This window comes from Petromyzon marinus, chromosome 43 (genome assembly GCF_048934315.1).
Source record: "Petromyzon marinus isolate PM22_M1 ecotype Great Lakes invasive population chromosome 43, UKy_Petmar_22M1.pri1.0, whole genome shotgun sequence".
Taxonomy (NCBI): Eukaryota; Metazoa; Chordata; class Hyperoartia; order Petromyzontiformes; family Petromyzontidae; genus Petromyzon; species Petromyzon marinus.
In genome coordinates, this window is record NC_133709.1 from 13,106,707 (window position 1) to 13,250,885 (window position 144,179).

Sequence of the window (144,179 nt, forward strand, 5' to 3'; positions counted from 1 at the left end):
TTTGGTTCTTTCGGTAAAGTCACGTAGAAAGAAAATAAATTAAATAATAGAGTACGACGTTTCGATTGCAACACAAGCAGGGGCTGGTGGTGGAGCCGGCGACGAGTACATTTTGGGGAGCGGGCGACGCCATGGTGAGCCGCTGCCTGGTGTCTTCGTAAAATGTCTCTCAAAATTATTTTGAATTTGAGAGGAAGCAAGAGGTTAGACACGCGATCATGGATTTTAAGCACCGACTTCTATTGGTGGGGCGAGTGCCAGTTGTTACATCGGTGGTGGCTGCTGTGCGACCAGAGTGGCGGTGGCTGTGGTGGGACTGGTGGTGGTGGCTGTGGTGGGACTGGTGGCGGTGGCTGCTGCTGGACTGGCTGCTGTTGGACTGGCTGCTGTTGGACTGGCTGCTGTGGGACACGCGGTGGCAGCAGCTGCTGTGTCGCTGACAGCGGCTTCTTCGAGAGCGGCGGTGGTGGTGGTGGCTGCTGCAGGACCGGTGGTGGTTGCTGGTGGAATGGCAGCGGCTGCTGTGAGATCGGAGTGGTGGTGGCTGCTCTGGGACTAGCGGCAGCGGCTGTTGTGTGTCTGGTGTTGCCGGTAGCTGCTTCTGCTGCTGCTGTTCCTGCCGTGGCCCTTGCAGTTGCTCCGGCAGTTGTTCCTGTTGGGGCGGTTCGACGTCTTGGGTTTCTGCAGGTAAAGAAGATGATGGCGCTAAAGTCCAAACCGCTCGACATTGGGTGAATGAAACAAAACCGGTCTGAAGTATAAACAAGAAGATCGCTGTACTTCACCATTCCCTTAATATAAAAAGATGCGCTGTCAGGGTGTACATTCTCCCTGGGCATTTCCACGCACACGGGGCGACGTTTCAAATCCATCCTTTACCTTGCGCGCCGGTGAGGAGAGCTGCCGTACACAGACAGGGTCCGGGGTCTCCCTTCGCCGAGGGTGGCCGCTTGAGGCACAAGCGGGACGTCGCCTTGACGTGCTCCAGCGGGCAGTAGCTGTCCGCTGGCGGCGCGTTCAATTCTGGGGACCTGCATGCACGCACCAACGCGTCGCAAACCGTTAACACCTGCCTTCAAAGGAGACACTGCTGCTCGCACAAGACAATATCTTTCCAGTGAGCTGGTCTGGGGGACGGTTGTAAGTGCAGGTTAAAGTGAAGGGGAGAGAAGGCGACTTACCGAATATAGAAGAGCATGTAGGCCTGCTCGTTCATAACAGCCTTGATGTCGACGTGCCGCACGATGGAGTCGTTCATACAGCACCATTGTCCATCGCTGATCTGCGCACAGTCACAGCACGGCTACACTTGGTTACAATGTTTACACAACTGCACCCAACCTCCTCCGTTCATTAATAACAAGACACGATACACTCTATACAACAAGTTCGTAAAGAGCATCACCCCATCGTCAGAGCTGCAGAAGGTGCTACGCTTGCTATGATGGTGCTGAAGTTACAGAACGGTCTGCCTGACCATGTCACTGCATCGATGGCCTTGGACCAATTTCATCAGAATCATTATTTGTGCTGAAAGAATTCGATGATCTACAAAGCTCTTTTCAACAGATGTCCAGTAGGGGCGGGTCAAAAAGTTACAACAACAACAAACAATACAACACCGATTGGAGTGCAAAGTGTAGGAATGCTAAGGAAGTCACTAAATACAAATAAATAAAGTATATATACTGTAAGTAGAAGTTGCATAAGTACATCAAGACGCAAGAACAGACGCAATACTTCTATTTATTCTTCCCTATTGGACATTTGTAACATTATGGGCGCATTGCAGATGTGCGTTGTTATTGTTTGATGGTAACAAATGGAATTACCTTATTGTAGCAATAATAATGGCCGCTGTTGGAGTCGGCTCCCTTGTGCACCAGCACCGAGTACAGGGAGTAGATTGCGGGCTCGCCCTGAGACGTTGAGGTGAAGGGTTGCATGTCCAGGTGCTCCGGGTAGGTGATGTTCTACAGGCAGCGCACAGAGACAAACGTTAGAAGAGGAAACGGCAGGGGTGGTGGGGTGGGCAGCAGAGATGGGCACCATCTAAGTTACACGTCAACGTGATGACGTGATGTCTCGCTCATTTGAGCGTTGAAGACGGTGCTCATCTCCTGTTGCTAGCCCTGAGCAAGTGGTGGAAATTCTACAGTCATATGACGGGGGGTGAGTCTTTCCGTAGCACTTATTCCAACATGGAGAGGCATTTTCTCCAGCGTTGAACTGACAAGGGCTGTAATAAAATAAATTAATTAGAGCGATGTGGAGGGGCAGAATCGTTACCCGGTTGATCTTGACGCCGTAGAGGTTGTACCGCTTGATGGAGACGGTGAGGACGTTGGGCAGGCGGTGGAGAGCCATCGTCTTCGTCGCTTCCCCCTTGCAACAGCACCTGCACGACAACAACGCCAGACATCGCACGTGTTCCCCAACTTTTAAACAATAAATCTACTCACTTTTTGTTGTTTGTTATTTTTTATTCATTTCTTAACATAAAAATTGTTACTTGTTTACGTTATATATTGAACGTTATTTTTTATGTATTATTTATATTATATTTTTATTACTATCTTTTATTAGAATTTGATTCAATCACCAGACTTTTGAAGCTACAAATGATTCCAGGGTGTCAACACACGATGCCCACTCACATTCTGCAGGTGTATTCGTCCAGTGTCTCCTTGTTAAAAAACTCCTCAAACGCCTCCACAAGATCTGATGAGTTCTGTTGGCCGACAGAGTGAAAGGCAAATGAGGACTCTAAGAAGCATCCCATGAACATCTGCAGAATTATATTTTGATGGCAATTCGGAAACCCGCATTTCGTATGAAATCGTACAACCGTAAAAAAAGAGATCATGCACGCTACTGGCAGTGTGTTTGGATGTTAAGTGGCTGATTTATGTATGTGTGTGTGTTATGTATGTTGGCACAGCAGGGGGCACAGGTGGTGCATCGGCCAGTCATCTCAGTCAACCCATGGTCTGTCCCGTGACCTGCCAGCGGGCGTTCGACACTACACGTGGCCTTAAAATTCACTCAGACTGGCACAAGCACCGTGGTGACATCACCGCCACTTAGTCGCGAATGGCGGTTGTTGTTCATGTACGTGATGTATGTACATTTAACTTATTCCGCACCGTACGTAGATGTATAACTGTTAATCGATGGCTTTCTCATTGCTTACATTAATATGGAGTGCAATGTCCAGGCACGTGTCATAGGTGTCGGAGTGGTTGCAGCACTGCATGCACTCCACTGCAAAACACAAGCACACATTAGGAAGGGACGTCACATGTTACTTAGTCAAACTAAATGCACGCTTCCCACTGACATAGGTAATTGGTACTTTTCACCAACTGGTAAAAGGTTATTCCGTGTGGCACGTGCGTGAGAGTGTGTAAACGCTGCAACGCGAGCGCGTCTACATTGTGATGATGCGCTTGCTGCTAGCGGTTAACAAGTTTGTAGAGGAGTGCGCACAACTCACCACGTGATCGAAGGTAACCCCCGAAGATCTGGTAAATGAGGGTGGTAGCCTCCGTGTATCTGTCCAGCCTGCCACGTCACAGAGAACGACACCACACGGTGGTTACAGCGGCAGCAGCAGTAGCACCTTTACCGGATGCACACGCGTGTGTGACAGTTACACCATTGCCCGAGCTGTCGATTCACTCTTTCCCTTCAGCACTGCAACGCGTGCTCTGTAGCAACCAAACGTGGTAGCGTCTGCACAGGGCAGCCACATTCACGGCACAGCCACAGAGCTGGGGGCAAGCTGGCAGCCGACACGCGGTGCTGTGGCCCGGCAGTTTTGTAATGCCCAGCGTGCCACGTGCCGTCCGTCAACACGAGCAATGATGTCACGGGGCCACCGACGTCGAGACATCGATTTCCCGATATTTATCGGCAATGTGAAATGCGCAAACAAAAGACGGCCCACGTCAGGGCCAAGGTAAAAGAACCGTGGTGCCAGCAGGGCCGGTCCTCTGCATCTCCCAGGTGTTCACACAAAAGTGTGAGTAGCTTCTCACAGACGTCGAAGGACAATCGTGCAGAAAACCAAGAGGGAGCCGTGAGGTACCGAACTGCAGAACGACTGCCGCAAGTTGACTGGCGCGCGGTACTCACTCGCTGTGGCCATGGAGGCATGAGGCTTGCATGGCATCTACCACGTATCGCAGAAACTCGTGGGCATCTTCCTGTCTCCCAATGCTCAGGTGTTTGGCGATGCCTGCAGAGAAATGGACATGGGGACAAAGTGACAGGTACAGGATTTGATGACATCCTTCAAGAGCTCCCCAACATGTCAAAAGGAGCAGTGCAAAGGACTTGGAACACAGATGGCGAAAGATCGCGGGGATAACTTCTCCTCCGAGTGCAGTGTGAATGTAGTTGTGGGACTCACGCGTGATGTTTTTAGTGATGACCTTGGGTGTCAGCACTCTCTTTGAGTTGTTGAACGTGCTGACGACGTGACGCTCCATGACACACATCAGGCAAAAGTCGCTCTGTTGGCCTGCGAACGAGGGCACAATACAAAAAAAGATAAGAGTACAAAGTATTGGTAAGGTAAACAAATCACTTTAAAAAAATCTACATTTAAAACTAAACTTTTTTTTATTTTACCAGATAAAGCCCACTGAGCTATTAGCTTCTTCAGAAGTGACCTGGACCACAAATGCTAGCTCAACGAAGTGGCTTATCACGTGGGAAATTCATACAAGCCAAATTAACTGACAATAACCTAGCCCATGGGTAAACGAGAGTGCCAGGGGGGTACTTACAGGTGCTGCAGTGCTCTTGCAGCAGCAGGTAGTTCACGAGCGGCGGCGTGTAGGCGAGGCACTGCAGCGTGGCGTTGAGGAAGCAGGTGTTCCCCAGGTTGCGCAGGCCGGCACCCTTGCCCACGTCGTTCTCCCACCTGAGGCTCAGCCGCTCCGGCGCAAACAGCGAGAGCCGTGCCGCCGGAATGCCGTCGTCCTCCTCTGCACAAAGGGAACGGTGGTGGCGGAAGCCGGCGTCATCGCAGAGCGCTGCACTGCCGATGGGGCTGGCGTGGATATTCAGTGGCCCCAGGCAGCACCCGTGCTGCTTCTCTTAACCACAAAGATTTTGCTCCACATTTCATTGTTAGGCTCAATTCGCGAAAAACATGATTCGCCTTTCACGTTGGCGACTGGGTGTTTTGAGCTCTCCGTGTTACTCGTGAACGGCAACAGCAGTGGCTCCAAAGCGGCCCTTGCGTTGGTGGCTGTCACCCTAACGAGAGGTCACAACGTCGCGTGATCGCACACTCACCTTGGGGTGCAGGTACAGATACGTCGATGTTCTTTGTGGCTGGCACCGGGGAGGGTTCCGGCCGGCCATGGGAAAGGCAGCTGGGTTGGGTGCAGAGCCACTCGTCGGCCGCCACCAGCACCTCGTCGGACGAGGTGGGGGCCAAGACCGTGAGGTCTTTACCGGACGAATTGCCCTCTCCTCCGCACGCCACAGTCGTGGTTGGTTCCTGCCACAGCAACGCAGTCAACACATCCACAATTACTCCTCCAATCTGGACTGGGATCTCAACACACGTGGGACTGTTTTATCACCAAAAGAAATACAATTTTAGTCCATGAACCGATGGGCAATCAAATGTCTCAGAAGTCAATATATACAGTATTTTTAAAGGAACCCCAATCTCACTTTAACACGTAAAATACTCAATGATGAACGGCCATTGACAAAAGATGAACGAGTTCAATTTGTTATGCATGCTGGAGAGAAGGCAGCTGTAGTTGCAAAGAAATCCTAAATGCATTTCAGAAGAGAAATCGTGCATTCATGTTAATCGAATTCATTTTTAACATTTGTTAAAATTAAACGAAATAACCCTCCGTTATTTGTTCAAATAAACACAATAACCCGATGTGTCCTGATTTTTCGGCCACCCTCTTACAAACGACGTCATGATGTGATGTGCCCTGAAGAAAGCCCCTTGCCTGAAACGTCGATTTTATATATTTAATCATACAGTATATATTTAATACACATAATTATACAGGTTGGCCCAAAAGTTAAGACAGGGTTATTCATTTATATTAACCCTCACATAACGTTTTCATTATTTATTTTTAAAGTCAACTTTATATTTATAGTTTTGATGATCTGTGCCGAACGCCTGACACGCTGCGGGTAACGCTGGCTTGGCTACGTGGATTCCCATGCAATTCTTTTAGATTTTCACGAAAGGCTTAGATTAAAAATGTAACTAATTATTACTTTGTTGTTACCACAACGATACATTTTCTCCAAAAATATACCAGCGCCTCTTATGATAAGAGCCACGTCTGCCCTCTGTTTTGTATTTTATCTTTGCGTTTTGTGCACCATTATTAGTGAGTAATAATAAATAACCCATTCAGTTAATTTGTGCGTGATAATATTTATTTTTTGAACGTCGAATAGAAATAAAGAAGCAGAATCCGCTTTTAATTTGAACTCAGTGCAGTTTCACTTTGATGACTTTTGCTCGCACTTACGGTGAACATTTGTGACAATTGGTGAACACCGACATCTCCCCTTGCGATCAATAATGAACGGTCACTATTTTTAAATTCACATCAAATCAGAATCCAGTAAGTTATTGTAACTAAACAGGGGCGGACACCCGTCCATGTAGGCGAACGAGGCGGTCGCCTGGGGCGCCAACAATTCGAGGAAAAAATATACAAATAAAATAACGACGATGTCATTTTGATTCCCATGCAACGTACAGAGGGTCTATGAATTATAATTCATTTCTCAACATTCCTGAGAATGTATTGGTTGGACAGACGGACGGACAGACAAACCGAATAATGTTGCCTCTGTTTAAAAAAATACGCTTAATTAAACATTAAATGTAAAATCGTGGCAAAATGTTTCCCAGTTTACCAGAAACCTCAGCCTGGATCTGCCCTTGGGGTTTGGGGGTGGCGGCGCCCATTGCGAGGTTGGCCGAGGGCGCTGCCAGTTGCTGGCAGCAGCTGGTCTAGGGCCACCCCTCTCACCGAGTTCAAATTCATTTTGGCAAAAGCGACTTTCTGCTCACGTTTTGAGCGAAAATTGGTGAATACACCGACGCGTCCTTCCGGTTTATAATAGTTATTTTTTTAGTATTCACATCAATAGGGAATCCAGTAAGTCGATACTTAGCACGAAATCATTCCTACAACATTTAGTTTACTTTCTTCCCGACAGAAAGGCAACTCAAACAGCTGCTAGAACGATGAAGGTGATTTACAATTGTCATTCGTTATTTACAGGTTTGTTATATATTACTCTCAGAAGAGAAAATTACATTCGGTACGTCACATTCCGTAACTTTAGTTCATTCAGATGAAGCCAGAAGAGTCGCAGACAAAAGAAGACGTCGATCAAACGGAGGAAGACGGCAGAGATGGCGTCATCGACAAAGTCACGACACACTGGATCGTTTACGACGTGAAAATACCCGTCACGTGACGGGCAATTATGCAACTTTTATACGTTATTATTCATTTCTATTTTGCTTTTTCAGGTGACATTTTTCAAAAATGGAAAGGTAATTGACCAAAGACGAACGAGTTCGATTGTCATTTGTATGTGTGGTGGGTAATTGTTGGGCGTAATACGCCGCCACCACTTTGGTTGAGCAGGTACTTCCAGTCAGGGGGCAATAGCGAGTCCGGCCTGTGCTAAGCAGGACTCGTGGGTCAGGCATCCCGGGGGGGGGGGGGGGGGACGGTTGGGAACCGGAGGGGGACACCCCAGGTCCCCGGGTGGGGGGCTGGGGAGGATTGCGCAACAATCCAGGTCCCTCGAGAAGATTCCAGATGGTGGGCGTGACCAGGGGCGGGGTGACCCTGGGAGCCCCATAAAAGCCGGACCCCAGTGCGGCTGAGGCAGTTCGCCTCAAGCCGAAGACCCAGAAGCCCCTGGACCCCAAGCCCCGCTGTCCTTTTAAGGGCCGGGGCTCAGTGAGGCCAGTGATCAATAGGCTAGGACCCTGAGGATCCCCCGACCCGACGCCCTTCTTAGGGCCGGGTCTGTGTGGGCCAGCGGTCGAGACCCGAGGACCTTGGCTGGGTCGGGTCAGCCTCCCCTAGGTCCCGCTAGCCTTAGGGCTAAGGAGTGGTTAGCCCCAGTAGTTAGGGCACGTTAGCCCGGAGGCCGTACCTCCTTAGGTGGTGGGTAGAAGGGGCCATTACCCCTCCGTATTAGGGACCTAAGTGTTACTGTTATTGTTGTCATAAATAAATCCGTGTTGCCTCCTACGAAGACTCAGTCTCCATACAAACCCACTACATATGCAAAAGAAGGCAGCTGTGATTGATTTTTTTAAAGGCCTAAATTAATTTGAAGAAATAATAAATTCGTCCATCGTGCATTAATGTTAATAGATGTAAGTTTTAACGTTTATTAAACAAATCAAATAAAGCTCTGTTATCTGTTGAAATAAACATGATAGCTCTATGTGGCATGACTTGTGGGCCACGCTTTATAGGCGACGTTATGAAGAGCCAACTGTGATGTGCTCTGAGGAAGGGGCATTGACTGAAACGTCGTTTTTCTATATTTAATAATACTTTATATATGTATTGCACGTTATTATCAGAGTCAGAATATTTATACTGGAGGAATCCGATGAGCTATAAAGCTATTTTTCACATGTCCAATTGGCACGGGTCAGAACGTTACAACAACGAACAACACAAACACATAATAGGAGTGCAATTTAACTTAATACTGAAATTACACCGTTCTCATTATTCTTAAAGTTAACAATTTAACTATTATCATTATTAATATCGATAACAAATCCTCTGTGACTTGTTCAAATAAATACGATACCTGTGTCCTGACATTTGGGCAACCTTCTATAGGCGACGTTATGAAAATGGAAAAAAAACTGATGTACTCTGCAGAAGGGACATTGCCTGAAACGTCGCCTATCATTTTCCTGTAACAATTCCCCCACCCCCGTGCACTCCTCGAGTTGTGATTGGCTGAGCGGCGCCAGCAGGCCCCGCCCACCACCCGGGGCTCCTCCCCCTCACCTGAGGCTCCGCCCTCAGACGCGGCCCCGCCGCCGCCTGCGCGGCTCCCGTCAGCTCCGGCACGGCGACCCGCGCCGTGCCTCGGGCTTCATCCGGGGAGGGGGTCCCGGGCACAGCCCCGCGGGATCCCTCGGGGGGGTCGCCAACTGCAACAAGAAGGAGGAACACAGCGATCACATTTTACACTACGGATAAACACACGGCTCTACATTTCCCACTGAAGATAAACATGGCACTGGATTCAGTGGCCCCATCCAGCACCCGTGCTGCTACTCTTAACCAGACATTTTGCCCCACATTGAAGTGTAAGACTCAAGTTCGCGACAAATATGATGTGCCTGTCACGTGGGCCGCTGGGTGTTTTGAGCTCCCCGTGTTACTCGTGAAGGGCAACAGCAGTGGCTCCAACGCGGCCCTTGCGTTGGTGGCTGCCACCCTAACGAGAGGTCACGAGGTCACGTGGTCGCACGCTCACCTTGGGGTGCAGGCAGCACAGACACGCCGATGTTCTCGCGTGCTGTGGCTGTCACCAGGGAGGGTTCAGGCCGGCCATGGGGAAGGCAGCTGGGTTGGGTGCAATGCCTCTCGTCGGCCGCCACCGGCACCTCGTTGGACGAGGTGGGGGCCAAGACCGTGAGGTCGTTACCGGACGAGGTGCCCTCCGCTCCAGCTGCCACAGTCGTGGTTGGGTCCTGCCACAGCAACGCAGTCAACACATCCACAATTACTCCTCCCATCCGGACTGGGATCCCAACACACGTGGGACTGTTTTATCACGAAAAGAAATACAATTTTAGTCCATGAACCGATAATCGATCTGCATAAAATGTCTCAGAAATATATATAGACTATTGATTTTTAGAGGAACCCACAACTCACAAAATATTCTAAGAAGGGGCCATTGACTAAAGACGAACGAGTTCAGTTCGTCGTTATGCATGCAGAAAAAGGTAGCTGTAATTTTAAAAAAGGTGCTAAATGCATTTCAAAAGAGTCATGGATATCAGTTTTAACATTTGTTAAAATTAAACTAAATAACCCTTTGTGATTACTTAAGAAACATACAATAACTTTGCGTGTCCTGACTTTTGGGCCACCCTCTGTAGTCCACGTTATGAAAGGGTCTAACAACTGTTGACGTGCTCTGCACAAGGACCATTGCCCGAAACGTCGCCGATCATGATCCAATAACAATTTCCCCACACCCGTGGATTCCCAGCGTTGTGATTAGCGCCAGCGGGCCCCGCCCACCACCCGGGGCTCCTCCCCCTCACCTGAAGCTCCGCCCTCAGACGCGGCCCCGCTATCGCCTCCTGCGCGGCTCCCGTCAGCTCCGGCACGGCGACCCGCGCCGTGCCTCGGGCTTCATCCGGGGAGGGGGTCCCGGGCACAGCCCCGCGGGATCCCTCGGGGGGGTCGCCCACTGCGAGAAGAAAGAGGAGCACGTCGATCACATTTTACACTACGGATAAACACATGGCTCTACATTTCCCACTGTAGACAGACATGGGCCTGCCTATCGCTTCTGAAGAACTCAATAGCTCAGTGGGCTTCACCTGGTTGAATAAAAAAAAGTGTAATTAATTTCGTTTACGGGATTTTCTTACCTTTCTTATACCTTTCTCGTGTCGGTATTGGTGTAACTTTCTGAACCCGTCTCTACTGGACATTTGCTTAAAAGAGATTCATAGCTCATCGGATTTATCCACGATGAATAAAGTTCATGATCTTGAATTGATGAGTGACGGTTGGTAACTCACGGGGGGTCCATTGCCCCCCCCCCGTGAGTGACGGTTGGTCACTCACGGGGGGTCCACTACCCCGTGAGTGATGGTGCTCAACGCGACCGCTTAACCCCAACACGAATCACGACCTAAAATGACCACTTGGCCGAACCCAACCACACACACGCAGAGCGATCTTTAGAAGTTGCTGTTAGTTGCTGGCCGCTCGGCGTTTCGGGCCTTTTGAGTGTTTATTTATGGCGATTTTGTTTATTTAAAGCGACCAATCACGCAATTAAACCATACGGGTGGTGCTACTGCGTCGGCAGTGGTGAACAGGTTGGACCAGAACACAACCACTCGGCACTCTCCGTGTCGATAGCGACACTGCGGCCTCCATAGGTGCAGATGGACGTGGGTCATGGCCCGACTTCAACAGCCCCATCTATTGTATTTGTTTCCCTTCGCAGCGGTGCTGTTGACGTGGTGTAGATTTATTATCACGGCGTCTTCTGACCAAATATGGACGAATAAACACATTCACGATCGTGTTCCCTCATCTCTCTATATATAAGAGGGAAATTCGTGAATGTGTCTGTTCGAAATGTTTAATATACTTCCCAACATGCAACAAACTAAAAATTTGGCATGTGGGTAGTTTCCAGATTGTACACAATACAATACTTTACCGCCTGTCTCATATGTGTTGTGATTGTGTGCGTGTGCAGGGAAAAAATCCACATTTTTGAGGTAAAAATCTGGATAATTTCCCTTTAAAAGTCCGACGCTCACCTTGGAGAAGCTCTCCTGGCATAATCGGTCGATGGGATTCTCAGCTTGTTGAAAGTGTCGCCGCTGTTCACGTTAAAGAGAGCAGGGACGACGCAGAATCACACAAACACGTCTGGTCTTCTCGCCGTGCTGGAGTTCTGTGACCGTTACGGGCCTCACGTGACCATTGCGTCACCTTGACAACGACCACGATCATCATCTTGGCGACATTCAAACTCGGCACGTGGTCCCTCGTCATCGTTACGACGTTGGAGACGCGAGAGGCACGTGGGGGGCACGAGGGGGGAGGGGCTCGTGGGGGCACGAGGGGGGAGGGGCTAGTGCCACCCCCCCCGTGAGTGACGGTTGGTCACTCACGGGGGTCCACTACCCCGTGAGTGATGGTGGTCAACGCGACCGCTTAACCCCGACACGAATCACGACCTAAAATGACCACTTGGCCGAACCCAACCACACACACGCAGAGGGATCTTGTGCAGGGCTCTGAGTTGTTGGCCGCTCGGCGTTTTGGGCCTCTCCGCTCAGCAGCTGCGACCCAAATCGACGTGGATCGGGGGCTCAGGGGACGCGTGGCGAGGTTGGAACGAGAGGCCTCGAGAGTGAAGAAGAAGAAGAAGCGAGGGGAGAGCGAGGCGAGCTTGGGGTGAGACTCTGAGCGGCAGAAGGTGAAGCAGACGTGGAGTGGGGAACACGTGCAGGGTGAGGACATCAGCATCAGTCACTTAATCATCATCATTCACATGATCATCATCCACATCATCATCATCTACATCATCATCATCATCCACATCTTCATATTCTTGGTTCTTTCGGTAAAGTCACGAAGATTAAAAAAATAAGAATAAAATGACAATAAATTAAAATTAAATTTTAAAAATTTTAAAAATAAAAATTCTCATTTGAAAATAATAAAAGCAAAAAACCCACGACGTTTCCATGACAACACAAGTGGTCTTCATCGCTTCATTGCCTGATGAAGACGGCTTGTGTTGCGATCGAAACGTCGTGGGTTTTGTGCTTTTATTATTTTTTATTTATTTGTACTTTTTATTTTAGGGGTAGGCCTTCATCCAGCAGTTGATTCATCCACGCGTGGCCGGCGTAACGAGGTATGGTCACACAGCCACACCCACACGGTGCGTGAGAGGCGTTCATCCAGCAGTGGATTGAACAAGCCGCGAAGATGGCAATGTATGGGGTGCGTCATGAGGTGTCCGTGTGTGCATCTGTGTGTGTGTGCGTTGGTGTTTGATTGACGTTTCTCTCAAAGCTGATGTTGCAACAATCTTCCTGCTGAATATTTGACCATCTGGTCATACGGGATTCGGATTATCCCAATCGTACGGTGTTGTCTGTACGATACCCGTTGAATCAAAGTAGAGTACAAAGTATGTGGCCGCTGTGAATGTCCACACGATGATAAGCCACGTGGGTGAGCTCTCATTTGTGATGGCCAAAGTCGCTTCCGACAAAAGAGCTACGCAGCTCAGAGCGCCTTACCTGGCGGAATAAAAAATAGTTTAATAAGTTGAGTGTGATGACGCAGCAGCAGCTGCTGCAGGCGCAGCCCTGCAATTGCTTGCTCGCTCCACTGTGGACGCACCGGCCTCCACCTACAGCGAGCTCGCTAGAGTCTCACCTCTCGAGGGATGTCTTTGTCCGGCTCTCCCACCACGGACACACCGACTTCGAAGAGGCGGCGGTACCCACACTTTACCCCACCGAGCCTTGGCGCACTGCTGGGTGGACAGAGGCGGCCGGGGGGAGGAGGGAGAGTTAATAGACGTGGCCCCATCGTCTCAACTGTCAGCGAGTACCTCTGATTATTATTCTTATTATTACTATTCCCACGGTGGTCAATAGTAGCTCTGTATCCTGTAATGCTGCTCTCTGTGTGTGTGTGTCAAGTGCAAGGTTGGCAGAAGTGTGTAACTCTGTGCAGTGTGCTCCAATGTGCATTCACGTGTGCATTGGAGAAGCTTCGCCCCTTGTGAATGCGTGTCGGTGTTTCTGTCTCCTGGAAGATTAGATGTTATCTGAGAATCAAGCAGCACTCGAGTATTTGTTTGTGACATTTTATAGACGGTACCTTTTATTTCAAACCACGTTTTACTTCAACGGCTTCAATATAATTTAATAATGATGATGATTAAAATATAAAAGTCTTCATACACTTTCCGGCAGTAACACAGGAGGTGTTAAGATGCGCAAACACCAAATAGGCACCCCGACTGCAAGGCATCGAGTCTGCATTGACCACACGTCGTGCTCGTGGTCAAGCATCCAAACCGACGTGCTCTGATGATGCACGCCTTGTCCCTGAAACGACATTGGCCTCCAGCAGAGACGTCCTCCGTCATGGCCTTGACCCACCCACAAGTTGTCAGGCCAGAGAACAACGACACGAGGAGGCGAACGGCAGCACAGAGGCGATGCAAACACCAATCCGTGAATGTGCGGCTAATGCAGACTCGATGCCTTGCAATCGGTGAGTACATTTTGGGCGTCTTAACACCTCCTGCGTTATTGTCGGAAAAGGTAAAACGCCTCTCTTCTGTCTACATCGCCATGTCGATACCGACAACACAACTGGTGCCGTGGATGTGTAGCTCGTGATGTATATACAGTAGTGTGTGTGCGGAGAGACAGATATGAAAGAGACAGTGCCACTTGATCTGTTTCTATTCGATAACCTCCTACCACTGTGAGACAGGCGAGGGGTTCACTTCCGTGGGGTGCCACGGGGTGGCGAGATGTTAACTTCCTCGCCTGGTATACAGGAGGTCGTGGGTTCGGTTCCGATGCTGACGCCTGCTGCTGTATATTTGGAGTTTGCGGTGTCTCTCTCCCCGTGGTCGCGTGGATTTGTCTCCAGGTCCTCCGCGTTTTCCCTCCACATTTAAACAACACGCGTCTAGAGTATTTGTGTCTGCCATACATGTCTCTGTGACGAGTCACTTCGTTGAGCTATCATTTGTGATAGCCAGGTCGCTGCTGAGAAAAATCTACATCACTCAGTGGGGCCTTACCTGGTAATATAAAATATAAATATTTTTGTTTGGAATGTCAAGCAGCACTGCTTCGCATTGAGCTGCATGCGATTGCACTGGCAATGATATCTCTACAGACACAGGACTCACGAGGTGGCTTTGCAGTCACGTCAGCTCATTTTCCCTCGAGCAAGAGACGACAGTGGTGGACTGTACGGTCCATAGCTTGAGTCGCGCTGTGGCTGGTCTTGAATGTGCCTCTATCTCTGCGAGTCTCTTATGGGTCTCTACGAGTCTCCATGTATCACAACGTGTGTGTGGGTTTACTCTACGGTCCTTAGCTTGAGTTGCATGGCCACAGTCGCACTGCTGCTGCTGCATGTTGCAGCTCGTCTCTAATTTTCCATTCGTTAAAACGTGCGCATCGTTCCGTTGATGTTCTGGTGCGGTTCATGGTGACAGCGGTGTATTTGCAGAGAATTGTCCATGCCAGGAGGTGTGCGGTGGTTGATGTTTGGGTCTCGAACGAGGCGTTCATTACGGACGTCCGTGCTGTTCCACCGTTCGCCGGCGATCTTCCAGATCTGTGCGAGAGCCACAGCCCCGATGGATCCGAGGTTCATCCACGTACTCGATAGCGATTTCTCAACCCCTTTCGTTCCAACGGGACACTTTCGAGCCCGCTCGATCTTCACGGCGCACCGAACCAAAGAGTCGGTCCTGCTAATGAGCACAACTTTGCGGTGGCACACCGCTCGAGATGCCACGAGGAGGTTGGGGCAGCTCAGAGGTCCTAGTGCCGAGCCGGCGCCACTGACACCCTGGGTTGGAGTGAGGGCTGCAACCACTGCGTTTGATTGAACCGGGTTCATCTTCTTTGGTTCTTTCGGTAAAGTCACGTAGAATGAGAATAAAATAATAAATTCATAATCTAAAATAACACAATAAAATTCTCACGACGTTTTGGCTACAACACAAGCGGCCTTCTTCAGGTGAAAGGAACAGACCCGTCGGGACGACAGAGCTTTAATGAACGTTGTTAAGATTCGTAGCGTCTTTTTAAGCTGGTTTAGAGAAGTGAGGCACCTTGACAAAGAGGTTTACATATAAAACAGGAGAATTTAGCATTGAAATAACTGAGTGATTAGCTTGTGACTGGTCATAGAAATAGCTATGTTAAAGTCAAAGCCTACACATCCACAGAGGCAACTAGTACAAATCAAACAGGAGAATTTAGCATTGAAATAACTGAGTGATTAGCTTGTGACTGGTCACAGAAATGGCTATGTTAAAGTCAAAGCATACACATTCACAGAGGCACCTAGTATAAATCAAACAAGAGAATTTAGCATTGAAATAACTGAGGGATTAGCTTGTGACTGGTCATAGAAATAGCTATCTTAAAGTCAAAGCCTACACATCTGCAGAGGCACCTAGTACATGGACGCCAAAGGGGCTGCAACAACTCGACTATCATATAGTAAAACGATGTGAAAAACCTAAGTCTAAATCACATCAATATAATAAATGTACTCAATATATTCTTCAATAAGCTGAGCTATTAACAGTAACTGGGTATACACTACACTATATAATGAATACCATATAGTAAACCAATAAAAACTAAAATATAAACTACCTCAATGTTATCAATAAACTCTATACATTCTCCAATCAGCTAAGCTACCAACAATAAGTCGTTATATATGACAATGCTATATGGCGAAAAAATGGGTGGATTCTTACCCTCAACTTCAGCACCACGGATAGCTACGAGCCCCGTTCAGACGGACGAGTTCATCCATGGTCGGAACGGAGGAGGGGGAGAGAGACAGCTGCGAGGCGCTGTTATACTCCATGTTGTAAACCATACCATTAACCGTGGTGTGAGAGGTATTAAGAGTCAATGCCAGCAAAAGAGCTGCGGTCTGAAGGTCATCGTAAAATACAATTAATTAAGAACCGAAATGGTTTAAAACATCTTTCCAATGGTTACTAAGCCAGAATCCATCTTCTCGGTTGAAATTGTCTCTGTGCTTGTATATGTGAATGGCCTCATGAACGAATCTCTCATGGTAGCCGGTTGGTTTGCAAAGAACCTCCGTCTTGAAGAAGTCAATGTCATGTGTAACCATTGTGTTATTTTATTTTATTAATTTATTATTTTATTCTCATTCTACGTGACTTTACCGAAAGAACCAAAGAAGATGAATTATTGCAGTCACGAAAGCTTTAAATCGAAATTGAACCGGGTTCTCGAGTTTAACGAGTGGATGGCTTTGGCCCAGCTAACAATGACTTTACCCATGAAATGTGTGTATACATATTAGAATCAGAATTTCACTTCATTCGGATAAATTCCACTGAAACATGCGATAAACGCCAATGTCATTACGAGGGCCCTTAGACAGGATAGAGGTGTGGATGAAGGAGAGAGTTGTGGATGAAGAGGAGAGAGTTGTGTGTGAAGGAGGGAGCTGTGTGTGACAGGGAAGGTGGAAACAATTGACTGGAACCCTTCCATGTCTCCGCGTGTTGGCGAGGGGAGCGTTGGCTACACCGTGCAGAAGTCTCCGATGTTGCCCCCCCTGTAATGGGGGATCAGCCGTCAACATTCGTGTGTCCCCCTCTTGAAAGTCTTTTTGGGAATGTGTATTGCTCGTTTTCTTCCATGCAAGGGAGTTGCGAGGTCATATTCGTCTACGTCAGGGGTCGGGCAAACCTGCGGCTCTTTAAGCGACCGCTTCGTGACGTTATTTATTAAGGACCCACCGTCTCGTATTCACGTGGCATGGTGGCTCTTGAAATTTAGAGAGATATTTTTCAATATAATATACCAAATTAGAAAAAAACAACGGCCCGTCTTGTTATTTTGGCTGCCGACGCCTGGTTCCGTGTAGAATGCGGCATCCTCTCCTCGCGTGTTAAAAATAAATTGCCCGTGAATTCAGAATTGGTTCCACGACTCGTGACGGCCAAACAGCAGCGTGCTGCCACGCCTGGGAATGACCATCAAGGAGGAGTGAGCAACAGGAGCCTTGCGATGCGACAGTGTCAGCCACCACCACGACGACAGACTCTGCGGGACGCGTGTGTACTTTTTATTCGAAAAATATTACGTACAAAACACAGATGAGAGAACACGCCGGTTTTGGAAGGGCATCTCCATAATCATCTCGATGGTCATCTCCATAATCATCTCCATGATCATCTCCACGATCATCTCGATGGTCATCTCGATGGTCATCTCCATGATCATCTCGATGGTCATCTCCATGTTCATCTCCATAATCATCTCGATGGTCATCGCCATGGTCATCTCAATAGTCATCTCCATGATCATATCGAAGATAATCTCGATGGTCATCTCCATAATCATCTCCACGTTCATCTCGATGGTCATCTCAATGGTAATCTCCATGATCATTTCCACGATCATCTCGATGGTCATCTCCATGATCATCTCGATGGTCATCTCCATGGTCATCTCCATGATCATATCGATGATCATCTCCATGGTCATCTCCATGATCATTTCCATCGTCATTTCCATGATTATCTCGATGGTGATCTCCATCATCATCATCATCATCATCATCTCGATGATGATCTCCATGATCTCAGAATGGAATTGTAGTCCCGTGCATCTTCAAAATTAGCGGCCGGTGTACATCCCTTATGTTTTTCTTCCAATAACTGAAAAATAAAGAGATCGTTTAAATCATCATCACCGTTACTTGTGATCTATATCTCGTGAACGCCTTTTCCAATATACAGGAGCATCCGAGCGTAATTGTGTTAGAGAGTACAATATTTTAAATACACGATGCGTAGCCGAGTTGACCCCGACACTGAAGGAAAGTTGTGAACATCGATCGGAGGCCGCGCGGCCCCTTTTAAGAACATGCACGAGTTTTGTGAACTTTAAACACAACCACCCCCACCCCACCCCTTACCCCTCCCCTGTACCGTCAAACGAACACAAAAAAACCGCGTCAAAAACACCCACGAACGAACGAACAAACGGCGAGTGTACAAGTGAGTGTACAAGTGAGTGAGTGTACAAGTGAGTGAGTGTACAAGTGAGTGAGTGTACAAGTGAGTGAGTGTGGAGGCGAGTGTTCAGGCGGGAGTGCAGGTGAGTGTACAGGTGAGCGTGCAGGTGAGTGTACATGTGAGTGAGTGTCACAGGTGAGTGTACAGGTGAGTGTACAGGTGAGCGTGCAGGTGACTGTACATGTGAGTGAGTGTCACAGGTGAGTTACACAGGTGAGTGTACAGGTGGGTGTACAGGTGAGTGAGTGTACAGGTGAGTGTCACAGGTGAGTGTACAGGTGAGTGTACAGGTGAGTGTCACAGGTGAGTGTACATGTGAGTGAGTGTCACAGGTGAGTATACAGGTGAGTGTACAGGTGAGTGAGTGTACAGGTGAGTGTACAGGTGAGTGTACAGGTGAGCGTGCGGGCGAGCACCTGGAACGCATCATTGGCGCACTTGCGGCACGGGTTGTGCTGGCAGGGCAGGATGACCACGGGCTTGGAGGACATCTCCAGGCAGAGGGGGCATTCGCCACTAAGTGGCGGTGACGTCCCCACGGCGTTTGTGCCAGGCTAGGTGCACTCTTAGCCCACGCGAAGTGTCGAATGCTCGCTGACAGGAGGTCACGGGACAGAACCCTGCAGGTGCCATGGGTTGACGGACTCGAAATGGCTGGCAGACGCCACCAGCTGTGCCAACTCGCCGCATTTTAGCCGCCCGCCTCTCCGCTCGTTGTTGTGAGCGTCGCTCCTTTGCCCCTCCGTCGTCGTCGTCGTTGTTGCTGGAGGGCGACTGCCTCCAACTGCCCGGGAGCGTCCCTCACGAGCCTCCTCCACAGACGCCGATCTTGACACTGCTGGTACCGCTCATCGGCAAGTCCACTCGGCTCCACATCCTCCAACCATTTACCTTTGTAGACCCGCAATGATGCCGTGCCGTGTTGGCAGTCCACTGCTGGATGAAGGCTTCGGGTCCCCACGGTGGCTAGGAGATGTTAACTACCTCGCCCGGTGTGCAGGAGGTCGTGGGTTCGATCCCGACCCCGACGCCTGCTGCTGCTGTATATTTGGAGTCTGCGGTGTCTCTCTCCCCGGGGTCGCGTGGATTTTTGCTCCGGGTGCTGCGGTGTTTCCATTCCACATTGAGAATCGACGTGTTTCGAATATTTGGCTGCTCTAAATGTCCACACGATAAGCCACTTTGTTGAGCTAGCATCTGTGGCCAGGTCGCTTCTTATGAAAGCGCTATGTAGCTCAGTGGGACTTAGGTGGTGAAAATAAATAAAATAGTAAAAATAACAACACCACCACTCCACGCACACAGAACATCTGTCGTGATCCTGACTGCAGTGCTCATCTCGATATGGTCGATGAATGTGAATTACGTGACGGCCGCTACGTTCAAAGGTTTCGTCACCTTTGGGTGGCATCAGTTGCTGCTCTGGCCCATCGGGAAATACAATAATGCCTTGATGGAGGCTCCATTGAAGATGCGTGCGACCCTCTCAACTGGCCGTCTGACCCGAATGTTCGGTCCAGCCCGAGCTGAATATCGAGAGGAACTATGTGACCCTGGGGCTATTAGCTACAAAGCAACACTTTATTTTTTACTGCCCACGGTCAATCCACTGCTGGATGAAGGCCTTCACACCATTGTGGTTCTTTGACCATATCCTACCACGGGTGCTCGATGCTGGTCGGTGAAGGTAGCGGGCAACCAGCCCTGACATCGCTCGCCAGTCGTGTCGTTGTTAGCCCTGGACAGGAATTGAACTCGCGTGGAGCCAGTTCGTAGCGTGGCGCGCTACCCATCTGTGCCACTTCTCGTCACCCTCTTTGGCTGTTTACTCAACGACCCCAACATCCGTCAATGATGACCGATTCCATTCATAAGGTGCGCTCTTGCCGCCGTGTGCGCTGAGTAGTACTCAGTATTAAACACGCGTTGACTACTCTATACTGCAGGGGTGTCCAAACTTTTTTTCCCGATGGCCACATACAGAAAAATATACGAAGGATTGGGCCTCTCACTAGATGTGAGGTATACTGCCTCACTTCTCATGCACTAATATTGTCAAAATCAATCAGATGCAGGTAAATTACGTTTGATTATTGAACATGTTTGAAGAAAAAAAGCCTCCATCATAGCTCTTCATTAGTAGATTTTAATTTTATTTTTTACAAAAAGGTTGGCAGGTCATTCTCTCAGTGACAGCCTCAGATTGGTTTTTAGGGTGCTGATCCCCCTTCATTGTCCATATGACGGGAGAGACAAGAAGAGAAATAGGGGATGTGGATATTTCAAGCTTATTACACATATAAATTATTGGGCTTGTTAACACATCAACTAACGTTTGTTAAAAAAATTGTCATCAACTTTAATTGACTGAATTTATTAAGTAATTGGGCTTATTAACAAATGAAAACGGTGTGTATATTTTTAACTCACCTGTAATGGGAAGAATGTTACGCTCAGTTTGAGCAGTGATGCTGCGCTTTGGTGTGAAGGATAGCTGGCAGGTCAGGAGTAAGTTTGGTGGTTGAGATGCGAAGGACGTCACGGAGATGGCTGTCGGTCGTTCTGGTTCTCAGCCTGCTTTTGTTCAGCGTTAACAGACAGAATGTCTGCTCACATATGTATGTTGAGCCGAACAGACACATCATTCGTTTTGCATGGCGTCTCATCAGAGGAAACTTGGCCTTTTCCAAACTCCGCTAGAAGTCAGGTAAGGAGAGAAGCTGATGCTGATTCTTCAGAGAATCATCACACTGAATTTCGATCAGTTCTAATTGCAGACTCTCCTCCACTTCTTTCGCATCCATTGAAAACGGAGCCGCAAACAGTGTGATTTCCTTCTCAATGACAGAAAAATCTTGGAAGCGCTGACTGAATTCTGTCATGAGAGATGTGATCACAGACACATATTCTCCCATTTTTGCAGAGAGCGTGGCATTTGGAAATGCGCATTGATTTCGGTCAGCGTGGGGAAGTGCGCTACATTGAAGTTGCACAGTTGTGACTCGAAGAGACGGAGCTTCGCACGGAATGCTTTCATGTGCACATACAGCTGTGGTACCAGCTGCTCTTTGCCTTGTAGTCTCTTGTTCGGGGTGTTGAGATGATCAGTGAGATCAACTAAAAAAGCCAGGCCTGCCAACCACAAAGGGTCACTGATCTCATGGAGAGGTCTGCCCTTTTCTTTCAACAACCTGTCGATATTTGATCTCAGGGAATAAAACCGCTGCAGCACGGAGCCGCGACTGAGCCAGCGCACTTGAGAATGGTAGAGTAGGTCCCCGTATTCAGCATCGACATCAGAGAGGAACGCTTGCAATTCTCTGTGGTAAAGCCCTCGGGCCATAAATTTTGTTGACATTTTTCACAACTGTGTTCATCACATCGCCAAGCTGGATTATCTTGGCACAGAGGGCTTCTTGATAGATGATACAGTGCATTTTAACAGCCTCACCTCCGCTCTCCTGCACCTTGGCACTCACCATAGAAGCCATTCCTTTGCGCTCGCCTGTCATTGCTGGAGCCCCATCCGTTGTAATTCCACACAGCTTGTCCCATTTAAGTCCAGCCTGGTTAATTGAATCTGACACAGCTTCAAAACATGTCCTTCCCAGTTGTTGTCCCCTTTAGACTCCGAAGATCAAGCAGTTCCTCCGTAATGCAAAAATTCTCATCAACTCCCCGCAAAAAAATTAACAGCCGTGCAGTGTCCGTGGCATCTGTGCTCTCATCATCACATGCAATCGAGTAAAAATCGAAAGCACAAGCTTTATCTGACACTTGCTGTTTTAAGTTAGCCGACAAGTCTTCAATTCGCCGCACAACCTTATTTCTGGACGTACTAACATCGTTGAAATCCTGCATTTTCTTCAGGCACATTCCCACGACTTTAGTGAGGCACTGTTTGATGAAGTCACCGTCTGAGAAAGGTTTCCCGTGTAGGGCAATGAGTTGAGCTACTTCATTGCTGGCTATTGTTGCATTTTCTTGAGCTTTGTTAGCACGGAAAAAAAACCCTGCTGCTACGTTAGCAGGCTAGCTTGCCATTTGCTTTACCTTCTCTCTCCGCTCGGCGCCAGTGTAGGACGTGAAGGTCTGATGTTTCGTTTCATAATGCCGTCGTACATTGTACTCTTTCATCACGGCAACACTCTCATTACAAATCAAACAAACACACTTCCCCTTGGTTTCTATGAAAAAAAATTCATTTTTCCACCAAGTCTGAAATTTTCTGCACTCGCTTGCAATCTTGCGTCTCTTCAGTTCCGGCATTTCTGGTGACCCTGAGCAAATGTTTTCTTGGATGGCGGGCCGCAGTTGGCCCGCGGGCCGTAGTTTGGACACCCCTGCTATACAGGGTGGGATAGTGATCTCTACTTAACCCTGCAGGGTGACCCCTCTCATAGTGAAGGCGTTCACACTCGAGCCGCGGTTGCCCTGTGCCAGTAGTTGCATCATTAACTGTGCGATATCATTATCAAACCATTACTTAAAAAATGCAGAATTTGCGATTGTTACTTTTCTTGGATTTAGCAGAATTCCAAAATAGCTATCTCAATAGCTGTAGCGATTACATATTTGCGTTGTTAAAATGCATGACTCATAAAACGATAATTAAATGACCACTTAGTGTAGGACGATCATTGAATGTTCAACTATAAAACTCTGCAATGTTAATTTAATGCTGAGGGTGTTGACAAGAAAAATAACGGATGTGTGGGGTTGAAATTGTCAACTCGTGTCCGCACTGCATCGTGCGGCGGGTTTCTGACAGCAGCAGCATCGCCACGACGCTCTCATTGCCGCTTGGTGAATATCCGTGGCGGGTTCCTTTTCGTTTTTTATTCATTGAATGAGGATGTCACCCTCCCTGCACCTGGCCACCCACTTGTGTTGTTTGTGTGCCTTCAGGTGTCACTGCAGAGCTATTGCAGAGGGATGCTGCGATTATACTGGCGTGGGGCTCAGCATAGACGGCGGCCCTCTGTCAATTAACAGCGGAGGTAAGAGCCCCCCACTGTGTCAGTAAATGGGGGGTGGGTGTTTGATCATACTTCACCACGCTGGTCAGTATGAGTTGGTGTGAAGGTGAGGCAGCCCAGAGATTTGTTCAGATGTCACTCAGCACCGACGTTAGCCGTGGCCGGGAATCGAACTTAGCTGGCAGTGGTCAGTGTGCGCTAGCGGCCGGGCCACCGCTTCACTTGTGAACGGGTTGATTAGGTGAGACGATGGCGTTGCGTTTCATATCAGGGCTACTCCTCCACGTGGCTGGGTGATTGAGTAACCACACCCACAGCAGTGTCCCAGTGTACCGGCACCCCTCCAGTGCTGGAGTCAACATTCTCTGGGCCCCGTTTTTCTTCACACGCCGCCCTGCATTTGAGCCCAGCAAGAAGCGTGTCTCCACCGAACGCGTTACGGTCAAATGTTGTAAGCGGCAGGTAAATCTAACTTTATATTTGACGACCTTCTCTTCCAAGCCGTCCTGACCAATGTGGAGAAGTAGACCAATGACCCTCACTGGCGCTCTCTGGAGCTCCCGCTCGTGGAGGCCCCATTTGCCGGCAGTGGCGTGAACAACCGCAGGGGCTGTACCATTACCTTTTATCCACTTTTTATATTCAACATTTAATTAGGTCAGCAACGTGGTCTTGACCTCTTTCCCACAAACATTTCAGAGAAATACAACAAGTGCACGTGTATACAAGTGTACTTCTGTGGCAACGCTGTCGTGGTCGGTGCTGTGAGGGAGAGGGCCAATTCCAATTGGCCCTTTCCCCTTATGGCGTCTGTGACCATCACAGCGGCTAAATGAGGGCTCTGGACGGGTGCGAGGCGCTGGTAACCCCTCCACCTTCAATTAACTACCACTAAACTACGACCGAAAAATGTAATTAGACATACACACACACGCATTCACACACACAAACACGTACACACCCATCAACACACAGACATACAAAGACAAAGATCCCCCGTATAGCCAAAACAAGCTGTTTGGGCAAGTGCTGTTAGCGAGCACACGCACCTGCATACACACATACATACACACATAAACACACGTAAACAAACACACATACACACACACTGCGATGGCAAAGTAAGAAATGGAAGCGAGACCAGTTTTGTCACGACAAGTATATATTGATGTCAAGTGCAAATACAAAACGAGGTAGACAAAATCTCTGGAAAACATTAATCTCGCTTTCCCTTCCCACACTTTGAGCTGCTTTTGTACAAACGATAAAAACTCCGAGGAGACCAAAGTGTCACCGATCTACATTCACGAGTTCAGAAACCGCTGTTTCTGGAGGCATCATGGAAGATGGAAATAAAGTGCTTGGCGAAGTTCATCATGTATCGTACGTTTCACGTGGTAACGGCTTGGCGCTACGGTTAGCGTGTCCATTGAAATGTGCACGCCCCGTACGTAAAAAAAGTAACAGATATGTAGTTTTAAAAATGCCGACGTATTCACAGTTCGATAAATAAATACATACTTTGCAACAGCGGTGGCTTTTTAAATCCCCGACACAACGCGAGATAAAAGGCCCGCATTTTAAATTAACGGAGACAAGAACCGTACGGGAATACCTTGCACGACCTCACTGAGACCGCACTCCGGCCTCGCGTTGCGGAGGACACAACCTCTGTCTTCATTTGTAATGAGACAGTTAATTTTATTGTCACCATCACAATAACGTTCCTGGTGCCATCTCTCTTTACGATTGGCCAGGGAATAAATGGCAACCCCAAGCCATAATGGGTTGGTGCCGCCTGCATGGATCTTGGCTCCTGTTTCCCAGAATGGCTGGCGTGATTTTAAGCGCTTTCGTGCTGGGTTTTTCAAGTCTTCGTGGATTAAAACTTGATTTGAAGCTTTCATGACTGCAGGAATTGCTCTTTGGTTCTTTTGGTAAAGTCACGTACAAAGAAAATAAATTAAATAATAGAGTACGACGTTTCGATTGCAACACAAGCAGGGGCTGGTGGTGAAGCCGGCGATGAGTACATTTTGGGGAGCGGGCGACGCCATGGTGACCCGCTGCCTGGTGCCTTCGTAAAATGTCTCTCAAAATTATTTTGAATTTGAGCGGAAACAAAAGGTTAGACACGCGATCATGGATTTTAAGCACCGACTTCTATTGGTGGGGCGAGTGCCAGTTGTTGCACCGGTGGTGGCTGCTGTGCGACCAGAGTGGCGGTGGCTGTGGTGGGACTGGTGGCGGTGGCTGCTGTTGGACTGGCTGCTGTTGGACTGGCTGCTGTTGGACTGGCTGCTGTTGGACTGGCTGCTGTGGGACACGCGGTGGCAGCAGCTGCTGTGGTGCTGACGGCGGCTTCTTCGAGAGTGGCGGCGGTGGTGGTGGTGGCTGCTGCAGGACCGGCGGTGGTTGCTGGTGGAATGGCAGCGGCTGCTGTGAGATCGGGGTGGTGGTGGCTGCTCTGGGACTAGCGGCAGCGGCTGTTGCATGCCTGGCGTTGCCGGTAGCTGCTGCTGCTGCTGTTCCTGCCGTGGCCCTTGCAGTTGCTCCGGCAGTTGTTCCCGTTGGGGCGGTTCGACGTCTTGGGTTTCTGCAGGTAAAGAAGATGATGGCGCTAAAGTCCAAACCGCTCGACTTTGGGTGAATGAAACAAAATCGGTCTGAAGTATAAACAAGAAGATCGCTGTACTTCACCATTCCCTTAATATAAAACGATGCGCTGTCAGGGTGTACATTCTCCCTGGGCATTTCCACGCACACGGGGCGACGTTTCAAATCCATCCTTTACCTTGCGCGCCGGTGAGGAGAGCTGCCGTGCCGAGACAGGGTCCGGGGTCTCCCTTCGCCGAGTGGGGCCGCTTGAGGCACAAGCGGGACGTCGCCTTGACGTGCTCCAGCGGGCAGTAGCTCTCCGCTGGCGGCGCGTTCAATTCTGGGGACCTGCATGCACGCACCAACGCGTCGCAAACCGTTAACACCTGCCTTCAAAGGAGACACTGCTAATCGCACAAGACAATATCTTTCCAGTGAGCTGGTCTGGGGGACGGTTGTAAGTGCAGGTTAAAGTGAAGGGGAGAGAAGGCGACTTACCGAATATAGAAGAGCACGTAGGCCTGCTCGTTCATAACAGCCTTGGTGTCGACGTGCCGCACGATGGAGTCGTTCATACAGCACCATTGTCCATCGCTGATCTGCGCACAGTCACAGCACGGCTACACTTAGTTACAATGTTTACACAACTGCACCCAACCTCCTCCGTTCATTAATAACAAGACACGATACACTCTAGACAACAAGTTCGTAAAGAGCATCACCCCATCGTCAGAGCTGCAGAAGGTGCTACGGTTGCTATGATGGTGCTGAAGTTACAGAACGGTCTGCCTGACCATGTCACTGCATCGATGGCCTTGGAGCAATTTCATCTGAATTAGAAACATTATTTGTGCTGAAAGAATTCGATGATCTACGAAGCTCTTTTCAACAGATGTCCAGTAGGGGCGGGTCATAAAGTGACAACAACAACAAACAATACAACACCGATTGGAGTGCAAAGTATAGGAATGCTAAAGAAGTCACTAAATACAAATAAATAAAGTATATATACTGTAAGTAGAAATTGCATAAGTACATCAAGACGCAAGAACAGACGCAAGACTTATATTTATTCTTCCCTATTGGACATTTGTAACATTATGGGCGCATTGCAGATGTGTGTTGTTATTGTTTGATGGTAACAAATGGAATTACCTTATTGTAGCAATAATAATGACCCCTGTTGGAGTCGGCTCCCTTGTGCACCAGCACCGAGTACAGGGAGTAGATTGCGGGCTCGCCCTGAGACGTTGAGGTGAAGGGTTGCATGTCCAGGTGCTCCGGGTAGGTGATGTTCTACAGGCAGCGCACAGAGACAAACGTTAGAAGAGGAAACGGCAGGGGTGGTGGGGTGGGCAGCAGAGATGGGCACCATCTAAGTTACACGTCAACGTGATGACGTGATGTCTCGCTCATTTGAGCGTTGAAGACGGTGCTCATCTCCTGTTGATAGCCCTGAGCAAGTGGTGGAAATTCTACAGTCATATGACGGGGGCGAGTCTCTCCGTAGCACTTATTCCAACATGGAGAGGCATTTTCTCCAGCGTTGAACTGACAAGGGCTGTAATAAATTAAATTAATTAGAGCGATGTGGAGGGGCAGAATCGTTACCCGGTTGATCTTGACGCCGTAGAGGTTGTACCGCTTGATGGAGACGGTGAGGACGTTGGGCAGGCGGTGGAGAGCCATCGTCTTCGTCGCTTCCCCCTTGCAACAGCACCTGCACGACAACAACGCCAGCCATCGCACGTGTTCCCCAACTTTTAAACAACAAGTCTACTCACTTTTTGTTCGTTATTTTTTATTCTTTTCTTAACATAAAAATTGTTACTTATTTACGTTATATATTGGACGTTATTTTTTATGTTTAATTTATATTATATTTTTAATGCTATCTTTTATTAGAATTTGATTCAATCAGCAGACTTTTGAAGCTACAAATGATTCCAGGGTGTCAACACACGATGCCCACTCACATTCTGCAGGTGTATTCGTCCAGCGTCTCCTTGTTAAAAAACTCCTCCAACGCCTCCACAAGATCTGATGAGTTCTGTTGGCCGACAGAGTGAAAGGCAAATGAGGACTCTAAAAAGCATCCCATGAACATCTGCAGAATTATATTGTGATGGCAATTCGGAAATCCGCATTTCGTATGAAATCGTACAACCGCAAAAAAATAGATCACGCACGCTACTGGCAGTGTGTTTGGATGTTAAGTGGCTGATTTATGTATGTGTGTGTGTTATGTATGTTGATCACAGCAGGGGGCACAGGTGCTGCATCGGCCAGTCATCTCAGTCAACCCATGGTCTGTCCCGTGACCTGCCAGCGGGCGTTCGACACTTCACGTGGCCTTAAAAGTCACTCAGGCTGGCACAAGCACCGTGGTGACATCACCACCACTTAGTGGCGAATGGCGGTTGTTTTTCACGTACGTGATGTATGTACATTTAACTTATTCCGCACCGTACGTAGATGTATAACTGTTAAGCGATGGCTTTCTCATTGCTTACATTAATATGGAGTGCAATGTCCAGGCACGTGTCATAGGTGTCGGAGTGGTTGCAGCACTGCATGCACTCCACTGCAAAACACAAGCACACATTAGGAAGGGACGTCACATGTTACTTAGTTAAACTAAATGCACGCTTCCCACTGACAGGTAATTGGTACTTTTCACCAACTGGTAAAAGGTTATTCTGTGTGGCACGTGCGTGAGAGTGTGTAAACGCTGCAACGCGAGCGCGTCTACACTGTGATGATGCGCTTGCTGCTCGCGGTTAACAAGTGTGTAGAGGAGTGCGCACAACTCACCACGTGATCGAAGGTAACCCCCGAAGATCTGGTAAATGAGGGTGGTAGCCTCCGTGTATCTGTCCAGCCTGCCACGTTACAGAGAACGACACCACACGGTGGTTACAGCGGCAGTAGCAGTAGCACCTTTACCGGATGCACACGCGTGTGTGAGAGTTACACCATTGCCCGAGCTGTCGATTCACTCTTTCCCTTCAGCACTGCAACGCGTGCTCTGTAGCAACCAAACGTGGTAGCGTCTGCACAGGGCAGCCACATTCACGGCACAGCCACAGAGCTGGGGGCAAGCTGGCAGCCGACACGTGGTGCTGTTGCCCGGCAGTTTTGTTATGCTCAGCGTGCCACGTGCCACCCGTCAACATGAGCAGTAATGTCGCGGGGCCACCGACGTCGAGATATCGACCCCCCGGTATTTATCGGCAATGTGAAATGCGCAAACAAAAGACGGCCCACGTAAGGGCCAATGTGAAAGAACCGTGTTGCCAGCAGGGCCGGTCCTCTGCATCTCCCAGGTGTTCACACAAAAGTGTGAGTAGCTTCTCACAGACGTCGAAGGACAATCTTGCAGAAAACCAAGAGGGAGCCGTGAGGTACCGAACTGCAGAACGACTGCCGCAAGTTGACTGGCGCGCGGTACTCACTCGCTGTGGCCATGGAGGCATGAGGCTTGCATGGCATCTACCACGTATCGCAGAAACTCGTGGGCATCTTCCTGTCTCCCAATGCGCAGGTGTTTGGCGATGCCTGCAGAGAAATGGACATGGGGACAAAGTGACAGGTACAGGATCTGATGACATCCTTCAAGAGCTCCCCAACATGTCAAAAGGAGCAGTGCAAAGGACTTGGAACACAGATGGCGAAAGATCGCAGGGATAACTTCTCCTCCGAGTGCAAGTGTGAACGTAGTTGTGGGACTCACGCGTGATGTTTTTAGTGATGACCTTGGGTGTCAGCACTCTCTTTGAGTTGTTGAACGTGCTGACGACGTGACGCTCCATGACACACATCAGGCAAAAGTCGCTCTGTTGGCCTGCGAACGAGGGCACAATACAAAAAACGATGAGAGTACAAAGTATTGGTAAGGTAAACAAATCACTTTAAAAAAAATCTACAATTAAAACTAAACTTTTTTTTATTTTACCAGATAAAGCCCACTGAGCTATTAGCTTCTTCAGAAGCGACCTGGACCACAAATGATAGCTCAACGAAGTGGCTTATCAAGTGTGAAATTCATAGCAGCCAAATTAACCGTGACAATAACCTAGCCCATGGGTAAACGAGAGTGCCAGGGGGGTACTTACAGGTGCTGCAGTGCTCTTGCAGCAGCAGGTAGTTCACGAGCGGCGGCGTGTAGGCGAGGCACTGCAGCGTGGCGTTGAGGAAGCAGGTGTTCCCCAGGTTGCGCAGGCCGGCACCCTTGCCCACGTCGTTCTCCCACCTGAGGCTCAGCCGCTCCGGTGCAAACAGCGAGAGCCGTGCCGCCGGAATGCCGTCGTCCTCCTCTGCACAAAGGGAACGGTGGTGGCGGAAGCCGGCGTCATCGCAGAGCACTGCACTGCCGATGGGGCTGGCGTGGATATTCAGTGGCCCCAGCCAGCACCCGTGCTGCTACTCTTAACCACAAAGATTTTGCTCCACATTTCAGTGTTAGGCTCAAGTTCGCGAAAAATATGACTCGCCTGCCACGTGGGCTGCTGGGTGTTTTGAGCTCTCCGTGTTACTCGTGAAGGGCAACAGCAGTGGTTCCAAAGCGGCCCTTGCATTGGTGGCTGTCACCCTAACGAGAGGTCACGAGGTCGCGTGATCGCACACTCACCTTGGGGTGCAGGCAGCACAGACACGCCGATGTTCTTTGTGGCTGGCACCGGGGAGGGTTCCGGCCGACCATGAGGAAGGCAGCTGGGTTGCGTGCAGAGCCACTCGTCGGCCGCCACCAGCACCTCGTCGGAAGAGGTGGGGGCCAAGACCGTGAGGTCTTTACCGGACGAGGTGCCCTCTCCTCCGCACGCCACAGTCGTGGTTGGTTCCTGCCACAGCAACGCAGTCAACACATCCACGATTACTCCTCCCATCTGGACTGGGATCTCAACACACGTGGGACTGTTTTATCACCAAAAGAAATACAATTTTAGTCCATGAACCGATGGGCAATCAAATGTCTCAGAAGTCAATATATACAGTATTTTTAAGGGAACCCCAATCTCACTTTAACTCGTAAAATACTCTATGATGAACGGCCATTGACAAAAGATGAACGAGTTCAATTTGTTGTCATGCATGCTACAGAGAAGGCATCTGTAGTTTCAAAAAAATCCTAAATGCATTTCAGAAGAGAAATCGTGCATTCATGTTAATCGAATTCATTTTTAACATTTGTTAAAATTAAACGAAATAACCCTCCGTTATTTGTTCAAATAAACAAAATAACCCGATGTGTCCTGATTTTTCGGCCACCCTCTTACAAACGACGTCATGATGTGATGTGCCCTGAAGAAAGCCCCTTGCCTGAAACGTCGATTTTATATCTTTCATCATACAGTATATATTTAATAAACATAAGTATACAGGTTGGCCCAAAAGTTAAGACAGGGTTATTTCATTTATATTAACCCTCACATAACGTTTTCATTATTTATTTTTAAGGTCAACTTTATATTTATAGTTTTGATGATCTGTGCCGAACGCCTGACACACGCTGCGGGTAACAGTGGCTTGGCTACGTGGATTCCCATGACATTCTTTTGATTTTCACGAAAGGCTTAGATTAAAATTTTTACTAATTATTAGTTTGTTGTTACCAGAACGATACATTTTCTCCCAAAATATACCAGCGCCTCTTATGATAAGAGCCACGTCTACCCTCTGTTTTTGTATTTTATCTTTGCGTTTTGTGCACCATTATTAGTGAGTAATAATAAATAACCCATTCAGTTAATTTGTGCGTGATAATATTTATTTTTTGAACGTCGAATAGAAATAAAGAAGCAGAATCCGCTTTTAATTTGAACTCAGTGCAGTTTCACTTTGATGGCTTTTGCTCGCACTTACGGTGAACATTTGTGACAATTGGTGAACACCGACATCTCCCCTTGCGATCAATAATGAACGGTCACTATTTTTTAATTCACATAAAATCAGAATCCAGTAAGTTATTGTAACTAAACAGGGGCGGACACCCGTCCATATAGGTGAACGAGGCGGTCGCCTGGGGCGCCAACAATTCGAGGAAAAAATATACAAATAAAATAACGACGATGTCATTTTGATTCCCGTGCAACGTACAGAGGGTCTATGAATTATAATTCATTTCTCAACATTCCTGAGAATGTATTGGTTGGACGGACGGACGGACAGACAAACCGAATAATTTTGCCTCTGTTTAAAAAAATACGCTTAATTAAACATTAAATGGAAAATCGTGGCAAAATGTTTCCCAGTTTACCAGAAACCTCAGCCTGGATCTGCCCTTGGGATTTGGGGGTGGCGGCGCCCATTGCGAGGTTGGCCGAGGGCGCTGCCAGTTGCTGGCAGCAGCTGGTCTAGGGCCACCCCTCTCACCGAGTTCAAATTCATTTTGGTAAAAGCGACTTTCTGCTCACGTTTTGAGCGAAAATTGGTGAATACACCGACGCGTCCTTCCGGTTTATAAATAGTTAATTTTTTAGTATTCACATCAATAGGGAATCCAGTAAGTCGATACTTAGAACGAAATCATTCCTACAACATTTAGTTTACTTTCTTCCCGACAGAAAGGCAACTCAAACAGCTGCTAGAACGATGAAGGTGATTTACAATTGTCATTCTTTATTTACAGGTTTGTTATATATTACTCTCAGAAGAGAAAATTACATTCGGTACGTCACATTCCGTAACTTTAGTTCATTCAGATGAAGCCAGAAGAGTCGCAGAAGAAAGAAGACGTCGATTAAACGGAGGAAGGCGGCAGAGATGGCGTCATCGACAAAGTCACGACACACTGGATCGTTTACGACGTGAAAATACCCGTCACGTGACGGGCAATTACACAACTTTTATACGTTATTATTCATTTCTATTTTGCTTTTTCAGGTGACATTTTTCAAAAATGTAAAGGTAATTGACCAAAGACGAACGAGTTCGATTGTCATTTGTATGTGTGGTGGGTAATTGTTGGGCGTAATACGCCGCCAACACTTTGGTTGAGCAGGTACTTCCAGTCAGGGGGCAATAGCGAGTACGGCCTGTGCTAAGCAGGACTCGTGGGTCAGGCATCCCGGGGGGGGGACGGTTGGGAACTGGAGGGGGACACCCCAGGTCCCCGGGTGGGGGGCTGGGGAGGATTGCGCAACAATCCAGGTCCCTCGAGAAGGTTCCAGATGGTGGGCGTGACCAGGGGCGGGGTGACCCTGGGAGCCCCATAAAAGCCGGACCGCAGTGCGGCTGAGGCAGTTCGCCTCAAGCCGAAGACCCAGAAGCCAACCTGAAGATAGGACCCTGGACCCCAAGCCCCGCCGTCCTTATAAGGGCCGGGGCTCAGTGAGGCCAGTGATCAATAGGCTAGGACCCTGAGGATCCCCCGACCCGACGCCCTTCTCAGGGCCGGGTCTGTGTGGGCCAGCGGTCGAGACCCGAGGACCTTGGCTGGGTCGGGTCAGCCTCCCCTAGGTCCCGCTAGCCGGAGGGCTAAGGAGTGGTTAGCCCCAGTAGTTAGGGCACGTTAGCCCGGAGGCCGTACCTCCTTAGGTGGTGGGTAGAAGGGGCCATTACCCCTCCGTGTTAGGGACCTAAGTGTTACTGTTATTGTTGTCATAAATAAATACGTGTTGCCTCCTACGAAGACTCAGTCTCCATACAAACGCACTACATATGCAAAAGAAGGCAGCTGTGATTGATTTTTTTAAAGGCCTAAATTAATTTGAAGAAATGAATTCGTGCATCGTGCATTAATGTTAATAGATGTAAGTTTTAACAAATCAAATGAAGCTCTGTTATCTGTTGAATTAAACATGATAGCTCTATGTGGCATGACTTGTGGGCCATGCTTTATAGGCGACGTTATGAAGAGCCAGCTGTGATGTGCTCTGAGGAAGGGGCATTGACTGAAACGTCGCTTTTCTATATTTAATAATACTTTATATATGTATTGTACGTTATTATCAGAGTCCGAATATTTATACTGGAGGAATCCGATGAGCTATAAAGCTCTATTTTACATGTACAGTTGGCACAGGTAAGAACGTTATAACAACGAACAACACAAACACATAATAGGAGTGCAATTTATCTTAACACTGAAATTACACCATTCTCATTATTCTTAAAGTTAACAATTTAACTATTATCATTATTAATATCGATAACAAATCCTCTGTGACTTGTTCAAATAAATACGGTACCTGTGTCCTGACTTTTGGGCAACCTTCTATAGGCGACGTTATGAAAATGGAAAAAACTGATGTACTCTGCAGAAGGGCCATTGCCTGAAACGTCGCCTATCGTTTTCCTGTAACAATTCCCCCACCCCCGTGCATTCCTAGCATTGTGATTGGCTGAGCAGTGCCAGCAGGCCCCGCCCACCACCCGGGGCTCCTCCCCCTCACCTGAGACTCTGCCCTGAGACGCGGCCCCGCCGCCGCCTGCGCGGCTCCCGTCAGCTCCGGCACGGCGACCCGCGCCGTGCCTCGGGCTTCATCCGGGGAGGGGGTCCCGGGCACAGCCCCGCGGGATCCCTCGGGGGGGTCGCCCACTGCAAGAAGAAAGAGGAGCACTTCGATCACATTTTACACTACGGATAAACACACGGCTCTACATTTCCCACTGTAGATAAACATGGCACTGGATTCAGTGGCCCCATCCAGTACCCGTGCTGCTACTCTTAACCAGACATTTTGCCCCACATTGAAGTGTAAGACTCAAGTTAGTGACAAATGTGATGTGCCTGTCACGCTGGCCGCTGGGTGTTTTGAGCTCCTCGTGTTACTCGTGAAGGGCAACAGCAGTGGCTCCAACGCGGCCCTTGCGGTGGTGGCTGCCACCCTAACGAGAGGTCACGAGGTCACGTGGTCGCACGCGCACCTTGGGGTGCAGGCAGCACAGACACGCCGATGTTCTCGCGTGCTGTGGCTGTCACCGGGGAGGGTTCAGGCCGGCCGTGGGGAAGGCAGCTGGGTTGGGTGCAATGCCTCTCGTCGGCCGCCACCGGCACCTCGTTGGACGAGGTGGGGGCCAAGACCGTGAGGTCGTTACCGGACGAGGTGCCCTCCGCTCCAGCTGCCACAGTCGTGGTTGGGTCCTGCCACAGCAACGCAGTCAACACATCCACAATTACTCCTCCCATCCGGACTGGGATCCCAACACACGTGGGACTGTTTTATCTCCAAAATTAATCAAATTTAGTCCATGAACCGATAATCGATCTGCATAAAATGTCTCAGAAATATATATAGACTATTGATTTTTAGAGGAACCCACAACTCACAAAATATTCTAAGAAGGGGCCATTGACTAAAGACGAACGAGTCATGGATATCAGTTTTAACATTTGTTAAAATTAAACTAAATAACCCTTTGTGATTACTTAAGATAAATACAATAACTTTGCGTGTCCTGACTTTTGGGCCACCCTCTGTAGTCCACGTTATGAAAGGGTCTAACAACTGTTGACATGCTCTGCACAAGGAACATTGCCCGAAACGTCGCCGATCATGATCCAATAACAATTTCCCCACACCCGTGCATTCCCAGCGTTGTGATTAGCGCCAGCGGGCCCCGCCCCGCCCGCCACCCGGGGCTCCTCCCCCTCACCTGAGGCTCCGCCCTCAGACGCGGCCCCGCTATCGCCTCCTGCGCGGCTCCCGTCAGCTCCGGCACGGCGACCCGCGCCGTGCCTCGGGCTTCATCCGGGGAGGGGGTCCGGGCACAGCCCCGCGGGATCCCTTGGGGGGGGTCGCCAACTGCAAAAGAAGGAGGAACACAGCGATCACATTTTACACTGCGGACAAACACACGGCTCTACATTTCCCACTGTAGACAGACATGGGCCTGTCTATCGCTTCTGAAGAACTCAATAGCTCAGTGGGCTTCATCTGGTTTAATAAAAAAAGTGTAATTAATTTCGTTTTCGGGATTTGCTTACCTCTCTTATACCTTTCACGTGTATCGTTTTTTTTGTATTGGTGCAACTTTCTGAACCCGTCTCTACTGGACATTTGTGCAAAAAGAGCTTCATAGCTCATCGGATTTTTCCACGAATAATAAAGTTTATGGTTTAGAATTGGTGACTGAAGATTGGTAACTCACGGGGGGTCCATTGCCCCCCCCCCCCCGTGAGTGACGGTTGGTCACTCACGGGGGGTCCACTACCCCGTGAGTGATGGTGGTCAACGCGACCGCTTAACCCCGACACGAATCACGACCTAAAATGACCACTTGGCCGAACCCAACCACACACACGCAGAGGGATCTTCAGCAGGGCTCTGAGTTGTTGGCCGCTCGGCGTTTTGGGCCTCTCCGCTCAGCAGCTGCGACCCAAATCGACGTGGATCGGGGGCTCAGGGGACGCGTGGCGAGGTTGGAACGAGAGGCCTCGAGAGTGAAGAAGAAGAAGCGAGGGGAGAGCGAGGCGAGCTTGGGGTGAGACTCTGAGCGGCAGAAGGTGAAGAAGACGTGGAGTGGGGAACACGTGCAGGGTGAGGACATCAGCATCAGTCACTTAATCATCATCATTCACATGATCATCATCATCCACATCATCATCATCTACATCATCATCATCATCCACATCTTCATATTCTTGGTTCTTTCGGTAAAGTCACGAAGATTAAAAAATAAGAATAAAATGACAATAAATTAAAATTAAATTTTAAAAATTTTAAACGTAAAAATTCTCAATTGAAAATAATAAAAGCAAAAAACCCACGACGTTTCCATGACAACACAAGTGGTCTTCATCGCTTCATCGCCTGATGAAGACGGCTTGTGTTGCGATCGAAACGTCGTGGGTTTTTTGCTTTTATTATTTTCTATTTATTTTTACTTTTTATTTTAGGGGTAGGCCCTCATCCAGCAGTTGATTCATCCACGCGTGGCCGGCGTGACGAGGTATGGTCACACAGCCACACCCACACGGTGCGTGAGAGGCGTTCATCCAGCAGTGGATTGAACAAGCCGCGTAGATGGAAATGTATGGGGTGCGTCATGCAGGTGTCCGTGTGTGCATCTGTGTGTGTGTGTGCGTTGGTGTTTGATTGACGTTTCTCTCAAAGCTGATGTTGCAACAATCTTCCTGCTGAATATTTGACCATCTGGTCATACGGGATTCGGATTATCCCAATCGTACGGTGTTGTCTGTACGATACCCGTTGAATCAAAGTAGAGTACAAAGTATGTGGCCGCTGTGAATGTCCACACGATGATAAGCCACGTGGGTGAGCTCTCATTTGTGATGGCCAAAGTCGCTTCCGACAAAAGAGCTACGCAGCTCAGAGCGCCTTACCTGGCGGAATAAAAAATAGTTTAATAAGTTGAGTGTGATGACGCAGCAGCAGCTGCTGCAGGCGCAGCCCTGCAATTGCTTGCTCGCTCCACTGTGGACGCACCGGCCTCCACCTACAGCGAGCTCTCTAGAGTCTCACCTCTCGAGGGATGTCTTTGTCCGGCTCTCCCACCACGGACACACCGACTTCGAAGAGGCGGCTGTACCCACACTTTACCCCACCGCGCCTTGGCGCACTGCTGGGTGGACAGAGGCGGCCGGGGGGAGGAGGGAGAGTTAATAGACGTGGCCCCATCGTCTCAACTGTCAGCGAGTACCTCTGATTATTATTCTTATTATTACTATTCCCACGGTGGTCAATAGTAGCTCTGTATCCTATAATGCTGCTCTCTGTGTGTGTGTGTGTCAAGTGAAAGGTTGGCAGAAGTGTGTAACTCTGTGCAGTGTGCTCCAATGTGCATTCACGTGTGCATTGGAGAAGCTTCGCCCCTTGTGAATGCGTGTCGGTGTTTCTGTCTCCTGGAAGATTAGATGTTATCTGAGAATCAAGCAGCACTCGAGTATTTGTTTGTGACATTTTATAGACGGTACCTTTTATTTCAAACCACGTTTTACTTCAACGGCTTCAATATAATTTAATAATGATGATGATTAAAATATAAAAGTCTTCATACACTTTCCGGCAGTAACGCAGGAGGTGTTAAGATGCGCAAACACCAAATAGGCACCCCGACTGCAAGGCATCGAGTCTGCATTGACCACACGTCGTGCTCGTGGTCAAGCATCCAAACCGACGTGCTCTGATGATGCACGCCTTGTCCCTGAAACGACATTGGCCTCCAGCAGAGGCGTCCTCCGTCATGGCCTTGACCCACCCACAAGTTGTCAGGCCAGAGAACAACGACACGAGGAGGCGAACGGCAGCACAGAGGCGATGCAAACACCAATCCGTGAATGTGCGGCTAATGCAGACTCGATGCCTTGCAATCGGTGAGTCCATTTTGGGCGTCTTAACACCTCCTGCGTTATTGTCGGAAAAGGTAAAACGCCTCTCTTCTGTCTACATCGCCATGTCGATACCGACAACACAACTGGTGCCGTGGATGTGTAGCTCGTGATGTATATACAGTAGTGTGTGTGCGGAGAGACAGATATGAAAGAGACAGTGCCACTTGATCTGTTTCTATTCGATAACCTCCTACCACTGTGAGACAGGCGAGGCGTTCACTTCCGTGGGGTGCCACGGGGTGGCGAGATGTTAACTTCCTCGCCTGGTATACAGGAGGTCGTGGGTTCGGTTCCGATGCTGACGCCTGCTGCTGTATATTTGGAGTTTGCGGTGTCTCTCTCCCCGTGGTCGCGTGGATTTGTCTCCAGGTCCTCCGCGTTTTCCCTCCACATTTAAACAACACGCGTCTAGAGTATTTGTGTCTGCCATACATGTCTCCGTGACGAGTCACTTCGTTGAGCTATCATTTGTGATAGTCAGGTCGCTGCTCAAAAAAATCTACATCACTCAGTGGGGCCTTACCTGGTAATATAAAATATAAATATTTTAGTTTGGAATGTCAACCAGCACTGCTTCGCATTGAGCTGCATGCGATTGCACTGGCAATGATCTCTCTACAGACACAGGACTCACGAGGTGGCTTTGCAGTCACGTCAGCTCATTTTCCCTCGAGCAAGAGACGACAGTGGTGGACTGCACGGTCCATAGCTTGAGTCGCACTGTGGCTGGTCTTGAATGTGCCTCTATCTCTGCGAGTCTCTCTCTTATGGGTCTCTACGAGTATCCATGTATCTCAACGTGTGTGTGGGTTTACTCTACGGTCCATAGCTTGAGTTGCATGGCCACAGTCGCACTACTGCTGCTGCTGCATGTTGCAGCTCGTTTCTAATTTAGCATTCGTGAAAACGTGCACATCGTTCCGTTGATGTTCTGGTGCGGTTCATGGTGACAGCGGTGTATTTGCAGAGAATTGTCAATGCCAGGAGGTGTGCGGTGGTTGATGCTTGGGTCTCGAACGAGGCATTCATTACGGACGTTCGCGCTGTTCCACCGTTCGCCGGCGATCTTCCTGATCTGTGCGAGAGCAACAGCCCCAATGGATCCGAAGTTCATCCACGTACTCGATATCAGCGATTTATCAACCCCTTTCGTTCCAACGGGACACTTTCGAGCCCGCTCGATCTTCACGGCGCACCGAACCAAAGAGTCGGTCCTGCTAATGAGCACAACTTTGCGGCGGCACACCGCTCGAGATGCCACGAGGAGGTTGGGGCAGCTCAGAGGTCCTAGCGCCGAGCCGGCGCCACTGACACCCTGGGTTGGAGTGAGGGCTGCAACCACTGCGTGTGATTGAACCGGGTTCTCGAGTTTAACGAGTGGATGGATTTGGCCCAGCTAACAATGACTGCACCCATGAAATGTGTATACATATTAGAATCAGAATTTCACTTCATTCAGATAAATTCCACCGAAACATGCGATAAACGCCAATGTCATTACGAGGACCCTTAGGCAGGATAGAGCTGTGGATGAAGGAGAGAGCTGTGGATGAAGAGGAGAGAGTTGTGTGTGAAGGAGGGAGCTGTGTGTGACAGTGAAGGTGGAAACAATTGACTGGAACCCTTCCCTGTCTCCGCGTGTTGGCGAGGGGAGTGTTGGCTACACCGTGCAGAAGTCTCCGATGTTGCCCCCCTGTAATGGGGGATCAGCCGTCAAAATTCGTGTGTCCCCCTCTTGAAAGCCTTTATGGGAACGTGTATTGCTCGTTTTCTTCCATGCAAGGGAGTTGCGAGGTCATATTCGTCTACGTCAGGGGTCAGGCAAACCTGCGGCTCTTTAAGCGACCGCTTCGTGACGTTATTTATTAAGGACCCACCGTCTCGTATTCACGTGGCATGGTGGCTCTTGAAATGTAGATAGATATTTTTCAATATAATATACCAAATTAGAAAAAAACAACGGCCCGTCTTGTTATTTCGACTGCCGACGCCTGGTCCGTGTAGAAAGCGGCGTCCTCTCCTCGCGTGTTAAAAATAAATTGCCCGTGAATTCAGAATTGGTTCCACGACTCGTGACAGCCAAACAGCAGCGTGCTGCCACGCCTGGGAATGACCATCAAGGAGGAGTGAGCAACAGGAGCCTTGCGATGCGACCGTGTCAGCCACCACCACGACGACAGACTCTGCGGGACGCGTGTGTACTTTCTATTCGAAAAAGATTATGTACAAAACACAGATGAGAGAACACGCCGGTTTTGGAAGGGCATCTCCATAATCATCTCGATGGTCATCTCCATAATAATCTCCACGATCATCTCTATGGTCATCTCCATGATCATATCGATGGTAATCTCCATGGTCATCTCCATGGTCATTTCTATGATTATCTTGATGTCATCTCGATGGTCATCTCATTGGTCATCTGCATGGTCATCTCGATGGTCAACTCGATGGTCATCTCCAATATCATCTCCATGATCATCTCGATGGTTATCTCCATATTCATCTCCATGGTCATCTCCATGATCATATCGAAGATAATCTCAATGGTCATCTCCATAATCATCTCGATGGTCATCTCCATGATCATTTCCACGATCATCTCGATGGTCATCTCCATGATCATCTCGATGGTCATCTCCATTTTCATCTCCATGATCATCTCGATGGTCATCTCCATGGTCATCTCCATGATAATATCGATGGTCATCTCGATGTTCATCTCCATGGTCATCTCCATCGTCATTTCCATGATTATCTCGATGTCATCTCGATGGTCATCTCCATGATCATGTCCATGATCATCTCGATGATCATCTCGATGGTCATCTCCATGATCATCTCCATGATCATTTCGATAGTCATCTCCATGGTCATCTCCATAATCATCTCGATGGTCATCTCCATGATCATCTCCATGATCATCTTGATGGACATCTGCATGATAATCTCGACGATCATCTCCATGATTATCTCAATAGTTATCGCCATGATCACTTCCATGATGACCATCTCCATGATCATCTCGATGGTCATCTCCATGATCATCTCGACGGTCATCTCGATGGTGATCTCCATGATCATCTCGATGATGATATCCATGATCTCAGAATGGAATCATAGTCACGTGCATCTTCAAAATTAGCGGCCGGTGTACATCCCTTATGTTTTTCTTCCAATAACTGAAAAATAAAGAGATCGTTTAAATCATCATCATCAAAGTTACTTGTGATCTATATCTCGTGAACGCCTTTTCCAATATACAGGAGCATCCGAGCGTAATTGTGTTAGAGAGTACAATATTTTAAATACACGATGCGTAACCGAGTTGACCCCGACACTGAAGGAAAGTTGTGAAAATCGATCGGAGGCCGCGCGGCCCCTTTTAAGAACATGCACGAGTTTTGTGAACTTTAAACACAACCACCCCCACCCCACCCCTTACCCCTCCCCTGTACCGTCAAACGAACACAAAAAAACCGCGTCAAAAACACCCACGAACGAACGAACAAACGGCGAGTGTACAAATGAGTGAGTGTACAAGTGAGTGAGTGTACAAGTGAGTGAGTGTACAAGTGAGTGAGTGTCACAGGTGAGTGTACTGGTGCGTGTACAGGCGAGTGTACAGGTGAGTGTACAGGTGAGTGAGTGTCACAGGTGAGTGTCACAGGTGAGTGTACAGGTCAGTGTACAGGTGAGCGTGCAGGTGAGTGTACATGTGAGTGAGTGTCACAGGTGAGTGTACAGGTGAGCGTGCAGGTGAGTGTACATTATCTCTCATCTGTGGCCAGGTCGCTTCTTATAAAAGCGCTATGTAGCTCAGTGTGACTTAGGTGCTTAAAATAAATGAAAATAGTAAAAATAACAACACCACCACTCCACGCACACAGAACATCTGTCGTGATCCTGACTGCAGTGCTCATCTCGATATGGTCGATGAAAGTGAATTACGTGACGGCCGCTACGTTCAAAGGTTTCGTCACCTTTGGGTGGCATCAGTTGCTGCTCTGGCCCATCGGGAAATACAATAATGCCTTGATGGAGGCTCCATTGAAGATGCGTGCGACCCTCTCAACTGGCCGTCTGACCCGAATGTTCGGTCCAACCCGAGCTGAATATCGAGTGGAATTGTGTGACCCTTGGGCTATTAGCTACAAAGCAACACTTTATATTTTAATGCCCACGGTCATTCCACTGCTGGATGAAGGCCTTCCCACCATTGTGGTTCTTTGACCATATCCCACCACGGGTGCTCGATGCTGGTCGGTGAAGGTAGCGGGCAACCAGCCCTGACATCGCTCGCCAGTCGTGTCGTTGTTAGCCCTGGACAGGAATTGAACTCGGGTGGAGCCGGTTCGTAGCGTGGCGCGCTACCCATCTGTGCCACTTCTCGTCACCCTCTTTGGCTGTTTACTCAACGACCCCAACATCCGTCAATGATGACCGATTCCATTCATGAAGTGCGCTCTTGCCGCCGTGTGCGCTGAGTAGTACTCAGTATTAAACACGCGTTGACTACTCTATACAGCAGGGGTGTCCAAACTTTTTTTCCCGAGGGCCACATACAGAAATATATACGAAGGATTGGGCCACTCACTAGACGTGAGGTATACTGCCTCACTTCTCATGCACTAATATTGTCAAAATCAATCAAATGCAGGTAAATTACGTTTGATTATTGAACATGTTTGAAGAAAAAAAGCCTCCATCATAGCTCTTCATTAGTAGATTTTAATTTTATTTTTTAGAAAAAGGTTGGCAGGTTATTCTCTCAGTGACATCCTCAGATTGGTTCTTAGGGTGCTGATCCCCCTTCATTGTGCATATGAAGGGAGAGACAAGAAGACAAATAGGGGATGTGGATATTTCAAGCTTATTACACAAATAAATAATTGGGCTTGTTAACACATCAACTAACGTTCGTTAAAAAAAATTGTCATCAACTTTAATTGACTGAATTTATTAAGTAATTGGGCTTATTAATAAATGAAAACGGCGTGTATATTTTTAACTCACCTGTAATGGGAAGAATGTTACGCTCAGTGGGAGCAGTGATGCTGCGCTTTGGTGTGAAGGATAGCTGGCAGGTCAGGAGTAAGTTTGGTGGTTGCGATGCGAAGGATGTCACGGAGATGGCTGTCGGTCGTTCTGGTTCTCAGCCTGCTTTTGTTCAGCGTTAACAGAGAGAATGTCTGCTCACATATGTATGTTGAGCCGAACAGACTCATCATTCGTTTTGCATGGCGTCTCATCAGAGGAAACTTGGCCTTTTCCAATCTCCGGCAGAAGTCAGGTAGGGAGAGAAGCTGATGCTGATTCTTCAGAGAATCATCACACTGAATTTCGATCAGTTCTAATTGCAGACTCTCCTCCACTTCTTTCGCATCCATTGAAAACGGAGCCGCAAACAGTGTGATTTCCTTCTCAATGACAGAAAAATCTTCGAAGCGCTGACTGAATTCTGTCATGAGAGATGTGATCACAGACACATATTCTCCCATTTTTGCAGAGAGCTTGGCATTTGGAAATGCGCATTGATTTCGGTCAGCGTGGGGAAGTGCGCTACATTGAAGTTGCGCAGTTGTGACTCGAAGAGACGGAGCTTCGCACGGAATGCTTTCATGTGCACATACAGCTGTGGTACCAGCTGCTCTTTGCCTTGTAGTCTCTTGTTCGGGGTGTTGAGATGATCAGTGAGATCAACTAAAAAATCCAGGCCTGCCAACCATAAAGGGTCACTGATCTCATGGAGAGGTCTGCCCTTTTCTTTCAACAACTTGTCGATACTTGATCTCAGGGAATAAAACCGCTGCAGCACGGAGCCGCGACTGAGCCAGCGCACTTGAGAATGGTAGAGTAGGTCCCCGTATTCAGCATCGACATCAGAGAGGAACGCTTGCAATTCTCTGTGGTAAAGCCCTCGGGCCATAATTTTTTTTGACATTTTTCACAACTGTGTTCATCACATCGCCAAGCTGGATTATCTTGGCACAGAGGGCTTCTTGCTAGATGATACAGTGCATTTTAACAGCCTCACCTCCGCTCTCCTGCACCTTGGCACTCACCATAGAAGCCATTCCTTTGCGCTCGCCTGTCATTGCTGGAGCCCCAACCGTTGTAATTCCACACAGCTTGTCCCATTTAAGTCCAGCCTGGTTAATTGAATCTGACACAGCTTCAAAACATGTCCTTCCCAGTTGTTGTCCCCTTTAGACTCCGAAGATCAAGCAGTTCCTCCGTAATGCAAAAATTCTCATCAACTCCCCGCAAAAAAATTAACAGCCGTGCAGTGTCCGTGGCATCTGTGCTCTCATCACATGCAATGGAGTAAAAATCGAAAGCACAAGCTTTATCTGACACTTGCTGTTTTAAGTTAGCCGACAAGTCTTCAATTCGCCGCACAACCTTATTTCTGGACGTACTAACATCGTTGAAATCCTGCATTTTCTCCAGGCACATTCCCACGACTTTAGTGAGGCACTGTTTGATGAAGTCACCGTCTGAGAAAGGTTTCCCGTGTAGGGCAATGAGTTGAGCTACTTCATTGCTGGCTATTGTTGCATTTTCTTGAGCTTTGTTAGCACGGAAAAAAAAACCCTGCTGCTGCGTTAGCAGGCTAGCTTGCCATTTGCTTTACCTTCTCTCTCCGCTCGGCGCCAGTGTAGGATGTGAAGGTCTTATGTTTCGTTTCATAATGCCGTCGTACATTGTACTCTTTCATCACGGCAACACTCTCATTACAAATCAAACAAACACACTTCCCCTTGGTTTCTATGAAAAAAATATTTTTTCCACCGAGTCTGAAATTTTCTGCACTCGCTTGCAATCTTGCGTCTCTTCAGTTCCGGCATTTCTGGTGACCCTGAGCAAATGTTTTCTTCGATTCCTTGCTTTGTGGAGACGCTGCCTTGTTCAAGACAATACCGCCATCTAGTGTTTAAATTAAGAAATGCAATACAGTGGGCCATAGTCCATTATATTTTTAAACTTTGATACGGGCCAATTAAAAATGGATGGCGCAGTTGGCCCGCGGGCCGTAGTTTGGACACCCCTGCTATACAGGGTGGGAGAGATCTCTACTCAACCCTGCAGGGTGACCCCTCTCATAGTGAAGGCGTTCACACTCGAGCCGCGGTTGCGCTGTGCCAGTAGTTGCATCATTAACTGTGCGAAATCATTATCAAACCATTACTTTAAAAATGCAGAATTTGCCATTAAGTTACTTTTCTTGGATTTCGCAGAATTCCACAATAGCTCTCTCAATAGCTGTAGCGATTACATATTTGCGTTGTTAAAATGAATGACTCATAAAACGATAATTAAATGACCCCTTAGTGTATGACGATCATTGAATGTTGAACTATAAAACTCTGCAATGTTAATTTTATGCTGAGGGTGTTGACAAGAAAAGTAACGGATGTGTGGGGTTGAAATTGTCAACTCGTGTCCGCACTGCATCGTGCGGCGGGTTTCTGACAGCAGCAGCATCGCCACGACGCTCTCATTGCCGCTTGGTGAATATCCGTGGCGGGTTCCTTTTCGTTTTTTATTCATTGAATGAGGACGTCACCCTCCCTGCACCTGGCCACCCACTTGTGTTGTTTGTGTGCCTTCAGGTGTCACTGCAGAGCTATTGCAGAGGGATGCTGCGATTATACTGGCGTGGGGCTCAGCATAGACGGCGGCCCTCTGTCAATCCACAGCGGAGGTAAGAGCCCCCCACTCTGTCTCAGTAAATGGGGGGGGGGGTGTTTGATCATACTTCACCACGCTGGTCAGTATGAGTTGGTGTGAAGGTGAGGCAGCCCAGAGATCTGTTCAGATGTCACTCAGCACCGACGTTAGCCGTGGCCGGGAATCGAACTTAGCTGGCAGTGGTCAGTGTGCGCTAACGGCCGGGCCACCGCTTCACGGGTGAACGGGTTGATTAGGTGAGACGATGGCGTTGCGTTTCATATCAGTGGCTACTCCTCCACGTGGCTGGGCGATTGAGTAACCACACCCACAGCAGTGTCCCATTGTACCGGCACCCCCCCAGTGCTGGAGTCAACATTCTCTGGGCCCCGTTTTTCTTCACACGCCGCCCTGCATTTGAGCCCAGCAAGAAGCGTGTCCCCACCGAACGCGTTATGGTCAAATGTTGTAAGCGGCAGGTAAATCTAACTTTATATTTGACGACCTTCTCTTCCAAGCCGTTCTGGCCAGTGTGGAGGAGTAGGCCAATGACCCTCACTGGCGCTCTCGGGAGCTCCCGCTCGTGGAGGCCCCATTTGCCGGCAGTGGCGTGAACAACCGCAGAGGCTGTACCATTACCTTTTATCCACTTTTTATATTCAACATTTAATTAGGTCAGCAACGTGGTCTTGACCTCTTTCCCACAAACATTTCAGAGAAATACAACAAGTGCACGTGTATACAAGTGTACTTCTGCGGCAACGCTGTCGTGGTCGGTGCTGTGGGGGAGAGGGCCAATTCCAATTGGCCCTTTCCCCTTATGGCGTCTGTGACCAACACAGTGGCTAAATGAGGGCTCTGGACGGGTGCGAGGGGCTCTTAACCCCTCCACCTTCAATTAACTACCACTAAACTACGACTGAAAAATGTAATTAGACATACACACACACGCATTCATATACACAAACACGTACACACCCATCAACACACAGACATACAAAGACAAAGATCCCCCGTATAGCCAAAACAAGCTGTTTGGGCAAGTGCTGTTAGCGAGCACACGCACATACATACACACATACATACATAAACACACGTAAACAAACACAAACACACATACACCCACACACAAAGACACATACACACACACACTGCGATGGCAAAGTAAGAAATGGAAGCGAGACCAGTTTTGTCACGACAAGTCATATTGATGTCAAGTGCAAATACAAAACGAGGTAGACAAAATCTCTGGAAAACATTAATCTCGCTTTCCCTTTCCACACTTTGAGCTGCTTTTGTACAAACGATAAAAACCCCAAGGAGACCGAAGTGTCACCGATCTACATTCACGAGTTCAGAAACCGCTGTTTCTGGAGGCATCATGGAAGATGAAAATAAAGTGCTTGGCGAAGTTCTTCATTTATCGTACATTTCACGTGGTAACGGCTTGGCGCTACGGTTAGCGTGTCCATTGAAATGTGCACGCCCCGTACGTAAAAAAGTAACAGATATGTAGTTTACAAAATGCCGACGTATTCACAGTTCGATAAATAAATACTTTGCAACAGCGGTGACTTTTTAAATCCCCAACACAACGCGAGATAAAAGGCCCGCATTTTAAATTAACGGAGACAAGAACCATACGGGAATACCTTGCACGACCTCACTGAGACCGCACTCCGGCCTCGCGTTGCGGAGGACACAACCTCTGTCTTCATTTGTAATGAGACAGTTAATTTTACGGTCACCATCACAATAACGTTACTGGTGCCATCTCTCTTGACGATTGGCCAGGGAATAAACGGCAACCCCAAGCCATAATGGGTTGGTGCCGCCTGCATGGATCTTGGCTCCTGTTTCCCAGAATGGCTGGCATGATTTTAAGCGCTTTCGTGCTGGGTTTTTCAAGTCTACGTGGATTAAAACTTGATTTGAAGCTTTCATGACTGCAGGAATTACTCTTTGGTTCTTTCGGTAAAGTCACGTAGAAAGAAAATAAACTAAATTATAGAGTACGACGTTTCGATTGCAAGACAAGCAGGGGCTGGTGGTGGAGCCAGCGATGAGTACATTTTGGGGAGCGGGCGACGCCATGGTGAGCCGCTGCCTGGTGCCTTCGTAAAATGTCTCTCAAAATTAGTTTGAATTTGAGTGGAAGCAAAAGGTTAGACACGCGATCATGGATTTTAACCACCGACTTCTATTGGTGGGGCGAGTGCCAGTTGTTACATCGGTGGTGGGTGCTGTGCGACCAGAGTGGCGGTGGCTGTGGTGGGACTGGTGGCGGTGGCTGCTGTTGGACTGGCTGCTGTTGGACTGGCTGCTGTTGGACTGGCTGCTGTGGGACACGTGGTGGCAGCAGCTGCTGTGGTTCTGACGGTGTCTTCTTCGAGACCGGCGGTGGTGGTGGTGGTGGCTGCTGCAGGACCGGCGGTGGTTGCTGGTGGAATGGCAGCGGCTGCTGTCAGATCGGGGTGGTGGTGGTGGCTGCTCTGGGACTAGCGGCAGCGGCTGTTGCGTGTCTGGCGTTGCCGGTAGCTTCTGCTGCTGCTGTTCCTGCCGTGGCCCTTGCAGTTGCTCCGGCAGTTGTTCCCGTTGGGGCGGTTCGACGTCTTGGGTTTCTGGAGGTAAAGAAGATGATGGCGCTAAAGTCCAAACCGCTCGACATTGGGTGAATGAAACAAAACCGGTCTGAAGTATAAACAAGAAGATCGCTGTACTTCACCATTCCCTTAATATAAAACGATGCGCTGTCAGGGTGTACATTCTCCCTGGGCATTTCCACGCACACGGGGCGACGTTTCAAATCCATCCTTTACCTTGCGCGCCGGTGAGGAGAGCTGCCGTACACAGACAGGGTCCGGGGTCTCCCTTCGCCGAGGGTGGCCGCTTGAGGCACAAGCGGGACGTCGCCTTGACGTGCTCCAGCGGGCAGTAGCTGTCCGCTGGCGGCGCGTTCAATTCTGGGGACCTGCATGCACGCACCAACGCGTCGCAAACCGTTAACACCTGCCTTCAAAGGAGACACTGCTGCTCGCACAAGACAATATCTTTCCAGTGAGCTGGTCTGGGGGACGGTTGTAAGTGCAGGTTAAAGTGAAGGGGAGAGAAGGCGACTTACCGAATATAGAAGAGCATGTAGGCCTGCTCGTTCATAATAGCCTTGGTGTCCACGTGCCGCACGATGGAGTCGTTCATACAGCACCATTGTCCATCGCTGATCTGCGCACAGTCACAGCACGGCTACACTTGGTTACAATGCTTACACAACTGCACCCAACCTCCTCCGTTCATTAATAACAACACACGATACACTCTAGACAACAAGTTCGTAAAGAGCATCACCCCATCGTCAGAGCTGCAGAAGGTGCTACGGTTGCTATGATGGTGCTGAAGTTACAGAACGGTCTGCTTGACCATGTCACTGCATCGATGGCCTTGGAGCAATTTCATCTGAATTAGAAACATTATTTGTGCTGAAAGAATTCGATGATCTACGAAGCTCTTTTCAACAGATGTCCAGTAGGGGCGGGTCATAAAGTTACAACAACAACAAACAATACAACACCGATTGGAGTGCAAAGTGTAGGAATGCTAAAGAAGTCACTAAATACAAATAAATAAAGTATATATACTGTAAGTAGAAATTGCATAAGTACATCAAGATGCAAGAACAGAAACAAGTCTTCTATTTATTCTTCCCTATTGGACATTTGTAACATTATGGCCGCATTGCAGATGTGCGTTGTTATTGTTTGATGGTAACAAATGTAATTACCTTATTGTAGCAATAATAATGGCCGCTGTTGGAGTCGGCTCCCTTGTGCACCAGCACCGAGTACAGGGAGTAGATTGCGGGCTCGCCCTGAGACGTTGAGGTGAAGGGTTGCATGTCCAGGTGCTCCGGGTAGGTGATGTTCTACAGGCAGCGCACAGAGACAAACGTTAGAAGAGGAAACGGCAGGGGTGGTGGGGTGGGCAGCAGAGATGGGTACCATCTAAGTTACACGTCAACGTGATGACGTGATGTCTCGCTCATTTGAGCGTTGAAGACGGTGCTCATCTCCTGTTTATAGCCCTGAGCAAGTGGTGGAAATTCTACATTCATATGACGGGGGGCGAGTCTTTCCGTAGCATTTATTCCAACATGGAGAGGCATTTTCTCCAGCGTTGAACTGACAAGGGCTATAATAAAATAAATTCATTAGAGCGATGTGGAGGGGCAGAATCGTTACCCGGTTGATCTTGACGCCGTAGAGGTTGTACCGCTTGATGGAGACGGTGAGGACGTTGGGCAGGCGGTGGAGAGCCATCGTCTTCGTCGCTTCCCCCTTGCAACAGCACCTGCACGACAACAACGCCAGCCATCGCACGTGTTCCCCAACTTTTAAACAATAAGTCTACTCACTTTTTGTTGTTTGTTATTTTTTATTCATTTCTTAACATAAAAATTGTTACTTATTTACGTTATATATTGGACGTTATTTTTTTATGTATTATTTATATTATATTTTTATTACTATCTTTTATTAGAATTTGATTCAATCAGCAGACTTTTGAAGCTACAAATGATTCCAGGGTGTCAACACACGATGCCCACTCACATTCTGCAGGTGTATTCGTCCAGCGTCTCCTTGTTAAAAAACTCCTCAAACGCCTCCACAAGATCTGATGAGTTCTGTTGGCCGACAGAGTGAAAGGCAAATGAGGACTCTAAGAAGCATCCCATGAACATCTGCAGAATTATATTGTGATGGCAATTCGGAAACCCGCATTTCGTATGAAATCGTACAACCGCAAAAAAATAGATCACGCACGCTACTGGCAGTGTGTTTGGATGTTAAGTGGCTGATTTATGTATGTGTGTGTGTTATGCATGTTGGCACAGCAGGGGGCACAGGTGCTGCATCGGCCAGTCATCTCAGTCAACCCATGGTCTGTCCCGTGACCTGCCAGCGGGCATTCGACACTTCACGTGGCCTTAAAAGTCACTCAGGCTGGCACAAGCACCGTGGTGACATCACCACCACTTAGTGGCGAATGGCGGTTGTTTTTCATGTATGTGATTTATGTACATTTAACTTATTTCGCACCGTACGTAGATGTATAACTGTTAAGCGATGGCTTTCTCATTGCTTACGTTAATATGGAGTGCAATGTCCAGGCACGTGTCATAGGTGTCGGAGTGGTTGCAGCACTGCATGCACTCCACTGCAAAACACAAGCACACATTAGGAAGGGACGTCACATGTTACTTAGTAAACTAAATGCACGCTTCCCACTGACATAGGAAATTGGTACTTTTCACCAACTGTTAAAAGGTTTTTCTGTGTGGCACGTGCGTGAGAGTGTGTAAACGCTGCAACGTGAGCGCGTCTACACTGTGATGATGCGCTTGCTGCTCACGGTTAACAAGTTTGTAGAGGAGTGCGCACAACTCACCACGTGATCGAAGGTAACCCCCGAAGATCTGGTAAATGAGGGTGGTAGCCTCCGTGTATCTGTCCAGCCTGCCACGTCACAGAGAACGACACCACACGGTGGTTACAGCGGCAGTAGCAGTAGCACCTTTACCGGATGCACACGCGTGTGTGACAGTTACACCATTGCTCGAGCTGTCGATTCACTCTTTCCCTTCAGCACTGCAACGCGTGCTCTGTAGCAACCAAACGTGGTAGCGTCTGCACAGGGCAGCCACATTCACGGCACAGCCACAGAGCTGGGGGCAAGCTGGCAGCCGACACGCGGTGCTGTGGCCCGGCAGTTTTGTAATGCCCAGCGTGCCACGTGCCGCCCGTCAACACGAGCAATGATGTCACGGGGCCACCGACGTCGAGACATCGACCCCCCGGTATTTATCGGCAACGTGAAATGCTCAAACAAAAGACGGCCCACGTCAGGGCCAAGGTGAAAGAACCGTGGTGCCAGCAGGGCCGGTCCTCTGCATCTCCCAGGTGTTCACACAAACGTGTGAGGAGCTTCTCATAGACGTCGAAGGACAATCGTGCAGAAAAGCAAGAGGGAGCCGTGAGGTACCGAACTGCAGAACGACCGCCGCAAGTTGACTGGCGCGCGGTACTCACTCGCTGTGGCCATGGAGGCATGAGGCTTGCATGGCATCTACCACGTATCGCAGAAACTCGTGGGCATCTTCCTGCCTCCCAATGCGCAGGTGTTTGGCGATGCCTGCAGAGAAATGGACATGGGAACAAAGTGACAGGTACAGGATATGATGACATCCTTCAAGAGCTCTCCAACATGTCAAAAGGAGCAGTGCAAAGGACTTGGAACACAGATGGCGAAAGATCGCGGGGATAACTTCTCCTCCGAGTGCAAGTTTGAACGTAGTTGTGGGACTCACGCGTGATGTTTTTAGTGATGACCTTGGGTGTCAGCACTCTCTTTGAGTTGCTGAACGTGCTGACAATGTGACGCTCCATGACACACATCAGGCAAAAGTCGCTCTGTTGGCCTGCGAACGACGGCACAATACAAAAAACGATGAGAGTACAAAGTATTGGTAAGGTAAACAAATCACTTGTAAAAAATCTACAATTAAAACTAAACTTTTTTTTATCTTACCAGATAAAGCCCACTGAGATATTAGCTTCTTCAGAAGCGACCTGAACCACAAAGATAGCTCAACGAAGTGGCTTATCAAGTGTGAAATTCATAGCAGCCAAATTAACCGTGACAATAACCTAGCCCATGGGTAAACGAGAGTGCCAGGGGGGTACTTACAGGTGCTGCAGTGCTCTTGCAGCAGCAGGTAGTTGGCGAGCGGCGGCGTGTAGGCGAGGCACTGCAGCGTGGCGTTGAGGAAGCAGGTGTTCCCCAGGTTGCGCAGGCTGGCACCCTTGCCCACGTCGTTCTCCCACCTGAGGCTCAGCCGCTCCGGCGCAAACAGCGAGAGCCGTGCCGCCGGAATGCCGTCGTCCTCCTCTGCACAAAGGGAACGGTGGTGGCGGAAGCCGGCGTCATCGCAGAGCGCTGCACTGCCGATCGGGCTGGCGTGGATATTCAGTGGCCCCAGCCAGCACCCGTGCTGCTACTCTTAACCACAAAGATTTTAAATTTTGATTTAAAGCTTTCGTGACTGCAGTAATTCATATTCTTAGTTCTTTCGGTAAAGTCACGTCGAAGGGAAACAACAAAATAATAAAAACATATATAAAACAATAAAAATTCTCACGATTTTTCGACCATAACACAAACGGTCGTCTTCAGAATTTTTATTGTTTTATATATATTTTATTATTTTGTTGTTTCCCTTCAACGTGACTTTACCGAAAGAACTAAGAACACAAAGATTTTGTTCCACATTTCAGTGTTAGGCTCAAGTTCGCAAAAAATATGATTCGCCTGCCACGTGGGCTGCTGGGTGTTTTGAGCTCCCCGTGTTACTCGTGAAGGGCAACAGCAGTGGCTCCAAAGCGGCCCTTGCGTTGGTGGCTGTCACCCTAACGAGAGGTCACGAGGTCGCGTGATTGCACACTCACCTTGGGGTGCAGGCAGCACAGACACGCCGATGTTCTTTGTGGCTGGCACCGGGGAGGGTTCCGGCCGGCCATGGGGAAGGCAGCTGGGTTGCGTGCAGAGCCACTCGTCGGCCGCCACCAGCACCTCGTCGGACGAGGTGGGGGCCAAGACCGTGAGGTCTTTACCGGACGAAGTGCCCTCTCCTCCGCACAACACAGTCGTGGTTGGTTCCTGCCACAGCAACGCAATAAACACATCCACAATTACTCCTCCCATCTGGACTGGGATCTCAACACACGTGGGACTGTTTTATCACCAAAAGAAATACAATTTTAGTCCATGAACCGATGGGCAATCAAATGTCTCAGAAGTCAATATATACAGTATTTTTAAAGGAACCCCAATCTCACTTTAACTCGTAAAATACTCTATGATGAACGGCCATTGACATAAGATGAATGAGTTCAATTTGTTGTTATGCATGCTGGAGAGAAGGCAGCTGTAGTTTCAAAGAAGTCCTAAATGCATTTCAGAAGAGAAATCGTGCATTCATGTTAATCGAATTAATTTTTAACATTTGTTAAAATTAAACGAAATAACCCTCCGTTATTTGTTCAAATAAACACAATAACCCGATGTGTCCTGATTTTTCGGCCACCCTCTTACAAACGACGTCATGATGTGCCCTGAAGAAAGCCCATTGCCTGAAACGTCGATTTTATATCTTTCATCATACAGTATATATCTAATAAACATAATTATACAGGTTGGCCCAAAAGTTAAGACAGGGTTATTTCATTTATATTAACCCTCACATAACGTTTTCATTATTTATTTTTAAAGTCAACTTTATACGTATAGTTTTGATGATCTGTGCCGAACGCCTGACACGCTGTGGGTAACGCTGGCTTGGCTACGTGGATTCCCATGCAATTCTTTTGATTTTCACGAAAGGCTTAGATTAAAAATGTAACTAATTATTAGTTTGTTGTTACCACAACGATACATTTTCTCCAAAAATATACCAGCGCCTCTTATGATAAGAGCCACGTCTGCCCTCTGTTTTTGTATTTTATCTTTGCGTTTTGTGCACCATTATTAGTGAGTAATAATAAATAACCCATTCAGTTAATTTGTGCGTGATAATATTTATTTTTTGAACGTCGAATAGAAATAAAGAAGCAGAATCCGCTTTTAATTTGAACTCAGTGCAGTTTCACTTTGATGGCTTTTGCTCGCACTTACGGTGAACATTTGTGACAATTGGTGAACACCGACATCTCCCCTTGCGATCAATAATGAACGGTCACTATTTTTTAATTCACATCAAATCAGAATCCAGTAAGTTATTGTAACTAAACAGGGGCGGACACCCGTCCATGTAGGCGAACGAGGCGGTCGCCTGGGGCGCCAACAATTCGAGGAAAAAATATACAAATAAAATAACGACGATGTCATTTTGATTCCCGTGCAACGTACAGAGTGTCTATGAATTATAATTAATTTCTCAACATTCCTGAGAATGTATTGGTTGGACAGACGGACGGACAGACAACCCGAATAATTTTGCCTCTGTTTAAAAAATACGCTTAATTAAACATTAAATGTAAAATCGGGGCAAAATGTTTCCCAGTTTACCAGAAACCTCAGCCTGGATCTGCCCTTGGGGTTTGGGGGTGGCGGCGCCCATTGCGAGGTTGGCCGAGGGCACTGCCAGTTGCTGGCAGCAGCTGGTCTAGGGCCACCCCTCTCACCGAGTTCAAATTCATTTTGGTAAAAGCGACTTTCTGCTCACGTTTTGAGCGAAAATTGGTGAACACACCGACGCGTTCTTCCGGTTTAGAAATAGTTATTTTTTAGTACTCACATCAATAGGGAATCCAGTAAGTCGATACTTAGAACGAAATCATTCCTACAACATTTAGTTTACTTCCCGACAGAAAGGAAACTCAAACAGCTGCGAGAACGATGAAGGTGATTTACAATTGTCATTCTTCATTTACAGGTGTGTTATACATTACCCTCAGAAGAGAAAATTACATTTGGTACGTCACATTCCGTAACTTTAGTTCATTCAGATGAAGCCAGAAGAGTCGCAGACGAAAGAAGACGTCGATTAAACGGAGGAAGACGGCAGAGATGGCGTCATCGACAAAGTCACGACACACTGGATCGTTTACGACGTGAAAATACCCGTCACGTGACGGGCAATTACGCAACTTTTATACGTTATTATTAATTTCTATTTTGCTTGTTCAGGTGACATTTTTCAAAAATGGAAAGGTAATTGACCAAAGACGAACGAGTTCGATTGTCATTTGTATGTGTGGTGGGTAATTGTTGGGCGTAATACGCCGCCACCACTTTGGTTGAGCAGGTACTTCCAGTCAGGGGGCAATAGCGAGTACGGCCTGTGCTAAGCAGGACTCGTGGGTCAGGCATCCCGGGGGGGGGGGGGACGGTTGGGAACCGGAGGGGGACACCCCAGGTCCCCGGGTGGGGGGCTGGGGAGGATTGCGCAACAATCCAGGTCCCTCGAGAAGGTTCCAGATGGTGGGCGTGACCAGGGGCGGGGTGACCCTGGGAGCCCCATAAAAGCCGGACCCCAGTGCGGCTGAGGCAGTTCGCCTCAAGCCGAAGACCCAGAAGCCCACCTGAAGATAGGACCCTGGACCCCAAGCCCCGCTGTCCTTATAAGGGCCGGGGCTCAGTGAGGCCAGTGATCAATAGGCTAGGACCCTGAGGATCCCCCGACCCGACGCCCTTCTCAGGGCCGGGTCTGTGTGGGCCAGTGGTCGAGACCCGAGGACCTTGGCTGGGTCGGGTCAGCCTCCCCTAGGTCCCGCTAGCCGGAGGGCTAAGGAGTGGTTAGCCCCAGTAGTTAGGGCACGTTAGCCCGGAGGCCGTACCTCCTTAGGTGGTGGGTAGAAGGGGCCATTACCCCTCCGTGTTAGGGACCTAAGTGTTACTGTTATTGTTGTCATAAATAAATACGTGTTGCCTCCTACGAAGACTCAGTCTCCATACAAACCCACTACATATGCAAAAGAAGGCAGCTGTGATTGAATTTTTTTAAAGGCCTAAATTAATTTGAAGAAATAATAAATTCGTGCATCGTGCATTAATGTTAACAGATGTAAGTTTTAACATTTATTAAACAAATCAAATAAAGCTCTGTTATCTGTGAAAACAGGTCCCTGCAGGGTGGGCTGGTAGGAACATTGGAATTTTGCGCAATTTTATTTTTACACCCCAACAGCACGAGATTTCACTTCGTTAAAGTATTGAAAGGGGACGGCCGGACACATGAATCTATTGCAGGTTGGTACACTCAGTTTACAACTTCGTTTCTACCAGTATAATCATGATAGCTCTATGTGGCATGACTTTTGGGCCACCCTCTGTAGGCCACGTTATGAAAGGGTCTAACAACTGTTGACGTGCTCTGCACAAGGACCATTGCCCGAAACGTCGCCGATCATGATCCAATAACAATTTCCCACACCCGTGGATTCCCAGCGTTGTGATTAGCGCCAGCGGGCCCCGCCCACCACCCGGGGCTCCTCCCCCTCACCTGAGGCTCCGCCCTGAGACGCGGCCCCGCCGCCGCCTGCGCGGCTCCCGTCAGCTCCGGCACGGCGACCCGCGCCGTGCCTCGGGCTTCATCCGGGGAGGGGGTCCCGGGCACAGCCCCGCGGGACCCCTCGAGGGGGTCGCCAACTGCAACAAGAAGAAGGAGGAGCACAGCGATCACATTTTACACTACGGATAAACACACGGCTCTACATTTCACACTGTAGACAGACATGGGCCTTCTGAAGAACTAAATAGCTCAGTGGGCTTCACCTGGTTAAATAAAAAAGAAGAGTAGTTAATTTTGTTTACGGGATTTTCTTACATTTCTTATACCTTTCTCGTGTCGGTATTGGTGTAACTTTCTGAACTCGTCTCTACTGGACATTTGTTTAAAAGAGCTTCATAGCTCATCGGATTTATCTGGCTCCACCACCAGCCCCTGCTTGTGTTGCAATCGAAACGTCGTACTCTATTGTTTAATTTATTTTCTTTCTACGTGACTTTACTGAAAGAACCAAAGAGCAATTCCTGCAGTCATGAAAGCTTCAAATCAAGTTTTAATCCACGAACACTTGAAAAACCCAGAACGAAAGCGCTTAAAATCACGCCAGCCATTCTGGGAAACAGGAGCCAAGATCCATGCAGGCGGCACCAACCCATTATGGCTTGGGGTTGCCGTTTATTCCCTGGCCAATCGTCAAGAGAGTTGGCACCAGGAACGTTATTGTGATGGTGACCGTAAAATTAACTGTCTCATTACAAATGAAGACAGAGGTTGTGTCCTCCGCAACGCGAGGCCGGAGTGCGCTCTCAGTGAGGTCGTGCAAGGTATTCCCGTACGGTTCTTGTCTCCGTTAATTTATAATGCGGGGCTTTTATTTTGCGTTGTGTCGGGGATTTAAAAAGCCACCGCTGTTGCAAAATATTTATTTATCGAACTGTGAATACGTTGGCATTTTTTAAACTACATATCTGTTACTTTTTTACGTACGGGGCGTGCACATTTCAATGGACACGCTAACCGTAGCGCGAAGCTGTTACCACGTGAAATGTACGATAAATGATGAACTTCGCCAAGCACTTTATTTCCATCTTCCATGATGCCTCCAGAAACAGCGGTTTCTGAACTCGTGAATGTAGATCGGTGACACTTCGGTTTCCTCGGGGTTTTTATCGTTTGTACAAAAGCAGCTCAAAGTGTGGGAAGGGAAAGCGAGATTAATGTTTTCCAGAGATTTTGTCTACCTCGTTTTGTATTTGCACTTGACATCAATATATACTTGTCGTGACAAAACTGGTCTCGCTTCCATTTCTTACTTTGCCATCGCAGTGTGTGTGTGTGTCTTTGTGTGTGGGTGTATGTGTGTGTTTGTGTTTGATTACGTGTGTTTATGTGTGTATGTATGTGTGTATGCAGGTGCGTGTGCTCGCTAACAGCACTTGCCCCAACTGCCTGTTTTGGCTATACGGGGGATCTTTGTCTTTGTATGTCTGTGTGTTGATGGGTGTGTACGTGTTTGCGTATGTGAATGCGTGTGTTGCCACAGAACTACACTTGTATACACTTGTATACACGTGCACTTGTTGTATTTCTCTGAAATGTTTGTGGGAAAGAGGTCAAGACCACGTTGCTGACCTAATTAAATGTTGAAAATAAAAAGTGGATAAAAGGTGATGGTACAGCCCCTGCGGTTGTCCGCCTGTACGTGACAGCTGTAGCAGCGACGAGGCTGTCCGCCTGTGCGTGACAGCTGTAGCAGCGACGAGGCTGTCCGCCTGTGCGTGACAGCTGTGTCGACGAGGCTGTCCGCCTGTGCGTGACAGCTGTGTCGACGAGGCTGTCCGCCTGTGCGTGACAGCTGTAGCAGCGACGAGGCTGTCCGCCTGTGTGTCGCTGCTGCTGCGCGAGTCCCAGGCGCGCTACGAGGAGCTGGAGCGCGCCAGCTGCTGTGCCCCCTCTGCCTGGAGATGTCCTCCAAGCCCGTGGTCATCCTGCCCTGCCAGCACAACCCGTGCCGCAAGTGCGCCAACGACGCGTTCCAGGTGCTCGCCCGCACGCTCACCTGTACACTCACATGTACACTCACCTGTACACTCACCTGTGACACTCACTCACATGTACACTCACCTGCACGCTCACCTGTACACTGACCTGTACACTCACCTGTGACACTCACTCACATGTACACTCACCTGCACGCTCACCTGTACACTCGCCTGTACACTCACCTGTACACTCACCTGTGACACTCACTCACATGTACACTCACCTGCACGCTCACCTGTACACCTGTGACACTCACTCACATGTACACTCACCTGCACGCTCACCTGTACACTCACCTGTACACTCACCTGTGACACTCACCTGTGACACTCACTCACCTGTACACTCACCTGTACACTCACCTGCATACTCACCTGTGACACTCACTCACCTGTACACTCACCTGTACACTCACCTGCACTCCCGCCTGAACACTCGCCTCCACGCTCACTCACTTGTTCACTCACTCACTTGTACACTCATTCACTTGTACACTCACTCACTTGTACACTCACTCACTTGTACACTCACTTGTACACTCGCCTTTTGTTCGTTCGTTCATGAATGTTTTTTGACGCGGTTTTTTTCTGTGTTCGTTTGACGGTACAGGGGAGGGGTAAGGGGTGGGGTGGGGGTGGTTGTGTTTAAAGTTCACAAAACTCGTGCATGTTCTTACAAGGGGACGCGCGGCCTCCGATCGATGTTCACAACTTTCCTTCAGTGTCGGGGTCAACTCGGCTACGCATCGTGTATTTAAAATATTGTACTCTCTAACACAATAACGCTCGGATGCTCCTGTATATTGTAAAAGGCGTTCACGAGATAGAGATCACAAGTAACTTTGATGATGATGATGATTTAAACGATCACTTTATTTTTCAGTTATTAGAAGAAAAACATAAGGGATGTACACCGACCGCTAATTTTGAAGATGCACGTGACTACAATTCCATTCTGAGATCATGGAGATCATCATCGAGATGATCAAGGAGATCACCATCGAGATAATCATGGAAATGACGATGGAAATGATGATGGAGATGACCATGGAGATGACCGTGGAAATGATCATGGAGATGATAATGGAGATGACCACCGAGATGATCATGGAGATGACCATCGAGATGATCGTGGAAATGATCATGGAGATGATTATGGAGATGACCATCGAGATGATTATGGAGATAATCATGGAGATGACCATTGAGATGACCATCGAGATGATCGTGGAGATGATTATGGAGATGACCATCGAGATTATCTTCGATATGATCATGGAGATGACTATGGAGATGGCCATGGCGATGACCATCGAGATGATTATGGAGATGAACATGGAGATAACCATCGAGATGATCATGGAGATGATCATGGAGATGATATTGGAGATGACGATCGAGTTGACCATCGAGATGACCATGCAGATGACCAATGAGATGACCACCGAGATGACATCAAGATAATCATAGAAATGACCATGGAGATGACCATGGAGATGACCATCGATATGATCATGGAGATGACCATGGAGATGCCCATCGATATGATCATGGAGATGACCATGGAGATGACCATCGAGATGATCATGGAGATGACCATCGAGATCACCATCGAGATGATCGTGGAGATGATCATGGAGATGATCATGGAGATGACCATCGAGATGATTATGGAGATGACCATGGAGATGCCCATCGAGATGATCATCAATATGATCATTGAGATGATTATGGAGATGACCATCGAGATGATTATGGAGATGACCATGGAGATGCCCATCGAGATGATCATCGATATGATCATTGAGATGATTATGGAGATGACCATCGAGATGATTATGGAGATGCCCTTCCAAAACCGGCGTGTTCTCTCATCTGTGTTTTGTACGTAATCTTTTTCGAATAGAAAGTACACACGCGTCCCGCAGAATCTGTCGTCGTGGTGGTGGCTGACACGATCGCATCGCAAGGCTCCTGTTGCTCACTCCTCCTTGATGGTCATTCCCAGGCATGGCAGCACGCTGCTGTTTGGCCGTCACGAGTCGTGGAACCAATTCTGAATTCACGGGCAATTTATTTTTGACATGCTAGGAGAGGACGCCGCTTTCTACACGGACCAGGCGTCGGCAGCCAAAATAACAAGACGGGCGTTGTTTTTTTCTAATTTGGTATATTTTATTGAAAAATATCTATCTAAATTTCAAGAGCCACCATTCCACGTGAATACGAGACGGTGGGTCCTTAATAAATAACAAAGCGGTCGCTTAAAGAGCCGCAGCTTTCCCCGACCCCTGACGTAGACGAATATGACCTCGCAACTCCCTTGCATGGAAGAAAACGAGCACTACACGTTCCCAGAAAGGCTTTCAAGAGGGGGACGCACGAATGTTGATGGCTAATCCCCCATTACAGGGGGGCAACATCGGAGACTTCTGCACGGTGTAGCCAACGCTCCCCTCGCCAACACGCGGAGACAGGGAAGGGTTCCAGTCAATTTTTTCCACCTTCACTGTCACACACAGCTCCCTCCTTCACACACAACGCTCTCTCCTCTTCATCCACAGCAATCTCCTTCATCCACAGCTCTATCCTGCCTAAGGGCCCTCGTAATGCCATTGGCGTTAATCGCATGTTTCGGTGGAATTAATCCGAATGAAGTGAAATCCTGACTCTAAAATGTGTGTACACATTTGATGGGTGAAGTCATTGTTAGCTGGGCCAAAGCCATCCACTCGTTAAACTCGAGAACCCGGTTCAATCACACGCAGTGGTTGCAGCCCTCACTCCAACCCAGGGTGTCACCACTCATGCAAGGTGGAAAACTGTTGTCACATCTGGGGTGGAGTACCTATTTTCTACCTCACTGCACTTGATAGAATTCAACATAAAGCAGGGTGATTGATGATCCAGCACTCACTGACTTTCTGTTGGAACTTGCTCACCTGCCCCAAATGGACATCTGTGAAAACGAGCTTCATGGCTCATCGGATTCCTCCAGTCTAAATAAAGATTCTGATTCACTCTGGCTTCTTGCTCACCGGTGGTCAGTCACCTCCATATCACTCTTCTGTCACTCCTATCATGGTTACTATTCCCCTGAATTTCACTTGTTAATTCCTCCAATTCCTCCTCCCATGCTGAGAGGTCTTGGTCTACCAGCCCAACTCTTTCATGTCATTCATATCGTGTTCAACCACAATACTGTATGTCACAACAACAACCTCCATTCCCAACGAAGTGGCGGTGACATCACCACTGGACTTGTGCCAGGCTATATGCACTTTGAGGCCACGCGAAATGTTGAAGGCTCGCTGGCAGGAGGTCATAGGACAGACCCAGGTGCCATGGGTTGACTGAGTGAGATGACTGGCAGATGCACCACCTGTGAGCGTCGCTCCTCTGCCCTCCACTATTGTTTGAGGATGACTACTACCTCCAATTGCCCAGTAGCTTCCTTCACATGCCTCCTTCACAGAGGCCGATCTTGCCATCCCTCGACCGCACCTGGGCATCAATCAGCCTCCCATTGTATTTGTACCAGATGGACATTCCTCTAGTACAGCCATGGAAAGCTTCTCAAACTACGTGGTCGAAAAATGTGTTAAATAATGTAGGAGATAGAGGATATTCCTGTCGCACTCCAAGGTGAACAGGAAATGGCTCTGACTCCCAGCCATGTAGCATTACTCGGGCCTGCCCACCATCATGAAGGCCCATAATGATTGTGAGCAGAGTCGGGGAATCCGAAAACACGAACAACAACACAGAGCCCGCCTATTGATGTTATCATAGGCCTTGATCAGGTGAATAAAGCAGAGATATAGGTTCTGTTGGTATTCCCTACACCTCTACCGTAGCAGGCGGACAGAGAATATGGCATCCGTGCAGGACCTCCCTGGCCTGAAACCACATTTGGGCTCTGCAAACCTCTCCTCAGTGTGCCTGGCAAGACGATGTTGAATAATCCTTGCCAGGGCCTTTCCCTGTCATTGTTACAATCTGTGCAGTCCCTTTTCTTAAAGAGGGGGGCCACCAGGGTGTCCTTCCAATCCTGTGGAACCTGTTGTTGTATACGGCCCTTTTTCCACAATTAATATCCATAAGAATATTTACGGATGCATACACATAGATTTATTTTTCCTTCCTTTTGTGACAAACAATTTTTATTTTAATAATGAATAAAACCCGTAAGCCAGAAACACGAAAAACCAGATGTCGATCATGAACAGGCCATATATATAAAGAAATAATACAACTCTCAAGGTGAGGATGTTAACAGCTATCCGCGAAAATCTCCAGATGAACAAGAGTTTGATGGGCCCCTTAGGAAAGGTCCCCCCGAGGTCAGAACACCAAGAGAGTAGACACGGAGGCGCCAACAGGGTAAATCGTATACAATTTTTTTGCTTCTTATTTGCCAGTAAAACAACGAAAAAAATAATTAAAAGGCAACAACAAGAATAAGATAAAATTAGCGGTCCTAACGCTCACTCCAATTAAGAACAGGCCACTAAACACATCAGTGAATCCTTATCCAATTATTAATTCGACATCAAACGATTATCACCTTTTAATACTCTTACTGTTAAATCACCAACTTGGGAGCGGGAATACCGAGTCACATCAAAAGTTATCGAGAAGGAATGAGGCGAACGAGCAAACTTACGAAAGAGTTAAACAATATCCCAAGCAACCCCGACCACCTTTGTCTCTCTCACAGCGCGGAGAAGCAGGAACCACACCTTATCACAAGGGGCCATCTGGAGCTAGCCACACGGCTTAATGAGAAAACACACAACAGCCAGCGAAAACTTTTTGAGTTAAAGAAGTGGCTACACATCAGTCACACATAAAATTAAGAATAACGTGTTCACCTTACACGACATTCCATTATAGAACCTTACAGAACCAAGGGATATGGATTCCAACAATCAAGAAACGGACCTCTTAAACTCAGGATGAAAATTAGTTTTCTCTTTAATAATGCCATCATAACAATGCGAACCTCGGTAAACCGAGCGGGGTGCCGGGAGGACGTAGTTACAAACACGAGTCTTGGCGAACATGGGACCAAATGGTATTTGAGAAAAATAAAGTCGAAAGTATAAAGAGATAGGTACTCCCGACCACCTTTGTCTCTCCCGCAGAGCGCGAGAGAGGAATTTCACGCCAGGGCAAACAGATCGTTATCGCAGGAACCATCTGCCACACACGGGACTTAATAGTGGCCCCACCCCACCCTGCACACGGGCAGCAAAAGAGCGAGCAAGCTTTAAGTAAAATAAACCGCCATACATTTATACGTGATAAGACACACAGAACGACGAAAATTAATAAACTGAGTAGGAGCCAAGGTAACGGGGTGGATCAGGCTGGTTGAATGTGGAGTCGAAGTGATATTTGAGCGACGTTAACACAAAGTATAGAGAGATGGGAAGATCCCGGCCACCTTTGTCTCTCCCCGCAGCACGTGATAAAATGCATACGCTCGGAAGAGCATCTTCACTTGGAAACAAAATCGAATACCCCGAACCACAAGCAGAATCATATATGGGTACGGTACAATACGCTGTCAGATGAGAATGTTAAACTTTAAAAACTAACCATCTCTTTGTGCGTCGGAAACGGTACAAAAAGGGGGAAAGCCCCCTCTGGATGGATGGAGTAGACAACCAGGCGCCTTCAAGATGAATCGCAGCGTCTGTTGTCTTGATGTTTATGGCTTGAGGAAAGACCCGAACAGAACCGTGTCATAAATGACACACACACAAACATACACACTGACACACGAACCCCCCCACAACTGACACACGAACCCCACCACCACCGACACACAAACCCCCCCACCAATGACACACGGTCAGATCAAAGATAGCTCCGCCTCGGGAGGAGGAGCCAAGAAGGAGAGAGATTTTTGGCATAAAAAGGAGCCGTTTCAGCATTGAATTCAACTCATCAGCCCTCGGGGCCAGCTCAACAGAAGAAGACTCATCTCAACTCATCTCAGCAGAAGACCCGCTCAACTCGTCTCAGCAGAAGACCAGCCATCACCGACGCCGGAGACGCCTCTACAAACTCGCCGAATTGGCGACCCGCTGCCGCTGTTAGCGGGCAGCGCCACCACGAGCGAATCGTGAGCCTGCAATCTACAACCGCCGACGACGGAGCACCAGCGTGCCAGCTGCTCGCAAACGCACTGCGCGCATTACCTACGTCCGCGTACAAGCGCGCCGCTGCGGGCGTGCTTCTACCGCCATCTACCGGACGGTCATCGCAACTACAACAACGTATCAACTCGTTCACCAACGTCCGCCGAGTCCGAACCAACTATTGAAAGAAGAATCAACTGATACGTATGATACACGGCCCTCCACTACACGACAAACCAGACGTCTGCTTGACGCAAAGAATAGATTCCGAACATTGGCCTACTCTTTCACCACTCAAACCATTCAACACACACACGGGTCATTAACAAAAGCCTAAAACCTCAAGCCATTGAACCATTCGTGATTGTGGAAACATCGCAACGACCGAGTGAATAATCCGTCGTTTTTAAGAGTGTTCGTAATTTTCCTCTTTAATATTGTGTTGGGGCTATACTTCTAACCGCGTAAATTACTAACTGACCCATTAATAAGGATTAATTCTTGGCACCTCACCACGGAGCGCCGCTCGCGGGGGTGAAGAGCGTGTTCAACCGGTTCCCTGTCAGGGGTCTGGCCACAATTAATTAATAGATTGGCCCGAGATAATGATCTCAAAGGGAAACATCGCCACCCATTGAGTTGCGTTGAGAAAGTCGATTAGAAATACTTGAGTCGTTCGTTAATATTTTTCTTTCTGCATAATCTTGCTGGTATCCATGAATGAAATAACGAATTCAAACGCATATTTGTGCCTTCAAGAATAATACTGGTTGGAGTGCCCTTTCAACGAGTAGCGTTGCATAATAATCAGTCATCCTATTGTTAACAACGTGACAATAATTGCATTAAGGGCCGCGCATGATCAATGACCGAATGCTGTGTTGTGTGACAATTCAAGAGACGAAAACATTGCGGCCATTGAGTGGTGTTGATAAGGCAATTAGAAGTATTTCAGTCGAACGCTTTAATTGCATAATCGTTATGAATCAATGAACGAACATCGACGTGGTACTGTGCTGACGATTTCAAGCATAATAACTTCGCATATCAGAATGTGTTAAGGATTGGATACGAATCAAAGACCGAGTGCCGTGTTGTGTAACAATTCAAGTATACGAGTTTGCATATTATAAGGTTAAGGTTTTGATAGAATAGTTCGCATGTTTTTAATCTCTCTCTCAACAACCGATCGATTGCGTTACGCGTCGGGAATTAACCATAGGTGCCGTTATCAAAGTGAAACAACGCAATCGTGATGGTATCATGTTAACGCTGTGTTGAAATTCCAAAATCTCGAGATTGAGTTTTCATATTATCCAAAAATTAAAGTTAGCTAGAAAATGAAACTGATTAAAGCAGGTTTGTGTGTGATTCTTCCTGAAATTCTGCGTAATATTGTTCTGCGTATGAGATCTGAACCTTGAGGGGACCTATCACCACACATAATCCATAACACACATAATTCATAATGTTCAATCGAGAGTAATCGTATCCTTATCAATAATACGGAATTAAAGTGCAGAGTCGAATCGACTCTCTCATTTACGCTCACAACGCCTGCGTCACTGCCTACGATTAATTGGGTTGTTCCAATTAATAACCAAACCTCGTCACCGAGGCTCGACCACATAATCCATAACGACCTGGATTATCATAACCACGCCCACTTGCATAAATTAATATGATTATCTCTCGAATCAGCATAATGTATGCGCATAATTACAGCAATTAACATAATGTGGGATAAATTATGCAAATTTCATTTAATTTTCATTATTTTCATCAATTTTCATAACACCTCTATATGCAACAAAGGAACTGCCACAAATGAACCATAATGCGTTGCTGATCTCGTCAAGGAGCATAAACAATCACGCGAACTCCGACCATCCTCGCAGCAGCGGCTTTTGGCTGAGCCATCGAACAAAGACGGTCACCGCATCGCGCGGTTTCAGATGCGCTTCTGTGGCCGTCTGGAACGCTCTAGGAAGCCACTGGGAGCTATGTACTTTTAAATCTAGATGACAAAACTAATTTCTTTAGAACCGCTTTTTGTGTTTACTTTGTTTGCTACGTACGCCGCGAAATAAGTTCAACATACATTCGAATTCGTTGACAGTTGTGTTCAGTTACACAACGTGACCACGGGGTGGCGCTATATGCTAGAGCCCCGTACCTCTAATGCACACGTGTGCACACTCACGATAAAGAGGTACACACGCACCAACACCGACCAACTCTAACATCGATAACGACCGTCGTTCGCCAATAAGTGACAGTAACATTACCACAGAGCTTGTACAAGACTCGGTGCACTTTGAGGCCTTGTGAATTGTCGAAAGCTTGCTAACAGGAGGTCAGGGGTCAGGCCCAGGTGTCATAGGTTGACTGACTGGGGAGACTGGAAGATGCAACACCTGCGCTCCCCACTTGTCAACTTGCTGCATTTTAGTCGCCCGGCACTTGGCTCGTTGTTGTGAGGGTCACTGCTCTGTGCTCCGTTCTTTTTGGAGGGTGGGCCACGTGACCTCGTGGTGTGAATGCCCTCTCTCTCTCTCTGTCTCCACGTGACATGGGGAAGAGGAGGATAGGGAGCCCGGGAACGTGACAGCTGTAGCAGCGACGAGGCTGTCCGCCTGTGCGTGACAGCTGTGCCGACGAGGCTGTCCGCCTGTGCGTGACAGCTGTAGCAGCGACGAGGCTGTCCGCCTGTGCGTGACAGCTGTAGCAGCGACGAGGCTGTCCGCCTGTCCGTGACAGCTGTAGCAGCGACGAGGCTGTCCGCCTGTACGTGACAGCTGTGCCGACGAGGCTGTCCGCCTGTACGTGACAGCTGTGCCGACGAGGCTGTCCGCCTGTAAGTGACAGCTGTGTTGACGAGGCTGTCCGCCTGTACGTGACAGCTGTAGCAGCGACGAGGCTGTCCGCCTGTGGGTCGCTGCTGCTGCGCGAGTCCCAGGCTCGCTACGAGGAGCTGGAGCGCGCCAGCTGCTGTGCCCCCTCTGCCTGGAGATGTCCTCCAAGCCCGTGGTCATCCTGCCCTGCCAGCACAACCCGTGCCGCAAATGCGCCAACGACGCGTTCCAGGAGCTCGCCCGCACGCTCACCTGTACACTCACCTGTACACTCACCTGTACACTCACATGTACACTCACTCACCTGTACACTCACCTGTACACTCACTCACCTGTACACTCACCTGTGACACTCACTCACCTGTACTCTCACCTGTACACTCACCTGTATATTCACCTGTACACTCATCTGTACACTCACTCACATGTACACTCACCTGTGACACTCACTCACCTGTACACTCACCTGTATACTCACTTGTGACACTCACTCACATGTACACTCACCTGTACACTCACCTGTACACTCAACTGTAACACTCACTCACATGTACACTCACCTGCACGCTCACCTGCACGCTCACCTGTACGCTGACCTGTACACTCACCTGTACACTCACCTGTGACACTCACTCACATGTACACTCACCTGCACGCTCACCTGTACACTGACCTGTACACTCACCTGTACACTCACCTGTGACACTCACTCACATGTACACTCACCTGTACACTCACCTGTGACACTCACTCACCTGTACACTCACCTGTACACTCACCTGTACACTCACCTGTACACTCACCTGTGACACTCACCTGTACACTCATTCACATGTACACTCACCTGCACGCTCACCTGTACACTCACCTGCACTCCCGCCTGAACACTCGCCTCCACGCTCACTCACTTGTACACTCACTCACTTGTACACTCACTCACTTGTACACTCACTCACTTGTACACTCACTCACTTGTACACTCACTCACTTGTACACTCGCCGTTTGTTCGTTCGTTCGTGGGTGATTTTGACGCGGTTTTTTTGTGTTCGTTTGACGGTACAGGGGAGGGGTAAGGGGTGGGGTGGGGGTGGTTGTGTTTAAAGTTCACAAAACTCGTGCATGTTCTTAAAAGGGGCCGCGCGGCCTCCGATCGATGTTCACAACTTTCCTTCAGTGTCGGGGTCAACTCGGCTACGCATCGTGTATTTAAAATACTGTACTCTCTAACACAATTACGCTCGGATGCTCCTGTATATTGAAAAAGGCGTTCACGAGATATAGATCACAAGTAACTTTGATGATGATGATTTTAACGATCTCTTTATTTTTCAGTTATTGGAAGACAAACATAAGGGATGTACACCGGCCGCTAATTTTGAAGATGCACGGGACTACGATTCCATTCTGAGATCATGGAGATCATCATCGAGATGATCATGGAGATCACCATCGAGATAATCATGGAAATGACGATGGAAATGATCATGGAGATGACCATGGAGATGAACATCGATATGACCATCAATATGATCATGGAGATGACCATGGAGATGACCATCGAGATGATCATGGAGATGACCATCGAAATGATCGTGGAAATGATCATGGAGATGATTATGGAGATGACCATCGAGATGATTATGGAGATAATCATGGAGATGACCATTAAGATGATTGTGTAGATAATTATGGAGATGACCATCGAGATTATCTTCGATATGATCATGGATATGACCATGGAGATGATCATGGCAATGACTATCGTGATTATCATGGAGAATTTCATGGAGATGATATTGGAGATGACACTCGAGTTGACCATCGAGATGACCATGCAGATGACCAATGAGATGACCACCGAGATGACATCAAGATAATCATAGAAATGACCATGGAGATGACCATGGAGATGCCCATCGATATGATCATGGAGATGACCATCGAGATGACCATCGAGATGATCATGGAGATGACCATCGAGATGACTATCGAGATGATCATCAATATGATCATTGAGATGATTATGGAGATGACCATCGAGATGATTATGGAGATGATTATGGAGATGACCATGGAGATGCCCATCGAGATGATCATTGATATGATCATTGAGATGATTATGGAGATGCCCTTCCAAAACCGGCGTGTTCTCTCATCTGTGTTTTGTACGTAATATTTTTCGAATAAAGAGTACACACGTGTCCTGCAGAGTCTGTCGTCGTGGTGGTGGCTGACACGGTCGCATCGCAAGGCTCCTGTTGCTCACTCCTCCTTGATGGTCATTCCCAGGCGTAGCAGCACGCTGCTGTTTGGCCGTCACGAGTCGTGGAACCAATTCTGAATTCACGGGCAATTTATTTTTAACACGCGAGGAGAGGACGCCGCTTTCTACACGGACCAGGCGTCAGTAGCCAAAATAACAAGACGGGCCGTTGTTTTTTTCTAATTTGGTATATTATACTGAAAAATATCTATCTAAATTTCAAGAGCCGCCATGCCACGTGAATACGAGACGGTGGGTCCTTAATAAATCACGTCACGAAGCGGTCGTTTAAAGAGCCGCAGGTTTGCTTGACCCCTGACGTAGACGAATATGACCTCGCAACTCCCTTGCATGGAAGAAAACGAGCAATACACGTTCCCAGAAAGGCTTTCAAGAGGGGGACACACGAATGTTGACGGCTGATCCCCCATTACAGGGGGCAACATCGGAGACTTCTGCACGGTGTAGCCAACACTCCCCTCGCCAACACGCGGAGACAGGGAAGGGTTCCAGTCAATTCTTTCCACCTTCCCTGTCACACACAGCTCCCTCCTTCACACACAACTCTCTCCTCTTCATCCACAACTCTCTCCTTCATCCACAGCTCTATCCTGTCTAAGGGCTCTCGTAATGACATTGGCGTTTATCGCATGTTTCAGTGGAATTTATCCGAATGAAGTGAAATTCTGATTCTAATATGTATACACACATTTCATGGGTAAAGTCATTGTTAGCTGGGCCAAAGCTATCCACTCGTTAAACTCGAGAACCCGGTTCAATTTCGATTTAAAGCTTTCGTGACTGCAAGGATTCATCTTCTTTGGTTCTTTTGGTAAAGTCACGTAGAATTAGAATAAAATAATAAATTAATAAAATAAAATAACACAATGGTTACACATGACATTGACTTCTCCAAGACGGAGGTTCTTTGCAAACCAACCGGCTACCATGAGAAATTCGTTCATGAGGCCATTCACATATACAAGCACAGAGACAATTTCAACCGAGAAGATGGATTCTGGCTTAGTAACCATTGGAAAGATGTTTTAAACCATTTCGGTTCTTAATTAATTGTATTTTACAATGACCTTCAGACCGCAGCTCGTCCGCTGGCATTGACTCTTAATACCTCTCACACCGCGGTTAATGGTATGGTTTACAACATGTACTATAACAGCGCCTCGCAGCTGTCTCTCTCCCCCTCCTCCGTTCCGACCATGGATGAACTCGTCCGTCTGAACGGGGCTCGTAGCTATCCGTGGTGCTGAAGTTGAGGGTAAGAATCCACCCATTTTTTCGCCATATAGCATTGTGATATATAACGACTTATTGTTGGTAGCTTAGCTGATTGGAGAATATATAGAGTTTATTGATAACATTGAGGTAGTTTATATTTTAGTTTTTATTGGTTTACTATATGGTATTCATTATATAGTGTAGTGTATACCCAGTTACTGTTAATAGCTCAGCTTATTGAAGAATATATTGAGTACATTTATTATATTGATGTAATTTAGACTTAGGTTTTTTCACATCGGTTTACTATATGATAGTGGAGTTGTTGCAGCCCCTTTGGCGTCCATGTACTAGGTGCCTCTGTAGATGTGTAGGCTTTGACTTTAACATAGCTATTTCTATGACCAGTCACAAGCTAATCCCTCAGTTATTTCAATGCTAAATTATCCTGTTTGATTAATACTAGGTGCCTCTGTGAATATGTATCCTTTGACTTTAACATAGCCATTTCTGTGACCAGTCACAAGTTAATCACTCAGTTATTTCAATGCTAAATTCTCCTGTTTGATTTGTACTAGGTGTCTCTGTGGATGTGTAGGCTTTGACTTTAACATAGCTATTTCTATGACCAGTCACAAGCTAATCACTCAGTTATTTCAATGCTAAATTCTCCTGTTTGATTTGTACTAGGTGCCTCTGTGGATGTGTAAGCTTTGGCTTTAACATGGCTATTTCTGTGACCAGTCACAAGCTAATCACTCAGCTATTTCAATGCTAAATTATCCTGTTTTATATCTAAACCCCTTTGTCAAGGTGCCTCACTTCTCTAAACCAGCTTAAAAAGACGCTACGAATCTTAACAACGTTCATTGAAGCTCTGTCGTCCCGACGGGTCTGTTCTTTTCACCTGAAGAAGGCCGCTTGTGTTGTAGCCGAAACGTCGAGAGAATTTAATTGTGTTATTTTACATGATAAATTTATTATTTTATTCTCATTCTACGTGACTTTACCGAAAGAACCAAAGAAGATGAACCCGGATCAATCACACGCAGTGGTTGCAGCCCTCACTCCAACCCAGGGTGTCAGTGGCGCCGGCTCGGCGCTAGGACCTCTGAGCTGCCCCAACCTCCTCGTGGTATCTCGAGCGGTGTGCCGCCGCAAAGTTGTGCTCATTAGCAGGACCGACTCTTTGGTTCGGTGCGCCGTGAAGATCGAGCGGGCACGAAAGTGTCCCGTTGGAACGAAAGGGGTTGAGAAATCGCTGCTATCAAGTACGTGGATGAACCTCGGATCCATCGGGGCTGTGGCTCTCGCACAGATCTGGAAGATCGCCGGCGAACGGTGGAACAGCGCGGACGTCCGGAATGAACGCCTCGTTCGGGACCCAAACATCAACCACGGCACACCTCCTGGCATGGACAATCTTCCGCAAATACACCGCTGTCACCATGAACCGCACCAGAACATCAACGGAACGATGTGCACGTTTTTATGAATGGAAAATTAGAGACGAGCTGCAACATGCAGCAGCAGTAGTGCGACTGTGGCCATGCAACTCAAGCTAAGGACCGTAGAGTAAACCCACACACACGTTGTGATACATGGAGACTCGTAGAGACCCATAAGAGACTCGCAGAGATAGAGGCACATTCAAGACCAGCCACAGTGCGACTCAAGCTATGGACCGTACAGTCCACCACTGTCGTCTCTTGCTCGAGGGGAAATGAACTAACGTGACTGCAAAGCCACCTCGTGAGTCCTGTGTCTGTAGAGAGATCATTGCCAGTGCAATCGCATGCAGCTCAATGCGAAGCAGTGCTGCTTGATATTCTAAACTAAAATATTTATATTTTATATTACCAGGTAAGGCCCCACTGAGTGATGTAGATTTTTCTCAGCAGCGACCTGGCTATCACAAATGATAGCTCAACGAAGTGGCTCGTCACGGAGACATGTATGGCAGACACAAATACTCTAGACGCGTGTTGTTTAAATGTGGAGGGAAAACGCGGAGGACCTGGAGACAAATCCACGCGACCACGGGGAGAGAGACACCGCAAACTCCAAATATACAGCAGCAGGCGTCAGCATCGGAACCGAACCCACGACCTCCTGTATACCAGGCGAGGAAGTTAACATCTCGCCACCCCGTGGCACCCCACGGAAGTGAACGCCTCGCCTGTCTCACAGTGGTAGGAGGTTATCGAATAGAAACAGATCAAGTGGCACTGTCTCTTTCATATCTGTCTCTCCGCACACACACTACTGTACGTACATCACGAGCTACACATCCACGGCACCAGTTGTGTTGCCGGTATCGACATGGCGATGTAGACAGAAGAGAGGCGTTTTACCCTTTCCGGCAATAACGCAGGAGGTGTTAAGACGCCCAAAATGGACTCACCGATTGCAAGGCATCGAGTCTGCATTAGCCGCACATTCACGGATTGGTGTTTGCATCGCCTCTGTGCTGCCGTTCGCCTCCTCGTGTCGTTGTTCTCTGGCCTGACAACTTGTGGGTGGGTCAAGGCCATGACGGAGGACGCCTCTGCTGGAGGCCAATGTCGTTTCAGGGACAAGGCGTGCATCATCAGAGCACGTCGGTTTGGATGCTTGACCACGAGCACGACGTGAGGTCAATGCAGACTCGATGCCTTGCAGTCGGGGTGCCTATTTGGTGTTTGCGCATCTTAACACCTCCTGTGTTACTGCCGGAAAGTGTATGAAGACTTTTATATTTTAATCATCACCATCATAATAATTAAATTATATTGAAGCCGATTATGTAAACAGTGGTTTGAAATAAAAGGTACCGTCTATAAAAAGTCACAAACAAATACTCGAGTGCTGCTTGATTCTCAGATAACATCTAATCTTCCAGGAGACAGAAACACCGACACGCATTCACAAGGGGCGAAGCTTCTCCACTGCACACGTGAATGCACATTGGAGCACACTGCACAGAGTTACACACTTCTGCCAACCTTGCACTTGACACACACACAGAGAGCAGCATTATAGGATACAGACCTACTATTGACCACCGTGGGAATAGTAATAAGAATAATAATCAGAGGTACTCGCTGACAGTTGAGACGATGGGGCCACGTCTATTAACTCTCCCTCCTCCCCCCGGCCGCCTCTGTCCACCCAGCAGTGCGCCAAGGCGCGGTGGGGTAAAGTGTGGGTACCGCCGCCTCTTCGAAGTCGGTGTGTCCGTGGTGGGAGAGCCGGACAAAGACATCCCTCGAGAGGTGAGACTCTAGAGAGCTCGCTGTAGGTGGAGGCCGGTGCGTCCACAGTGGAGCGAGCAAGCAATTGCAGGGCTGCGCCTGCAGCAGCTGCTGCTGCGTCATCACACTCAACTTATTAAACTATTTTTTATTCCGCCAGGTAAGGCGCTCTGAGCTGCGTAGCTCTTTTGTCGGAAGCGACTTTGGCCATCACAAATGAGAGCTCACCCACGTGGCTTATCATCGTGTGGACATTGACAGCGGCCACATACTTTGTACTCTACTTTGATTCAACGGGTATCGTACAGACAACACCGTACGATTGGGATAATCCGAATCCCGTATGACCAGATGGTCAAATATTCAGCAGGAAGATTGTTGCAACATCAGCTTTGAGAGACACGTCAATCAAACACCAACGCACACACACACACACAGGTGCACACACGGACACCTCATTACGCACCCCATACATTGCCATCTACGCGGCTTGTTCAATCCACTGCTGGATGAACGCCTCTCACGCACCGTGTGGGTGTGGCTGTGTGACCATACCTCGTCACGCCGGCCACGCGTGGATGAATCAACTGCTGGATGAGGGCCTACCCCTAAATGAAGCGATGAAGACCACTTGTGTTGTCATGGAAACGTCGTGGGTTTTTTGCTTTTATTATTTTCAATTGAGAATTTTTATTTTTAAAAATTTTAAAATTTAATTTTAATTTATTGTCATTTTATTCTTATTTTTTAATCTTCGTGACTTTACCGAAAGAACCAAGAATATGAAGATGTGGATGATGATGATGATGTAGATGATGATGATGTGGATGATGATCATGTGAATGATGATGATTAAGTGACTGATGCTGATGTCCTCACCCTGCACGTGTTCCCCACTCCACGTCTTCTTCACCTTCTGCCGCTCAGAGTCTCACCCCAAGCTCGCCTCGCTCTCCCCTCGCTTCTTCTTCTTCTTCACTCTCGAGGCCTCTCGTTCCAACCTCGCCACGCGTCCCCTGAGCGCCCGATCCACGTCGATTTGGGTCGCAGCTGCTGAGCGGAGAGGCCCAAAACGCCGAGCGGCCAACAACTCAGAGCACTGCTCAAGATCCCTCTGCGTGTGTGTGGTTGGGTTCGGCCAAGTGGTCATTTTAGGTCGTGATTCGTGTCGGGGTTAAGCGGTCGCGTTGACCACCATCACTCACGGGGTAGTGGACCCCCCGTGAGTGACCAACCGTCACTCACGGGAAGGGGGGGCAATGGACCCCCCGTGAGCGACCAACCGTCACTCACGTGGGGGGGGGGGGCAATGGACCCCCCGTGAGCGACCAACCGTCACTCACGGGGGGGGCAATGGACCCCCCATGAGTGTCCAACCGTCACTCACGGGGCGGGGGGCAATGGACTCCCCGTGAGTGACCAACCGTCACTCACGGGGGGGGGGGGCAATGGACCCCCCGTGAGTTACCAATCTTCAGTCACCAATTCAAAACCATAAACTTTATTATTCGTGGAAAAATCCGATGAGCTATGAAGCTCTTTTTGCACAAATGTCCAGTAGAGACGGGTTCAGAAAGTTGCACCAATACCAAAAAAAACGATACACGTGAAAAGTATAAGAGAGGTAAGCAAATCCCGAAAACGAAATTAATTACACTTTTTTTTATTAAACCAGATGAAGCCCACTGAGCTATTGAGTTCTTCAGAAGCGATAGACAGGCCCATGTCTGTCTACAGTGTGAAATGTAGAGCCGTGTGTTTATCCGCAGTGTAAAATGTGATCGACGTGCTCCTCCTTCTTGTTGCAGTTGGCGACCCCCCCGAGGGATCCCGCGGGGCTGTGCCCGGGACCCCCTCCCCGGATGAAGCCCGAGGCACGGCGCGGGTCGCCGTGCCGGAGCTGACGGGAGCCGCGCAGGCGGCGGCGGGGCCGCGTCTGAGGGCGGAGCCTCAGGTGAGGGGGAGGAGCCCCGGGTGGTGGGCGGGGCGGGGCCCGCTGGCGCAATTCACAACGCTGGGAATGCACGGGTGTGGGGAAATTGTTATTGGATCATGATCGGCGACGTTTCGGGCAATGTTCCTTGTGCAGAGCACGTCAACAGTTGTTAGACCCTTTCATAACGTGGACTACAGAGGGTGGCCCAAAAGTCAGGACACGCAAAGTTATTGTATTTATCTTAAGTAATCACAAAGGGTTATTTAGTTTAATTTTAACAAATGTTAAAACTGATATCCATGACGCTTTTGAAATGCATTTAGCACCTTTTTAAAATTACAGCTACCTTTTTCTGCATGCATAACAACGAACTGAACTCGTTCGTCTTTAGTCAATGGCCCCTTCTTAGAATATTTTGTGAGTTGTGGGTTCCTCTAAAAATCAATAGTCTATATATATTTCTGAGACCTTTATGCAGATTGATTATCGGTTCATGGACTAAAATTGTATTTCTTTTGGTGATAAAACAGTCCCACGTGTGTTGGGATCCCAGTCCGGATGGGAGGAGTAATTGTGGATGTGTTGACTGCGTTGCTGTGGCAGGACCCAACCACGACTGTGGCAGCTGGAGCGGAGGGCACCTCGTCCGGTAACGACCTCACGGTCTTGGCCCCCACCTCGTCCAACGAGGTGCCGGTGGCGGCCGACGAGAGGCATTGCACCCAACCCAGCTGCCTTCCCCATGGCCGGCCTGAACCCTCCCCGGTGACAGCCACAGCACGCGAGAACATCGGCGTGTCTGTGCTGCCTGCACCCCAAGGTGAGCGTGCGACCACGTGACCTCGTGACCTCTCGTTAGGGTGGCAGCCACCACCGCAAGGGCCGCGTTGGAGCCACTGCTGTTGCTCTTCATGAGTAACACGGGGAGCTCAAAACACCCAGCGGCCAGCGTGACAGGCACATCACATTTGTCGCTAACTTGAGTCTTGCACTTCAATGTGGGGCAAAATGTCTGGTTAAGAGTAGCAGCACGGGTGCTGGATGGGGCCACTGAATCCAGTGCCATGTTTATCTACAGTGGGAAATGTAGAGCCGTGTGTTTATCCGCAGTGTAAAATGTGATCGACGTGCTCCTCCTTCTTGTTGCAGTTGGCGACCCCCCCGAGGGATCCCGCGGGGCTGTGCCCGGGACCCCCTCCCCGGATGAAGCCCGAGGCACGGCGCGGGTCGCCGTGCCGGAGCTGACGGGAGCCGCGCAGGCGGCGATAGCGGGGCCGCGTCTGAGGGCGGAGCCTCAGGTGAGGGGGAGGAGCCCCGGGTGGCAGGCGGGGCCTGCTGGCGCCGCTCAGCCAATCACAACTCTAGGAGTGCACGGGTTTGTGGGAATTGTTACAGGAAAATGATAGGCGACGTTTCAGGCAATGTCCCTTCTGCAGAGTACATCAGTTTTTTCTATTTTCATAACGTCGCCTATAGAAGGTTGCCCAAAAGTCAGGACACAGGTATCGTATTTATTTGAACAAGTCACAGAGGATTTGTTATCGATATTAATAATGATAATAGTTAAATTGTTAGCTTTAAGAATAATGAGAACGGTGTAATTTCAGTATTAAGTTAAATTGCACTCCTATTATGTGTTTGTGTTGTTCGTTGTTGTAACGTTCTGACCCGTGCCAATTGGACATGTGAAAAATAGCTTTATAGCTCATCGGATTCCTCCAGTATAAATATTCTGACTCTGATAATAACGTGCAATACATATACAAAGTATTATTAAATATAGAAAAACGACGTTTCAGTCAATGCCCCTTCCTCAGAGCACATCACAGTTGGCTCTTCATAACGTCGCCTATAAAGCGTGGCCCACAAGTCATGCCACATAGAGCTATCATGTTTATTTCAACAGATAACAGAGCTTTATTTGATTTGTTTAATAAACGTTAAAACTTACATCTATTAACATTAATGCACGATGGACGAATTTATTATTTCTTCAAATTAATTTAGGCCTTTAAAAAAATCAATCACAGCTGCCTTCTTTTGCATATGTAGTGGGTTTGTATGGAGACTGAGTCTTCGTAGGAGGCAACACGTATTTATGTATGACAACAATAACAGTAACACTAGGTCCCTAACACGGAGGGGTAATGGCCCCTTCTACCCACCACCTAAGGAGGTACGGCCTCCGAGCTAACGTGCCCTAACTACTGGGGCTAACCACTCCTTAGCCCTCCGGCTAGCGGGACCTAGGGGAGGCTGACCCGACCCAGCCAAGGTCCTCGGGTCTCGACCGCTGGCCCACACAGACCCGGCCCTGAGAAGGGCATCGGGTCGGGAGATCCTCAGGGTCCTAGCCTATTGATCACTGGCCTCACTGAGCCCCGGCCCTTATAAGGACGGCGGGGCTTGGGGTCCAGGGTCCTATCTTCAGGTGGGCTTCTGGGTCTTCGGCTTGAGGCGAACTGCCTCAGCCGCACTGGGGTCCGGCTTTTATGGGGCTCCCAGGGTCACCCCGCCCCTGGTCACACCCACCATCTGGAACCTTCTCGAGGGACCTGGATTGTTGCGCAATCCTCCCCAGCCCCCCACCCGGGGACCGGTGTCCCCCTCCGGTTCCCAACCGTCCCCCCCCCTCCCCCCCCGGGATGCCTGACCCACGAGTCCTACTTAGCACAGGCCGTACTCGCTATTGCCCCCTGTTGGCCCCTGACTGAAAGTACCTGCTCAACCAAAGTGGTGGCGGCGTATTACGCCCAACAATTACCCACCACACATACAAATGACAATCGAACTCGTTCGTCTTTAGTCAATTACCTTTCCATTTTTGAAAAATGTCACCTGAAAAAGCAAAATAGAAATTAATAATAACGTATAAAAGTTGCGTAATTGCCCGTCACGTGACGGGTATTTTCACGTCGTAAACGATCCAGTGTGTCGTGACTTTGTCGATGACGCCATCTCTGCCGCCTTCCTCCGTTTAATCGACGTCTTCTTTCGTCTGCGACTCTTCTGGCTTCATCTGAATGAACTAAAGTTACGGAATGTGACGTACCGAATGTAATTTTCTCTTCTGAGAGTAATATATAACAAACCTGTAAATAAAGAATGACAATTGTAAATCACCTTCATCGTTCTAGCAGCTGTTTGAGTTGCTTTTCTGTCGGGAAGAAAGTAAACTAAATGTTGTAGGAATGATTTCGTTCTACGTATCGACTTACTGGATTCCCTATTGATGTGAATACTAAAAAATAAACTATAAACTGGAAGGACGCGTCGGTGTGTTCACCAATTTTCGCTCAAAACGTGAGCAGAAAGTCGCTTTTACCAAAATGAATTTGAACTCGGTGAGAGGGGTGGCCCTAGAGCAGCTGCTGCCAGCAACTGGCAGTGCCTTCGGCCAACCTCGCAATGGGCGCCGACACCCCCAAACCCCAAGGGCAGATCCAGGCTGAGGTTTCTGGTAAACTGGGAAACATTTTGCCACGATTTTACATTTAATGTTTAATTAAGCGTATTTTTTAAACAGAGACAAAATTATTCGGTTTGTCTGTCCGTCCGTCTGTCCAACCAATACATTCTCAGGAATGTTGAGAAATTAATTATAATTCATAGACCCTCTGTACGTTGTACGGGAATCAAAATGACATCGTCGTTATTTTATTTGTATATTATTTCCTCGAATTGTTGGCGCCCCAGGCGACCGCCTCGTTCACCTACATGGACGGGTGTCCGCCCCTGTTTAGTTACAATAACTTACTGGATTCTGATTTGATGTGAATTAAAAAATAGTGACCGTTCATTATTGATCGCAAGGGGAGATGTCGGTCTTCACCAATTGTCACAAATGTTCACCGTAAGTGCGAGCAAAAGCCATCAAAGGGAAACTGCACTGAGTTCAAATTAAAAGCGGATTCTGCTTCTTTATTTCTATTCGACGTTCAAAAAAATAAATATTATCACGCACAACTTAACTGAATGGGTTATTTATTATTACTCACTAATAATGGTGCACAAAACGCAAAGATAAAATACAAAAACAGAGGGCAGACGTGGCTCTTATCATAAGAGGCGCTGGTATATTTTTGGAGAAAATGTATCGTTGTGGTAACAACAAACTAATAATTAGTTACATGTTTAATCTAAGCCTTTCGTGAAAATCAAAAGAATTGCATGGGAATCCACGTAGCCAAGCCAGCGTTACCCGCAGCGTGTGTCAGGCGTTCGGCACAGATCATCAAAACTATAAAGTTGACTTTAAAAATAAATAATGAAAACGTTATGTGAGGGTTAATATAAATGAAATAACCCTGTCTTAACTTTTGGGCCAACCTGTATAATTATGTTTATTAAATATGTACTGTATGATGAAAGATATAAAATCGACGTTTCAGGCAAGGGGCTTTCTTCAGGGCACATCACATCATGACGTCGTTTGTAAGAGGGTGGCCGAAAAATCAGGACACATCGGGTTATTGTGTTTATTTGAACAAATAACGGAGGGTTATTTCGTTTAATTTTAACAAATGTTAAAAATGAATGCGATTAACATGAATGCACGATTTCTCTTCTGAAATGCATTTAGGACTTCTTTGAAACTATAGCTGCCTTCTCTCCAGCATGCATAATAACAAATTGAACTCGTTCATCTTTTGTCAATGGCCGTTCATCATAGAATATTTTACGAGTTAAAGTGAGATTGGGGTTCCTTTTAAAATACTGTATATTTTTACTTCTGAGACATTTGATTGCCCATCGGTTCATGGACTAAAATTGTATTTCTTTTGGTGATAAAACAGTCCCACGTGTGTTGAGATCCCAGTCCAGATGGGAGGAGTAATTGTGGATGTGTTGACTGCGTTGCTGTGGCAGGAACCAACCACCACTGTGGTGTGCGGAGGAGAGGGCACTTCGTCCGGTAAAGACCTCACGGTCTTGGCCCCCACCTCGTCCGACGAGGTGCTGGTGGTGGCCGACGAGAGGCTCTGCACGCAACCCAGCTGCCTTCCCCATGGCCTGCCGGAACCCTCCCCGGTGCCAGCCACAAAGAACATCGGCGTGTCTGTGCCTGCACCCCAAGGTGAGGGTGCGATCACACGACGTTGTGACCTCTCGTTAGGGTGGCAGCCACCAACGCAAGGGCCGCTTTGGAGCCACTGCTGTTGCCCTTCACGAGTAACACGGAAAGCTCAAAACACCCAGTAGCCAAAGTGAAAGGCGAATCATGTTTTTCGCGAACTTGAGCCTAACAATGAAATGTGGAGCAAAATCTTTGTGGTTAAGAGTAGCAGCACGGGTGCTGGCTGGGGCCACTGAATATCCACGCCAGCCCCATCGGCAGTGCAGCGCTCTGCGATGACGCCGGCTTCCGCCACCACCGTTCCCTTTGTGCAGAGGAGGACGACGGCATTCCGGCGGCACGGCTCTCGCTGTTTGCGCCGGAGAGGCTGAGCCTCAGGTGGGAGAACGACGTGGGCAAGGGTGCCGGCCTGCGCAACCTGGGGAACACCTGCTTCCTCAACGCCACGCTGCAGTGCCTCGCCTACACGCCGCCGCTCGTGAACTACCTGCTGCTGCAAGAGCACTGCAGCACCTGTAAGTACCCCCCTGGCACTCTCGTTTACCCATGGGCTAGGTTATTGTCAGTTATTTTGCTGCGATAAATTTCCCACGTGATAAGCCACTTCGTTGAGCTAGCATTTGTGGTCCAGGTCGCTTCTGAAGAAGCTAATAGCTCAGTGGGCTTTATCTGGTAAAAAAAAAAAAGTTTAGTTTTAAATGTCGTTTTTTTTAAAGTGATTTGTTTACCTTACCAATACTTTGTACTCTTATCTTTTTTTGTATTGTGCCCTCGTTCGCAGGCCAACAGAGCGACTTTTGCCTGATGTGCGTCATGGAGCGTCACGTCGTCAACACGTTCAACAACTCAAAGAGAGTGCTGACACCCAAGGTCATCACTAAAAACATCACGCGTGAGTCCCACAACTACGTTCACACTTGCACTCGGAGGAGAAGTTATCCCCGCGATCTTTCGCCATCTGTGTTCCAAGTCTTTTGCACTGCTCCTTTTGACATGTTGGGGAGCTCTTGAAGGATGTCATCAGATCCTGTACCTGTCACTTTGTCCCCATGTCCATTTCTCTGCAGGCATCGCCAAACATCTGCGCATTGGGAGACAGGAAGATGCCCACGAGTTTCTGCGATACGTGGTAGATGCCATGCAAGCCTCATGCCTCCATGGCCACAGCGAGTGAGTACCGCGCGCCAGTCAACTTGCGGCAGTCGTTCTGCAGTTCGGTACCTCACGGCTCCCTCTTGGTTTTCTGCACGATTGTCCTTCGACGTCTGTGAGAAGCTACTCACACTTTTGTGTGAACACCTGGGAGATGCAGAGGACCGGCCCTGCTGGCACCACGGTTCTTTCACCTTGGCCCTGACGTGGGCCATCTTTTGTTTGCGCATTTCACATTGCCGATAAATATCGGGGGGTCGATGTCTCGACGTGCGGTGGCCCCGTGACATCATTGCTCGTGTTGACGGACGGCACGTGGCACGCTGGGCATTACAAAACTGCCGGGCAACAGCACCGCGTGTCGGCTGCCAGCTTGCCCCCAGCTCTGCGGCTGTGCCGTGAATGTGGCTGCCCTGTGCAGACGCTACCACGTTTGGTTGCTACAGAGCACGCGTTGCAGTGCTGAAGGGAAAGAGTGAATCGACAGCTCGGGCAATGGTGTAACTCTCACACACGCGTGTGCATCCGGTAAAGGTGCTACTGCTACTGCCGCTGTAACCACCGTGTGGTGTCGTTCTCTGTGACGTGGCAGGCTGGACAGATACACGGAGGCTACCACCCTCATTTACCAGATCTTCGGGGGTTACCTTCGATCACGTGGTGAGTTGTGCGCACTCCTCTACCAACTTGTTAACCGCGAGCAGCAAGCGCATCATCACAGTGTAGACGCGCTCGCGTTGCAGCGTTTGCACACTCTCACGCACGTGCCACACGGAAAAACCTTTTATTAGTTGGTGAAAAGTACCAATTACCTATGTCAGTGGGAAGCGTGCATTTAGTTTGACTAATTAACATGTGATGTCCCTTCCTAATGTGTGCTTGTGTTTTGCAGTGGAGTGCATGCAGTGCTGCAACCACTCCGACACCTATGACACGTGCCTGGACATTGCACTCCATATTAATGTAAGCAATGAGAAAGCCATCGCTTAAGAGTTATACATCTACGTACGGTGCGGAATAAGTTAAATGTACATACATCACATACATGAACAACAACCGCCATTCGCCAATAAGTGGCGGTGACGTCACCACGGTGCTTGTGCCAGCCTGAGTGCCTTTTAAGGCCACGTGTAGTGTCGAACGCCCGCTGGCAGGTCACGGGACAGACCATGGGTTGACTGAGATGACTGGCCGATGCACCACCTGTGCCCCCTGCTGTGATAAACATACATAACACACACACATACATAAATCAGCCACTTAACATCCAAACACACTGCCAGTAGCGTGCGTGATCTCTTTTTTTGCGGTTGTACAATTTCATACGAAATGCGGGTTTTCCGAATTGCCATCACAATATAATTCTGCAGATGTTCATGGAATGCTTCTTAGAGTCCTCATTTGCCTTTCACTCTGTCGGCCAACAGAACTCATCAGATCTTGTGGAGGCGTTTGAGGAGTTTTTTAACAAGGAGACGCTGGACGAATACACCTGCAGAATGTGAGTGGGCATCGTGTGGTGACACCCTGGAATCATTTGTAGCTTCAAAAGTCTGATGATTGAACCAAATTCTAATAAAAGATAGTAATACAAATATAAGTAATACATAAAAAATAACGTCCAATATATAACGTAAATAAGTAACAATTTTTACGTTAAGAAATGAATAAAAAATAACGAACAACAAAAAGTGAGTAGACTTATTGTTTAAAAGTTGGGGAACACGTGCGATGGCTGGCGTTGTTGTCGTGCAGGTGCTGTTGCAAGGGGGAAGCGACGAAGACGATGGCTCTCCACCGCCTGCCCAACGTCCTCACCGTCTCCATCAAGCGGTACAACCTCTACGGCGTCAAGATCAACCGGGTAACGATTCTGCCCCTCCACGTCGCTCTAATGAATTTATTTTATTACAGCCATTGTCAGTTCAACGCTGGACAAAATGCCTCTCCATGTTGGAATAAGTGCTACGGAAAGACTTGCCCCCCGTCATATGACTGTAGAATTTCCACCACTTGCTCAGGGCTATAAACAGGAGATGAGCACTGTCTTCAACGCTCAAATGAGCGAGACATCACGTCATCACGTTGACGTGTAACTTAGATGGTGCCCATCTCTGCTGCCCACCCCACCACCCCTGCCGTTTCCTCTTCTAACGTTTGTCTCTGTGCGCTGCCTGTAGAACATCACCTACCCGGAGCACCTGGACATGCAACCCTTCACCTCAACGTCTCAGGGCGAGCCCGCAATCTACTCCCTGTACTCGGTGCTGGTGCACAAGGGAGCCGACTCCAACAGGGGCCATTATTATTGCTACAATAAGGTAATTGCATTTGTTACCATCAAACAATAACAACGCACATCTGCAATGCGCCCATAATGTTACAAATGTCCAATAGGGAAGAATAAATAGAAGTCTTGCGTCTGTTCTTGCGTCTTGATGTACTTATGCAACTTCTACTTACAGTATATATACTTTATTTATTTGTATTTAGTGACTTCCTTAGCATTCCTACACTTTGCACTCCAATCGGTGTTGTATTTTTTGTTGTTGTTGTAACTTTCTGACCCGCCCCTACTGGACATCTGTTGGAAAGAGCTTCGTAGATCATCGAATTCTTTCAGCACAAATAATGATTCTGATTCTGATCAAATTGGTCCAAGGTCATCGATGCAGTGACATGGTCAGGCAGACCGTTCTGTAACTTCAGCACCATCATAGCAACCGTAGCACCTTCTGCAGCTCTGACGATGGGGTGATGCTCTTTACGAACTTGTTGTCTAGAGTGTATCGTGTGTTGTTAGTAATGAACGGAGGAGGTTGGGTGCAGTTGTGTAAGCATTGTAACCAAGTGTAGCCGTGCTGTGACTGTGCGCAGATCAGCGATGGACAATGGTGCTGTATGAACGACTCCATCGTGCGGCACGTGGACACCAAGGCTGTTATGAACGAGCAGGCCTACATGCTCTTCTATATTCGGTAAGTCGCCTTCTCTCCCCTTCACTTTAACCTGCACTTACAACCGTCCCCCAGACCAGCTCACTGGAAAGATATTGTCTTGTGCGAGCAGCAGTGTCTCCTTTGAAGGCAGGTGTTAACGGTTTGCGACGCGTTGGTGCGTGCATGCAGGTCCCCAGAATTGAACGCGCCGCCAGCGGACAGCTACTGCCCGCTGGAGCACGTCAAGGCGACGTCCCGCTTGTGCCTCAAGCGGCCCCACTCGGCGAAGGGAGACCCCGGACCCTGTCTGTGTACGGCAGCTCTCCTCACCGGCACGCAAGGTAAAGGATGGATTTGAAACGTCGCCCCGTGTGCGTGGAAATGCCTAGGGAGAATGTACACCCTGACAGCGCATCGTTTAATATTAAGGGAATGGTGAAGTACAGCGATCTTCTTGTTTATACTTCAGACCGGTTTTGTTTCATTCACCCAATGTCGAGCGGTTTGGACTTTAGCGCCATCATCTTCTTTACCTGCAGAAACCCAAGACGTCGAACCGCCCCAACGGGAACAACTGCCGGAGCAACTGCAAGGGCCACGGCAGGAACAGCAGCAGCAGAAGCAGCTACCGGCAACACCAGACACACAACAGCCGCTGCCGCTAGTCCCAGAGCAACCACCACCACTCCGATCTCACAGCAGCCGCTGCCATTCCACCAGCAACCACCACCGGTCCTGCAGCAGCCACCACCACCACCGCCGCTCTCGAAGAAGCCGCTGTCAGCGACACAGCAGCTGCTGCCACCGCGTGTCCCACAGCAGCCAGTCCAACAGCAGCCAGTCCAACAGCAGCCAGTCCAGCAGCAGCCACCGCCACCAGTCCCACCACAGCCACCGCCACCAGTCCCACCACAGCCACCGCCACTCTGGTCGCACAGCAGCCACCACCGATGTAACAACTGGCACTCGCCCCACCAATAGAAGTCGGTGCTTAAAATCCATGATCGCGTGTCTAACCTCTTGCTTCCTCTCAAATTCAAAATAATTTTGAGAGACATTTTACGAAGGCACCAGGCAGCGGCTCACCATGGCGTCGCCCGCTCCCCAAAATGTACTCGTCGCCGGCTCCACCACCAGCCCCTGCTTGTGTTGCAATCGAAACGTTGTACACTATTATTTAGTTTATTTTCTTTCTACGTGACTTTACCGAAAGAACCAAAGAGTAATTCCTGCAGTCATGAAAGCTTCAAATCAAGTTTTAATCCACGTAGACTTGAAAAACCCAGCACGAAAGCGCTTAAAATCACGCCAGCCATTCTGGGAAACAGGAGCCAACATCCATGCAGGCGGCACCAACCCATTATGGCTTGGGGTTGCCGTTTATTCCCTGGCCAATCGTCAAGAGAGTTGGCACCAGGAACGTTATTGTGATGGTGACCGTTAAATTAACTGTCTCATTACAAATGAAGACAGAGGTTGTGTCCTCCGCAACGCGAGGCCGGAGTGCGCTCTCAGTGAGGTCGTGCAAGGTATTCCCGTACGGTTCTTGTCTCTAAATTTAGATTTAAAGCTTTCGTGACTGCAGTAATTCATATTCTTAGTTCTTTCGGTAAAGTCACGTTGAAGGGAAACAATAAAATATATATAAAACAATAAAAATTCTCACGACGTTTCGATCATAACACAAACGGTCGTCATCAGGTGTGTCGGTTTGCATAAATTTATTTATTTTTAAACGGTGTATTTATATAGGTTCTTGTCTCTGTTCATTTAAAATGCGGGGCATTTATTTTGCGTTGTGTCGGGGATTTAAAAAGTCACCGCTGTTGCAAAGTATTTACTTATTTATGGAACTGTGAATACGTCGGCATTTTGTAAACTACATATTTGTAACTTTTTTACGTACGGGGCGTGCACATTTCAATGGACACGCTAACCGTAGCGCCAAGCCGTTACCACGTGAAATGTACGGCTAAATGATGAACTTCGCCAAGCACTTTATTTCCATCTTCCATGATGCCTCCAGAAACAGCGGTTTCTGAACTCGTGAATGTAGATCGGTGACACTTCGGTCTCCTCGGGGTTTTTATCGTTTGTACAAAAGCAGCTCAAAGTGTGGGAAGGGAAAGCCAGATTAATGTTTTCCAGAGATTTTGTCTACCTCGTTTTGTATTTGCACTTGACATCAATATATACTTGTCGTGACAAAACTGGTCTCGCTTCCATTTCTTACTTTGCCATCGCAGTGTGTGTGTGTATGTGTCTTTGTGTGTGGGTGTATGTGTGTGTTTCTCTTTGTTTACGTGTGTTTATGTGTGTATGTATGTGTGTATGCAGGTGCATGTGCTCGCTAACAGCACTTGCCCAAACAGCTTGTTTTGGCTATACGGGGGATCTTTGTCTTTGTATGTCTGTGTGTTGATGGGTGTGTACGTGTTTGTGTGTGTGAATGCGTGTGTGTGTATATCTAATTACATTGTTCGGTCGTAGTTTAGTGGTAGTTAATTGAAGGTGGAGGGGTTACCAGCCCCTCGCACCCGTCCAGAGCCCTCATTTAGCCGCTGTGATGGTCACAGACGCCATAAGGGGAAAGGGCCAATTGGAATTGGCCCTCTCCCTCACAGCACCGACCACGACAGCGTTGCCACAGAAATGTTTGTGGGGAAGAGGTCAAGACCACGTTGCTGGCCTAATTAATTAAATGTTGAATATAAAAAGTGGATAAAAGGTAATGGTACAGCCCCTGCGGTTGTTCACGCCACTGCCGGCAAATGGGGCCTCCACGAGCGGGAGCTCCAGAGAGCCCCTTCGAGGGTCATTGGCCTACTCCACCACACTGGCCAGAACGGCTTGGAAGAGAAGGTCGTCAAATATAGAGTTAGATTTACCTGCCGCTTACAACATTTGACCGTAACGTGTTCGGTGGGGACACGCTTCTTGCTGGGCTCAAATGCAAGGCAGCGTGTGAAGAAAAACGGGGCCCAGAGAATGTTGACTCCAGCACTGGGGAGGGTGCCGGTACACTGGGACACTGCTGTGGGTGTGGTTACTCAATCGCCCAGCCACGTGGAGGAGTAGCCACTGATATGAAACGCAACGCCATCGTCTCACCTAATCAACCCGTTCACCCGTGAAGCGGTGGCCCGGCCGTTAGCGCACACTGACCACTGCCAGCTAAGTTCGATTCCCGGCCACGGCTAACGTCGGTGCTGAGTGACATCTGAACAAATCTCTGGGCTGCCTCACCTTCACACCAACTCATACTGACCAGCGTGGTGAAGTATGATCGAACACCCCCTCCCCCCCCCCCCATTTAGTGACACAGAGTGGGGGGCTCCTACCTCCGCTGTGGATTGACAGAGGGCTGACGTCTATGCTGAGCCCCACGCCAGTATAGTCGCAGCATCCCTCTGCAACAGCTCTGCTGTGACACCTGAAGGCACACAAACAACACAAGTGGGTGGCCAGGTGCAGGGAGGGTGACGTCCTCATTCAATGAATAAAAAACGAAAAGGAACCCGCCACGGATATTCACCAAGCGGCAATGAGAGCGTCGTGGCGATGCTGCTGCTGTCAGAAACCCGCCGCACGATGCAGTGCGGACACGAGTTGACAATTTCAACCCCACACATCCGTTACTTTTCTTGTCAACACCCTCAGCATTAAATTAATATTGCAGAGTTTTATAGTTCAACATTCAATGATCGTCCTACACTAAGGGGTCATTTAATTATCGTTTTATGAGTCATTCATTTTAACAACGCAAATATGTAATCGCTACAGCTATTGAGAGAGCTATTTTGGAATTCTGCTAAATCCAAGAAAAGTAACTTAATGGCAAATTCTGCATTTTTTATAGAAATGGTTTGAAAATTATTTCGCACAGTTAATGATGCAACTACTGGCACAGGGCAACCGCGGCTCGAGTGTGAACGCCTTCACTATGAGAGGGGTCACCCTGCAGGGTTGAGTAGAGATCTCTATCCCGCCCTGTATAGCAGGGGTGTCCAAACTACGGCCCGCGGGCCAACTGCGCCATCCATTTTTAATTGGCCCGTATCAAAGTTTAAAATATAATGGACTATGGCCCACTGTATTGCATTTCTTAATTGAAACACTAGATGGCGGTATTGTCTTGAGCAAGGCAGCGTCTCCACAAAGCAAGCAATCGAAGAAAACATTTGCTCAGGGTCACCAGAAATGCCGGAACTGAAGAGACGCAAGATTGCAAGCGAGTGCAGAAAATTTCAGACTCGGTGGAAAAATGAATTTTTTTTCATAGAAACCAAGGGGAAGTGTGTTTGTTTGATTTATAATGAGAGTGTTGCCGTGATGAAAGAGTACAATGTACGACGGCATTATGAAACGAAACATCAGACCTTCACGTCCTGCACTGGCGCCGAGCGGAGAGAGAAGGTAAATCAAATGGCAAGCTAGCCTGCTAACGCAGCAGCAGGGTTTTTTTTTTTCCGTGCTAACAAAGCTCAAGAAAATGCAACAATAGCCAGCAATGAAGTAGCTCAACTCATTGCCCTACACGGGAAACCTTTCTCAGACGGTGACTTCATCAAACAGTGCCTCACTAAAGTCGTGGGAATGTGCCTGGAGAAAATGCAGGATTTCAACGACGTTAGTATGTCCAGAAATAAGGTTGTGCGGCGAATTGAAGACTTGTCGGCTAACTTAAAACAGCAAGTGTCAGATACAGCTTGTGCTTTCGATTTTTACTCGATTGCATGTGATGAGAGCACAGATGCCACGGACACTGCACGGCTGTTAATTTTTTTGCGGGGAGTTGATGAGAATTTTTGCATTACGGAAGAACTGCTTGCTCTTCGGAGTCTAAAGGGGACAACAACTGGGAAGGACATGTTTTGAAGCTGTGTCAGATTAAATTAACCAGGCTGGACTTAAATGGGACAAGCTGTGTGGAATTACAACGGATGGGGCTCCAGCAATGACAGGCGAGCGCAAAGGAATGGCTTCTATGGTGGGTGCCAAGGTGCAGGAGAGCGGAGGTGAGGCTGTTAAAATGCACTGTATCATCTACCAAGAAGCCCTCTGTGCCAAGATAATCCAGCTTGGCGATGTGATGAACACAATTGTGAAAAATGTCAAAAAAATTATGGCCCGAGGGCTTTACCACAGAGAATTGCAAGCGTTCCTCTCTGATGTCGATGCTGAATACGGGGACCTACTCTACCATTCTCAAGTGCGCTGGCTCAGTCGCGGCTCCGTGCTGCAGCGGTTTTATTCCCTGAGATCAAATATCGACAAGTTGTTGAAAGAAAAGGGCAGACCTCTCCATGAGATCAGTGACCCTTTATGGTTGGCAGGCCTGGCTTTTTTAGTTGATCTCACTGATCATCTCAACACCCCGAACAAGAGACTACAAGGCAAAGAGCAGCTGGTACCACAGCTGTATGTGCACATGAAAGCATTCCGTGCGAAGCTCCGTCTCTTCGAGTCACAACTGCGCAACTTCAATGTAGCGCACTTCCCCACGCTGACCGAAATCAATGCGCATTTCCAAATGCCAAGCTCTCTGCAAAAATGGGAGAATATGTGTCTGTGATCACATCTCTCATGACAGAATTCAGTCAGCGCTTCCAAGATTTTTCTGTCATTGAGAAGGAAATCACACTGTTTGCGGCTCCGTTTTCAATGGATGCGAAAGAAGTGGAGGAGAGTCTGCAATTAGAACTGATCGAAATTCAGTGTGATGATTCTCTGAAGAATCAGCATCAGCTTCTCTCCCTACCTGACTTCTACCGGAGTTTGGAAAAGGCCAAGTTTCCTCTGATGAGACGCCATGCAAAACGAATGATGAGTCTGTTCGGCTCAACATACATATGTGAGCAGACATTCTCTCTGTTAACGCTGAACAAAAGCAGGCTGAGAACCAGAACGACCGACAGCCATCTCCGTGACGTCCTTCGCATCTCAACCACCAAACTTACTCCTGACCTGCCAGCTATCCTTCACACCAAAGCGCAGCATCACTGCTCCCACTGAGCGTAACATTCTTCCCATTACAGGTGAGTTAAAAATATACACAGTTTTCATTTGTTAATAAGCCCAATTACTTAATAAATTCAGTTAATTAAAGTTGATGACAATTTTTTTAACAAACGTTAGTTGATGTGCTAACAAGCCCAATAATTTATTTGTGTAATAAGCTTGAAATATCCACATCCCCTATTTGTCTTCTTGTCTCTTCCTTCATATGGACAATGAAGGGGGATCAGCACCCTAAGAACCAATCTGAGGCTGTCACTGAGAGAATGACCTGCCAACCTTTTTGTAAAAAATAAAATTAAAATCTACTAATGAAGAGCTATGATGGAGGCTTTTTTTCTTCAAACATGTTCAGTAATCAAACGTAATTTACCTGCATTTGATTGATTTTGACAATATTAGTGCATGAGAAGTGAGGCAGTATACCTCACGTCTAGTGAGTGGCCCAATCCTTCGTATATTTTTCTGTATGTGGCCCTCGGGAAAAAAAGTTTGGACACCCCTGATGTATAGAGTAGTCAACGCGTGTTTAATACTGAGTACTACTCAACGCACACGGCGGCAAGAGCGCACTTTATGAATGGAATCGGTCATCATTGACGGATGTTGGGGTCGTTGAGTAAACAGCCAAAGAGGGTGACGAGAAGTGGCACAGATGGGTAGCGCGCCACGCTACGAACCGGCTCCACCCGAGTTCAATTCCTGTCCAGGGCTAACAACGACACGACTGGCGAGCGATGTCAGGGCTGGTTGCCCGCTACCTTCACCGACCAGCATCGAGCACCCGTGGTGGGATATGGTCAAAGAACCACAATGGTGGGGAGGCCTTCATCCAGCAGTGGATTGACCGTGGGCAGTAAAAAAATAAAGTGTTGCTTTGTAGCTAATAGCCCCAGGGTCACACAGTTCCACTCGATATTCAGCTCGGGTTGGACCGAACATTCGGGTCAGACGGCCAGTTGAGAGGGTCGCACGCATCTTCAATGGAGCCTCCATCAAGGCATTATTGTATTTCCCGATGGGCCAGAGCAGCAACTGATGCCACCCAAAGGTGACGAAACCTTTGAACGTAGCGGCCGTCACGTAATTCACTTTCATCGACCATATCGAGATGAGCACTGCAGTCAGGATCACGACAGATGTTCTGTGTGCGTGGAGTGGTGGTGTTGTTATTTTTACTATTTTTATTTATTTTAACCACCAAAGTAACACTGAGCTACATAGCGCTTTTATAAAGAAGCGACCTGGCCACAGATGATAGCTCAACAAAGTGGCCTATCGTGTGGACATTTAGAGCGGCCAAATATGCGAAACACGTCGATTCTCAATGTGGAATGGAAACACCGCAGCACCCGGAGCAAAAATCCACGCGACCACGGGGAGAGAGACACCGCAGACTCCAAATATACAGCAGCAGCAGCAGGCGGCGTCGGGGTCGGGATCGAACCCACGACCTCCTGCACACCGGGCGAGGTAGTTAACATCTCCTAGCCACCGTGGCGACCCGAAGCCTTCATCCAGCAGTGGACTGCCAACACGGCACGGCATCATTGCGGGTCTACAAAGGTACCTAGTTGGAGGATGTGGAGCCGAGTGGACTTGCCGATGAGCGGTACCGGCAGTGTCAAGATCGGCCTCTGTGGAGGAGGAGGAGGCTCGTGAGGGACGCTCCCGGGCAGTTGGAGGCAGTCGCCCTCCAGCAACAACGACGACGACGGAGGGGCAAAGGAGCGACGCTCACAACAACGAGCGGAGAGGCGGGCGGCTAAAATGCGGCGAGTTGGCACAGCTGGTGGCGTCTGCCAGCCATCTCGAGTCCGTCAACCCATGGCACCTGCAGGGTTCTGTCCCGTGACCTCCTGTCAGCGAGCATTCGACACTTCGCGTGGCCTAAGAGTGCACCTAGCCTGGCACAAACGCCGTGGGGACGTCACCGCCACTTAGTGGCGAATGGTGACGGCTGTTGTTGTTGTTGTCGATGCCGCTTCTGTGGACTGTCCTACTGTACGTTGACTTCGATGGTTTTCCGTGAGGGAGGTGGGACCAGTGATGGACGAGTCCATAGTTGGTGTTTGACAGGGGGCGAGGGAGTTTGACTTGGACGGACCAGTCCATGTTGGGATTTGGTTTAGAGGGGGGGGATTTGTTCTCTCCTGGGCCACGTGACCTCGTGGTGTGAATGCCCTCTCTCTCTCTCTGTCTCCACGTGACATGGGGAAGAGGAGGATAGGGAGCCCGGGAACGTGACAGCTGTAGCAGCGACGAGGCTGTCCGCCTGTACGTGACAGCTGTGTCGACGAGGCTGTCCGCCTGTATGTGACAGCTGTAGCAGCGACGAGGCTGTCCGCCTGTGTGTGACAGCTGTAGCAGCGACGAGGCTGTCCGCCTGTGCGTGACAGCTGTAGCAGCGACGAGGCTGTCCGCCTGTGGGTCGCTGCTGCTGCTGCGCGAGTCCCAGGCGCGCTACGAGGAGCTGGAGCGCGCCAGCTGCTGTGCCCCCTCTGCCTGGAGATGTCCTCCAAGCCCGTGGTCATCCTGCCCTGCCAGCACAACCCGTGCCGCAAGTGCGCCAACGACGCGTTCCAGGTGCTCGCCCGCACGCTCACCTGTACACTCACCTGTATACTCACTCACATGTAGACTCACCTGCACGCTCACCTGTACACTCACACACTCACCTGTACACTCACCTGTACACTCACTCACATGTACACTCACCTGTACACTCACCTGTACACTCACCTGTGACACTCACTCACATGTACACTCACCTGTGACACTCACCTGTGACACTCACTCACCTGTACGCTCACCTGTAAACTCACCTGTACACTCACCTGTACACTCACTTACATGTACACTCACCTGTACACTCACCTGTGACACTCACTCACATGTACACTCACCTGTACACTCACTCACCTGTACACTCACCTGTGACACTCACTCACCTGTACACTCACCTGTACACTCACATGCACACTCACCTGTACACTCACCTGTGACACTCACTCACATGTACACTCACCTGTACACTCACTCACCTGTACACTCACCTGTACACTCACCTGTACACTCACCTGTGACACTCACCTGTACACTCACCTGTACACTCACCTGTGACACTCACTCACATGTACACTCACCTGTACACTCACTCACATGTACACTCACTTGTTCACTCACTCACTTGTACACTCACTCACTTGTACACTCACTCACTTGTACACTCACTCACTTGTACACTCACTCACTTGTTCACTCGCCGTTTGTTCGTTCGTGGGTGTATTTGACGCGGTTTTTTGTGTTCGTTTGACGGTACAGGGGAGGGGTAAGGGCTGGGGTGGGGTTGGTTGTGTTTAAAGTTCACAAAACTCGTGCATGTTCTTAAAAGGGGCCGCGCGGCCTCGATCGATGTTCACAACTTTCCTTCAGTGTCGGGGTCAACTCGGCTACGCATCGTGTATTTAAAATATTGTACACGCTAACACAATTACGCTCGGATGCTCCTGTATATTGGAAAAGGCGTTCAAGAGATATTGATCACAAGTAACTTTGATGATGATTTAAACGATCTCTTTATTTTTCAGTTATTGGAAGAAAAACATAAGGGATGTACACCGGCCGCTAATTTTGAAGATGCACGTGACTACGATTCCATTCTGAGATCATGGAGATCATCATCGAGATGATCATGGAGATCACCATCGAGATAATCATGGAAATGACGATCGAAATGATCATGGAGATGACCATGGAGATGACCATCGAGATGATCATGGAGATGACCATCGAGATGATCGTGGAAATGATCATGGAGATGATTATGGAGATGACCATCGAGATGATTATGGATATAATCATGGAGATGACCATTGAGATGACCATCGAGATGATCATCGAGATGATCATCGAGATGATCGTGGAGAAGATCGTGGAAATGATCATGGAGATGATTATGGAGATGACCATCGAGATGATTATGGAGATAATCATGGAGATGACCATTGAGATGACCATCGAGATGATCGTGGAGATGATTATGGAGATGACCATCGAGATTATCTTCGATATGATCATGGAGATGACTATGGAGATGACCATGGCGATGACCATCGAGATGATTATGGAGATGAACATGGAGATAACCATCGAGATGATCATGGAGATGATCATGGAGATGATATTGGAGATGACCATCGAGTTGACCATCGAGATGACCATGCAGATGACTAATGTCATGACCACCGAGATGACATCAAGATAATCATAGAAATTACCATGGAGATGACCATGGAGATGACCATCGATGTTATTATGGAGATGACCATGGAGATGCCCATCGATATGATCATGGAGATGACCATGGAGATGACCATCGAGATGATCATGGAGATGACCATCGAGATGACCATCGAGATGATCGTGGAGATGATCGTGGAGATGATCATGGAGATGACCATCGAGATGATTATGGAGATGACAATGGAGATGCCCATCGAGATGATCATCAATATGATCATTGAGATGATTATGGAGATGACCATCGAGATGATTATGGAGATGATTATGGAGATGACCATGGAGATGCCCATCGAGATGATCATCATTATGATCATTGAGATGATTATGGAGATGACCATCGAGATGATTATGGAGATGCCCTTCCAAAACCGGCGTGTTCTCTCATCTCTGTTTTGTACATAATCTTTTTCGAATAAAAAGTACACACGCATCCCGCAGAGTCTGTCGTGGTGGTGGTGGCTGACACGGTCGCATCGCAAGGCTCCTGTTGCTCACTCCTCCTTGATGGTCATTCCCAGGCGTGGCAGCACGCTGCTGTTTGGCCGTCATGAGTCGTGGAACCAATTCTGAATTCACGGGCAATTTATTTTTAACACGCGAAGAGAGGACGCCGCTTTCTACACGGACCAGGCGTCGGCAGCCAAAATAACAAGACGGGCCGTTGTTTTTTTCTAATTTGGTATATTATATTGAAAAATATCTCTCTACATTTCAAGAGCCGCCATGCCACGTGAATACGAGACGGTGGGTCCTTAATAAATCACGTCACGAAGCGGTCGCTTAAAGAGCCGCAGGTTTGCCCGACCCCTGATGTAGACGAATATGACCTCGCAACTCCCTTGCATGGAAGAAAACGAGCAATACACGTTCCCAGAAAGGCTTTCAAGAGGGGGACACACGAATGTTGACGGCTAATCCCCCATTACAGGGGGGCAACATCGGAGACTTCTGCACGGTGTAGCCAACGCTCCCCTCGCCAACACGCGGAGACAGGGAAGGGTTCCAGTCAATTGTTTCCACCTTCACTGTCACACACAGCTCCCTCCTTCACACACAACTCTCTCTCCTCTTCATCCACAGTTAATCGCATGTTTCGGTGGAATTTATCCGAATGAAGTGAAATCCTGACTCTAAAATGTGTGCACACATTTGATGGGTGCAGTCATTGTTAGCTGGGCCAAAGCCATCCACTCGTTAAACTCGAGAACCCGGTTCAATCACACGCAGTGGTTGCAGCCCTCACTCCAACCCAGGGTGTCACCACTCATGCAAGGTGGAAAACTGTTGTCACATCTGGGGTGGAGTACCTATTTTCTACCTCACTGCACTTGATAGAATTCAACATAAAGCAGGGTGATTGATGATCCAGCACTCACTGACTTTCTGTGGGAACTTGCTCACCTGCCCCAAATGGACATCTGTGAAAACGAGCTTCATGGCTCATCGGATTCCTCCAGTCTAAATAAAGATTCTGATTCACTCTGGCTTCTTGCTCTCCGGTGGTCAGTCACCTCCATATCACTCTTCTATCACTCCTATCATGGTTACTATTCCCCTGAATTTCACTTGTTAATTCCTCCAATTCCTCCTCCCATGCTGAGAGGTCTTGGTCTACCAGCCCAACTCTTCCATGTCATTCATATCGTGTTCAACCACAATACTGTATGTCACAACAACAACCTCCATTCCCAACGAAGTGGCGGTGACATCACCAGTGGACTTGTGCCAGGCTATATGCACTTTGAGGCCACGCGAAATGTTGAAGGCTCGCTGGCAGGAGGTCATAGGACAGACCCAGGTGCCATGGGTTGACTGAGTGAGATGACTGGCAGATGCACCACCTGTGAGCGTCGCTCCTCTGCCCTCCACTATTGTTTGAGGATGACTACTACCTCCAATTGCCCAGTAGTTTCCTTCACATGCCTCCTTCACAGAGGACGATCTTGCCATCCCTCGACCGCACCTGGGCATCAATCAGCCTCCCATTGTATTTGTACCAGATGGACATTCCTCTAGTACAGCCATGGAAAGCTTCTCAAACTACGTGGTCGAAAATGTGTTAAATAATGTAGGAGATAGAGGATATTCCTGTCGCACTCCAAGGTGAACAGGAAATGGCTCTGACTCCCTGCCATGTAGCATTACCCGGGCCTGCCCTCCATCATGAAGGTCCATAATGATTGTGAGCAGAGTCGGGGAATCCGAAAACACGAACAACAACACAGAGCCCGGCCTATTGATGTCATCATAGGCCTTGATCAGGTGAATAAAGCAGAGATATAGGTTCTGTTGGTATTCCCTACACCTCTACCATAGCAGGCGGACAGAGAATATGGCATCCGTGCAGGACCTCCCTGGCCTGAAACCACATTTGGGCTCTGCAAACCTCTCCTCAGTGTGCCTGGCAAGACGATGTTGAATAATCCTTGCCAGGGCCTTTCCCTGTCATTGTTACAATCTGTGCAGTCCCTTTTCTTAAAGAGGGGGACCACCAGGGTGTCCTTCCAATCCTGTGGAACCTGTTGTTGTATACGGCCCTTTTTCCACAATTAATATCCATATGAATATTTACGGATGCATACACGTAGATTTATTTTTACTTTCTTTCGTGACAAACAATTTTTATTTTAATAATGAATAAAACCCGTAAGCCAGAAACACGACAAACCAGATGTCGATCATAAACAGGCCATATATATAAAGAAATAATACAACTCTCAAGGCGAGGATGTTAACAGCTATCCGCGAAAATCTCCAGATGAACAAGAGTTTGATGGGCCCCTTAGGAAAGGTCCCCCCGAGGTCAGAACACCAAGAGAGTAGACACGGAGGCGCCAACAGGGTAAATCGTATACAATTTTCTGTTTCTTATTTGCCGGTAAAACAACGGAAAAAAATAATTAAAAGGCAACAACAAGAATAAGATAAAATTAGCGGTCCTAACACTCACTCCAATTAAGAACAGGCCACTAGACACATCAATGAATCCTTATCCAATTATTAATTCAACATAAAATGATTTTCACCTTTTAATACTCTTACTGTTAAATCACCAACTTGGGAGCGGGAATACCGAGTCACATCAAAGGTTATCGAGAAGGAATGAGGCGAACGAGCAAACTTACGAAATAGTTAAACAATATCCCAAGCAACCCCGACCACCTTTGTCTCTCTCACAGCGCGGAGGAGCAGGAACCACACCTTATCACAAGGGGCCATCTGGAGCTAGCCAGACGGATTAATGAGAAAACACACACAACAGCCAGCGAAAACTTTTTGAGTTAAAGAAGTGGCTACACATCAGTCACACATAAAATTAAGAATAACGTGTTCACCTTACACGACATTCCATTATAGAACCTTACAGAACCAAGGGATATGGATTCCAACAATCAAGAAACAGACCTCTTAAACTCAGGATGAAAATATTTTTTCTCTTTAATAATGCCATCATAACAATGCGAACCTCGGTAAACCGAGAGGGGTGTCGGGAGGACGTAGTTACAAACACGAGTCTTGGCGAACATGGGACCAAATGGTATTTGAGAAAAATAAAGTCGAAAGTATAAAGAGATAGGTACTCCCCACCACCTTTGTCTCTCCCGCAGAGCGCGAGAGAGGAATTTCACGCCAGGGCAAACAGATCGTTATCGCAGGAACCATCTGCCACACACGGGACTTAATAGTGGTCCCACCCCACCCTGCACACGGGCAGCAAAAGAGCGAGCAAGCTTTAAGTTAAATAAACCGCCATACATTTATACGTGATAAGACACACAGAATGACGAAAATTAATAAACTGAGTAGGAGCCAAGGTAACGGGGTGGATCAGGCTGGTTGAATGTGGAGTCGAAGTGATATTTGAGCGACGTTAACACAAAGTATAGAGAGATGGGAAGATCCCGGCCACGTTTGTCTCTCCCCGCAACACGTGATAAAATGCATACACTCGGAAGAGCATCTTCACTTGGAAACAAAATCGAATACCCCGAACCACAAGCAGAATCATATATGGGTACGGTACAATACGCTGTCAGATGAGAATGTTAAACTTTAAAAACTAACCATCTCTTTGTGCGTCGGGAACGGTACAAAAGGGGGGGAAGCCCCCTCTGGATGGATGGAGTAGACAACCAGGCGCCTTCAAGATGAATCGCAGCGTCTGTTGTCTTGATGTTTATGGCTTGAGGAAAGACCCGAACAGAACCGTGTCAAAAATGACACACACACAAACATACACACTGACACACCAACCCCCCACCACTGACACACAAACATACACACTGACACACGAACCCCCCCACCACTGACACACAAACCCCCCCCCCCACCGACACACGGTCAGATCAAAGATAGCTCCGCCTCGGGAGGAGGAGCCAAGAAGGAGAGAGATTTTTGGCATAAAAAGGAGCCGTTTCAGCATTGAATTCAACTCATCAGCCCTCGGGGCCAGCTCAACAGAAGAAGACTCATCTCAACTCATCTCAGCAGAAGACCCGCTCAACTCGTCTCAACAGAAGACCAGCCATCACCGACGCCGGAGACGCCTCTACAAACTCGCCGAATTGGCGAGTGTCGCCGATTGGCGACCCGCTGCCGCTGTTAGCGGCCAGCGCCACCACGAGCGAATCGTGAGCCTGCAATCTACAACCGCCGACGACGGAGCACCAGCGTGCCAGCTGCACGCAAACGCACTGCGCGCATTACCAAACCGTCCGCGTAAAATCGCGCCGCTGCGGGCGTGCTTCTACCGCCATCTACCGGACGGTCATCGCAACTACAACAACGTATCAACTCGTTCACCAACGTCCGCCGAGTCCGAACCAACTACTGAAAGAAGAATCAACTGATACGTATGATACACTGCCCCCCACTACACGACAAACCAGACGTCTGCTTGACGCAAAGAATCGATTCCGAACATTGGCCTACTCTTTCACCACTCATACCATTCAACACACACACACACGGGTCATTAACAAAAGCCTGAAACCTCAAGCCATTGAACCATCCGTGATTGTGGAAACATCGCAACTACCGAGTGAATAATTCGTCGTTTTTAAGAGTGTTCGTAATTTTCCTCTTTAATATTGTGTTGGGGCTGTACTTCTAACCGCATAAATTACCAACTGACCCATTAATAAGGATTAATTCTTGGCACCTCACCACGGAGCGCCGCTCGCGGGGGTGAAGAGCGTGTTCAACCGGTTCCCTGTCAGGGGTCTGGCCACAATTAATTAAAAGATTGGCCCGAGATAAGGATATCAAAGGGAAACATCGCCACCTATTGAGTTGCGTTGAGGAAGTCGATTAGAAATACTTGAGTCGTTCGTTAACATTTTTCTTTCTGCATAATCTTGCTGGTATCCATGAATGAAATAACGAATTCAAACGCATATTTGTGCCTTCAAGAATAATACTGGTTGGAGTGCCCTTTCAACGAGTAGCGTTGCATAATAATCAGTCATCCTATTAACAACGTGACAATAATTGCATTAAGGCCCGCGCATGATCAATGACCGAATGCTGTGTTGTGTGACAATTCAAGTGACGAAAACATTGCTGCTATTGAGTGGTGTTGATAAGGCAATTAGAAGTATTTCAGTCGAACGCTTTAATTGCATAATCGTTATGAATCAATGAACGAACATCGACGTGGTACTGTGTTGACGATTTCAAGCGTAATAACTTCGCATATCAGAATGTGTTAAGGATTGGATACGAATCAAAGACCGAGTGCCGTGTTGTGTAACAATTCAAGTATACGAGTTTGCATATTGTAAGGTTAAGGTTTTGATAGAATAGTTCGCATGTTTTTAATCTCTCTCTCAACAACCGATCGATTGCGTTACGCGTCGGGAATTAACCACAGGTGCCGTTATCAAAGTGAAACAACGCAATAGTGATGGTATCATGTTAACGCTGTGTTGAAATTCCAAAATCTCGAGATTGAGTTTTCATATTATCCAAAAATTAAAGTTAGCTAGAAAATAAAATTGATTAAAGCAGAAGGTTTGTGTGTGATTCTTCCTGAAATTCTGCGTAATATTGTTCTGCGTATGAGATCTGAACCTTGAGGGGACCTATCACCACACATACTCCATAACACACATAATTCATAATGTTCAATCGAGAGTAATCGTATCCTTATCAATAATACGGAATTAAAGAGCAGAGTCGAATCGACTCTCTCTCATTTACGCTCACAACGCCTGCGTCACTGCATACGATTAATCGCGTTGTTCCAATTAATAACCAAACCTCGTCGCCAAGGCTCGACCACATAATCCATAACGACCTGGATTATCATAACCACGCCCACTCGCATAAATTAATACGATTATCTCTCGAATCAGCATAATTTATGCGCATACTTACATCAATTAACATAGATAGATTATGCAAATTTCATTTAATTTTCATTATTTTTAACAATTTTCATAACACCTATATATACAACAAAGGGCCTGCCACAAATGAACCATAATGCCTTGGTGATCTCGTCAAGGAGCATAAACAATCACGCGAACTCCGACCATCCTCGCAGCAGCGGCTTTTGGCTGAGCCATCGAACAAAGACGGTCACCGCATCGCGCGGTTTCAGATGCGCTTCTGTGGCCGTCTGGAACGCTCTAGGAAGCCACTGGGAGCTATGTACTTTTAAATCTAGATGACAAAACTAATTTCTTTAGAACTGCTTTTTGTGTTTACTTTGTTGGCTACGTACGCCGCGAAATAAGTTCAACATACATTCGAAGCCCCCTGGGGGTTCGTTATTGGTGCCACAGCATCTGGTGGTACGTGCCAGCGCTGGACTCGGCTTGCCCCCCCTGGCGGCTGCACTTGTGTATCTACTTGACCTCGCTCGAGTTCAAACACTCGCCTTCTCACTCTAAAGCCGGTTCAGTTGTTTCCTTTGACCCCACCGCGTATTCGTTGACAGTTGTGTTCAGTTACACAACGTGACCACGGGGTGGCGCTATATGCTAGAGCCCCGTGCCTCTAATGCACACGTGTGCACACTCACGGTAAAGAGGTACACACGCACCAACACCGACCAACTCTAACATCGATAACGACCGTCGTTCGCCAATAAGTGACAGTAACATTTGAGGCCTTGTGAGGCCTTGTGAATTGTCGAAAGCTTGCTAACAGGAGGTCAGGGGTCAGACCCAGGTGTCATAGGTTGACTGACTGGGGAGACTGGAAGATGCAACACCTGCGCTCCCCACTTGTCAACTTGCTGCATTTTAGTCGCCCGGCACTTGGCTCGTTGTTGTGAGGGTCACTGCTCTGTGCTCCGTTCTTCTTGGAGGGTGGCTGCCTCCAATTGCTCAGGAGCGTCCTTCACGAGTTGCCCCCAAAAGAGGCCGATCTTGACACCGCTAGTACTGGTCATCTGGAAGTCCAATCAGCTCCACATCTTTCTGTACCGCATCAGTCCATCTCTTCTCTAACCCCTGCCTCGCCCATTCTGCCCCTCTATCCAGACGCATAAAAGTTTATTTGGCTTGTGGTGGCTGGGCATGCAGGCTACATGACCCAGCCAAAAGAGCTCACTGGTGGAAATGTCCAGATATTTCAAGGATCTGGGAGCTCCTCACACAATCCAATCTCTGGTTAAACATAGACAGGTCAGCCTGAATATATCAAACTGGCGTAGATGTTCCTTTAATAGGGCTTCATGTTTTTCAATTCTAGAGAAGGTAGGGAATAACTGACCGAGAAGACCTGGAGCTTCCTATGGAGTGATAGGCCAGGTAGCTTCCACACAGCATTACGCAGGTAGAGATAATGCCGCTTAACCGGTATTTGGTAAGATTAGTGCCAGGTGGAGGGGTTACTTGCCATTCGCACACACTAACCTTGCTACAAAGCCGAAACAGACTTTTGTGGCAAGTGCTGTTAGTAAGCACTGATGAAACCTGACGGGGCACACACATCCCCTGCTCACACTCACCCCCTACTCACAGGTCAACCTCACCACATTCACCCTCACGCTACATGACACCTCACACTCATACGTTCTACTATTCATCACACACTACACTAAATACTACACTATATAACATCACACACTACAATATTTACTACACACTACACTGCACTACTCAAACTACTATACATTACTATAGTGTGCAGTACGCCACACATGAAACACAAGGCAAAGATCCCCCATGTAGCCTTAAAAGACTGTAGGGGCAAGTGCTGTTAGCGAGCACCTACGAAGGCCGGCACGGCACACGAGGGGGTGGCCAACACCACGCCCGGCCGCCTTTGTCTCCCTAGTGACAGTGTTTACACATCGCACCAGGTACTCATTTGAGGCTGAATCGACCTCGGGGAGGCCCGGGACCGGTTCAAATAATCGTCACTGGTGTTGGCCGTGAGCGGGAATCGAACACGGTCGCCAGATTCAAAGCACAGCGCGCTAACCGCTACACTACCGCTCCCCCAAATGAAACACACACACATAAACACAAACACATGAATACACACCCACATCGTGATGGACCTCCCATAGCTCATCTTGCATTGCGCTGCGGTGGCTAGGAGATGTTACCTCCCTCGCCTGGTGTGCAGGAGGTCGTGGGTTCGATTCTGACCCTGACGCCTGCTGTATATTTGGAGTTTAAATGTTCTCCCCATGGTCGCAGTAGGTTTTTATTTTTCGGACCCTCCAGTTTTTCCCTCCACATTTAGAAACATGCCCTTCGATTATTTGGTTCCGTATACATTTCCACGTGATAAGCCACTTTGTTGGTCATCTCCATGACCATCGAGATGATCATGGAGATGACCATCGAGATGACCGTGGAAATGATCATGGAGATGATTATGGAGATGAACATCGAGATGATTATGGAGATGATCATGGAGATGACTATCGAGATGATCATCGAGATGATCGTGGAGATGATTATGAAGATGACCATCGAGATTATCTTCGATATGATCATGGAGATGACCATAGAGATGATCGTGGAGATGATCATGGAGATGACCATCGAGATGATTATGGAGATGACCATGGAGATGATCATCGAGATGATCGTGGAGATGATAATGGAGATGACCATCGAGATGATCATGGAGATGACCATCGAGATGACCATCGAGATGATTGTGGAGATGATCCTGGAGATGATTATGGAGATGACCATCGAGATGATTATGGAGATGCCCTTCCAAAACCGGCGTGTTCTCTCATCTGTGTTTTGTACGTAATCTGTTTCGAATAAAAAGTACACACGCGTCCCGCAGAGTCTGTCGTCGTGGTGGTGGCTGACACGGTCGCATCGCAAGGCTCCTGTTGCTCACTCCTCCTTGATGGTCATTCCCAGGCGTGGCAGCACGCTGCTGTTTGGCCGTCACGAGTCGTGGAACCAATTCTGAAATCACGGGCAATTTATTTTTAACACGCGAGGAGAGGATGCCGCTTTCTACCCGGACCAGGCGTCGGCAGCCAAAATAACAAGATGGGCCGTTGTTTTTTTCTAATTTGGTATATTATATTGAAAAATATCTCTCTAAATTTCAAGAGCCACCATGCCACGTGAATACGAGACGGTGGATCCTTAATAAATAACGTCACGAAGCGGTCGCTTAAAGAGCCGCAGGTTTGCCCGACCCCTGACGTAGACGAATATGACCTCGCAACTCCCTTGCATGGAAGAAAACGAGCAATACACGTTCCCAAAAAGGCTTTCAAAAGGGGGACACACGAATGTTGATGGCTGATCCCCCATTACAGGGGGGCAACATCGGAGACTTCTGCACGGTGTAGCCAACGCTCCCCTCGCCAACACTCGGAGACAGGGAAGGGTTCCAATCAATTGTCTCCACCTTCACTGTCACACACAGCTCGCTCCTTCACACACAACTCTCTCTCCTCTTCATCCACAGCTCTCTCCTCTTCATCCACAGCTCTATCCTGCCTAAGGGGCCTCGTAATGACATTGGCGTTAATCGCATGTTTCGGTGAAATTCATCCGAATGAAGTGAAATTCTGACTATAATATGTATACACACATTTCATGGGTAAAGTCATTGTTAGCTGGGACAAAGCCATCCACTCGTTAAACTCGAGAACCCGGTTCAATTTCGATTTAAAGCTTTCGTGACTGCAAGGATTCATCTTCTTTGGTTCTTTCGGTAAAGTGACGTAGAATGAGAATAAAATAATAAATTAATAAAATAAAATAACACAATGGTTACACATGACATTGACTTCTCCAAGACGGAGGTTCTTTGCAAACCAACCGGCTACCATGAGAGATTCGTTCATGAGGCCATTCACATATACAAGCACAGAGATAATTTCAACCGAGAAGATGGATTCTGGCTTAGTAACCATTGGAAAGATGTTTTAAACCATTTCGGTTTTTAATTAATTGTATTTTACGATGACCTTCAGACCGCAGCTCTTTTGCTGGCATTGACTCTTAATACCTCTCACACCACGGTTAATGGTATGGTTTACAACATGGAGTATAACGGCGCCTCGCAGCTGTCTCTCTCCCCCTCCTCCGTTCCGACCATGGATGAACTCGTCCGTCTGAACGGGGCTCGTAGCTATCCGTGGTGCTGAAGTTGAGGGTAAGAATCCACCCATTTTTTCGCCATATAGCATTGTCATATATAACGACTTATTGTTGGTAGCTTAGCTGATTGGAGAATATATAGAGTTTATTGATAACATTGAGGTAGTTTATATTTTAGTTTTTATTGGTTTACTATATGGTATTCATTATATAGTGTAGTGTATACCCAGTTACTGTTAATAGCTCAGCTTATTGAAGAATATATTGAGTACATTTATTATATTGATGTGATTTAGACTTAGGTTTTTTTCACATCGTTTTACTATATGATAGTCGAGTTGTTGCAGCCCCTGTGGCGTCCATGTACTAGGTGCCTCTGTAAATGTGTAGGCTTTGACTTTAACATAGCTATTTCTATGACCAGTCACAAGCTAATCCCTCAGTTATTTCAATGCTAAATTCTCTTGTTTGATTTATACTAGGTGCCTCTGTGAATGTGTATGCTTTGACTTTAACATAGCCATTTCTGTGACCAGTCACAAGCTAATCACTCAGTTATTTTAATGCTAAATTCTCCTGTTTGATTTGTACTAGTTGCATCTGTGGATGTGTAGGCTTTGACTTTAACATAGCTATTTCTATGACCAGTCACAAGCTAATCACTCAGTTATTTCAATGCTAAATTCTCCTGTTTTATATGTAAACCTCTTTGTCAAGGTGCCTCACTTCTCAAAACCAGCTTAAAAAGACGCTACGAATCTTAACAACGTTTATTGAAGCTCTGTCGTCCCGACGGGTCTGTTCCTTTCACCTGAAGAAGGCCGCTTGTGTTGTAGCCAAAACGTCGTGAGAATTTTATTGTGTTATTTTATATTATGAATTTATTATTTTATTATCATTCTAAGTGACTTCACCGAAAGAACCAAAGAAGATGAACCCGGTTCAATCACAGGCAGTGGTTGCAGCCCTCACTCCAACCCAGGGTGTCAGTGGCACCGGCTCGGCGCTAGGACCTCTGAGCTGCCCCAACCTCCTCGTGGCATCTCGAGCGGTGTGCCGCCGCAAAGTTGTGCTCATTAGCAGGACCGACTCTTTGGTTCGGTGCGCCGTGAAGATCGAGTGGGCTCGAAAGTGTCCCGTTAGAACGAAAGGGGTTGAGAAATCGCTGCTATCGAGTACGTGGATGAACCTCGGATCCATCGGGGCTGTGGCTCTCGCACAGATCTGGAAGATCGCCAGCGAACGGTGGAACAGCGCGGACGTCCGGAATGAACGCCTCGTTCGGGACCCAAACATCAACCACCGCACACCTCCTGGCATGGACAATCTTCCACAAATACACCGCTGTCACCATGAACCGCACCAGAACATCAACGGAACGATGTGCACGTTTTTACGAATGGAAACTTAGAGACGAGCTGCAACACGCAGCAGCAGCAGTGCGACTGTGGCCATGCAACTCAAGCTTGGGACCGTAGAGCAAACCCACACACACGTTGTGATACATGGAGACTCGCAGAGATAGAGGCACATTCAAGACCAGCCACAGTGCGACTCAAGCTATGGACCGTACAGTCCACCACTGTCGTCTCTTGCTCGAGGGGAAATGAACTAACGTGACTGCAAAGCCACCTCGTGAGTCCTGTGTCTGTAGAGAGATCATTGCCAGTGCAATCGCATGCAGCTCAATGCGAAGCAGTGCTGCTTGATATTCCAAACTAAAATATTTATATTTTATATTACCAGGTAAGGCCCCACTGAGTGATGTAGATTTTTCTCAGCAGCGACCTGGCTATCACAAATGATAGCTCAACGAAGTGGCTCGTCACGGAGACATGTATGGCAGACACAAATACTCTAGACGCGTGTTGTTTAAATGTGGAGGGAAAACGCGGAGGACCTGGAGACAAATCCACGCGACCACGGGGAGAGAGACACCGCAAACTCCAAATATACAGCAGCAGGCGTCAGCATCGGAACCGAACCCACGACCTCCTGTATACCAGGCGAGGAAGTTAACATCTCGCCACCCCGTGGCACCCCACGGAAGTGAACGCCTCGCCTGTCTCACAGTGGTAGGAGGTTATCGAATAGAAACAGATCAAGTGGCACTGTCTCTTTCATATCTGTCTCTCCGCACACACACACTACTGTACGTACATCACGAGCTACACATCCACGGCACCAGTTGTGTTGCCGGTATCGACATGGCGATGTAGACAGAAGAGAGGCGTTTTACCCTTTCCGGCAATAACGCAGGAGGTGTTAAGACGCCCAAAATGGACTCACCGATTGCAAGGCATCGAGTCTGCATTAGCCGCACATTCACGGATTGGTGTTTGCATCGCCTCTGTGCTGCCGTTCGCCTCCTCGTGTCGTTGTTCTCTGGCCTGACAACTTGTGGGTGGGTCAAGGCCATGACGGAGGACGTCTCTGCTGGAGGCCAATGTCGTTTCAGGGACAAGGCGTGCATCATCAGAGCACGTCGGTTTGGATGCTTGACCACGAGCACGACGTGTGGTCAATGCAGACTCGATGCCTTGCAGTCGGGGTGCCTATTTGGTGTTTGCGCATCTTAACACCTCCTGTGTTACTGCCGGAAAGTGTATGAAGACTTTTATATTTTAATCATAATCATCATCATAATAATTAAATTCTATTGCAGCCGTTAAAGTAAACAGTGGTTTGAAATAAAAGGTACCGTCTATAAAATGTCACAAACAAATACTCGAGTGCTGCTTGATTCTCAGATAACATCTAATCTTCCAGGAGACAGAAACACCGACACGCATTCACAAGGGGCGAAGCTTCTCCAATGCACACGTGAATGCACATTTGAGCACACTGCACAGAGTTACACACTTCTGCCAACCTTGCACTTGACACACACACAGAGAGCAGCATTATAGGAGACAGAGCTACTATTGACCATCGTGGGAATAGTAATAATAATAATCAGAGGTACTCGCTGACAGTTGAGGCGATGGGGCCACGTCTATTAACTCTCCTTCCTCCCCCCGGCCGCCTCTGTCCACCCAGCAGTGCGCCAAGGCGCGGTGGGGTAAAGTGTGGGTACCGCCGCCTCTTCGAAGTCGGTGTGTCCGTGGTGGGAGAGCCGGACAAAGACATCCCTCGAGAGGTGAGACTCTAGAGAGCTCGCTGTAGGTGGAGGCCGGTGCGTCCACAGTGGAGCGAGCAAGCAATTGCAGGGCTGCGCCTGCAGCAGCTGCTGCTGCGTCATCACACTCAACTTATTAAACTATTTTTTATTCCGCCAGGTAAGGCGCTCTGAGCTGCGTAGCTCTTTTGTCGGAAGCGACTTTGGCCATCACAAATGAGAGCTCACCCACGTGGCTTATCATCGTGTGGACATTCACAGCGGCCACATACTTTGTACTCTACTTTGATTCAACGGGTATCGTACAGACAACACCGTACGATTGGGATAATCCGAATCCCGTATGACCAGATGGTCAAATATTGAGCAGGAAGATTGTTGCAACATCAGCTTTGAGAGACACGTCAATCAAACACCAACGCACACACACACACAGGTGCACACACGGACACCTGCATGACGCCCCCCATACATTGCCATCTTCGCGGCTTGTTCAATCCACTGCTGGATGAACGCCTCTCACGCACCGTGTGGGTGTGGCTGTGTGACCATACCTCGTCACGCCGGCCACGCGTGGATGAATCAACTGCTGGATGAGGGCCTACCCCTAAATGAAGCGATGAAGACAACTTGTGTTGTCATGGAAACGTCGTGGGTTTTTTGCTTTTATTATTTTCAATTTAGAATTTGTATTTTTAAATTTTTAAAATTTAATTTTAATTTATTGTCATTTTATTCTTATGTTTTCATCTTCGTGACTTTACCGAAAGAACCAAGAATATGAAGATGTGGATGATGATGATGACGATGTAGATGATGATGATGTGGATGATGATCATGTGAATGATGATGATTAAGTGACTGATGCTGATGTCCTCACCCTGCACGTGTTCCCACTCCACGTCTTCTTCACCTTCTGCCGCTCAGAGTCTCACCCCAAGCTCGCCTCGCTCTCCCCTCGCTTCTTCTTCACTCTCGAGGCCTCTCGTTCCAACCTCGCCACGCGTCCCCTGAGCCCCCGATCCACGTCGATTTGGGTCGCAGCTGCTGAGCGGAGAGGCCCAAAACGCCGAGCGACCAACAACTCAGAGCACTGCTCAAGATCCCTCTGCGTGTGTGTGGTTGGGTTCGGCCAAGTGGTCATTGTAGGTCGTGATTCGTGTCGGGGTTAAGCGGTCGCGTTGACCAACCGTCACTCACGGGGTAGTGGACCCCCCGTGAGTGACCAACCGTCACTCACGGGGGGGGGGGGGGGGGTGGCACTAGCCCCTCCCCCCTCGTGCCCCCACGAGCCCCTCCCCCCTCGTGCCCCCCACGTGCCTCTCGCGTCTCCAACGTCGTAACGATGACGAGGGACCACGTGCCGAGTTTGAATGTCGCCAAGATGATGAGCGTGGGCGTTGTCAAGGTGACACAATGGTCACGTGAGGCCCGTAACGGTCACAGAACTCCAGCACGGCGAGAAGACCAGACGTGTTTGTGTGATTCTGCGTCGTCCCTGCTCTCTTTAACGTGAACAGCGGTGACACTTTCAACAAGCTGAGAATCCCATCGACCGATTATGCCAGGAGAGCTTCTCCAAGGTGAGCGTCGGACTTTTAAAGGGAAATTATCAACATTTTTACCCCAAAAATGTCAATTTCATCCCTACACACGCACAACACATACGAGACAGGCAGCACAGTAGAATAAGCTCAATGTTTAATTATATTCTAGATTTGAAGTTTTCGTGACTGCAGGGATCCATACTCTTTGGTTCTGTCGGTAAAGTCACGTACTTCAGCAATTGTTCCTTGCTGTGGTTGTCCCACCTGATGACGGACGCTTGTGTTGCGCCCGAAACGTCGTGATTTAATTTATTACATTTTATACCTACGTGACTTAAATTATATTGTACTAGCTTTACTACCCCGCTCACTTGTGCAAAATATATCCATTATTGCGCCCCCCCCCCCCCCCCAAAATACAACACTCTATTTTCATACTTATTAAATTGTGTACAATCTGGAAGTTACCCACATGCCAAATTTCAAGTAGGTTGCATGTCGGGAAGTATGTTAAACATTTTGAACAGACACATATTCACAAATTTCCCTTTTATATAGAGAGAGATGAGGGAACACGGTCGTGAATGTGTTTATTCGTCCATATTTGGTCAAAAGACGCCGTGCAAATAAATCTACACCACGTCAACAGCACCGCTGCGAAGGGAAACAAATACAATAGATGGGGCTGTTGAAGTCGGGCCATGACAGACGTCCACCTGCACCTATGGAGGCCGCAGTGTCGCTATCGACACGGAGAGTGCCGAGTGGTTGTGTTCTGGTCCAACCTGTTCACCACTGCCGACGCAGCAGCACCACCCGTATGGTTTAATTGCGTGATTGGTCGCTTTAAATAACCAATATCACGATAAATAAGCACTCAAAAGGCCCGAAACGCCGAGCGGTCAGCAACTAACAGCAACTTCTAAAGATCCCTCTGCGTGGGTGTGGTTGGGTTCGGCCAAGTGGTCATTTTAGGTCGTGGTTCGTGTCGGGGTTATGCGGTCGCGTTGACCACCATCACTCACGGGGTAGTGGACCCCCCGTGAGTGACCAACCGTCACTCACGGGGGGGGGGGGCAATGGACCCCCCGTGAGTGACCAACCGTCACTCACGGGGGGGGGGGCAATGGACCCCCCCGTGAGCGACCAACCGTCACTCACGGGGGGGGGGGCAATGGACCCTCGTGAGTTACCAACCGTCACTCACGGGGGGGGGGGGCAATGAACCCCCGTGAGTTACCAATCTTCAGTCACTCATCAATTCAAAACCATAAACTTTATTTTTCGTGGAAAAATCCGATGAGCTATGAAGCTCTTTTTGCACAAATGTCCAGTAGAGACGGGTTCAGAAAGTTGCACCAATACCAAAAAAACCGATACACGTGAAAAGTATAAGAAAGGTAAGCAAATTCCGAAAACGAAATTAATTACACTTTTTTTTATTAAACCAGATGAAGCCCACTGAGCTATTGAGTTCTTCAGAAGCGATAGACAGGCCCATGTCTGTCTACAGTGGGAAATGTAGAGCCGTGTGTTTGTCCGTAGTGTAAAATGTGATCGCTGTGTTCCTCCTTCTTTTGCAGTTGGCGACCCCCCCGAGGGATCCCGTGGGGCTGTGCCCGGGACCCCCTCCCCGGATGAAGCCCGAGGCACGGCGCGGGTCGCCGTGCCGGAGCTGACGGGAGCCGCGCAGGCGGCAATAGCGGGGCCGCGTCTGAGGGCGGAGCCTCAGGTGAGGGGAGGAGCCCCAGGTGGCGGGCGGGGCCCGCTGGCGCCAATCACAACGCTAGGAATGCACGGGTGTGGGGAAATTATTATTGGATCATGATCGGCGACGTTTCGGGCAATGTTCCTTGTGCAGAGCACGTCAACAGTTGTTAGACCCTTTCATAACGTGGACTACAGAGGGTGGCCCAAAAGTCAGGACACGCAAAGTTATTGTATGTTTCTTAAGTAATCACAAAGGGTTATTTAGTTTAATTTTAACAAATGTTAAAACTGATATCCATGACTCTTTTGAAATGCATTTAGCACCTTTTTAAAATTACAGCTACCTTTTTCTGCATGCATAACAACGAACTGAACTCGTTCGTCTTTAGTCAATGGCCCCTTCTTAGAATATTTTGTGAGTTGTGGGTTCCTCTAAAAATCAATAGTCTATATATATTTCTGAGACATTTTATGCAGATCGATTATCGGTTCATGGACTAAAATTGTATTTCTTTTGGTGATAAAACAGTCCAACGTTTGTTGGGATCCCTGTCCGGATGGGAGGAGTAATTGTGGATGTGTTGACTGCGTTGCTGTGGCAGGACCCAACCACGACTGTGGCAGCTGGAGCGGAGGGCACCTCGTCCGGTAACGACCTCACGGTCTTGGCCCCCACCTCGTCCAACGAGGTGCCGGTGGCGGCCGACGAGAGGCATTGCACCCAACCCAGCTGCCTTCCCCATGGCCGGCCTGAACCCTCCCCGGTGACAGCCACAGCACGCGAGAACATCGGCGTGTCTGTGCTGCCTGCACCCCAAGGTGAGCGTGCGACCACGTGACCTCGTGACATCTCGTTAGGGTGGCAGCCACCAACGCAAGGGCCGCGTTGGAGCCACTGCTGTTGCCCTTCACGAGTAACACGGGGAGCTCAAAACACCCAGCGGCCCACGTGACAGGCACATCACATTTGTCGCTAACTTGAGTCTTACACTTCAATGTGGGGCAAAATGTCTGGTTAAGAGTAGCAGCACGGGTGCTGGATGGGGCCACTGAATCCAGTGCCATGTTTATCTTCAGTGGGAAATGTAGAGCCGTGTGTTTATCCGCAGTGTAAAATGTGATCGCTGTGCTTCTTGTTGCAGTTGGCGACCCCCCCGAGGGATCCCGCGGGGCTGTGCCCGGGACCCCCTCCCCGGATGAAGCCCGAGGCACGGCGCGGGTCGCCGTGCCGGAGCTGACGGGAGCCGCGCAGGCGGCGGCGGGGCCGCGTCTGACGGCGGATCCTCAGGTGAGGGGGAGGAGCCCCGGGTGGCAGGCGGGGCCTGCTGGCGTCGCTCAGCCAATCACAACTCTAGGAGTGCACGGGGGTGGGGTAATTGTTACAGGAAAATGATAGGCGACGTTTCAGGCAATGTCCCTTCTGCAGAGTACATCAGTTTTTTCCATTTTCATAACGTCGCCTATAGAAGGTTGCCCAAAAGTTAGGACACAGGTATCGTATTTATTTGAACAAGTCACAGGATTTGTTATCGATATTAATAATGATAATAGTTACTTTAAGAATAATGAGAACGGTGTAATTTCAGTATTAAGTTAAATTGCACTCCTATTATGTGTTTGTGTTGTTCGTTGTTGTAACCTTCTGACCCGTGCCAATTGGACATGTGAAAAATAGCTTTATAGCTCATCGGATTCCTCCAGTATAAATATTCTGACTCTGATAATAACGTGCAATACATATATAAATTATTATTAAATATAGAAAAACGACGTTTCAGTCAATGCCCCTTCCTCAGAGCACATCACAGTTGGCTCTTCATAACGTCGCCTATAAAGCGTGGCCCACAAGTCATGCCACATAGAGCTATCATGTTTATTTCAACAGATAACAGAGCTTTATTTGATTTGTTTAATAAACGTTAAAACTTACATCTATTTACATTAATGCACGATGGACGAATTTATTATTTCTTCAAATTAATTTAGGCCTTTAAAAAAATAAATCACAGCTGCCTTCTTTTGCATATGTAGTGGGTTTGTATGGAGACTGAGTCTTCGTAGGAGGCAACACGTATTTATTTATGACAACAATAACAGTAACACTTAGGTCCCTAACACGGAGGGGTAATGGCCCCTTCTACCCACCACCTAAGGAGGTACGGCCTCCGGGCTAACGTGCCCTAACTACTGGGGCTAACCACTCCTTAGCCCTCCGGCTAGCGGGACCTTGGGGAGGCTGACCCGAGCCAGCCAAGGTCCTCGGGTCTCGACCGCTGGCCCACACAGACCCGGCCCTGAGAAGGGCGTCGGGTCGGGGGATCCTCAGGGTCCTAGCCTATTGATCACTGGCCTCACTGAGCCCCGGCCCTTATAAGGACGGCGGGGCTTGGGGTCCAGGGTCCTATCTTCAGGTGGGCTTCTGGGTCTTCGGCTTGAGGCGAACTGCCTCAGCCGCACTGGGGTCCGGCTTTTATGGGGCTCCCAGGGTCACCCCGCCCCTGGTCACGCCCACCATCTGGAACCTTCTCGAGGGACCTGGATTGTTGCGCAATCCTCCCCAGCCCCCCACCCGGGGACCTGGGGTGTCCCCCTCCGGTTCCCAACCGTCCCCCCCCCGGGATGCCTGACCCACGAGTCCTGCTTAGCACAGGCCGTACTCGCTATTGCCCCCTGACTGGAAGTACCTGCTCAACCAAAGTGATGGCGGCGTATTGTGCCCAACAATTACCCACCACACATACAAATGACAATCGAACTCGTTCGTCTTTGGTCAATTACCTTTCCATTTTTGAAAAATGTCACCTAAAAAAGCAAAATAGAAATTAATAATAACGTATAAAAGTTGCGTAATTGCCCGTCACGTGACGGGTATTTTCACTGCGTAAACGATCCAGTGTGTCGTGACTTTGTCGATGACGCCATCTCTGCCGTCTTCCTCCGTTTAATCGACGTCTTCTTTCGTCTGCGACTCTTCTGGCTTCATCTGAATGAACTAAAGTTACGGAATGTGACATACCGAATGTAATTTTCTCTTCTGAGAGTAATATATAACAAACCTGTAAATAAAGAATGACAATTGTAAATCACCTTCATCGTTCTAGCAGCTGTTTGAGTTTCCTTTCTGTCGGGAAGAAAGTAAACTAAATGTTGTAGGAATGATTTCGTTCTAAGTATTGACTTACTGGATTCCCTATTGATGTGAATACTAAAAAATTAACTTTTTATAAACCGGAAGGACGCGTCGGTGTGTTCACCAATTTTCGCTCAAAACGTGAGCAGAAAGTCGCTTTTACCAAAATGAATTTGAACTCGGTGAGAGGGGTGGCCCTAGAGCAGCTGCTGCCAGCAACTGGCAGCGCCCTCGGCCAACCTCGCAATGGGCGCCGCCACCCCCAAACCCCCAGGGCAGATCCAGGCTGAGGTTTCTGGTAAACTGGGAAACATTTTGCCACGATTTTACATTTAATGTTTAATTAAGCGTATTTTTTTAAACAGAGGCAAAATTATTCGGTTTGTCTGTCCGTCCGTCTGTCCAACCAATACATTCTCAGGAATGTTGAGAAATGAATTATAATTCATAGACCCTCTGTACGTTGTACGGGAATCAAAATGACATCGTCGTTATTTTATTTGTATATTTATTTCCTCGAATTGTTGGCGCCCCAGGCGACCGCCTCGTTCGCCTACATGGACGGGTGTCCGCCCCTGTTTAGTTACAATAACTTACTGGATTCTGATTTGATGTGAATTAAAAAATAGTGACTGTTCATTATTGATCGCAAGGGGAGATGTCGGTGTTCACCAATTGTCACAAATGTTCACCGTAAGTGCGAGCAAAAGCCATCAAAGTGAAACTGCACTGAGTTCAAATTAAAAGCGGATTCTGCTTCTTTATTTCTATTCGACGTTTAAAAAATTAATATTATCATGCACAAATTAACTGAATGGGTTATTTATTATTACTCACTAATAATGGTGCACAAAACGCAAAGATAAAATACAAAAACAGAGGGCAGACGTGGCTCTTATCATAAGAGGCGCTGGTATATTTTTGGAGAAAATGTATCGTTGTGGTAACAACAAACTAATAATTAGTTACATTTTTAATCTAAGCCTTTCGTGAAAATCAAAAGAATTGCATGGGAATCCACGTTGCTAAGCCAGCGTTACCCGCAGTGTGTGTCAGGCGTTCGGCAAAGATCATTAAAAGTATACATATAAAGTTGACTTTAAAAATAAATAATGAAAACGTTATGTGAGGGTTAATATAAATGAAATAACCCTGTCTTAACTTTTGGGCCAACCTGTATAATTATGTGTATTAAATATATACTGTATGATGAAAGATATAAAATCGACGTTTCAGGCAAGGGGCTTTATTCAGGGCACATCACATCATGACGTCGTTTGTAAGAGGGTGGCCGAAATATCAGGACACATCGGGTTATTGTGTTTATTTGAACAAATAACGGAGGGTTATTTCGTTTAATTTTAACAAATGTTAAAAATGAATTTGATTAACATGAATGCACGATTTCTCTTCTGAAATGCATTTAGGAATTCTTTGAAACTACAGCTGCCTTCTCTGTAGCATGCATAACAACAAATTGAACTCGTTCATCTTTTGTCAATGGCCGTTCATCATAGAGTATTTTAGGAGTTAAAGTGAGATTGGGGTTCCTTTAAACATACTGTATATATTGACTTCTGAGACATTTGATTGCCCATCGGTTCATGGACTAAAATTGTATTTCTTTTGGTGATAAAACAGTCCCACGTGTGTTGAGATCCCAGTCCAGATGGGAGGAGTAATTGTGGATGTGTTGATTGCGTTGCTGTGGCAGGACCCAACCACCACTGTGGCGTGCGGAGCAGAGGGCACTTCGTCCGGTAAAGACCTCACGGTCTTGGCCCCCACCTCGTCAGACGAGGTGCTGGTGGCGGCCGACGAGTGGCTCTGCACCCAACCCAGCTGCCTTCCCCATGGCCGGCCGGAACCCTCCCCGTTGCCAGCCACAAAGAACATCGGCGTGTCTGTGCTGCCTGCACCCCAAGGTGAGCGTGCGATCACGCGACCTCGTTACCTCTCGTTAGGGTGGCAGCCACCAACGCAAGGGCCGCTTTGGAGCCATTGCTGTTGCCGTTCACGAGTAACACGGAGAGCTCAAAACACCTATCGGTCAACGTGACAGGCGCATCACATTTGTCGTGAACTTTAGCCTTACACTGAAATGTGGAGAAAAATATTTCTGGTTAAGAGGAGCAGTACGGGTGCTGGCTGGGGCCACTGAATATCCACGCCAGCCCCATCGGCAGTGCAGCGCTCTGCGATGACGCCGGCTTCCGCCACCACCGTTCCCTTTGTGCAGAGGAGGACGACGGCATTCCGGCGGCACGGCTTTCGCTGTTTGCGCCGGAGCGGCTGAGCCTCAGGTGGGAGAACGACGTGGGCAAGGGTGCCGGCCTGCGCAACCTGGGGAACACCTGCTTCCTCAACGCCACGCTGCAGTGCCTCGCCTACACGCCGCCGCTCGCCAACTACCTGCTGCTGCAAGAGCACTGCAGCACCTGTAAGTACCCCCCTGGCACTCTCGTTTACCCATGGGCTAGGTTATTGTCACGGTTAATTTGGCTGCTATGAATTTCACACTTGATAAGCCACTTCGTTGAGCTATCTTTGTGGTTCAGGTCGCTTCTGAAGAAACTAATAGCTCAGTGGGCTTTATCTCGTAAGATAAAAAAAAAGTTTAGTTTTAATTGTAGATTTTTTAAAAGTGATTTGTTTACCTTACCAATACTTTGTACTCTTATCGTTTTTTGTATTGTGCCCTCGTTTGCAGGCCAACAGAGCGACTTTTGCCTGATGTGCGTCATGGAGCGTCACATTGTCAGCACGTTCAACAACTCAAAGAGAGTGCTGACACCCAAGGTCATCACTAAAAACATCACGCGTGAGTCCCACAACTACATTCACACTGCACTCGGAGGAGAAGTTATCCCCGCGATCTTTCGCCATCTGTGTTCCAAGTCCTTTGCACTGCTCCTTTTGACATGTTGGGGAGCTCTTGAAGGATGTCATCAGATCCTGTACCTGTCACTTTGTCCCCATGTCCATTTCTCTGCAGGCATCGCCAAACACCTGCGCATTGGGAGACAGGAAGATGCCCACGAGTTTTTGCGATACGTGGTAGATGCCATGCAAGCCTCATGCCTCCATGGCCACAGCGAGTGAGTACTGCGCGCCAGTCAACTTGCGGCAGTCGTTCTGCAGTTCGGTACCTCACGGCTCCCTCTTGGTTTTCTGCACGATTGTCCTTCGACGTCTGTGAGAAGCTACTCACACTTTTGTGTGAACACCTGGGAGATGCAGAGGACCGGCCCTGCTGGCACCACGGTTCTTTCACATTGGCCCTGACGTGGGCCGTCTTTTATTTGAGCATTTCACGTTGCCGATAAATACCGGGGGGTCGATGTCTCGACGTCGGTGGCCCCGTGACATCATTGCTCGTGTTGACGGGCGGCACGTGGCACGCTGGGCATTACAAAACTGCCGGGCCACAGCACCGCGTGTCGGCTGCCAGCTTGCCCCCAGCTCTGTGGCTGTGCCGTGAAGGTGGCTGCCCTGTGCAGACGCTACCACGTTTGGTTGCTACAGAGCACGCGTTGCAGTGCTGAAGGGAAATAGTGAATCGACAGCTCGGGCAATGGTGTAACTCTCACACACGCGTGTGCATCCGGTAAAGGTGTTACTGTTACTGCCGCTGTAACCACCGTGTGGTGTCGTTCTCTGTGACGTGGCAGGCTGGACAGATACACGGAGGCTACCACCCTCATTTACCAGATCTTCGGGGGTTACCTTCGATCACGTGGTGAGTTGTGCGCACTCCTCTACAAACTTGTTAACCGCGAGCAGCAAGCGCATCATCACAGTGTAGACGCGCTCGCGTTGCAGCGTTTACACACTCTCACGCACGTGCCACACAGAAAAACCTTTAACCTGTTGGTGAAAAGTACCAATTACCTATGTCAGTGGGAAGCGTGCATTTAGTTTGACTAAGTAACATGTGACGTCCCTTCCTAATGTGTGCTTGTGTTTTGCAGTGGAGTGCATGCAGTGCTGCAACCACTCCGACACCTATGACACGTGCCTGGACATTGCACTCCATATTAATGTAAGCAATGACAAAGCCATCGCTTAACAGTTATACATGTACGTACGTTGCGGAATAAGTTAAATGTACATACATCACATACATGAACAACAACCGCCATTCGCCACTAAGTGGCGGTGACGTCACCACGGTGCTTGTGCCAGCCTGAGTGCCTTTTAAGGCCACGTGTAGTGTCGAACGCCCGCTGGCAGGTCACGGGACAGACCATGGGTTGACTGAGATGACTGGCCGATGCACCACCTGTGCCCCCTGCTGTGATCAACATACATAACACACACACATACATGAATCAGCCACTTAACATCCAAACACACTGCCAGTAGCGTGATCTCTTTTTTTGCGGTTGTACGATTTCATACGAAATGCGGGTTTTCTGAATTGCCATCACAATATAATTCTGCAGATGTTCATGGAATGCTTCTTAGAGTCCTCATTTGCCTTTCACTCTGTCGGCCAACAGAACTCATCAGATCTTGTGGAGGCGTTTGAGGAGTTTTTTAACAAGGAGACACTGGACGAATACACCTGCAGAATGTGAGTGGGCATCGTGTGGTGACACCCTGGAATCATTTGTAGCTTCAAAAGTCTGATGATTGAACCAAATTCTAATAAAAGATAGTAATAAAAATATAAGTAATACATAAAAAATAACGTCCAATATATAACGTAAATAAGTAACAATTTTTACGTTAAGAAATGAATAAAAAATAACGAACAACAAAAAGTGAGTAGACTTATTGTTTAAAAGTTGGGGAACACGTGCGATGGCTGGCGTTGTTGTCGTGCAGGTGCTGTTGCAAGGGGGAAGCGACGAAGACGATGGCTCTCCACCGCCTGCCCAACGTCCTCACCGTCTCCATCAAGCGGTACAACCTCTACGGCGTCAAGATCAACCGGGTAACGATTCTTTCCCTCCACATCCCTCTAATTAATTTATTTTATTAAAGCCCTTGTCAGTTCAACGCTGGAGAAAATGCCTCTCCATGTTGGAATAAGTGCTATGGAAAGACTTGCCCCCCGTCATATGACTGTAGAATTTCCACCACTTGCTCAGGGCTATCAACAGGAGATGAGCACCGTCTTCAACGCTCAAATGAGCGAGACATCACGTCATCACGTTGACGTGTAACTTAGATGGTGCCCATCTCTGCTGCCCACCCCACCATCCCTGCCGTTTCCTCTTCTAACGTTTGTCTCTGTGCGCTGCCTGTAGAACATCACCTACCCGGAGCACCTGGACATGCAACCCTTCACCTCGACATCTCAGGGCGAGCCGGCAATCTACTCCCTGTACTCGGTGCTGGTGCACAAGGGAGCCGACTCCAACAGGGGTCATTATTATTGCTACAATAAGGTAATTCCATTTGTTACCATCAAACAATAACAACGCACATCTGCAATGCACCCATGTTACAAATGTCCAATAGGGAAGAATAAATAGAAGTCTTGCGTCTGTTCCTGCGTCTTGATGTACTTATGCAACTTCTACTTACAGTATATATACTTTATTTATTTGTATTTAGTGACTTCCTTAGCATTCCTACACTTTGCACTCCAATCGGTGTTGTATTGTTTGTTGTTGTTGTAACTTTCTGACCCGCCCCTACTGGACATCTGTTGGAAAGAGCTTCGTAGATCATCGAATTCTTTCAGCACAAATAATGATTCTGATTCTGATAAAATTGGTCCAAGGCCATTGATGCAGTGACATGGTCAGGCAGACCGTTCTGTAACTTCAGCACCATCATAGCAACCGTAGCACCTTCTGCAACTCTGACGATGGGGTGATGCTCTTTACGAACTTGTTGTCTAGAGTGTATCGTGTGTTGTTATTAATGAACGGAGGAGGTTGGGTGCAGTTGTGTAAGCATTGTAACCAAGTGTAGCCGTGCTGTGACTGTGCGCAGATCAGCGATGGACAATGGTGCTGTATGAACGACTCCATCGTGCGGCACGTCGACACCAAGGCTGTTATGAACGAGCAGGCCTACATGCTCTTCTATATTCGGTAAGTCGCCTTCTCTCCCCTTCACTTTAACCTGCACTTACAACCGTCCCCCAGACCAGCTTACTGGAAAGATATTGTCTTGTGCGAGCAGCAGTGTCTCCTTTAAAGGCGGGTGTTAACGGTTTGCGACGCGTTGGTGCGTGCATGCAGGTCCCCAGAATTGAACGCGCCGCCAGCGGACAGCTACTGCCCGCTGGAGCACGTCAAGGCGACGTCCCGCTTGTGCCTCAAGCGGCCACCCTCGGCGAAGGGAGACCCCGGACCCTGTCTGTGTACGGCAGCTCTCCTCACCGGCGCGCAAGGTAAAGGATGGATTTGAAACGTCGCCCCGTGTGCGTGGAAATGCCCAGGGAGAATGTACACCCTGACAGCGCATCTTTTTATATTAAGGGAATGGTGAAGTACAGCGATCTTCTTGTTTATACTTCAGACCGGTTTTGTTTCATTCACCCAATGTCGAGCGGTTTGAACTTTAGCGCCATCATCCTCTTTACCTGCAGAAACCCAAGACGTCGAACCGCCCCAACAGGAACAACTGCCGGAGCAACTGCAAGGGCCACGGCAGGAACAGCAGCAGCAGAAGCAGCTACCGGCAACGCCAGACACACAACAGCCGCTGCCGCTAGTCCCAGAGCAGCCACCACCACCACTCCGATCTCACAGCAGCCGCTGCCATTCCACCAGCAACCACCACCGGTCCTGCAGCAGCCACCACCACCACCGCCGCTCTCGAAGAAGCCGCTGTCAGCGACACAGCAGCTGCTGCCACCGCGTGTCACACAGCAGCCAGTCCAACAGCAGCCAGTACAACAGCAGCCAGTCCAGCAGCAGCCACCGCCACCAGTCCCACCACAGCCACCGCCACCAGTCCCACCACAGCCACCGCCACTCTGGTCGCACAGCAGCCACCACCGATGTAACAACTGGCACTCGCCCCACCAATAGAAGTCGGTGCTTAAAATCCATGATCGCGTGTCTAACCTCTTGCTTCCTCTCAAATTCAAAATAATTTTGAGAGACATTTTACGAAGACACCAGGCAGCGGCTCACCATGGCGTCGCCCGCTCCCCAAAATGTACTCGTCGCCGGCTCCACCACCAGCCCCTGCTTGTGTTGCAATCGAAACGTCGTACTCTATTATTTAATTTATTTTCTTTCTACGTGACTTTACCGAAAGAACCAAAGAGTAATTCCTGCAGTCATGAAAGCTTCAAATCAAGTTTTAATCCACGTAGACTTGAAAAACCCAGCAGGAAAGCGCTTAAAATCACGCCAGCCATTCTGGGAAACAGGAGCCAACATCCATGCAGGCGGCACCAACCCATTATGGCTTGGGGTTGCCGTTTATTCCCTGGCCAATCGTCAAGAGAGTTGGCACCAGGAACGTTATTGTGATGGTGACCGTAAAATTAACTGTCTCATTACAAATGAAGACAGAGGTTGTGTCCTCCGCAACGCGAGGCCGGAGTGCGCTCTCAGTGAGGTCGTGCAAGGTATTCCCGTACGGTTCTTGTCTAAATTTAGATTTAAAGCTTTCGTGACTGCAGTAATTCATATTCTTAGTTCTTTCGGTAAAGTCACGTTGAAGGGAAACAATAAAATATATATAAAACAATAAAAATTCTCACGACGTTTCGATCATAACACAAACGGTCGTCATCAGGTGTGTCGGTTTGCATAAATTTATTTATTTTTAAACGGTGTATTTATATAGGTTCTTGTCTCTGTTCATTTAAAATGCGGGGCATTTATTTTGCGTTGTGTCGGGGATTTAAAAAGTCACCGCTGTTGCAAAGTATTTACTTATTTATGGAACTGTGAATACGTCGGCATTTTTTAAACTACATATCTGTTACTTTTTTACGTACGGGGCGTGCACATTTCAATGGACACGCTAACCGTAGCGCCAAGCCGTTACCACGTGAAATGTACGATAAATGATTAACTTCGCCAAGCACTTTATTTCCATCTTCCATGATGCCTCCAGAAACAGCGGTTTCTGAACTCGTGAATGTAGATCGGTGACACTTCGGTCTCCTCGGGGTTTTTATCGTTTGTACAAAAGCAGCTCAAAGTGTGGGAAGGGAAAGCCAGATTAATGTTTTCCAGAGATTTTGTCTACCTCGTTTTGTATTTGCACTTGACATCAATATATACTTGTCGTGACAAAACTGGTCTCGCTTCCATTTCTTACTTTGCCATCGCAGTGTGTGTGTGTATGTGTCTTTGTGTGTGGGTGTATGTGTGTGTTTCTCTTTGTTTACGTGTGTTTATGTATGTATGTGTGTATGCAGGTGCATGTGCTCGCTAACAGCACTTGCCCAAACAGCTTGTTTTGGCTATACGGGGGATCTTTGTCTTTGTATGTCTGTGTGTTGATGGGTGTGTACGTGTTTGTGTGTGTGAATGCGTGTGTGTGTATATCTAATTACATTGTTCGGTCGTAGTTTAGTGGTAGTTAATTGAAGGTGGAGGGGTTACCAGCCCCTCGCACCCGTCCAGAGCCCTCATTTAGCCGCTGTGATGGTCACAGACGCCATAAGGGGAAAGGGCCAATTGGAATTGGCCCTCTCCCTCACAGCACCGACCACGACAGCGTTGCCACAGAAATGTTTGTGGGGAAGAGGTCAAGACCACGTTGCTGGCCTAATTAATTAAATGTTGAATATAAAAAGTGGATAAAAGGTAATGGTACAGCCCCTGCGGTTGTTCACGCCACTGCCGGCAAATGGGGCCTCCACGAGCGGGAGCTCCAGAGAGCCCCTTCGAGGGTCATTGGCCTACTCCTCCACACTGGCCAGAACGGCTTGGAAGAGAAGGTCGTCAAATATAGAGTTAGATTTACCTGCCGCTTACAACATTTGACCGTAACGTGTTCGGTGGGGACACGCTTCTTGCTGGGCTCAAATGCAAGGCAGCGTGTGAAGAAAAACGGGGCCCAGAGAATGTTGACTCCAGCACTGGGGAGGGTGCCGGTACACTGGGACACTGCTGTGGGTGTGGTTACTCAATGGCCCAGCCACGTGGAGGAGTAGCCACTGATATGAAACGCAACGCCATCGTCTCACCTAATCAACCCGTTCACCCGTGAAGCGGTGGCCCGGCCGTTAGCGCACACTGACCACTGCCAGCTAAGTTCGATTCCCGGCCACGGCTAACGTCGGTGCTGAGTGACATCTGAACAAATCTCTGGGCTGCCTCACCTTCACACCAACTCATACTGACCAGCGTGGTGAAGTATGATCGAACACCCCCTCCCCCCCCCCCCATTTAGTGACACAGAGTGGGGGGCTCCTACCTCCGCTGTGGATTGACAGAGGGCCGACGTCTATGCTGAGCCCCACGCCAGTATAGTCGCAGCATCCCTCTGCAACAGCTCTGCTGTGACACCTGAAGGCATACAAACAACACAAGTGGGTGGCCAGGTGCAGGGAGGGTGACGTCCTCATTCAATGAATAAAAAACGAAAAGGAACCCGCCACGGATATTCACCAAGCGGCAATGAGAGCGTCGTGGCGATGCTGCTGCTGTCAGAAACCCGCCGCACGATGCAGTGCGGACACGAGTTGACAATTTCAACCCCACACATCCGTTACTTTTCTTGTCAACACCCTCAGCATTAAATTAATATTGCAGAGTTTTATAGTTCAACATTCAATGATCGTCCTACACTAAGGGGTCATTTAATTATCGTTTTATGAGTCATTCATTTTAACAACGCAAATATGTAATCGCTACAGCTATTGAGAGAGCTATTTTGGAATTCTGCTAAATCCAAGAAAAGTAACTTAATGGCAAATTCTGCATTTTATAGAAATGGTTTGAAAATTATTTCGCACAGTTAATGATGCAACTACTGGCACAGGGCAACCGCGGCTCGAGTGTGAACGCCTTCACTATGAGAGGGGTCACCCTGCAGGGTTGAGTAGAGATCTCTATCCCGCCCTGTATAGCAGGGGTGTCCAAACTACGGGCCGCGGGCCAACTGCGCCATCCATTTTTAATTGGCCCGTATCAAAGTTTAAAATATAATGGACTATGGCCCACTGTATTGCATTTCTTAATTGAAACACTAGATGGCGGTATTGTCTTGAGCAAGGCAGCGTCTCCACAAAGCAAGCAATCGAAGAAAACATTTGCTCAGGGTCACCAGAAATGCCGGAACTGAAGAGACGCAAGATTGCAAGCGAGTGCAGAAAATTTCAGACTCGGTGGAAAAATGAATTTTTTTTCATAGAAACCAAGGGGAAGTGTGTTTGTTTGATTTATAATGAGAGTGTTGCCGTGATGAAAGAGTACAATGTACGACGGCATTATGAAACGAAACATCAGACCTTCACGTCCTACACTGGCGCCGAGCGGAGAGAGAAGGTAAAGCAAATGGCAAGCTAGCCTGCTAACGCAGCAGCAGGGTTTTTTTTTCCGTGCTAACAAAGCTCAAGAAAATGCAACAATAGCCAGCAATGAAGTAGCTCAACTCATTGCCCTACACGGGAAACCTTTCTCAGACGGTGACTTCATCAAACAGTGCCTCACTAAAGTCGTGGGAATGTGCCTGGAGAAAATGCAGGATTTCAACGACGTTAGTATGTCCAGAAATAAGGTTGTGCGGCGAATTGAAGACTTGTCGGCTAACTTAAAACAGCAAGTGTCAGATACAGCTTGTGCTTTCGATTTTTACTCGATTGCATGTGATGAGAGCACAGATGCCACGGACACTGCACGGCTGTTAATTTTTTTGCGGGGAGTTGATGAGAATTTTTGCATTACGGAAGAACTGCTTGCTCTTCGGAGTCTAAAGGGGACAACAACTGGGAAGGACATGTTTTGAAGCTGTGTCAGATTAAATTAACCAGGCTGGACTTAAATGGGACAAGCTGTGTGGAATTACAACGGATGGGGCTCCAGCAATGACAGGCGAGCGCAAAGGAATGGCTTCTATGGTGGGTGCCAAGGTGCAGGAGAGCGGAGGTGAGGCTGTTAAAATGCACTGTATCATCTACCAAGAAGCCCTCTGTGCCAAGATAATCCAGCTTGGCGATGTGATGAACACAATTGTGAAAAATGTCAAAAAAATTATGGCCCGAGGGCTTTACCACAGAGAATTGCAAGCGTTCCTCTCTGATGTCGATGCTGAATACGGGGACCTACTCTACCATTCTCAAGTGCGCTGGCTCAGTCGCGGCTCCGTGCTGCAGCGGTTTTATTCCCTGAGATCAAATATCGACAAGTTGTTGAAAGAAAAGGGCAGACCTCTCCATGAGATCAGTGACCCTTTATGGTTGGCAGGCCTGGCTTTTTTAGTTGATCTCACTGATCATCTCAACACCCCGAACAAGAGACTACAAGGCAAAGAGCAGCTGGTACCACAGCTGTATGTGCACATGAAAGCATTCCGTGCGAAGCTCCGTCTCTTCGAGTCACAACTGCGCAACTTCAATGTAGCGCACTTCCCCACGCTGACCGAAATCAATGCGCATTTCCAAATGCCAAGCTCTCTGCAAAAATGGGAGAATATGTGTCTGTGATCACATCTCTCATGACAGAATTCAGTCAGCGCTTCCAAGATTTTTCTGTCATTGAGAAGGAAATCACACTGTTTGCGGCTCCGTTTTCAATGGATGCGAAAGAAGTGGAGGAGAGTCTGCAATTAGAACTGATCGAAATTCAGTGTGATGATTCTCTGAAGAATCAGCATCAGCTTCTCTCCCTACCTGACTTCTACCGGAGTTTTGAAAAGGCCAAGTTTCCTCTGATGAGACGCCGTGCAAAACGAATGATGTGTCTGTTCGGCTCAAAATACATCTGTGAGCAGACATTCTCTCTGTTAACGCTGAACAAAAGCAGGCTGAGAACCAGAACGACCGCCAGCCATCTGCGTGACGTCCTTCGCATCTCAACCACCAAACTTACTCCTGACCTGCCAGCTATCCTTCACACCAAAGCGCAGCATCACTGCTCTCACTGAGCGTAACATTCTTCCCATTACAGGTGAGTTAAAAATATACACACAGTTTTCATTTGTTAATAAGCCCAATTACTTAATAAATTCAGTTATTTAAAGTTGATGACAATTTTTTGTAACAAACGTTAGTTGATGTGTTAACAAGCCCAATAATTTATTTGTGTAATAAGCTTGAAATATCCACATCCCCTATTTGTCTTCTTGTCTCTCCCTTCATATGGACAATGAAGGGGGATCAGCACCCTAAGAACCAATCTGAGGCTGTCACTGAGAGAATGACCTGCCAACCTTTTTGTAAAAAATAAAATTAAAATCTACTAATGAAGAGCTATGATGGAGGCTTTTTTTCTTCAAACATGTTCAATAATCAAACGTAATTTACCTGCATTTGATTGATTTTGACAATATTAGTGCATGAGAAGTGAGGCAGTATACCTCACGTCTAGTGAGTGGCCCAATCCTTCGTATATTTTTCTGTATGTGGCCCTCGGGAAAAAAAGTTTGGACACCCCTGCTGTATAGAGTAGTCAACGCGTGTTTAATACTGAGTACTACTCAGCGCACACGGCGGCAAGAGCGCACTTTATGAATGGAATCGGTCATCATTGACGGATGTTGGGGTCGTTGAGTAAACAGGCAAAGAGGGTGACGAGACGTGGCACAGATGGGTAGCGCGCCACGCTACGAACCGGCTCCACCCGAGTTCAATTCCTGTCCAGGGCTAACAACGACACCACTGGCGAGCGATGTCAGGGCTGGTTGCCCGCTACCTTCACCGACCAGCATCGAGCACCCGTGGTGGGATATGGTCAAAGAACCACAATGGTGGGAAGGCCTTCATCCAGCAGTGGATTTACCGTGGGCAGTAAAAAATAAAGTGTTGCTTTGTAGCTAATAGCCCCAGGGTCATACAGTTCCACTGGATATTCAGCTCGGGTTGGACCGAACATTCGGGTCAGACGGCCAGTTGAGAGGGTCGCACGCATCTTCAATGGAGCCTCCATCAAGGCATTATTGTATTTCCCGATGGGCCAGAGCAGCAACTGATGCCACCCAAAGGTGACGAAACCTTTGAACGTAGCGGCCGTCACGTAATTCACTTTCATCGACCATATCGAGATGAGCACTGCAGTCAGGATCACGACAGATGTTCTGTGTGCGTGGAGTGGTGATGTTGTTATTTTTACTATTTTTACTTATTTTCACCACCTAAGTAACACTGAGCTACATAGCGCTTTTATAAGAAGCGACCTGGCCACAGATGATAGCTCAACAAAGTGGCTTATCTTGTGGACATTTAGAGCAGCCAAATATTCGAAACACGTCGATTCTCAATGTGGAATGGAAACACTGCAGCACCCGGAGCAAAAATCCACGCGACCCCGGGGAGAGAGACACCGCAGACTCCAAATATACAGCAGCAGCAGTAGGCGTCGGGATCGGGATCGAACCTTGGTATCGGAGAAAATTATATCGTGATCCCCCACAGCGTTGTAACAGTGATCAGCCACGGCAGAAGAATTCGTTTTGCCGTGTTTCAAATCTGATTTGTGCTCGCGAATTCGGTCAGAGACATGTCGCTTTGTCTCACCGATGTAGCAATCACTGCAGGTACAACTCAATTTGTAAACCCCGGGGTACTGTACATCAGGAATGACATCCTTCACGGATGGGATCAGATCACGAATTTTGTGTACTGTATTGAACCGGACCTGATCTGATCCCAAGGTTCTTTGCAAACCCACGGGCTTTTATCAGAGATTTGTTCATGAGGCAATTCAGATCTACAAACACAGACACAATTTCAACCGAGAGGATGGTTTCAAATTAAGCAACCATTGGAAAGATGTTCTAAATCGAACTAAACATTAAACTAATTTCAATGGTACAGTATATTTTTCAAGTAGTGGTATCCCAAACTTTCGCAGCTCTTATAAATTCCCCCTTTTCACACCATCAATAGGTAAACTCCCCCCTTTTCCCCCCGCGCCAAACTGCGAGTCCACCAGCACGTACACCACCTCTTTCCTAAAATCCGCCAATCAAATGCTAATTTTTATGCTACTTTCTTTGTCAGAACACCTTGTTTGCTCGCACACAGGTCCGATGTCTGAGCGTGGTTGTGTTTCGCTAAATTCTCCTGTTTGATGAGTACTAGGTGCCTCGGTGAATGTATATGCTCTAACTTTACCATAGCTATTTCTGTGACCAGTTACAAGCTAATCACTCAGCTATTTCAATGCTAAATTCGATACTAATTTCTTTGTCAAGAGGTACCTCTGCGGATGTGTATACTTTAACTTAGCTATTTCAATGAGCCATTTCAATGCTAAATTATATGCTAATTCCTTTGTCAAGGCACTTGGCCTTTTTCTTCTCACACAGCTTAAAGGTCGTGATCTAAGCGTGGCTTCTTCCACTCCAGCGCTAATTCCTTTGTCAAGGGGTACCTCTGCGGATGTGTATACTTTAACTTAGCTATTTCAATGAGCCATTTCAATGCTAAATTATATGCTAATTCCTTTGTCAAGGCGCGTGGTCTTTTTCTTCTCACATAGCTTAAAGGTCGTGATCTAAGCGTGGCTTCTTCCACTCCAGCGCTGTCCCCCAGACAGTCTCGTCCCTTCACCTGATGAAGGCCGCTTGTGTTGTGGCCGAAACGTCGTGATTTTTTGTTATTTTATTTTCACCTACATGACTTTACTCAATAGAACCAAAGAGTATGGATCCTAGCAGTCACGAAAGCTTTAAATCTAGAATCACGCGTTGACTACTCTATACAGGGTGGGATAGAGATCTCTACTCAACCCTGCAGGGTGACCCCTCTCATAGTGAAGGCGTTCACACTCGAGCTGCGGTTGCCCTGTGCCAGTAGTTGCATCATTAACTGTGCGAAATCATTTTCAAACCATTTCTATAAAAATGCAGAATTTGCCATTAAGTTACTTTTCTTGGATTTAGCAGAATTCAACAATAGCTCTCTCAATAGCTGTAGCGATTGAGTAATGATTTTTTACATTTTTGCGTTGTTCAATTGAACGCTAATTAATGACCCCTTAGTGTAGAAAAATCATTAAATGTTCAACTATAAAACTCTGCAATGTTAATTTAATGCTGAGGGTGTTGACAAGAAAAGTAACGGATGTGTGGGGTGGAAATTGTCAACTCGTGTCCGCACTGCATCGTGCGGCGGGTTTCTGACAGCAGCAGCATCGCCACGACGCTCTCATTGCCGCTTGGTGAATATCCGTGGCGGGTTCCTTTTCGTTTTGTATTCATTGAATGAGGACGTCACCCTCCCTGCACCTGGCCACCCACTTGTGTTGTTTGTGTGCCTTCAGGTGTCACTGCAGAGCTATTGCAGAGGGATGCTGCGATTATACTGGCGTGGGGCTCAGCATAGACGGCGGCCCTCTGTCAATCCACAGCGGAGGTAAGAGCCCCCCACTCTGTGACAGTAAATGGGGGGGTGGGTGTTTGATCATACTTCACCACGCTGGTCAGTATGAGTTGGTGTGAAGGTGAGGCAGCCCAGAGATTTGTTCAGATGTCACTCAGCACCGACGTTAGCCGTGGCAGAGAATCGAACTTAGTTGGCAGTGGTCAGTGTTCGCTAACGGCCGGGCCACCGCTTCACGGGTGAACGGGTTGATTAGATGAGACGATGGCGTTGAGTTTCATATCAGTGGCTACTCCTCCACGTGGCTGGGCCATTGAGTAACCACACCCACAGCAGTGTCCCAGTGTACCGGCACCCCCCCAGTGCTGGAGTCAACATTGTCTGGGCCCCGTTTTTCTTCGCACGCCGACCTGGATTTGAGCCCAGCAAGAAGCGTGTCCCCACCGAACGCGTTACGGTCAAATGTTGTAAGCGGCAGGTACATCTAACTTTATATTTGACGACCTCCTCTTCCAAGCCGTTCTGGCCAGTGTGGAGGAGTAGGCCAATGACAGTCACAGGGGCTCTCTGGAGCTCCCGCTCGTGGAGGCCCCATTTGCCGGCAGTGGCGTGAACAACCGCAGGGGATGTACCATTACCTTTTATCCACTTTTATATTCAACATTTAATTAGGTCAGCAACGTGGTCTTGACCTCTGGCCCACAAACATTTCAGAGAAATACAACAAGTGCACGTGTATACAAGTGTACTTCTGCGGCAACGCTGTCGTGGTCGGTGCTGTGAGGGAGAGGGCCAATTGCAATTGGCCCTTTCCCCTTATGGCGTCTGTGATCATCACAGCGGCTAAATGAGGGCTCTGGACGGGTGAGAGGGGCTGGTAACCCCTCCACCTTCAATTAACTACCACTAAACTACGACCGAAAAATGTAATTAGACATACACACACACAAACACGTACACACCCATCAACACACAGACATACAAAGATCCTCCGTATAGCCAAAACAGGCTGTTTGGGCAAGTGCTGTTAGCGAGCACACGCACCTGCATACACACATACATACACACATAAACACACGTAAACAAACACACACATACACCCACACACAAAGACACATACACACTGCGATGGCAAAGTAAGAAATGGAAGCGAGAACAGTTTTGTCACGACAAGTATATATTGATGTCAAGTGCAAATACAAAACGAGGTAGACAAAATCTCTGGAAAACATTAATCTCGCTTTCCCTTCCCACACTTTGAGCTGCTTTTGTACAAACGATAAAAACCCCGAGGAGACCGAAGTGTCACCGATCTACATTCACGAGTTCAGAAACCGCTGTTTCTGGAGGCATCATGGAAGATGGAAATAAAGTGCTTGGCGAAGTTCATCATTTATCGTACATTTCACGTGGTAAAGGCTTGGCGCTACGGTTAGCGTGTCCATTGAAATGTGCACGCCCCGTACGTAAAAAAGTAACAGATATGTAGTTTAAAAAATGCCGACGTATTCAAGTTCGATAAATAAATAAATACTTTGCAACAGCGGTGGCTTTTTAAATCCCCGACACAACGTGAAATAAAAGGCCCGCATTTTAAATTAACGGAGACAAGAACCGTACGGGAATACCTTGCACGACCTCACTGAGAGCGCACTCCGGCCTCGCGTTGCGGAGGACACAACCTCTGTCTTCATTTGTAATGAGACAGTTAATTTTACGGTCACCATTACAATAACGTTCCTGGTGCCAACTCTCTTGACGATTGGCCAGGGAATAAACGGCAACCCCAAGCCATAATGGGTTGGTGCCGCCTGCATGGATGTTGGCTCCTGTTTCCCAGAATGGCTGGCGTGATTTTAAGCGCTTTCCTGCTGGGTTTTTCAAGTCTACGTGGATTAAAACTTGATTTGAAGCTTTCATGACTGCAGGAATTGCTCTTTGGTTCTTTCGATAAAGTCACGTAGAAAGAAAATAAATTAAATCTTAGAGTACGACGTTTCGATTGCAACACAAGCAGGGGCTGGTGGTGGAGCCGGCGATGAGTACATTTTGGGGAGAGGGCGACGCCATGGTGAGCCGCTGCCTGGTGCCTTCGTAAAATGTCTCTCAAAATTATTTTGAATTTGAGCGGAAGCAAAAGGTTAGACACGCGATCATGGATTTTAAGCACCGACTTCTATTGGTGGGGCGAGTGCCAGTTGTTACACGGGTGGTGGCTGCTGTGCGACCAGAGTGGCGGTGGCTGTGGTGGGACTGGTGGCGGTGGCTGCTGTTGGACTGGCTGCTGTTGGACTGGCTGCTGTTGGACTGGCTGCTGTGGGACACGCGGTGGCAGCAGCTGCTGTGGTGCTGACGGTGTCTTCTTCGAGACCGGCGGTGGTGGTGGTGGTGGTGGTGGCTGCTGCAGGACCGGCGGTGGTTGCTGGTGGAATGGCAGCGGCTGCTGTGAGATCGGGATGGTGGTGGCTGCTCTGGGACTAGCGTCAGCGGCTGTTGCGTATCTGGCGTTGCCGGTAGCTGCTTCTGCTGCTGTTCCTGCCGTGGCCCTTGCAGTTGCTCCGGCAGTTGTTCCCGTTGGGGCGGTTCGACGTCTTGGGTTTCTGCAGGTAAAGAAGATGATGGCGCTAAAGTCCAAACCGCTCGACATTGGGTGAATGAAACAAAACCGGTCTGAAGTATAAACAAGAAGATCGCTGTACTTCACCATTCCCTTAATATAAAACGATGCGCTGTCAGGGTGTACATTCTCCCTGGGCATTTCCACGCACACGGGGCGACGTTTCAAATCCATCCTTTACCTTGCGCGCCGGTGAGGAGAGCTGCCGTACACAGACAGGGTCCGGGGTCTCCCTTCGCCGAGTGGGGCCGCTTGAGGCACAAGCGGGACGTCGCCTTGACGTGCTCCAGCGGGTAGTAGCTCTCCGCTGGCGGCGCGTTCAATTCTGGGGACCTGCATGCACGCACCAACGCGTCGCAAACCGTTAACACCTGCCTTCAAAGGAGACACTGCTGCTCGAACAAGACAATATCTTTCCAGTGAGCTGGTCTGGGGGACGGTTGTAAGTGCAGGTTAAAGTGAAGGGGAGAGAAGGCGACTTACCGAATATAGAAGAGCATGTAGGCCTGCTCGTTCATAACAGCCTTGGTGTCGACGTGCCGCACGATGGAGTCGTTCATACAGCACCATTGTCCATCGCTGATCTGTGCACAGTCACAGCACGGCTACACTTAGTTACAATGTTTACACAACTGCACCCAACCTCCTCCGTTCATTAATAACAACACACGATACACTCTAGACAACAAGTTCGTAAAGAGCATCACCCCATCGTCAGAGCTGCAGAAGGTGCTACGGTTGCTATGATGGTGCTGAAGTTACAGAACGGTCTGCTTGACCATGTCACTGCATCGATGGCCTTGGAGCAATTTCATCTGAATTAGAAACATTATTTGTGCTGAAAGAATTCGATGATTTACGAAGCTCTTTTCAACAGATGTCCAGTAGGGGCGGGTCATAAAGTTACTACAACAACAACAAACAATACAACACCGATTGGAGTGCAAAGTGTAGGAATGCTAAAGAAGTCACTAAATACAAATAAATAAAGTATATATACTGTAAGTAGAAATTGCATAAGTACATCAAGATGCAAGAACAGAAACAAGTCTTCTATTTATTCTTCCCTATTGGACATTTGTAACATTATGGCCGCATTGCAGATGTGCGTTGTTATTGTTTGATGGTAACAAATGTAATTACCTTATTGTAGCAATAATAATGGCCGCTGTTGGAGTCGGCTCCCTTGTGCACCAGCACCGAGTACAGGGAGTAGATTGCCGGCTCGCCCTGAGACGTTGAGGTGAAGGGTTGCATGTCCAGGTGCTCCGGGTAGGTGATGTTCTACAGGCAGCGCACAGAGACAAACGTTAGAAGAGGAAACGGCAGGGGTGGTGGGGTGAGCAGCAGAGATGGACACCATCTAAGTTACACGTCAACGTGATGACGTGATGTCTCGCTCATTTGAGCGTTGAAGACGGTGCTCATCTCCTGTTTATAGCCCTGAGCAAGTGGTGGAAATTCTACATTCATATGACGGGGGGCGAGTCTTTCCGTAGCATTTATTCCAACATGGAGAGGCATTTTCTCCAGCGTTGAACTGACAAGGGCTGTAATAAAATAAATTCATTAGAGCGATGTGGAGGGGCAGAATCGTTACCCGGTTGATCTTGACGCCGTAGAGGTTGTACCGCTTGATGGAGACGGTGAGGACGTTGGGCAGGCGGTGGAGAGCCATCGTCTTCGTCGCTTCCCCCTTGCAACAGCACCTGCACGACAACAACGCCAGCCATCGCACGTGTTCCCCAACTTTTAAACAATAAGTCTACTCACTTTTTGTTGTTTGTTATTTTTTATTCATTTCTTAACATAAAAATTGTTACTTATTTACGTTATATATTGGACGTTATTTTTTTATGTATTATTTATATTATATTTTTATTACTATCTTTTATTAGAATTTGATTCAATCAGCAGACTTTTGAAGCTACAAATGATTCCAGGGTGTCAACACACGATGCCCACTCACATTCTGCAGGTGTATTCGTCCAGCGTCTCCTTGTTAAAAAACTCCTCAAACGCCTCCACAAGATCTGATGAGTTCTGTTGGCCGACAGAGTGAAAGGCAAATGAGGACTCTAAGAAGCATCCCATGAACATCTGCAGAATTATATTGTGATGGCAATTCGGAAACCCGCATTTCGTATGAAATCGTACAACCGCAAAAAAATAGATCACGCACGCTACTGGCAGTGTGTTTGGATGTTAAGTGGCTGATTTATGTATGTGTGTGTGTTATGCATGTTGGCACAGCAGGGGGCACAGGTGCTGCATCGGCCAGTCATCTCAGTCAACCCATGGTCTGTCCCGTGACCTGCCAGCGGGCATTCGACACTTCACGTGGCCTTAAAAGTCACTCAGGCTGGCACAAGCACCGTGGTGACATCACCACCACTTAGTGGCGAATGGCGGTTGTTTTTCATGTATGTGATTTATGTACATTTAACTTATTTCGCACCGTACGTAGATGTATAACTGTTAAGCGATGGCTTTCTCATTGCTTACGTTAATATGGAGTGCAATGTCCAGGCACGTGTCATAGGTGTCGGAGTGGTTGCAGCACTGCATGCACTCCACTGCAAAACACAAGCACACATTAGGAAGGGACGTCACATGTTACTTAGTAAACTAAATGCACGCTTCCCACTGACATAGGAAATTGGTACTTTTCACCAACTGGTAAAAGGTTTTTCTGTGTGGCACGTGCGTGAGAGTGTGTAAACGCTGCAACGTGAGCGCGTCTACACTGTGATGATGCGCTTGCTGCTCACGGTTAACAAGTTTGTAGAGGAGTGCGCACAACTCACCACGTGATCGAAGGTAACCCCCGAAGATCTGGTAAATGAGGGTGGTAGCCTCCGTGTATCTGTCCAGCCTGCCACGTCACAGAGAACGACACCACACGGTGGTTACAGCGGCAGTAGCAGTAGCACCTTTACCGGATGCACACGCGTGTGTGACAGTTACACCATTGCCCGAGCTGTCAATTCACTCTTTCCCTTCAACACTGCAACGCGTGCTCTGTAGCAACCAAACGTGGTAGCGTCTGCACAGGGCAGCCACATTCACGGCACAGCCACAGAGCTGGGGGCAAGCTGGCAGCCGACACGCGGTGCTGTGGCCCGGCAGTTTTGTAATGCCCAGCGTGCCACGTGCCGCCCGTCAACACGAGCAATGATGTCACGGGGCCACCGACGTCGAGATATCGACCCCCCGGTATTTATCGGCAACGTGAAATGCTCAAACAAAAGACAGCCCACGTCAGGGCCAAGGTGAAAGAACCGTGGTGCCAGCAGGGCCGGTCCTCTGCATCTCCCAGGTGTTCACACAAAAGTGTGAGTAGCTTCTCAGAGACGTCGAAGGACAATCGTGCAGAAAACCAAGAGGGAGCCGTGAGGTACCGAACTGCAGAACGACCGCCGCAAGTTGACTGGCGCGCGGTACTCACTCGCTGTGGCCATGGAGGCATGAGACTTGCATGGCATCTACCACGTATCGCAGAAACTCGTGGGCATCTTCCTGCCTCCCAATGCGCAGGTGTTTGGCGATGCCTGCAGAGAAATGGACATGGGAACAAAGTGACAGGTACAGGATATGATGACATCCTTCAAGAGCTCTCCAACATGTCAAAAGGAGCAGTGCAAAGGACTTGGAACACAGATGGCGAAAGATCGCGGGGATAACTTCTCCTCCGAGTGCAAGTTTGAACGTAGTTGTGGGACTCACGCGTGATGTTTTTAGTGATGACCTTGGGTGTCAGCACTCTCTTTGAGTTGCTGAACGTGCTGACAATGTGACGCTCCATGACACACATCAGGCAAAAGTCGCTCTGTTGGCCTGCGAACGACGGCACAATACAAAAAACGATGAGAGTACAAAGTATTGGTAAGGTAAACAAATCACTTGTAAAAAATCTACAATTAAAACTAAACTTTTTTTTATCTTACCAGATAAAGCCCACTGAGATATTAGCTTCTTCAGAAGCGACCTGAACCACAAAGATAGCTCAACGAAGTGGCTTATCAAGTGTGAAATTCATAGCAGCCAAATTAACCGTGACAATAACCTAGCCCATGGGTAAACGAGAGTGCCAGGGGGGTACTTACAGGTGCTGCAGTGCTCTTGCAGCAGCAGGTAGTTGGCGAGCGGCGGCGTGTAGGCGAGGCACTGCAGCGTGGCGTTGAGGAAGCAGGTGTTCCCCAGGTTGCGCAGGCCGGCACCCTTGCCCACGTCGTTCTCCCACCTGAGGCTCAGTCGCTCCGGCGCAAACAGCGAGAGCCGCGCTGCCGGAATGCCGTCGTCCTCCTCTGCACAAAGGGAACGGTGGTGGCGGAAGCCGGCGTCACCGCAGAGCGCTGCACTGCCGATGGGGCTGGCGTGGATATTCAGTGGCCCCAGCCAGCACCCGTGCTGCTACTCTTAACCACAAAGATTTTGCTCCACATTTCAGTGTTAGGCTCAAGTTCGAGAAAAATATGATTCGCCTGCCACGTGGGCTGCTTGGTGTTTTGAGCTCTCCGTGTTACTCGTGAAGGGCAACAGCAGTGGCTCCAAAGCGGCCCTTGCGTTGGTGGCTGTCACCCTAACGAGAGGTCAAGAGGTCGCGTGATCGCACACTCACCTTGGGGTGCAGGCAGCACAGACACGCCGATGTTCTTTGTGGCTGGCACCGGGGAGGGTTCCGGCCGGCCATGGGGAAGGTAGCTGGGTTGCGTGCAGAGCCACTCGTCGGCCACCACCAGCACCTCGTCGGACGAGGTGGGGGCCAAGACCGTGAGGTCTTTACCGGACGAGGTGCCCTCTCCTCCGCACGCCACAGTCGTGGCTGGTTCCTGCCACAGCAACGCAATCAACACATCCACAATTACTCCTCCCATCTGGACTGGGATCTCAACACACGTGGGACTGTTTTATCACCAAAAGAAATACAATTTTAGTCCATGAACCGATGGGCAATCAAATGTCTCAGAAGTCAATATATACAGTATTTTTAAAGGAACCCCAATCTCACTTTAACTCGTAAAATACTCTATGATGAACGGCCATTGACAAAAGATGAACGAGTTCAATTTGTTGTTATGCATGCTGGAGAGAAGGCAGCTGTAGTTTCAAAGAATTCCTAAATGCATTTCAGAAGAGAAATCGTGCATTCATGTTAATCGAATTCATTTTTAACATTTGTTAAAATTAAACGAAATAACCCTCCGTTATTTGTTCAAATAAACACAATAACCCGATGTGTCCTGATTTTTCGGCCACCCTCTTACAAACGACGTCATGATGTGATGTGCCCTGAAGAAAGCCCCTTGCCTGAAACGTCGATTTTATATCTTTCATCATACAGTACATATTTAATAAACATAATTATACAGGTTGGCCCAAAAGTTAAGACAGGGTTATTTCATTTATATTAACCCTCACATAACGTTTTTATTATTTATTTTTTAAGTCAACTTTATAGTTTTGATGATCTGTGCCGAACGCCTGACACACGCTGCGGGTAACGCTGGCTTGGCTACGTGGATTCCCATGCAATTCTTTTGATTTTCACGAAAGGCTTAGATTAAAAATGTAACTAATTATTAGTTTGTTGTTACCACAACGATACATTTTCTCCAAAAATATACCAGCGCCTCTTATGATAAGAGCCACGTCTGCCCTCTGTTTTTGTATTTTATCTTTGCGTTTTGTGCACCATTATTAGTGAGTAATAATAAATAACCCATTCAGTTAAGTTGTGCGTGATAATATTTATTTTTTTGAACGTCGAATAGAAATAAAGAAGCAGAATCCGCTTTTAATTTGAACTCAGTGCAGTTTCCCTTTGATGGCTTTTGCTCGCACTTACGGTGAACATTTGTGACAATTGGTGAAGACCGACATCTCCCCTTGCGATCAATAATGAACGGTCACTATTTTTTAATTCACATCAAATCAGAATCCAGTAAGTTATTGTAACTAAACAGGGGCGGACACCCGTCCATGTAGGTGAACGAGGCGGTCGCCTGGGGCGCCAACAATTCGAGGAAATAATATACAAATAAAATAACGACGATGTCATTTTGATTCCCGTACAACGTACAGAGGGTCTATGAATTATAATTAATTTCTCAACATTCCTGAGAATGTATTGGTTGGACAGACGGACGGACAGACAAATCGAATAATTTTGTCTCTGTTTAAAAAATACGCTTAATTAAACATTAAATGTAAAATCGTGGCAAAATGTTTCCCAGTTTACCAGAAACCTCAGCCTGGATCTGCCCTTGGGGTTTGGGGGTGTCGGCGCCCATTGCGAGGTTGGCCGAAGGCACTGCCAGTTGCTGGCAGCAGCTGGTCTAGGGCCACCCCTCTCACCGAGTTCAAATTCATTTAGGTAAAAGCGACTTTCTGCTCACGTTTTGAGCGAAAATTGGTGAACACACCGACGCGTCCTTCCAGTTTATAGTTTATTTTTTAGTATTCACATCAATAGGGAATCCAGTAAGTCGATACGTAGAACGAAATCATTCCTACAACATTTAGTTTACTTTCTTCCCGACAGAAAAGCAACTCAAACAGCTGCTAGAACGATGAAGGTGATTTACAATTGTCATTCTTTATTTACAGGTTTGTTATATATTACTCTCAGAAGAGAAAATTACATTCGGTACGTCACATTCCGTAACTTTAGTTCATTCAGATGAAGCCAGAAGAGTCGCAGACGAAAGAAGACGTCGATTAAACGGAGGAAGGCGGCAGAGATGGCGTCATCGACAAAGTCACGACACACTGGATCGTTTACGACGTGAAAATACCCGTCACGTGACGGGCAATTACGCAACTTTTATACGTTATTATTAATTTCTATTTTGCTTTTTCAAGTGACATTTTTCAAAAATGGAAAGGTAATTGACTAAAGACGAACGAGTTCGATTGTCATTTGTATGTGTGGTGGGTAATTGTTGGGCGTAATACGCCGCCACCACTTTGGTTGAGCAGGTACTTCCAGTCAGGGGGCAATAGCGAGTACGGCCTGTGCTAAGCAGGACTCGTGGGTCAGGCATCCCGGGGGGGGGGGGGGGGGACGGTTGGGAACCGGAGGGGGACACCGGTCCCCGGGTGGGGGGCTGGGGAGGATTGCGCAACAATCCAGGTCCCTCGAGAAGGTTCCAGATGGTGGGCGTGGCCAGGGGGGGGTGACCCTGGAAGCCCCATAAAAGCCGGACCCCAGTGCGTCTGAGGCAGTTCGCCTCAAGCCGAAGACCCAGAAGCCCACCTGAAGATAGGACCCTGGACCCCAAGCCCCGCCGTCCTTATAAGGGCCGGGGCTCAGTGAGGCCAGTGATCAATAGGCTAGGACCCTGAGGATCCCCCGACCCGATGCCCTTCTCAGGGCCGGGTCTGTGTGGGCCAGCGGTCGAGACCCGAGGACCTTGGCTGGGTCGGGTCAGCCTCCCCTAGGTCCCGCTAGCCGGAGGGCTAAGGAGTGGTTAGCCCCAGTAGTTAGGGCACGTTAGCCCGGAGGCCGTACCTCCTTAGGTGGTGGGTAGAAGGGGCCATTACCCCTCCGTGTTAGGGACCTAGTGTTACTGTTATTGTTGTCATAAATAAATACGTGTTGCCTCCTACGAAGACTCAGTCTCCATACAAACCCACTACATATGCAAAAGAAGGCAGCTGTGATTGATTTTTTTAAAGGCCTAAATTAATTTGAAGAAATAATAAATTCGTCCATCGTGCATTAATGTTAATAGATGTAAGTTTTAACGTTTATTAAACAAATCAAATAAAGCTCTGTTATCTGTTGAAATAAACATGATAGCTCTATGTGGCATGACTTGTGGGCCACGCTTTATAGGCGACGTTATGAAGAGCCAACTGTGATGTGCTCTGAGGAAGGGGCATTGACTGAAACGTCGTTTTTCTATATTTAATAATACTTTGTATATGTATTGCACGTTATTATCAGAGTCAGAATATTTATACTGGAGGAATCCGATGAGCTATAAAGCTATTTTTCACATGTCCAATTGGCACGGGTCAGAACGTTACAACAACGAACAACACAAACACATAATAGGAGTGCAATTTAACTTAATACTGAAATTACACCGTTCTCATTATTCTTAAAGTTAACAATTTAACTATTATCATTATTAATATCGATAACAAATCCTCTGTGACTTGTTCAAATAAATACGATACCTGTGTCCTGACTTTTGGGCAACCTTCTATAGGCGACATTATGAAAAAAGAAAAAAACTGATGTACTCTGCAGAAGGGACATTGCCTGAAACGTCGCCTATCATTTTCCTGTAACAATTCCCACAACCCCGTGCACTCCTAGAGTTGTGATTGGCTGAGCGGCGCCAGCAGGCCCCGCCCGCCACCCGGGGCTCCTCCCCCTCACCTGAGGATCCGCCGTCAGACGCGGCCCCGCCGCCGCCTGCGCGGCTCCCGTCAGCTCCGGCACGGCGACCCGCGCCGTGCCTCGGGCTTCATCCGGGGAGGGGGTCCCGGGCACAGCCCCGCGGGATCCCTCGGGGGGGTCGCCCACTGCAACAAGAAGGAGGAACACAGCGATCACATTTTACACTGCGGATAAACACACGGCTCTACATTTCCCACTGTAGATAAACATGGCACTGGATTCAGTGGCCCCATCCAGCACCGGTGCTGCTACTCTTAACCAGACATTTTGCCCCACATTGAAGTGTAAGGCTCAAGTTAGCGACAAATGTGATGTACCTGTCACGTTGGCCGCTGGGTGTTTTGAGCTCCCCGTGTTACTCATGAAGGGCAACAGCAGTGGCTCCAACGCGGCCCTTGCGTTGGTGGCTGCCACCCTAATGAGAGGTCACGAGGTCACGTGGTCGCACGCTCACCTTGGGGTGCAGGCAGCACAGACACGCCGATGTTCTCGCGTGCTGTGGCTGTCACCGGGGAGGGTTCAGGCCGGCCGTGGGGAAGGCAGCTGGGTTGGGTGCAATGCCTCTCGTCGGCCGCCACCGGCACCTCGTTGGACGAGGTGGGGGCCAAGACCGTGAGGTCGTTACCGGACGAGGTGCCCTCCGCTCCAGCTGCCACAGTCGTGGTTGGGTCCTGCCACAGCCACGCAGTCAACACATCCACAATTACTCCTCCCATCCGGACTGGGATCCCAACACACGTGGGAATGTTTTATCACCAAAAGAAATACAATTTTAGTCCATGAACCGATAATCGATCTGCATAAAATGTCTCAGAAATATATATAGACTATTGATTTTTAGAGGAACCCACAACTCACAAAATATTCTAAGAAGGGGCCATTGACTAAAGACGAACGAGTTCAGTTCGTTGTTAAGCATGCAGAAAAAGGTAGCTGTAATTTTAAGAAGGTGCTAAATGCATTTCAAAAGAGTCATGGATATCAGTTTTAACATTTGTTAAAATTAAACTAAATAACCCTTTGTGATTACTTAAGAAACATACAATAACTTTGCGTGTCCTGACTTTTGGGCCACCCTCTGTAGTCCACGTTATGAAAGGGTCTAACAACTGTTGACGTGCTCTGCACAAGGAACATTGCCCGAAACGTCGCCGATCATGATCCAATAACAATTTCCCCACACCCGTGCATTCCCAGCGTTGTGATTAGCGCCAGCGGGCCCCGCCCGCCACCCGGGGCTCCTC